General features: G+C 42.9%; 7 protein-coding genes across 10 annotated transcripts; 3 read left to right on the forward strand and 4 right to left on the reverse strand.

Moving 5' to 3' along the window:
• Positions 1-3,413: 3,413 nt before the first annotated feature.
• dqx1 (DEAQ box RNA-dependent ATPase 1) lies at positions 3,414-31,609 on the reverse strand. The gene is made up of 12 exons (XM_061732695.1): positions 31,346-31,609; positions 23,355-23,737; positions 19,528-19,721; positions 14,215-14,671; positions 13,554-13,832; positions 13,256-13,355; positions 12,436-12,594; positions 11,780-11,971; positions 9,959-10,084; positions 8,716-8,906; positions 6,507-6,697; positions 3,414-5,663 (listed from the first exon to the last, which is right to left on the reverse strand). Exons 2-12 carry the CDS (start codon positions 23,685-23,687, stop codon positions 5,459-5,461), a joined length of 2,427 nt encoding a protein of 808 aa, XP_061588679.1. The 5' UTR covers positions 23,688-23,737; positions 31,346-31,609; the 3' UTR covers positions 3,414-5,458.
• An 8,672-nt stretch (positions 31,610-40,281) lies between these two features.
• LOC133452950 (NACHT, LRR and PYD domains-containing protein 12-like) lies at positions 40,282-48,247 on the forward strand. Its single transcript, XM_061732719.1, has 10 exons — positions 40,282-40,415; positions 41,017-41,133; positions 41,214-41,339; positions 41,802-41,880; positions 42,043-42,253; positions 42,504-44,289; positions 44,670-44,843; positions 46,565-46,738; positions 47,120-47,166; positions 47,289-48,247. The coding sequence occupies exons 2-10, from the start codon at positions 41,039-41,041 to the stop codon at positions 47,813-47,815; spliced, it is 3,219 nt and encodes a 1,072-aa protein (XP_061588703.1). The 5' UTR covers positions 40,282-40,415; positions 41,017-41,038; the 3' UTR covers positions 47,816-48,247.
• Positions 48,248-53,887: 5,640 nt separating this feature from the next.
• On the forward strand, positions 53,888-56,216 carry opn4.1 (opsin 4.1). Its single transcript, XM_061732702.1, has one exon. The coding sequence runs from the start codon at positions 54,256-54,258 to the stop codon at positions 55,663-55,665; it is 1,410 nt and encodes a 469-aa protein (XP_061588686.1). The 5' UTR covers positions 53,888-54,255; the 3' UTR covers positions 55,666-56,216.
• Positions 56,217-60,945: 4,729 nt separating this feature from the next.
• klhl18 (kelch-like family member 18) lies at positions 60,946-74,883 on the reverse strand. The gene is made up of 10 exons (XM_061732720.1): positions 74,747-74,883; positions 72,963-73,093; positions 71,181-71,321; positions 70,895-71,093; positions 69,997-70,157; positions 69,277-69,413; positions 68,987-69,209; positions 68,805-68,909; positions 66,876-66,987; positions 60,946-66,791 (listed from the first exon to the last, which is right to left on the reverse strand). The coding sequence occupies exons 1-10, from the start codon at positions 74,873-74,875 to the stop codon at positions 66,405-66,407; spliced, it is 1,725 nt and encodes a 574-aa protein (XP_061588704.1). The 5' UTR covers positions 74,876-74,883; the 3' UTR covers positions 60,946-66,404.
• Positions 74,884-79,897: 5,014 nt separating this feature from the next.
• puf60a (poly-U binding splicing factor a) lies at positions 79,898-91,244 on the reverse strand. 4 transcript variants are annotated; one of them, XM_061732724.1, is made up of 11 exons: positions 90,724-91,244; positions 89,414-89,496; positions 88,110-88,211; positions 87,978-88,028; positions 87,718-87,879; positions 87,455-87,547; positions 85,386-85,599; positions 85,128-85,318; positions 84,912-85,023; positions 83,116-83,348; positions 79,898-81,228 (listed from the first exon to the last, which is right to left on the reverse strand). In XM_061732724.1, the coding sequence occupies exons 2-11, from the start codon at positions 89,486-89,488 to the stop codon at positions 80,929-80,931; spliced, it is 1,533 nt and encodes a 510-aa protein (XP_061588708.1). In that variant the 5' UTR covers positions 89,489-89,496; positions 90,724-91,244; the 3' UTR covers positions 79,898-80,928. The 4 variants fall into 4 exon arrangements, with proteins under 4 accessions (XP_061588708.1, XP_061588707.1, XP_061588706.1 ...); XM_061732723.1 differs by having other exon boundaries at positions 89,414-89,518; XM_061732722.1 differs by lacking the exon at positions 90,724-91,244 and having other exon boundaries at positions 88,125-88,211; positions 89,414-90,529.
• Positions 91,245-92,294: 1,050 nt separating this feature from the next.
• On the reverse strand, positions 92,295-108,858 carry afg3l2 (AFG3-like AAA ATPase 2). The gene is made up of 17 exons (XM_061732725.1): positions 108,658-108,858; positions 105,513-105,612; positions 104,865-104,927; positions 104,663-104,787; positions 104,410-104,562; positions 103,760-103,834; positions 103,551-103,675; positions 102,150-102,426; positions 101,128-101,265; positions 100,900-101,053; positions 100,081-100,188; positions 99,876-100,001; positions 99,660-99,770; positions 98,622-98,737; positions 98,333-98,533; positions 95,894-96,088; positions 92,295-94,810 (listed from the first exon to the last, which is right to left on the reverse strand). The coding sequence occupies exons 1-17, from the start codon at positions 108,739-108,741 to the stop codon at positions 94,571-94,573; spliced, it is 2,391 nt and encodes a 796-aa protein (XP_061588709.1). The 5' UTR covers positions 108,742-108,858; the 3' UTR covers positions 92,295-94,570.
• Positions 108,740-143,041, forward strand: fastk (Fas-activated serine/threonine kinase). The gene is made up of 12 exons (XM_061731457.1): positions 108,740-108,823; positions 111,221-111,403; positions 115,071-115,887; positions 122,016-122,337; positions 123,218-123,405; positions 124,919-125,067; positions 125,881-126,097; positions 130,546-130,705; positions 133,992-134,083; positions 135,384-136,050; positions 138,070-138,184; positions 142,193-143,041. Exons 1-12 carry the CDS (start codon positions 108,740-108,742, stop codon positions 142,277-142,279), a joined length of 3,081 nt encoding a protein of 1,026 aa, XP_061587441.1. The 3' UTR covers positions 142,280-143,041.
• Positions 143,042-144,179: the final 1,138 nt, after the last annotated feature.

A 144,179-nucleotide genomic window follows, 5' to 3' on the forward strand; every position in this document is an offset into this window, starting at 1 on the left:
GCAAACCTTGGTGACACGCTAATTAGGACCAATAATTAGAATCAGGTGTGTTGGTGCAGGGAAACATCAAAACATGCAGGCCAGGGGCCCACGAGGACCAGGATTGAGAAACACTGGTCTATGGGACAGACAGCAGTGAGCTCGCTTTTGAACGGTAAATATTAAAATAATCCATACACAGGTACATTTACAACTGATATTGAATCACTGTGAATACATCAATGTCAGTTATGTGTATTGAATGGCTGGATGAAAACTAAAAGCGTAATCTGACAAGCTTTTCTGTGTTTTTTGGGGGGTGTTTTTTAAATATTTTATGATTCAGATCTATTGACATCTGTAGTACGATGCTGCAGATGTTTATCAGTCTGTGGTCAGTGTGTTGTTTTATGCTGCAGTCTGCTGGGGAGGTGTTCTGCTGCTTTCTGCTGCTTTGCCAAAAAATGCTACCTAATGGTTTTCTACCTTTGCAGAGCTAAAATTGTACTGTGTTTTACTCCCTAGCCCACTTCCTTTTCCCCCAAGTGGTCCTTGTCGCTTGCCAGGCAGTTATTGTAAATAAGAATGTTCTTAATGACCTGCCTGGTTAAATAAAGGCCAATGACTGAATGAATATCAAATAAAGCGATAGAATTGTTTTTTTTTTCTCCATCGTATAATGTTCACAAAGTGTAATGCAATTCATGTCATGGGTAGTTTATTTTGAAAGATCAAATACTCAACATCCCATATTATCAATTTTACATCGTGCAAGAAATTATGCAAACTTTGAAAATCGACCGTGCGCATGCGCAGAACCACAAAGTAGCATTTCTCGGCAGGGAGCATCAGACACAAATACAATCTTATGTGTTCAAATGATGAATGTGACAATAAGTGTCTGTCTGTGAGAACAAGTAAAATAATTAAAAGACAATGTATGAAGGCTCTTAAATCACAGAAAAATATGTTTGGCATTACAGAAGAACAATTTTATTTAACAGACTGTTATATTTTATTATTACATTATATTTATACACAGCAACATTTTTGTTATATCATATACTTTTTTTTGCACTTTGATTAGCCTTTAAAGGAGCATGAGGCAGGATTTATGAAAAAAATTCGTATACGTTTTAAGTTTTCTAATAATAATGTCAGATGAAGCGTTCCAAACCAAAAAGAATGAGCCCTCTAGTGCAGGGGTGTCGGACTCCAGTCCTCGAGGGCCGGTGTCCCTGCAGGTTTTAGATGTTTCCCTGCTTCATTGCACCATGATACAAGTGACTGTGTCATTAACAGAACTTTCCAGACTTTGATGACAAGCTGGTGACGATGATCAATTAGAATCAGGTGTGTTAAAGCAGTGAAACATTAAAACATGCAGGACACCTGTGCTCTAGTGCAGTGCTTCTCAATCCTGGTCCTCGAGTACCACTGTCCTGCATGTTTTAGATGTTTCCCTGCACCAACACACCTGATTCTAATTAAAGGTCCTCATTAGCTTGTCACCAAGGTCTGCACAGTTCTGTTGATGACACATGTACTTGTATCACGGTGCGCTGAAGCAGGGTAGCATCTAAAACATGCAGGACAGTGGTACTCGAGGACCAGGATTGAGAAACACTGCTCTAGTGTATCTCTCCGTTGCCTTCAACAGGCTGTGTGCTGCAAAATGTGCTGCAATTGTGAGGCCGAATTTCCCGCGCTGTCCTGCGGACGCTGCATGCGCGTTCTCCCCGTTCTCCCGTGCCGGCTTCGCTGTTGGCTGCAGTACCCCCGACGGCCGTCGTGCCGAAGGGTGGCGCTAATGAGTCTCATTTCTTAAAAGGAGCCTCATGCTCCTTTAATGGACATTGGGAATAAACAGGGATCAGTATCCCAGGAATACACCTATTCCACATCCCGCCACCAGGTGGCGCCCCGGCACTTCCAGAGGTCTGTTCGATAGGTGTGACGTAACCATCCTCCCTTCAGATGTGCAAGGAAGAGAGAACGAAAAGCACTAAAACTGACTCAGTCTGTTCATGTCTGCATAAAGCAGTGGTCCTCACTCCTGGTCCTCGAGAGCCGCTGTGCTGCATATCTTAGATGTTTCCCTACTCCAGTAAACCCTGATACAGATGACTGTCACCAACAGAACTGTGCAGACCTGGAGGAAAGATTGGTAATGACCACTAATTAGAATCAGGTGTGTTGATGCAGGGAAACATCAAAAACTTGCAGGACAGCGGCTCTCGAGGACCAGGAATGAGGACCACTGGCATAGAGGTCAAAGGTCACACTACATCAGTGTCTCTGCAGACTGATGTAGTGCGTTGTCAGCTAAAGATTTTTCTTTTTTGCCTTAAATATAAGACTTAACGAGACAAGTCAAAAAATCTCATTATACTTAAAACAAGACTCATCGCTGGAAAAAACAAAAATTTTCACCTGTTTCAAGTAGATTTTCACTTAAAATAAGTAGAAAAATCTGACTAAAAATCTTGACTAAAAATTAGACATTTTAACTAGAAATAAGACAAATATTCTTGTTAAGATTTTGAGTTATAACGGCTTTGCGCATAATGTAATAACTTACTACATTATGAGCCTTACTGGTCCCGCTCATGAAGTAATAACAGCTCATAATGTAATAACGGTTAATATTGTGAGAAAAGTGTTGCATTATCATCATTTTTACCTCTGCCATTCCTGCAGGGGTGGAAGAAAATGCTTTCACCTCTGTGTGCGTCTGTCTGTCTGCCACAACCATAGACATATGTACGTAGATGCCGCATCGACTGGTTTTGCCTGCTGCTGCGATACGTCAACGAGGCCTAACTGAGGCCGAAACGAAAACGAAAGACTCTCGTTCCATCTTGGAAGTAACTGGCAGTTACACGTGTCATTTGTTGACGTTTTTTTCCAGCGGTGCGTCCGAAATGCCATACCAAACAGTATATACTAAAAAGTATACTTAAGTTCGGCACACTTTTGAGTAAATATCAGTAGTATGCATTAATTGGGACATACTATTCAGAGCGCACACGTCAGTTCCTGCCGTTGGGAGGAAGTGACGTGTCGCAGCAGCACGAATATCATAATATTAATATTATATAATATTATTATACTTAATATTATACTTATGACATATACGTATAACTTAAAAAACCAAACACTGCTGCATTGTATTATGGGAAGTTTCTGCTTAGCTAGTGCCCATCAATCCACACTAATAAATTTCTCCGGAATGAGTATGGATAGAGCACACTATTGAGTACGTTCTAATGTTTCGGACGCACTAAAAAATCTCGCATTCTCATTAGGGTGGAAGGATGCAATTTCGGACGCAGCCCAGGATTCTGATTGGCTAGCATGACTTTATCTTCTCGTTACACTGCCCCCTGCAGGTTTGGCTGCTCATAGCACCTTAACAGCGTATTTATGCGGCCTCGTGTAAATGATGGTATTTTTCAAAACGTAGAGGGGGCAATATCTGTTTTTGTAAATACCCGGCTATGTGTAAACGTGGCCTAACTGAGCTATGAAGGAAAAACACATGCAGCTGAGAGGTCAAACATGAAAAACCACTGTTTTATTTGAATTTCATATCATATCGATAAAGAGATGCTATTAAAAAGGAAAGGGTAGAGCGGAGAGGCAAACATCGAAAAGGTGATAAATATTTCATGGATCACTGTTCATCAATGTCTTCTGTTCATGTCTGCATAGAGGTCAAAGGTCACACTACAATAGTGTCTCTGCAGACTGATGTAGTGCGTTGTCAGCTAAAGATTTTTCTTTTTTCTTTTTTGCCTTAAATATAAGACTTGCACTGCAAAAACTCAAAATCTTAACAAGATCATTACACTTAAAATAAGTAGAAAAATCTGCCAGTGGAACAAGATTTTTTTGCTTGTAATGAGAAGATAAATCTTGTCCCACTGGCAGATTTTTCTGCTTATTTCAAGTGAAAATTTACTTGAAACAGGTGAAAATTGTCAAATAAGTTATTTTTCTGGTAATGACTCTTGTTTTAAGTGTAATGAGATTTTTTTGACTAAAAATTAGACATTTTAACCAGAAATAAGACAAATATTCCTGGTAAGATTTTGAGTTTTTGCAGTGTGTCTCTGCAGACTGATGTAGTGCGTTCTTTTTTGCCTTAAATATAGACTTGTGACAACAATTAAATAAAGACTTCAGACATAAATGAGCCTTCCACATCCACGGTATGGAGGATTCATCAAGAACCGCACTTCATTTTACATTAGTGTTCTCTAACAGAGGTCCTTTGGAAAACTGCACATCGAAACCTCAAAAATTTCATAGGTTAGAAAAAAAGAAAAAAAAGAAGGTACCAAATCTCAGATCAAATAATAAAGTGACAACTGCAACTGTGGAGTCCTGTTGAGCTGCATTTTGTAATAACGGTGCAATTTGTAATAAACGTCCAAAATGTAATAACTTTTTCATTTCATTTTGTAATAAAACCGCATTTTGTAATACATTTTGCCACATTATGTAATAAATGTTTGCATTTTGAGAAGATTATTATAAAATGCACTTGCAACGTTTTATTTTCTAGGAAATGTGATAACATAGTGCATTATGTAATAATACCTATTATTATTGTTGTTTGTTTAACAATGAATTCATACAAGAGTGACTTTTGTTCTTTTTTATGCAATTTCTCTTAGAGCTATGTAGCCCAATACATCTATGTATAATACTCCAAATATAACTTTAGTTGCCTATTTGAAGTTTGGAATTATATAGGCCAATAACAAACAAATAAACTATGCTTTAGAATTGTTATTACATAATGCGTCATGTTAATACATTTTCTGGAGAATAAAAAAGTTGCAAGTGCATTTTGTAATAATCTTCTCAAAATGCAATAACTTATTACATAATGCGGCAATATGTATTACAAAATGCTTTGGGGTAGTTTATTACAAAATGCGGCTTTATTACAAAATGAAATGACAAAATTATTACATTTTGGACGTTTATTACAAAATGCACCGTTATTACCAAAATGCGGCTCAAACAAGTCCTTTCCTGCACTGCAAAAACTCAAAATCTTACCAGAAATATTTGTTTTATTTCTAGTTAAAATGTCTCATTTTTAGTAAAAAAAAAATCTCATTACACTTAAAACAAGAGTCATCACCAGAAAAATAACTTATTTGATAATTTTCACCTGTTTCAAGTAAATTTTCACTTGAAATAAGTAGAAAAATCTGCCAGTGGGACAAGATTTATCTTCTCATTACAAGCAAAAACATCCACTGGCAGATTTTTCCACTTATTTTAAGTGAAAATCTACTTGAAACAGGTGAAAATAGTTGCTTTTTCCAGTGACGAGTCTTGTTTTAAGTGTAATGAGATTTTTTTGACTAAAAATTAGAAATTTTAACCAGAAATAAGACAAATATTCTTGTTAAGATTTTGAGTTTCTGCAGTGTGTATAAGCTCCGCCTCCTCTTCCGTCTCATTGGACGACGCAGAGCTCAGTGCTGGACTGATTGTGAGCGTCTTCGGTCCTGTCGGCTTCTCTCAGAGTCCTGTTTTGCCCGTGTGAAGCCGAGTCGTCGTCCGACGGAGGCTCCAGACTCTGTCTGAGCTCCACCAGCAGCTCCTTCCCGTCGCTGGAGGGCAGGTTTCCCAGGTAGTACTGAGGGGCCAGTTCCACCAGCCTGTCGGACCCGGGACCAAAGAACACAACCAGATGTTAGGATTAGAGATGCAACGATCAGGATTTTGAGGGCCGATCACAATCAATCAATCAAATTTTATTTGTATAGCACCTTTCATCCAGGTACATGAAATACAAAGTGCTTATCATTTTGACTGAAAAATAAGCATAATAATCTCTCAACTGCCTTTGCTTAAAGGAGCTTGAGGCTCCTTTTAAGAAATGAGACTCTCTAGCGCCACCCTTCACCACGACGGCCGCCGCTTGAAAAAATCCGACACACTCTGAGAGGCTCTTCCAGACAATTTAGTGAAATATGGGGACCTTTCTTTGCCTATGCAGAAAGTCACCTTCCCAGTTACACCTGAATAAGATTCTACTTTATTTTTATTTACTTTATTTATTTTTGTCATTTATTTATTTATTTCTATTTTGATCTGAAAAGTGAGGTTATTGTCACTGTAATATGTGAAATATGGCCAAGCCAATTGGAGAGCAAACAGCCAATCAGGACGTACTTCTTCCAGGTCTCTGATTGGTTGGTTTTGTGGCACATTTGTAACGTGTGTGCCAAGCTGAGCGGAGAGAACAAACACGAGCGCGCAGAGCGAGCGATGTTGAGTGAGAGCAGGATTGGAGGGAGCGAGCGAGCGCAGTGGCCTGTTTGTGCACACAGAATATGTTTTTGTTTGCGAAAGTGTAATTTCTTTTTGAAATATAATTGATGTGCTTGCAAAATATATTTTCCTGTGCTCAAAATCTATCCTTGTGTGCACAGAATATATCTTTGCTCGCTCAGGATTCTGGCACAAATATCACTCCATAGTTTAGCAGCTGGACTCACATCTGAGGGTGGACTTCAGACGCGATGCGGATGCAGTTGTCACGGGAGATGGTGAATTCCTGATACAGGACCCAGGAGGGCGGGCCGGGGCGCGGCTGGCGGCACCGGTACGAGGAGAACGGGTGAAGGTGAGCCACGTGGCGGTGAGTCAGGAGGAGGTAGTTACCAGAACCATCCACATCGTGGGCCACCTATGGAGGAAAAAACAGAACAATATTTTTTTTAATAAAAAGGTGGAGACTATTGAGGACCGATGTGTCCTGAGCAGGGGCGAAAATCATGGGGCTGGGGGGGCAATAATTGGAGACGGAATTAATCATTTTTGAACAATGCAGTAGTATCTATTGAAAGCAAAGTATTCATTATAATCGTGCAATAATGTGCGAAAAAGGTTGCAGCTTCAATTAACTTTCCTGGAAGGCAAAAAACAAATTAAGTTTTAAAGATCAGTGTTTGGTGAAGTGCATCACTGATGCTGCAACAAAAACGTGTATTTCCTTATTTAAAAAACGTAATTTCATTCCAGAGCAGAAGTCGTCTTATTGCACATTATTATTATTTATATTTATATTATTATTTTTAATAAGAAGAAATATAAAGAAATAGTTTATTTGAGGTATAAAAGTGAAGACTGTGTTTAAAGATCACCAGCTGTGTGTGTTCTGCTATTAGGTCATGTTGTCTTTGTATGTTTATATACTTAGATATAGGTATTATATTTATATCATAGTTATATTATATTTATGATAGAGCTTATATCTTGTATTAAACAGGTTATTTTTGTAAAAATGATACATATTTATTAAAATTTTAGTATAGTATAAAAAATAATACAGACATATAATTTATGTTTAGTTGTGGAAAAGGGGAGGGATTAAATAAGTTTATACTTCCTCCCAATCCTTTTCCAACATGTAACTGAAATATGTGTTTTGATGTTTTTTTTTTTCTTCTTTATGTGGTGGAATGTAACCTGGATTTGTTTTCTTACCTATTTTCTTGTTTTTTTATACATGTTCGAAACGAACGAACGCACGCACGCACGCACGCACGCACGCACGCACGCACGCACGCACGCACATAATGTGTGATTTGTTTCTTATCCTTTATCTTATCTTTTATCTCTTATCTTTTTTATTCTGTAGTTTTTAATTTAAATTTTCTTGCTCTCGATGTTTTATCTTTGTGTCGGTGAAGCATCTTTGACATCTTTTAAAAGCGCTATATAAATAAAATGAATTATTATTATTATTATTATTATATTATATATTCTAGAAATGGTTTCGTGTTGGATTATTCTTTAAGGTATTTCCTTTACTTTTGGGATTGTTTGGAGCTTTTGCAAGAGGTACAGTAAAAGCTCCAAAATGTAACGGACTGTGGTGGAAGTTAGAACAGTGAACAAAGGTATTATGTCAGATGTGCTGTATTATTGCCACCTTCCACCTAATATCATTGTTTTGTATTGCTGGGTGAATAAACAAGAACTTATATACAGGTAGGGTAAGGACTGATACATACGGAAGAGTATAACGACCAGGCAGGAGAAAAATAAAAATAATATTTTAAAGGAGGAAGATTTTTTTTCATTATGCACTTCGAGAAAAAAGTCAAAATGTTGAGAAAAAAGTTGAAATGGCGAGAATAATGTTGAAGTAAAATTTCGAGAAAAAAGTCGAAATTCCTGACATTTCGACTTTCATCACAAAATTCTCAACTATTCTTGAAATTGTATTTCAACATTATTCTCGACATTTCGATTTTTTTCTCGAAATTGTATTTCAACATTAATCTCGACATTTCAACTTTTTTCTCGAAGTGCATAATGAAAAAATAATCTTCCCCTCTCAAATATTTTTTCTCTTCATCATGGTCCTGATACTCTTCATGAACATTGGTATATGAGAGAGAGAGACTGATAATTAGTTTATTCATTCATTCATTCAGGTGGACTCAGCCAGTGCTAACAAAAGGTCTTCTTCCTGCCTGTTGGCGAGATAGAGAGAGGAAAATGTCAAATTGCGGTAAAAGATGCCGTATAAAAAGGCAGGCTACAACTTTTATTCCTTGTCCCCCCTGGATGTATTCTCTAAAATTTTACTGTTTATTGCTGCCCCCCATGAAATGGGATTTTCGCCCCTGGTCCTGAGAGAAAAGAAACACCAAGCATGACTTTTGTGTGACGCATGAATGAAGCCGCGATGCCTACCTTGAGGAAGAACCCTGAGATAAGCGCTCGCTTTATATTAGTGCAGTTGTCCTGGCAGCCGAAGGCAGGGGGCGACACAGGAAGCTCTATTCTCTGCATCACCTCCAGCAGCTCCGCCCTGATGACCACGGCGAGACGCAGGGCGGCGGCACTCAGGAAGTTTGCAGTGCACCACGCCTCGTCCTGATTGTCTGCAACAACCAGGGACACATCATTCAATAATATTACTCTGAAAGGCAAGGCAGTTTATTTGTAGAGCACAATTCAACACAAGGTAATTCAAAGTGCTTTACATCAACATTAAAAGCGGCAAGACACAATTAAAACATAAATAACAAATAAAATGAAATAAAATGATAAGAAAAGAGGTAAAATAATAGAAAGCACAAGTTGTTAAAAAGTAAGGGCAGTAGAATACAGCAGGTACATCTCAATCTTAAAATGGCAAGAATTACATTTCTATACGGTCAAAACGTACAAAGACCGGGTCAAATACAGTATTACAAAAGTAATCTGTGCCGATTCGTGCGGTGAATCAAACCAATTTGACAATTCTACGTTCTACTAACAAATAAAATGAAAAAAAAAAAATGATGAGAAAAGTGGTAAAATAATAAAAAGCACAAGTTGTTAAAAAAATAAGGGCAGTAGAGTACAGCAGGTAAGTATTTAATTTAAGAGCACGCTTTAGTAAACAGTAATGTTTTTAGGCCTGATTTAAAGGAGCTGACAGTTGGAGCAGACCTCAGGTCTACACACTGCAAAAACTCAAAATCTCATTTCTAGTTAAAATGTCTAATTTTTAGTCAAAAAATCTCATTACACTTAAAACAAGAGTCATTACCAGAAAAATAACTTGTTATTTGACAATTTTCACCTGTTTCAAGTAAATTTTCACTTGAAATAAGTAGAAAAATCTGCCAGTGGGACAAGATTTATCCTCTTATTACAAGCAAAAAAATCTTGTTCCACTGGCAGATTTTTCTACTTATTTTAAGTGAAAATCTACTTGAAACAGGTGAAAATTGTTGCTTTTTCCAGTGATGAGTCTTGTTTTAAGTATAATGAGATTCTTTTAACTAAAAAAGAGACATTTTAATTAGAAATAAGACAAATATTCTTGTTAAGATTTTGAGTTTTTGCAGTGTGCTAATATTCCAGTTTTAAAAGGGTTATTGACTGCATGTAAACGCAGTCAGTGTGATGCGTGTGAAGCGTGGCGGGAGGCCTGAGCTGTACGTACGCTCCAAGAAGGCGTTGTAAATGTTGATGAGAGTCATGTGGTCTCCCTCCGCGTGCATCAGAGGTCGCCAGAGTGCGACTGCAGCCTCCTCTCTGCTCGGCTCTGTAGTCATGAAACAGGAGGGAGCTGGGGAAAAAAAAAAGATAGGCATCACTTAAATTGTTCATTTTAAAAAAGATCCTGGTCTGGAACGTGTGTAAAATGCAATGATCAATACAGATTAGGGCTGAAACGATTCCCTCGAATAATTCGAGTAATTCAATGACAAAAAATGATGGAGGAATTTTCTCTGCCTCAAGGAATCGTTTAATTTTGACAACTCAAAGCAGGGTATCACCCGGACTACGTTTAATGCGGCACAACGCGGTGACGCCACGCACGTAAAGGAAGAAGAAAGAGATATGTTTGGTTTTAAATAAAAGAAAAGTCAGAAAAGTGTGGGAGCATTTCAAACTGGACACCAAGGCAACACTGTTGCATGTATCACTGTAAGACAGTGCTTGATACCACAACAGTACGTCGGGTCCTCAATGCTGCAGCATCTCCACCAACACCCTGTTTACTCCGAGAGCGGAGGACCGTCACCCCAGACACGGTCAAATTAAGTTAACGTAGCGCTAATTAATGAGATTAACGTTACGGTACCTTGCTAACATAACGTTAGCCCTGTGGAGGGCTGGGTTTCTATTAATTATGACTACTGTCGATGCGTGGCTAACGCATTAAATCTGTAAAAACACAGAGCTGTGGAGTGATGAGAGTGAAAAATAAAAACGTAATGAAGCTAACTGGGTAGTTTTCAATGTTAGCTCTGTAGTCATTGATGGATAGAACATCAAGTAGATGGTGCCTAATGTGCTCCAATACAACAGGTCTCAAACAGCAAAAACTCAAAATCTAAACAAGAATATTTGTCTTATTTCTAGTTAAAATGTATCATTTTTAATTTAAAAAAATCTCATTACACTTAAAACAAGACTCATTGTCACAGTTTCACAGTGTAGGATAGGGTTTTTTTTACTGTTTAACTCACTCCCCTGTTTTTCCAGATCCTGCCACCCTAATCAGCCAGAGATCCACTCATTCCCTTCACCTGTGCTTCCCCAGCCCAGCTCCACACCTGGTTTCCCTCATCAGCAGTTCCCCTCATATACCGGCCCATTTCCACCTTCTAGTTTGCCAGATTGTCGTGTGCTTTTGCCTCGCTTTCCAGCCTTCCTGATTTCTGTCCTGTTCCTGCCTGCCTATCTTTGACCCTGCCTGATTTTTGGTTTATGGATTTTTGCCTGCCCGTTTTGGTTTTGTTTGCCTGATCTGCCTGACTACCCGGTTTGACCCCTGCCTGCCTTTTGACAAAGATTAAAGCCTCTTGGACTCTGATCCTGCCTGGTGTTGTGCATTTGGGTTCTCTGTCCTGTCTGAGCCGTGACACTCATTACCAGAAAAATAACTTGTTATTTGACAATTTTCACCTGTTTCAAGTAGATTTTCACTTAAAATAAGTAAAAAAATCTTGCTTGTACTGAGAAGATAAATCTTGTCCCACTGGCAGATTTTTCTACTTATTTCAAGTGAAAATTTACTTGAAACAGGTGAAAATTGTCAAATAAGTTATTTTTCTGGTAATGACTCTTGTTTTAAGTGTAATTAATTTTTTTGTCTAAAAATTAGACATTTTAACTAGAAATAAGACAAATATTCCTGGTAAGATTTTGAGTTTTTGCAGTGTACTCTATTAATCGATGGAACTTTCAGTAGAATACTCGATTACTAAAATATTCGATAGCTGCAGCCCTAATCCAAATGTGGCAGATGTGTTACCTGTGAGCATGGCCGCTATCGTGAGCAGCTCGTTCACGCAGTCGTACTCGCAGGCGGCGATCAGGGCCTTGGCCAGCGGCGGCTCCAGCGGCAGCTCAGACATGATGATCCCCACCTCAGACAGATTGCCGTCATCGTCCAGCGCTGCGAGGTAGTCCAGGTCCTCCAAGGCCTGCATGAGAGCTTCAGGAGCTGCACAGGGGAGAGGTGGTGGGACATACTGATCAGGCCCACAGTTTTCACTTCAAGATTAGGCTCGTTCAATTCAGGAAATACTACAGATTACATTAAAGGGGACCTATTATGGCATTTAATGTATTTTAAACAGGCCTTGAATGTCTTAAAAACAAGCTTTTGATTGTTTTTGCTAAATAAATTAGAAATTCAGCCTCTGAGCCATGTTTTTATCATCTCATTCTCTAACCTCCTTCTCTATGCAGGATTCTGAGTGGGCGGGGAGGCTATGATGATGAGGCTCTGTGCTGATTGGATGCCTGAATGACGCGATACACTGCTACGAAAAAATGGTGGAAGCTCCGGCTCCGAGTAAAAAAAAAATCACATCATCATCACTTCCTGTTTTCAGCGTCAGTTATTACAAACACAGATTTCAACCTTGTGAACATGTTATGGTTGAGTGCTGTATGAGAGGTTACCTGGTCTGTCCAGGAACTTGCACTGTCCCATGTCAGCGATGTCCAGTCTCTTGAGCAGCAGCACCAGGTGGCTGAGGTTCTCCTCCACCACGCCGGGGCAGTGATCCTCCTCCATGCCGTCCTCGTACAGACTCTGGCCGTACAGACGGACACACAGCCCTGCACGAGAAACAAGAACAGGCAGTGAGTGGCTGCACACTGCAAAAACTCAATTTTGAGAAAAAAGTCGAAATGTCGAGAAAAAACCCTTCCGTAGTGATGTGACTGAATAAAGAATTTCAAACAAAAAAACAAAAGCAGCGTTTTGCTGCCCTGCACTGCAAAAACTAAAAATCTTACCAGGAATATTTTTCTTATTTCTAGTTAAAATGTCTCAGTTTTAGTCAAAAAAAAATCTCATTACACTTAAAACAAACAGCAAACAGACAATCAGACTAGAAATGTCGAGAATAATGTTGAAATACAATTTCAAGAATAAAGTCGAAATTTTCGTGAATAAAGTCAAAATGTCGTGAATAAAGTCGAAATTTCGAGAATAAAGTCGAAATTTCGAGAATAAAGTTGAAATACATTTCGACTTTTTTCTCGAAATTGTACTTCAACATTATTCTTGCCATTTCAACTTTTTTCTCAACATTTCAACTTTTTTCTCAACATTTTGACTTTTTTCTCGAAGTGCATAATGAAGAAGAAATCTTCCTCCTCTAAAATATTATTCTTATTTTTCTCTTGCCTGGCCCTAATACTCTTCTGTACTTCCGTAGACGCCTGATTGTCTGTTTGCCCCCCAAACCACACCCAGGAGGTGGAGATGCTTCACCTGGGAGTTTGCTCTGCACCCTCTGACTCCGCATGTCGGCCTGGTGTTTGCTGATCGTCCTCAGGACCTGCGAGTTAGCTCTGATTTGTGGATTGTAAACCTGTTGCAGAAATTAAGGATAAAAAGTTAGAAATAAGGAGGTTAAAGTTTTTAAATGATCAAAATAAATCAGTTAAACCCCTTTGTCTTTACACTGCAAAAACTCCAAATCTTAACAAGAATATTTGTCTTATTTCAAGTTAAAATGATTCATTTTTAATAAAAAAAATCTCATTACAAGTAAATGCAAAAATCTCACAGTTTTGAGCTGAAGGCCCGTGTCGATGACGTAGCGGACTCCCTGCAGGGAGAAGGAAGCCTCTGCGAGCGCGTCCGTGACGATGACCCTCCTCCTGACGCTCCCGGGTGCCGGCGCCGAGCTCTCCTCCCTCAGCGCGGCGACGTCAGGGTCAGACTCGTACACCCGCTGGGTGAGCGCGCCGAGGCCGTCGTGGAGCGGGAGGAACCTGAGCGGGCCGAGCTGCGGACTCAGAGCGACACACTCCTTCTCCAGCAGGGACACGCACTCCTCAATTTCCTGCACGGGGACGCAGGAAAGAACAAGCAGAGTCTCAGATTTAATTTAAAGCCTTTCATTAGTGGGTAAAGTTTTCTTTTTATATATATATATATATATATATATATATATATATATATATATATATATATATATATATATATATATATATATATTAGCCATTAACCATTAATATATATGCAGACAAGGGAGAAAAAAAAGGTTGTTAAAAAAATACTGTTAAAATATCGTATCGTTATCGTGACCTCAATATCGTGTATCGTACCGTATTGTGAGATTAGTGTATCATTACACCCCTACTCATTAATCATTGATTGGTATTGCTTCTCTTTGCCCACAACATTTGACTACATGTATGTGAATATGAATCACAAGCCTGCACCTGTGCACTGGCCAGGAACACCATCACATCTCCCCCTTCTCCTCGTCGGTGCAGATCCAGCACCATGTGGCAGGCAGCAGCTACAGGTTCCTTCCCCGACGAGAGCTCCCTGTACAGGATCTCCGTCTCCTTCGAGTCCACAGCCTTCTTCACATCCTCCGCTCCCGTCTCCTTCTCCAGGTCTGTGTCGGTGCTCGTCTCCGTGTGCAGGGTTTCCAGGCAGACGTGGGGGACGGAGGGCCCCAGGAAGGCCGAGAGGCGCGGCGCGAGCGTCGGGTGGGAGAGCAGCACCACCCGGAAGTTGTCCGGCCTCTGCCGGCAGACGTCGCAGAGCAAACCCAGCAGCACGTCGGTGGGCACCGTTCGCTCCTGGAGCTCGTCCAGGATCACCACGCCGTACTGATGCAGCAGAGGGTCGGACATCATCTCTTCCAGCAGGAGAGCGTCGCTGACAAACCTGAGGAGGGAGCAAGGAGACGAGGGTGAGGAAAACTGTTAGACAGCTTGATATCTCATAGATATATATATAAAGGCTAGATGACTCGCCCGCGCTGCAGCCAATGCAGAGCGACGTCGTCACACAGCGGCCATCTTGCCACAGGTAGCTCGCTCACTCATAACATTGTGTTTAATGGTGCATATACTGCTTAAACAACTTTATTTATTTATTTAATTTGCACAACATGAATGTATACATAAACATGACATGATAATTCATTTCCAGAGGAAAAACAGGTAGTGGTTGTGCACGTGAGGACAGAAACCCTAGGGGGGCTTATGCAAGGACCTCGCCGTTTACAGGACATTACATGACTTGTTTATTATTAGAAAGTAAAACTAGAACAGAAACAAAAACAAAATAAACAGCAAAAGAAGACAAACAAGAAAAAAACAATCAACAAGCAGAGTAAATAAAAATAACTGCAGAATGTTAAAATACTAATACAATAAAAGTGAATACTAAAACAGAGAGAACGAGACAAAAGATTGGCAAAGCAACACAGGTAAGGCATAATCATCATATCAATGGTATATCTCCTTCCTGTATTTTAAGGAGAACTGACCCCTGGTCAGCAACCTTAACTTGCTCAATTTTCAACAGAATTTCAAACAGGTTGGTTTGTTATGAATGTAGTTATGACACTGCATACTTGTGAATAATTATAAACATTGACAAACACACTTTTATATGAAAATATCAAGAAACAGATAGCTATCACATGGTATTTATCAATCAATCAATATTTCTACAGTAGAAGCTGTATAATAATTGAAATTTTCGATTGTGCTCACCCTTGATAACTTGGGCAAGTAACGTTAACGTTAGTTAGTGGTGATACACAACTGTTGTATATGCTGCATGATTAAATTGTTTTTTTTTTCGAAAAGAAAAGATACAATTTCAACATGTCCAAGCACCCCGAATCATACCCATGATACCCATCATGTACCCATTTTATAAATTTAATGAAGGATATGAACATCTTGGCATTTGTAGTTTCTATAAAGTACCGGGATAGTGACATTTACAAGAAGGTGAATTTTGACTGCATGTAAACGTAGTCACAGTAACCAATTGTGGCTCTTAGCCTCCGACTGGTTGGACACCGCTGTTCTAGGATATACATGTAGTATTTTCATCAATGTGGGAGAAAACTCTAGAAATGACTTTTAGACACTAAAAAAACTGCTTTGTGCCAGCGGAGGTGAAACTGCAGTGAGCAGAACAAAAGAGAGAAGGTGTGGTACGGGCACCAGAAAGACCAGGTAACTCGATCACACAAGACCAACGGAGTCCAAACATGTGATCCCAATCATGTCCAAAGGGGAAAACAGGTAAAGCCGGTAAAATAAAAGGTGGGAGATGATAAAAGAATTAAGACGGCAACTTCCTTTGGGCTTTTTTTTAGGGTCACCAGAGGATCCTTGGGTTCTGCGTGATGGTACAGCGCTGGTTTTTGTGGTTTTATACGCGTTTATCCAGGGCTTGTACTGAGATCGCTTGTGACTCCTTACTTTCTGCTACAACAGGGTCTTTCTTTAGGGCGCTTTAGTGAGTGACGGAGCTAAGGGATCTTTCATACGTGGACTTGTTCTGTGTAGCTTGATGTTATTATACAAAGAAAAAAATAGACACTACTGTAACTTATGGAGCTAGAACAGTCTCATAATTCACAAATGCACACGCTGATCCACAAATGTGTGTGCATCAAAAATACATTCGTGTATCTTGTCCTACGCACGTGTGAATCAGTCTGTGCATTTGTGGATCGGCTTGTGCATTTGTGAATTATGAGACTGTTCTAGCTCCATAGTAACTTAATACATTTAAAGCTGGAGTAAGTTGTTTTCCTTGGGCGTTAGACTTGTTCAGTTGAAAGTTACATTCAAATAAGATTTTTCAATATTTATTCCCATAAAAAGCCTGTAACATTTTTAAGATTTCACATGGATCACAACAGGAGATAATAAGTAAGGGATAATGCCCGACGAGGTGTCCATTATCAGAAATATATGGACGATGTGGGGGCGGGAACTGTCCGCTAAGTCCATATATTTCTGATAATGTCCACCTGGAAGGGCATTATCCCGCTTATACCACGGTCACTTACCAAAAAACATAAATATTAAAAAGGAGCATGAGGCTCCTTTTAAGAAATGAGACTCTCTAGCGCCACCCTTCGCCACGACGGCCGTTGGGGGTACTGCAGCCAACAGCGAAGCCGGCGCGGGAGAACGGGGAGAACGTGCATGCAGCGTCATTTGACGTCACATCCGCAGGACAGCGCGGGAAATTCCTTACCGAATTGCAGCACATTTTGCAGCACACAGTTCAAGGCAACGGAGAGATACACTAGAGGGCTCGCTCATTCTTTTTGGTTTGGAACGCTTCATCTGACATTATTACTAGAAAACTTAAAACGTATACGAATTTTTTTCATAAATCCTGCTCAATCCTGCCTCATGCTCCTTTAAATCAATTATTCATGCTTTAATGTGTTTTCAGTTGAAATCATTAGTTCTATAACAAGCCACAGCTGAGCGGCTGAGCGACTTTTTAATCTCTCGTCTGCAGCCGTTGCAACCTGGTAAGTTACAAAGTTTTTTAACAAGCCATAACTCAGTTTCCTTGGTAACGAGAGATATTCTAGTCCGCTCAGCTATTTTCTTTTCTCTCCTCTTCTGCATCCCAGTCATCGAAGTTGTTAAATTCATCAAATAAATTAAAAGAAATTACAAAATCCCTCATGTGGCCGTCCTGCGGTAGCCGGCTCTTCTTATCTGAATCTCCGATGCCGTGGTTACCACCTGGCAGTTAATCCAGCGCAATGATATTAAAGTTATCAGGCAATTTGACCAAACTTGTTTTCTAGGTTTTCTAATCTAAGGGGAGAACTAAATTTTAGAAAACAAAGTATGAACAACAATGAAAAGCATGTGCATATGGAACTGTGGAGTGACACTGTGGAACAGTTTGGAGCAGGAAATGAAACAAAGTACTAACATAAATCTGTATAAAAATATAAACATGTATAAACAGGTATATGGAAGAGGAAATGGGTTAACGAGGAGTGTGATAAATAAAATAGGGAAAAAGGTATATTATACTTGCTTAAGATAAGTTTAGATATGTATGTGGATATTTATGTAGTATATATCATATGTTGAGAGGGATAGTTATAATTATGTAATATATGTTATATATTTATTATGTATGTAGCATATATATATATATTCATAGGGATATGTATGTAGTTTATATAGTGTATATTTATTTGGGGTGTAACGATACACTAATCTCACGATACGGTACGATACACGATATTGAGGTCGCGATAACGATACGATATGATATTATTAGCAAATATTATATATATAAAATATTAGCAGTATTTTTTTTAACAACCTTGAATGAGGAACATATGACTGGAAAAAATGGTCATTTATTTGAAAGACACAAAATACAAAACAATGCTGTGTATTTGCCCTATTGTCACAGTTTGTAATGCTTTATAACTGTTTAAGTTTTAAAGAGAAAGTCAGGCCAACCATTTTCCACAAACTGAACTAAAAGTAAATGTCATGGTATGCGTTAGGAATCTTCAAGTAATAATATTTTGCCACAAACTGAATAGTTTCTCTCATGTATGATTTGATTTTTTTCTTTTCCAGAAATTTAACAACTAAAATTAAATAAATAAATAAAAGTAAATAAATACATACAATTTTACATCATAAAACAGATTGATTAATGCTCACCTTATAAGTGTAAGAGGAGATTTATTTTTGTTAAGAAGGTAATTTTGGTAATTCAGGGTTCATTATTTTATAAATATATTCTTTATATTCTGATGTAAATCAGGGACTATAATGACACTAGTCAGTTTATCTGTAGTGATTAGTCTGTTTTAGATTGGGCGGAGTGATACGCCACAGTACAGCACTAGGTGCTGTGTTGATGCTCTAAAATCCTACGCTGTTGAGTGGACATTAAAGTACACTGGAACTCAGCAGAAGTTGTACCCGTGTTTATCCTACTCACCACCCGAAAAAGGTTTAATTTAATAAGGTAAGGCTTAACTACACCAGACTTAAAAGTTCAGAGCTCAAAACCCCCAAAGAGTCCCGTGATCGCGACCGCAAAACGGTACTAGTTTCTTCTGAGCGGAGGAAGATTTTGGTCCGCGGGTCGAGGCGCGGTCGGATGCGCGTTACTAGTCAACACAATAGATTAATATTAATAACCCAATATCGCGATACACTTTGTCACCTTCACGACACGTATTGTGACGTTTTTGTATCGCGAAATTTCGTGGCACGATATATTGTTACACCCCTAATATTTATCTAGATTTATATCATATTTGTATTTTCTATATATTGATATAATATTTATGTAATATTTATATTTTCTATATATTTATATGGATCATTATGTAGTAATAGGCATGTTTATGTAGTATTTATATAGACTATATTTATATGGATATTGTGTAGATATAATATTAACAATAATGTAAATTCATAGTTCATAGAAAAGGGCATTGTTCAGAGTTATAAAGGGGTAGGAAATAGGAAAAAGTGTATACTTCTTCCTACTCCTTTTTCGAACCTATGTGCATATGAAGATGTTACTGTTTATTTTTATATACATGTTCAAAATAAATTTATTCATTCATTCATTCATTCATTCATTCATTCATTCATTCATTCATAGGTGTAGGTTATCACTTATAACCTCCACCTGCCAGCCAATCAGAATAGAGTATTCACACAGACTGTGGTATAATCCCCAATAACCTCCCACGGTACCTGAGCAAGGTGTCCGGTGTGCAGCTGTCGTCGTGAGCCACCCGGTATCCGACCTCCAGGCCCAGACTGAGGTCCATCTCGTCGGCCACGCGCAGCGCCAGACTCACGGCGGCCACCGAGTGAGGCTGCGAGCAGCACACCAGGCCGTGGGCGAAGTCGTGGGACAAGGCGTACTCCACACACCACTGAGGGACCTGACGGGGAAGAGGACACCACCTTCATCACTAAGGGTGCTTTCAGACCTGTGGCCCGTTTGTTTTGTTCCGATTCAGGGACTAAATCGATACAGTTGTTTCGTTTTTTGTTTGTGGCGTTTGTGTACTGCAGAAACTCAAAATCTTAACAATATTTGTTTTATTTCTAGTTAAAATGTCTCATTTTTAGTCAAAAAAATCTCATTACACTTAAAACAAGACTCATCACTGGAAAAAAAACACAATTTTCTTTTTTTGCTTGTAATGAGAAGATAAATCTTGTCCCACTGGCAGATTTTTCTACTTATTTCAAGTCAAAATTTACATGAAAGAGGTGAAAATTGTCAAATAACAAGGTATTTTTCTGGTAATGACTCTGTAGGTAATGACCAGTGCGTTAGTTTGGTATATCTGAACACAGCAATCGCGCTCGGATGCGGCACGAAACAAGCAAGCCACTTTTTTGTACGCTTTTTTATGCATGTTCGAATTCAAATCAAAATGAGAAGACTGTCTGACGAACGGTTTCAAAGAAAAAATACAACAACAAAGACTTCTTCCTTTACACTGAGAAGCCTTACTTACAGGTGTGCATGTGTCCCATTAAGAAATGGACAAACAAAACTGTGATGAATGCCTACTGAAACCAAACAGGGCCTTCAGCAAATATTGAACCAGAGCCTCCATCAAACAAGCGCTGCACGGGAACATTGTAACATCCCACAGGGCATCTCTCAAGACAGATGTAGTAGATAGGATTGTGTTCCTTGCAAATCTGATTTTAATTAACAAATGTGATGAGTGACAGATACAACATCTACATCTCTCATTATTAGAGATCATAAGAGAGTATCATATGATTGTATTTACCGGTAGTCATGCAATTTTAGGTGTTTGTTTTTTCCAATAGGCATATAACATGCAAACAACATTATTGTTTGTGTTTTTGCCTCAGAGATACATTTTTTCAAGCTTTATTTTACAAAATGTGAAAGTTTTGCACTTTATTCATTCATTGTTGTTGTTCAATGAAAGACAGTTAAGGTTGTCACTTTATCCCAAGGGGGATTCATTTGTGTTTTTTTTTTAAGTTTTCACTTTATTCCCAAATAAGGGAACTTAATTTTTGTTTGTGAAGAACCTGCTCATTTTTAAGTGAAGTTTGGTGAAAGTGAGGTTCCGACTTCATTAATCCCAAGGGATTCATCTTTGTTTGGTTAAGAAGATTGTTAATGTTGTCACTTTACTAAACCCAAGGAGGATTTACAGAATAAAGTTGCACTTCATTCCCAACAGGGAAATTTGTTTGCTATTTTTCTTTAAAAATAAAGATAAAATATTTGAAACAATTTATTCCGTTGTCTTTTGTAGTTTTACAAAAAAAAAATCGAAATCGAAAATCGAGTTTTCAGAGAAAAAAACAAAACAAAAAAAAACAGGATTTTATTTTTGTCCAAAATCGCCCAGCCCTAGCCCTGCACCTATAATATGGTTCCTGCACCGGGACCACGTGACTCGATTATGTACTTAGTAAGTAACAAATACATTTCAGAGGCAGAACGTGCATCCTACCGAAGCTCCAACAGCTCATCATCGTCCTTCATTTAATGGTAAAGAGTCAATCACGATCCGGCTGCGGCAGAACAACAGAAGTAGCTCAGATGATGCTCAAGTCATCACCGTGACGACGGCCCGTCACAGCGCGACACAGACAAAAAATCTAGTGGTTTTGAATTAACTTTTATAATTTGTTCATAGACAGCATGAACTCTGTATTTGTATATTCATTTATTTTGTTAATATAAATATTTTTTTTCTATTTAAGGCCTGGTTTTTGCCACGTTCCTTCTCATAACTGGGAAATATATTAAATCATAAAGCCCTACATTTAATTTATTGTTCACTAATACTACCTTATATATGGTATTGTGTGGGAGTGTGGGGCTCGACGTATAAGACAACAGTAAATGCTATAGTCCTCTTACAAAAACGAGCCATACGTATTATTAATAGGGTGGGAAACTATGAACATACAAATCCATTGTTTATAAAATCCCATGTTATGAAATTTAATGATTTGGTTTATTATAAAATAATGCAAATAATGTATAAAGCTAAATTAAAGTTACTCCCTGTCTGTGTACAACGTTTTTTCTCAATACATAAGTCAAAATATAATATGCGTGATGTTTGTAAATTTTTATACAAAAAGCTAGAAAAGAGACTAAAAGGAGACGTATATCTGTTGTGGGAGTTAAACTATGGAATGACGCTAACCTAGATTTACCAATGTGCAGCTCATTTTCAGTTTAAGAAAAAAGATTTGTAGAGCAATCTTTGAAAGCTACAAATGTTAATGTTTATATTTGTTTTTGTTTGTTGCTGTTCTTCTCTGATATTTATAAAAAAAATATGTCTTTACTACTATATATGTAAACCTTATTGGTCCTCCTTTTCTGGTTTAGTTTTGCTATTGTCTGTTTGTTTGTTTGTATGTAGGACAGGCATTAATATAAGCACTATGCTTCTGCCTGTGCATTTTCACTCACTATTTTGTCGATAATGTTTGTGTTGATAATGCTTGTAGTGTAATGTGACTGAATAAAGAATTTCAAACAAAAAAAAAAGTTTTGAAGTTTTTTGTTTTTGATTGAATAATTTTGACACAAACATCCCGCGGTGGGCGGATGCTTCCCCATTGGTCAGCCCAGAGACGGAGACAGATTTTCAAATCGAAAATCAAATTTTTTGTGTCTCAAATATTTTTTTGCATTCACATGCGTGTGTGAGTGCATTCAAAGACATGAGCGGTCATGGCGAGCCAAGAGAGCAAGGAGAGTTTCGCAACGTGGAGATATTGTCATTACAGTAATCCCTCGTTTTTCGCGAGGGTTACGTTCCAAAAAGAACTTGTGATAAGTGAAATCCTCAAAGTAGCAACCTTTTTTTTCTTTTTACAATTATTATAGAAGGCTTCAAATTGCGGAGATCAGCACCGCCTCGTATTTCACTGCTCTTCTGAGGCCACGTTTCCACATAGCCGGGTATTTTGAAAAACGGATAGGCCTATTTCCCCCTCTACGTTTTGAAAAATACATAATTTACACGAACCTGCATAAATACGCTGTTAAGGTGCTATGAGCAGCCAGACCTACAGGGGGCAGCGTAACGAGAAGCTAAAGTCATGCTAGCCAATCAGAATCCTGGAAAAAAACGTCAACAAATCACACGAGTAACTTCCAGTTACTTCCAAGACGGAACGAGAGTCTTTCGTTTGGAGTGACAGAGAAGTGGAGTTACTTTTAAGTGTGACTTTAGAATATAAAACAAGTAAAATACAAGAAAATATTGACGCTGGCCAAACAAATTGTAAACACAGGTGGCACACATGACGCTGGTGATGTTTCTGTCTCATAATGTGACGTTCTGAAGCCTAAATCTCTGTTTCTCTCTGTTTACAAGCAAACGTGAAGACGGGGTTTTTGCAAATCTCCACTTTGGCCGGAGTTTTCAGAAATTATCATTTTTGGTGACTTTGAGCTTCGTTTTCGTGTAAATGAACGGCCAAACCGCATGAAAACACCACCGTTTTTGCTACGTGGAAACGGGGCCTCAGTCACACCTCCCGGTTACCTGAGAGCTCTTTCCAGACGCGCTGGCTGCGCTGAGCAGCAGCATGTTGTGGCCCTCCAGATGCTCCAGGAGACTCTGCCGGAGCCTCCACACGGGAAACTGCCGCCTCTCTTCCAGAAGCGCGTAGTAGCGTGAAGAAAAGGGCAAACCGTCGTACGGGTTCACTTCTAGGTCCCCCAGTCCTTCCTGTTCCCCTCTTTCTCCGTCCTCGTCGTTGTCGAGATCCCCGGAGAGGAGAGAGGATATGGACAGGTTGTCGAGGGCAGCGGAGGCCTGCGGCGGCGATCTGGGCGGCGGCGAGGTGGCCGGCGGCTTCGCTGGCGGTGATGACATCGTCAGAAGAGGTGTGGGGGAGCCGGTTCACAGAGAGGGCCAGATATCACCTGCAGAAAGACAAAAACGGACAGGTTTGTTTATTTCGAACATGTATAAACACTGCAAAAACTCAAAATCTCAACAAGAATATTTGTCTTATTTCTAGTTAAAATGGCTCATTTTTAGTAAAAAAAAAAATCTCATTACACTTAAAACAAGACTCATTACCAGAAAAATTACTTGTTATTTGACAATTTTCACCTGTTTCAAGTAAATTTTCACTTGAAATAAGTAAAAAAATCTGCCAGTGGGAAAAGATTTATCTTCTCATTACAAGCAAAAAAATTGTAAGGTAAAGCTTTCACAAAGCTTAATAATTCATAATAACTTTTTTATTTTGAGATTTAATTCCTCTTTCCTCAGGAAAACTAAGGTTTATAGTTTACAACTTGTATCAACTTTAAGAGAGTGATATGTCTGCTGTTGTGTGTTTTAGTGCACATGTTGTACATAATCATTACCACAGGAAGCTGAAGCTAGTAGCTACACTCACTCTTTGTAATCTGAATCTTAGTCGTCTCTAAGAGTCTCTAGAGGGTGAAGTATTGCATATTGCCTCAGCCTGAAATAAAACAGTCAATTCATGATACTTTCTCATCTACTAATTGTGATACCTAATAATACAATGTCAGTGTTGTGTACATGAGACAACAATATTGACGAATTAATGAATTTCACGCTGTGATCGGCAGATACTGATTTTGGAGATCGGTGATCGGCCCTCAAAAATTCTGATCGGTGCATCTCTAGCCAAAGCATCCTGTTTCGTCCTCGATCACCTCCAACACAGTTTTCGCAGGACTCTGTAACATGTATGGTATTCAGCTGAGGAATGCTCATCTCAACACAGACGCCACCGACCGACACAAGCCTCTCACGGAGGCCGGCCTGCCGGCCAATGTGTGCTAGCGTGCTGCTTAAATCAGGTTTCTGGAGCTTTCACAAATGCTGCTGTTCCTGTTTTACACTCACGTTTAGTCATTTACCAACCCAAGTTCAGTACAGCAGGAGGAAACGCTGGCCCATGCTTTAAGTCATAAATCTATTTAAGTGCAAGAATAAGCCAAGAACAGGTGCAGAAGTCTATGTAAACTTGAGTTAGGAGTATTAAGCCACGTTTACACATAGCCGGGTATTTACAAAAACAGATATTTCCCCCTCTACGTTTTGAAAAATACTATTTACACGAACCCGCATAAATACGCTGTTAAGGTGCTATGAGCATCCAAACCTACAGGGGGCAGCGTAACGAGAAGCTAAAGTCATGCTAGCCAATCAGAATCCTGGAAAAAAACATCAACAAATGACAGGAGTAGAGAAGTGGAGTTACTTTTAAGTGTGACTTTAGAATATAAAACAGGTAAAATACAAGAAAATATTGATGGTGGCCAAACAAATTGTAAACACAGGTGGCACACATGACGCTGGAGACGTTTCTGTCGCATAATGTGACGTTCTGAAGCCTAAATCTCCGTTTCCCTCGGTTTACAAGCAAACGTGAAGACGGGGATTTTGCAAATCTCCACTTTGGCCGGAGTTTTCAGAACTGATCGTTTTTGGTGACTTTGAGCTTCTATTTCGTGTAAACGAACGGCCAAAACGCATGAAAACACAACCGTTTTTGCTACGTGTAAATGGGGGCTTGGTCGATTAAACTGTAAACGACACAGCGGATGTCTTAATGACTAAATAACCATCAGCTGTAAGCTTACAAGGATGATTGACACAGATGATGAAAATACTTTGTTCCGACTATTAACCAAAGCTCACTGCTGAGCAGATTTCACTCAACTTTATTGGATGAATAGTAATAATGAAGTAATATAGGAGAAACTCAGTCACAGAAAACACCAGCAGACGAACAGGGCACAACTTCAGAGAGACTACGGTGGAGGGGCAAAGTTCAGGGCTAGATATGTTTACAGTGGGTTGTAAATGTGTATCTGCCGTGTCGACTCAATGAATCTTTGCAGAATTTATGACAACTGGAAGAGTTTAAACCCCCCTGAGGTGATAAAACGTAAGTAACTGAACAAACCGCAAGACAACACTGCATTCTGAGTAGATGTGAAATAACACACAGAGAGACCCCATCTTTTATTTTTGAAGGGCGCTCCTAAAGCAAACGTTGTAGTCTGTAAGAACCACACAACAAAAGCAGCGCGGTGGAACTTTACTAACATTTAACGAACTCTGTCTGAAATATTCAATTCCAGGGAAACACTGACTGCGTTTCCATTCAGTCAATAATCCTTTTCTAACCCGAATATTAGCAATAACCCGGTTTTGCACGGCCATGTAAACACCAATAACCCCTTTGAATAACCGGAATTTGCTCATATTCTGGTTTTTAAAAACCCGAATATGACCCCTGGGTTACTCCTTTTCTAACCCGAATATTTGGTCATGTATAGCCTAAGGGGATATCCCCATCAAAAGGAACAGGAAGTTGTTTTCTGCGCATGCACTGCAAAAACTCAAAATCTTAACAAGAATATTTGTCTTATTTCTAGTTAAAATGTCTCATTTTTAATCAAAGAAAATCTCATTACACTTAAAACAAGACTCATCACTGGAAAAAACTACAATTTCCACCTGTTTCAAGTAGATTTTCACTTAAAATAAGTAGAAAAAACTGCCAGTGGAACAAGATTTTTTTGCTTGTAATGAGAAGATAAATCTTGTCCCACTGGCAGATTTTTCTACTTATTTCAAGTGAAAATGTACTTGAAAATTGTAAAATAAGTTATTTTTCTGGTAATGACTCTTGTTTTAAGTGTAATGAGATTTTCTGACTAAAAATTAGACATTTTAACTAGAAAGAAGACAAATATTCCTGGTAAGATTTAGAGTTTTTGCAGTGCAGATGTGGCACCTTTTAACCTCGTGGTTGTACAAAGACAACAAAGACGGTCTATCCATCTAAGTACACCCTATACTTCTGTGTTTGTGGATCTATATTTAAAATAAAGTGATTATCTAACACGAGTCACACATGGGTGAAGACTTTAACAAAGGATGCTTTTATATCCCCACATTATTTTGCTTAGCAAATAAACAAATCTGCCTTATATTACTGCTTACTGCATTTTATTTAATTGTATTGTATTATTATTTCTTATTTCTATTTCCGTTTTTAATTGACTTGTTACTGTTTAATTGTGTCTTGCTCCTTTTAATGTTGATGTAAAGCACTTTGAATTACCTTGTGTTGAATTGTGCTATACAAATAAACTTGCCTTGCCTTATATCAAAACATAGATAACTTCTACTTTATTATGCATTTAAATTTGGGTATTTGAAGATGATAGTCACGTATAGCGTTAGTATACTCAGGTCTCAACAGTCTTATCAAATAAGTGGGTTTAATTATGCAGCAGCGTCGTGTCAGCTGACAGTCACACAGCAGCAGCACAGCACAACACAGAAACAACCAAACAACACCGGGCAGGCGTACAGCCAGGACTATGTCTTACCTATGCCTATTACCACTTAAATAACATTGCTAGAATTAAGGGGTTTCTGTCTAAACAAGACATGGAAAAACTTATTCATGCATTCATTTTCAGTAGGTTGGATTATTGCAATGGCATCTTTACAGGCCTTAACAAGAAATCTATCAGGCAGCTGCAGCTGATCCAGAACGCTGCCACCAGAGTCCTTACAATCACCAGGAAACTGGACCATATTACACCAGGAAACTGGACCACATTACACCAGGAAACTGGACCATATTAGACCAGGAAACTGGACCATATTAGACCAGGAAACTGGACCATATTAGACCAGGAAACTGGACCACATTACACCAGGAAACTGGACCACATTACACCGGTCATGGAATCACTACACTGGCTTCCAGTGAGTCAAAGGATAGAGTTTAAAATCTTATTGCTGGTCTACAAAGACCTGAATGGTCTTGGACCAGAATACATGGTTGATCTGTTAGTTCCTATGACGCTCCCAGACCCCTGAGGTTCATCTGGATCTGGTTTGTTGTGGTTCCCAAGAACCAGAACCAAGCAAGGTGAGGCAGCGTTCAGTTATTCTGCTCCTCACCGGTGGAACAAACTTCCTGTAGACCTGAGGTCGGCTCCAACTGTCAGCTCCTTTAAATCAGGCCTAAAAACATTACTGTTTACTGAAGCATACTCTTAAATTAAATACTTACAGTGCCTTGCGAAAGTATTTGGCCCCCTTGAACTTTGTGACCTTTTGCCACATTTCAGGTTTCAAACATAAAGATATAAAATTGTAATTTTTTGTGAAGAATCAACAACAAATGGGACACAATCATGAAGTGGAACAAAATTTATTGGATATTTCAAACTTTTTTTAACAAATAAAAAACTGAAAAAGTGGGCGTGCAAAATAATTCAGCCCCTCTACCTTCAGTGCAGCAAACTCTGTCCAGAAGTTCAGTGAGGATCTCTGAATGATCCAGTGTTGACCTAAATGACTAATGATGATAAATGGAATCCACCTGTGTGTAATCACGTCTCCGTATAAATGCACCTGCACTGTGATCGTCTCAGAGGTCCGTTTAAAGCGCAGAAAGCATCATGAAGAACAAGGAACACACCAGGCAGGTCCGAGATACTGTTGTGGAGAAGTTTAAAGCTGGATTTGGATACAAAAAGATTTCCCAAGCTTTTAAACATCCCAAGGAGCACTGTGCAAGCGATTGAAATGGAAGGAGTATCAGACCACTGCAAATCTACCAAGACCTGGCTGTCCCTCAGCTCATAGAAGGAGAAGACTGATCAGAGATGCAGCCAAGAGGCCCATGATCACTCTGGATGAACTGCAGAGGTCAGAGGTCAGAGGTCACCTACAGCCGAGGTGGAAGACTCTGTCCATACGACAACAATCAGTCGTATACTGCACAATTCTGGCCTTTATGGAAGAGTGGCAAGAAGAAAGCCATTTCTTAAAGATATCCATATAAAGTGTCATTTAAAGTTTGCCACAAGCCACCTGGGAGACACACCAAACATGTGGAAGAAGGTGCCCTGGTCAGATGAGACCAAAATCGAACTTTTTGGCAACAATGCAAGACGTTATGTTTGGCGTAAAAGCAACACAGCTCATCACCCTCAACACACCACCCCCACTGTCAAACATGGTGGTGGCAGCATCATGGTTTGGGCCTGCTTTTCTTCAGCAGGGACAGGGAAGATGGTTAAAATTGATGGGAAGATGGATGGAGCCAAATACAGGACCATTTTGAAAGAAAACCTGATGGAGTCTACAAAAGACGTGAGACGGAGATTTGTCTTCCAACAAGACAATGATCCAAAACATAAAGCAAAATCTACAATGGAATCGTTCACAAAAAACATATCCAGGTGTTAGAACGGCCAAGTCAAAGTCCAGACCTGAATCCAATCGAGAATTTGTGGAAAGAACTGAAAACTGCTGTTCACAAACGCTCTCCATCCAACGTCACTGAGCTCGAGCTGTTTTGCAAGGAGGAATGGGCAAAAATTTCAGTCTCTCGATGTGCAAAACTGATAGAGACAAACCACAAGCGACTTACAGCTGTAATCGCAGCAAAAGGTGGCGCTACAAAGTATTAACTTAAAGTTATTCTATGCAACTTCCTAGAGCTAGCAAGATTTGAAAGTGGCGCTTCCTCTAAGCCCCGCCCCCCCCCACCCCTACGCCGTAGCCTACGGCGCGCGCTGCCGTGCCGTGCACTCGCCGTGATGGAGACGCCTACATCCCCACGGACCCCATACAGCTTCCGAGCCGGAGCTGCTGCGGCTCTTCACGGCTGCGGCTCTTCACGTGTCCCCGCGGGCTGCTGCAGCAGCAGCAGCAGCAGCCCGGACGGATAACGGCTCTGCTCCCCGGTCACACACAGCGGGACCGACCCGCTCTGGAAATAACTACTGGGCTCCGTGGCAGAGGGGAGGGAGGGGGGTTACACTGGGACACTGTGAGCCCAGGAGGACCCGTGGGAAGTGGACACGGGGGGGGGGGGGCTGGAAGCGAGTGCGCGCATGGGACAGGGCGGGGGGGCGTGGTTTAAAATGAAGGCATCTGATTGGTTCCTTCCCTTCCTGGACCTGGACCAATTCGTATCATTCGGACCGAATGGGCGGGGCTTAGAGGTGCCTCATTTAAAATTCTTGCTAGCTCTTCCGGATCAGGGAGAATACCTTTAAGGGGGCTGAATAATTTTGCACGCCCAATTTTTCAGTTTTTTAATTGTTAAAAAAGTTTGAAGTATCCAATACATTTCGTTCCACTTCATGATTGTGTCCCACTTGTTGTTGATTCTTCACAAAAAATTACAGTTTTATATCTTTATGTTTGAAGCCTGAAATGTGGTAAAAGGTCACAAAGTTCAAGGGGGCCAAATACTTTCGCAAGGCACTGTACCTGCTGTACTCTACTGCCCTTATTTTTTAACAACTTGTGCTTTTTATTATTTTACCTCTTTTCTTATCATTTTATTTGTTATTTACTGTTTAATTGTGTCTTAGTTTAGTTTAGTGGTCCTTTCAATTTCTACAACACAAATAACGCAAAGTACAGGTGTAAGTCCTCAGTGTTATACAAAAGTAATACAAAATAATACAAAAATACATATAATTTTTGGTGTATACGCACACACACTAATATATATATATATATATATACATATATATATATATATATATACATATATACATATATACACACACACACACACACACACAATTTTATACAATTTTTGACTAAAAACCAAGGACCAAAAGGTGTAGAGGAGATGATGAGATGATGAGAAGATGATATTCACGTATACAGTAGCGTTAGTATAGTCAGGTCTCATGTTCCGGCCACCATCATCAGTTATGCGTTTCATCCAAAATCATTTGGGCCAAATGCACATCAGTAGGCGTTTCATTAAGTATTTCTGATCCTAATAATAAAAAAAATATATATATTATTATATATTAAAAATGCATGCATATATATATATATATATATATATATATATATATATATGCATTTTTAATATATAATATATATCATATATATTTTAACATATTCATGCGCCTTAGGTTTTTACCCATATGGTATTAACCATTAATATATATGCAGACAAGTTAGAAAGTAAAAAAAGAAGTATTCCTTAGCCTGTATACTACAACAGTATAATAAAGTCCTGTAATGATGGCTTTTAGTTTTAAAAATAATAATAATGAGTGTAATTAATAATGCACTTTACATTCAGTGAATCTCAAAGTGCGACATCATTCAAGGCAAGAAAATCAACACAAAGCAGCAGCATTATCACTAAAACGTAAAAAAGTCATAAAAAGTCATAAAAATCAATGGCAAATCATAGATCATAGCTGGCGTATGCTTTACTGAAAAGGTGGGTCTTAAGTCTGGGTTTTTTTTGGTTCCACCCCAAGAATTGAAGCGCCCCCTCTGGCCCCCCCTAGGAAACATTTTTGGAGGCGCCCGTGGTTATATTTGTCACGGCAGATAAAAACAATGGTCTTATCAAATGAGTGGGTTTAATTATGCAGCAGCAACGTGTCAGCTGACACACACACACAGCAGCAGCAGCAGCACACAGGAACAAGCAAACACACCAGCGAGGGACTATCATGTCTTACCTGGGAGACATCCCGGTACAGGTGAGGGACCCGGCCTCCAGCAGCTGCTGCTGTTGTTGTTGGTGTTCTCTCAGGTCTCAGACCTCACCAACATGCCGGACAAATGATTAGTAACAACCAGAGAGACGACCCGGGGACAAACGTCCCTTCAGCAGCATCGGTTGAGGTTATTCTCGCTCCTTCTGACAGAGGTGAGAACAGACGGAGGTTCCTCCTGCAGCAGCGGCCGCCATGTCCGACTGATCAGCTGTCAGACCTGCTGCGTTCAGGAGCCCTCGGAGAAAACCCTTACACTGCTGCGTTCAGGAGCGCTCGGAGAAAATACACTGCTGCGTTCAGGAGCCCTCGGAGAAAACCCTTACACTGCTGCATTCTGGAGCCCTCGGAGAAAATCGTTACACTGCTGCGTTCAGGGACCCTCGGGGAAAATCCTTACACTGCTGCGTTCAGGGACCCTCGGAGAAAATACACTTCTGCGTTCAGGGACCCTCGGAGAAAATCCTTACACTGCTGCGTTCAGGAACCCTCGAAGAAAACCCTTACACTGCTGCGTTCAGGAGTCCTCAGAGAAAATCCTTACACTGCTGCGTTCAGGGACCCTCGGAGAGAATCCTTACACTGCTGCATTCAGGAACCCTCGAAGAAAACCCTTACACTGCTGCGTTCAGGAGTCCTCAGAGAAAATCCTTACACTGCTGCGTTCAGGAACCCTCGGAGAAAACCTGTACACTGCTGCATTCAGGAAACCTCGGAGAAAATGATTACACTGCTGCGTTCAGGAACCCTCGGAGAAAATCCTTACACTGCTGCATTCAGGAACCCTCGGAGAAAATACACTGCTGCGTTCAGGAAACCTCGGAGAAAATGATTACACTGCTACGTTCAGGAACCCTCGGAGAAAACCCTTACACTGCTGCGTTCAGGAACCCTCGGAGAAAATGATTACACTGCTGCGTTCAGGGACCCTCGGAGAAAACCCTTACACTGCTGCGTTCAGGAACCCTCGGAGAAAACCCTTACACTGCTGCGTTCAGGAACCCTTGGAGAAAATACACTGCTGCGTTCAGGAACCCTCGAGAAAACCTTTACACTGCTGCATTCAGGAACCCTCGGAGAAAACCTTTACACTGCTGCGTTCAGGAAACCTCGGAGAAAATACACTGCTGCGTTCAGGAAACCTCGGAGAAAATACACTGCTGCGTTCAGGAACCCTCGGAGCAAATGATTACACTGCTGCGTTCAGGAACCCTCTGAGAAATCCCTTACACTGCTGCGTTCAGGAACCCTCAGAGAAAATACACTGCTGCGTTCAGGAACCCTCGGAGAAAACTTTTACACTGCTGCGTTCAGAACCCTCAGAGCAAATCCTTACACTGCTGCGTTCAGGAACCCTCGGAGAAAATGATTACACTGCTGCGTTCAGAACCCTTGGAGAAAATCCTTACACTGCTGTGTTCAGGAACCCTTGGAGAAAACCCTTAAACTGCTGCGTTCAGGGACCCTCGGAGAAAACCCTTACACTGCTGCGTTCAGGAACCCTCGGAGAAAACCCTTGAACTGCTGCGTTCAGGGACCCTCGGAGAAAACCCTTACACTGCTGCGTTCAGGAACCCTCGGAGAAAACCCTTTAACTGCTGCATTCAGGAGCCCACTGAAACCGTTAAACTCGCAGCCAGTTAGGACAGTCCAATAGAAAATAAAGCAATGGAATTGATTTTGTTTCTGACGCTCGCTCGCCTCGCATGCAGTTAGGACACGGTTTAATAATGTACGCAGCCGGCTGCTCTTCTGCCCAGAGCAAGGCTTTGTGCCCTCCCCTGCTACACGTCATTCAGGCAGCCAATCAGCACAGAGCCTCATTATCATAGCTGCCTGCACACTCAGAATCCTGCATAGAGAAGGAGGTTAGAAATGGGGAAAATAAAGACATGGCCCAGAGGCTGAATTTCTAATTCATTTAGAAAAAACAATCAAAAGCTTGTTTTTAAGACATTCAAGGCCTGTTTAAAATAGACATTAGATGCCATAATAGGTCACCTTTAAATTAAAATGAATAAAATGTTAAATTAAAAGTACAAAATAACGGGGCTTCCGGTTGGTGAGCAGATGGAGTAGACGTGTTTCGCGAGTGCTCCCGTGAGTGCCAAACTTTTTAAACCACCAAGCCCTCAAACTTTCAAACTTTTTCCTTTAAAAAGGATTCCCTGTTGCTGTTTTTCTTTTTTTTTTGTCTAGAACGAGCCCACTTACCTCCGAGATGGCTTCGAAGAGCGGCAAGTCGGGCAAAAGGGACGATGCTGGCGCTGTCTTAACCCTGGCGGCCATTACCACGCTGCTGGAGGAACACCGAGCTGCCCTGGCCGCCGAGTTCAAAAATACTTTCAGTCAGCTCGACTCCAAACTCGACCAAACGCGGCTCGCGGTCGAGGACCACGGCCAACGTGTTTCCTCCCTTGAACTCGCCACAGAAGACCTCAGCCAGCGAGTTACGGACCTTGAAGGCATCTGCTCGACTTTACGGGATGATAATGCTCGGCTAAAGGCTAAGGTCGTAGATTTGGAAAGCCGTAGCAGGAGGCAGAACATCTGTATCCTGGGTTTACCGGAGTCTACTGAGAGCGGGTCTCCTACGGCTTTCTTCTCCAAGCTGCTGTGTGAGGTGTTCGGGAATGATACGCTGCCGTCACCGCCAGAAATAGACAGAGCGCACCGCTCTCTCGCCGCCAAGCCGGCCCCCGGACAGAGACCTCGTCCGGTCATCCTCCGCCTGCACCGGTTCCAGACCAAGGATATCCTCGTGAGGGAAGCGCGGCGGAGAGGGAGGCTGGAATATCATGGCCACCCGATCCGGGTCGTGGAGGATTACAGCCCCGAAGTTGCCAACCAACGAGCGGAATACAGCAGAGTTATGTCGGAGCTCTATCACCTGGGTCTGAAGCCGGCTCTGCTCTTCCCCGCCCGGCTCCGACTCACGTTGTCCGGGGGGGCCAGGAAGTGGATCGGCTCAGTGGATGAGGCGCGCAAATTCATCACGAGTCGCAGCAAATCTTCAAACCCGCCGTAACGGGACTGTTGGAAGCTTTCACGGCTCCGCCCTGCAGCCCGGTGTGGTTCACTGGCGCTCACTGACTGACTTTTTTTCTCTCTCTTTTTTTTTACGTGAGTCATTATATTATTCCTGAGGGGAGGGTGAGTACCCCGCGACAACTGTTTTTTCAGTCTTTTTTTTTGCCTGAAATCTTTTCGGGGTTAGTGTGTTTAGAACATTATTTTCTCTGTTGTTAGTTAGACTGCCCCTTTGCAAATGTTATTAATTTGCAGTTCTTTTTGGCTATTTGAGGGGAGGGGGAAAAAGGGGGAAAAATAAGTGGTGGAGAGGGAGAGAAAAAAAACTAAAAAATAAAAGCTTTTCCGATTTATCTATAAGTTTTGTAATAATTGTAAGCTGTTAACCTTACTTTTACGCTGCTTAAGTCGGAGGTTTTATATTTTATATTTTTGTACAAATATTTCTGGGCTCATATCGGGACTTCCAGGTCAAGATTTGAGAGGGTATTTCTTTTTTTTATTTATATCTACACGTTTTAAGGTGCTAATATGTATATACCCTATGATACGGGAGCAAAAGCTATTAGTGTGTAGGACAGGAAGATGCGTTATTGCACTTTGTTTGTTTTGAAGAGCTTGCTGCTTTTTTTTTATTTTTCTATAGCAGCTGTCTTATTTGGGGTGGGTGGGTCGGGGGGATATGTCACTGCCAGAAACTTTGCATTAACTCTTTTCAACTCATTACTTAATGTGGGTCACATTCAACCTCCTTTCCGTTTTCTTTTTTTTTGCCTAGGTCATTGTGCTCACCTCCTAATTTTTCTTCTTAGATATTATGAATAGATACTTGAAGCTGGTGAGCTGGAATGTTAAGGGTCTGAATCACCCTGTTAAAAGGAAAAGGGTCTTCTCACATCTAAAACATCTTAAAACAGAAATAGCCTTTCTACAAGAAACTCATATTCGCAGTTCTGATAATAGCCGCCTGTTCCCGAGGTGGTCAGGGCAGGGATTTCACTCCTCCTTTCAAGCTAAGGCCCGAGGAGTTTCAGTTCTGATCAGTCAGGATGTTTCATTTGAGCAGCACAATGTGATTTCTGACAAGTTTGGTCGCTACGTGATCGTTTCTGGGAAATTATTCAATACATTGGTCGTACTTGTGAACGTTTATGCCCCTAATTCAGATGATGCAGTCTTTTTTGAATGACTGTTTTCACTGCTCCCTGACCTTAATACATATTCTCTCATACTTGGTGGTGATTTTAATTGCTGGCTCGACCCAGTCCTAGACCGATCCTCTACCAACCCCGGCACAGCAAGTAAGTCAGCCCGTCTTATTCAGGCGTTCCTTTCTGACTACGGTGTTTGTGATGTGTGGCGTTCTTTACATCCATGTGACAGAGAATACTCCTTTTTCTCACAAGTGCACCACACATACTCGAGGATTGATTATTTTTTTATTGATAATCAACTGATTCCCCTGGTTCATTCCTGTGCTTATCAGAGCATTGTCATTTCCGACCACGCTCCTGTGGTCCTAACCATGTCCCTTCCTGACCTACCTCAGAGAGACAGACAGTGGCGATTCAATTCAACTCTGCTGTCGGACAGAAATTTTGTTAAATCAATGGAAACGGAAATAGCCTTTTTCCTATCCACGAATATGACTCCAGGAATGTCTAGTCTAACTGTCTGGGATTCCCTCAAGGCTTATCTCCGGGGACAGATTATATCCTACACTGCTAGGGTGAGGCAAAAATCTTATAGGGAGCGATCAGACCTTGCCCGCCAAATCAAAGAGGTCGATGAAGAATATTCTCGGACTAAATCCCCAGATCTTTACAAAAAGCGGCTAGAACTTAAAACTAAATTTGACCTGCTTACCACTCACCCAATTGAACAGTCACTTCTGAAAAGTAAAACCAGGTTTTATGTTTATGGAGACAAATCTGACAAATTATTAGCCAACCAACTTAAAGGCTCTAAGGCTAAACAAAATATTTCTAAGATTCGATTACCAAATGGCCATGTAACTACAGATCACTTACTCATAAATGAAGCATTCAGGGACTTTTATACCCAGCTATACACCTCGGAATCTCAGACTGATCGAGATGAGATTGCAGACTTTTTAAATAGTCTTAGTATTCCCAGTCTTTCACCAGATCTAAGGAAGACATTAGAAGAACCGATATCCCTGATGGAGATAACTCGAGCCATTTCTTCACTGCAGTCGGGTAAATGTCCTGGCCCTGATGGCTTCCCGGCGGAATTTCTAAAGAAATTTTCTACTCTGCTTTCCCCATTGCTATCTACAGTTCTTTCAGAATCCTTCAGCCACGGTTCCCTCCCTCCTTCTTTTTCAGAGGCCTGTATCACCCTCATAGCTAAAAAAGGGAAGGATCCTACTGAATGCGCCTCCTACAGGCCCATCTCCCTCTTAAACACAGATGCTAAAATCTTAGCTAAAGTCCTAGCCCATAGGCTGGAGAATGCCCTCCCCACAATTATATCTGAAGACCAAACTGGCTTCATTAAAGGTAGGCAGTCTTACTTCAACACAAGGCGACTGTTCAATATTATCTACTCTGCCTCTGAGGCTATCCCTGAATGCGTTGTCTCTCTGGATGCGGAGAAAGCATTCGACCGCGTCGAATGGGATTATCTCTTTGCTGTGCTGGACAGGTTTGGTTTTGGTCCGAACTTTGCTCTGTGGATTAAACTTCTCTATTTGTACCCAACAGCCTCAATTCGTACTAACTCTCAACGGTCAAAACCATTTAATCTGCATCGTGGAACCCCACGTTTGAACAAGACTCACCTTCAAAAAATAAAGTCTGCAGGTGGTCTGGCCCTCCCAAACTTTCGTTATTATTATTGGGCTGCTAACCTGCGCTGCCTTGTATTCTGGTCCTTCTACTGCGACGGCGCTGACCGCCCTGACTGGGTGGCGAGGGAGGTACATCCAACTGATGACCTGTCAATTCCTGCCCTACTCGGCTCCTCACTTCCACTTCCTTCACTTAAATCAATCAAAAACCCAGTGGTTAAACATTCCCTTAGAATTTGGGCCCAATTTAGGAAGTTTTTTGGCTTTCACAGCTTCTCTCTTCTTAGCCCCATTGCATCAAATCACTTTTTCAAACCATCCCTTGAGGACTCCACCTTCCAGGAATGGCACAGGAGGGGTATGATTCCTTTTAGAGATATGTTCATAGATGGCACCGTGGCATCTTTTGAGCAGTTAAGTAGTAAATTCAGCCTTCCAAAATCACATTTCTTTAGGTATCTTCAGGCTAGACATTTTGTTCTTTCCCAGACACCCAGCCCTGGTGCATCGATAGGCTTGACCACAGTTGACAAAGTTCTTGCCACAGACCTATTCAAAAAGGGGCTCATTTCGTCTTTCTATGGCATGTTGCTGGATCTAAGGAGTGCCCCTACAGATAAACTCAAAGCAGCATGGGAGCAGGACTTAGGGCTTCCCTTATCAGAGGATACCTGGGAGTCCATACTTAAACTGGTTAATACAACCTCCCTGTGCGCACGTCACTGCTTAATTCAGTTTAAAGTGGTACACAGGGCTCATATCTCCAAGGCAAAGTTATCCTCCATGTACCCAGATATTAGTCCATACTGTGTAAGATGTAAAGTAGCAGAAGCCTCTCTCATCCACATGTACTGGTCCTGCCCATGTCTAAACAAGTACTGGATGGAAGTATTTCATACTCTCTCTCTGGTGCTTAAAATCAGATTAGAACCAAACCCACTGACTGCCCTGTTTGGGGTCATGGAGGGAGGAAGGAAGTTAACCACTGCACAGGGGCACACTTTGTCTTTTGCCTCCCTTTTGGCTCGTCGGGCAATTCTGTTCAGGTGGAAGGATCCCTTCCCTCCTACTCGTGCAAAATGGCTGGAAGACATCATGTCCTGCTTAAAACTGGAGAAAATTAGATACTCGCTTCAGCAATCAAATAAGTTCCAGAAAGTGTGGGGACCTTTTCTAGAAGCATTCCAGACCCTGTGAACTATACTTCATATTTCTTTTGTATTCCTAGTGCAGGCTTTTGATGTTAGAATGACCTCATATTGTGATTAGTAACCTGGCAGTGACATGGGAGGGATTAGTTTGGTCTGAAGTCTGTTTTTGTTACTATTTTATATTTTTTCATACTGTTTAATTGTTTTTTATATTTTGTACACTGGTGTATGCTATGATTAACATGCCCATGCCTACTCAAAATATTTGTAATTGACATTCAGCATTTCACCTTTTTTACTTTGTGAAAATTTCAATAAAAAGATCTTGAATTAAAAAAAAAAAGTACAAAATAACTAAAGTTCCACCTGAGGAGAACTGTTGTACTTTAGGTTAAGCATCAATAATTTGGGGGAATTATTAATCAGTCAAATCAACCATTGTTACATTACAAAGTTTAGAAACCATCTAGGAAACCAAACGTTCAATCGACTAACAGCTTCGGATCATGTGATTCAGTCAAAACATTGACATCTGCTGGCTGCTTGTGATGCATTTGAGAGGAATCGTTGACACACTTCATGATGTCACAGCTGTAGTATCTTTGTCTCATCTTTGACTTAGTGTTTATTAAAGAACATGTTCTCAACGCGTCTGACTGCTTTCTTCTGCCGTTAATATACATAATGAACGGGTTCTAAGAGGTTACTTTGAGTAAGTTCATAATAAATCAAAGTAATTAATCTGTCATCATCATCATCATCATCATCATCATCATTTATTTTAACTCACGACCATGATCACATGGTATGGAGCACAAGTATACAAACATTTGTACATTCATAGCAAGTGGCAAGTGTAATAACAAGCTTTTGTTTTTAAACAGCAAACAGAAGACAAAAAAGTGATTATTTAACTGGGATAGTGATCATCTTAATGTATCCTTGAAGTATACTAAAATGGATTCTTGCAAAAAATATACATCATGTACTAACTGCAGTTTCAATGTTCGTGTTATTCTATTACTGTTATATCCTATCAGAATGTGAAGGGGGAAGGGCTAAGGAGTGTGGGTGTGGCTGAGAGAGAAAGGAGACCCTCAACTGTAAATACAAGATGCTGAAGGTTGTATGGAAACCTGACTGAAACTTTATTATTTCAATAACATAACTTTATTTATCAAACGTTTATTTTACAATTTAGAAGACGGATCATAAAGAAGCAATAAGATTAGTTCAACCTAGATGCACGTAAGACAAAAAAAAAATAAGAATAGTGCTTTTGAAGGGCATCAGTATACAGGAAAACTAAAAAGGAGGAGTTACAACCACAACTCTGTTTGTTTTCTGAAACACTGATCTGGCAAGGTTTACAAATAAAGCTTAATATCACTTTTAAAGTTAACAATGTTGGGTTCTTTCGTTGTCCGTTTGCATTTACGTAGAATTTACCAGATAAAATTAAATTAATCGAATTAAAATGCTGGGTTTTATTCATATCTTTTCCTTCGTGAAAATAATGTCTTTATCCAGTAAAGTAACTTATTACATTGTTGTAAATAGATTTTCAATCTCGATCCAAAGAAATGTAACATAAAATAAACATAAAATAAATCCATAATTGTTGCTGCATAGTTATTACAAAATATCAGAGTATGAAATCATCCAAGTTATGTTTCAAGCTTTGAAGAAATGTGTTTGTATCCATGAATCATTTTAAAGTGAACTTCTTTGAGCTTGTTGGTAACTAAATATTTGTTGGAGTTGTTTTAGTTTTCATTTCCTCAATAGTTTCCACAAATACTTTTCTTGTTGTTCAGTTGTGTTAAACTGAGTTTACACTCCCCCTCCAATGGAGGTATCACACAAACCAGTTGCGCCACACTGAACCAGGAAACATTCAAAGTAAAAGCAAATCTGACATACCAGGTGTTAAACGCGTCCAGTGAGGTGAGACCTGAGGACGAAGAACAACTGCTGTTAACCGGATAAATACTAGTTTATTTCACTCTTAAACTTTGTCTTTTGACACAGACACATGAAGGTAGGAACTTCTACTCAATTTACCTGCAAACTTTGATCATTCTTGTGTTTGAAGATAAATCTACATGACTGTTAATGACAATATTTGTATCGGTTTTATTATTGATCAGAAACACTGTGATGATCAGCTGATGATTAGTTTTCTTCATCTATCAAACTGTGGTGTTTTTATTTGCTGGAAGAAAGCTGTCATCTCCAGCATTAAAGTCAGACTGCTGTTTCCTTGCCTTTCAAAATAAAGCGTGGTTCCTGAAGGAAGTTGTTTGCTGCTTGTGTAACTGTTGTGTGAAGGAGGAGGACATGTGTCTCTTCAGGACAATTTCACCTTTACAGGAACCAGACTCACGTAGAGGCCGAGTGTCTTTCAGCTTGTTCAAGATTTTCAACGTCCTGTTTCTGCAGTAAAACTCTGTTGTTCACAGACTTGAATGTTTTTAATCTTCAGAGCAGCCCAGATCAGCAGATACCCCTGTATAAGTGACTTCCTCCACCTCCCACCGATTTCTGACTGCATTCAAGTGACACTGATATAAAAACTAAAGAGATCAGTGCAGGATCAGCTGATCTCTGTACAACACCTGTGATGTGTGTTTCCTTTGCAGATGAAGGTGTGTGTGTGAGCTGATGTGGACGTGTCAGTGTGAGGACAGAGAGGAGGGAGTCCCTCCCTCTAAAACCTCTCTGTGTGGGGAACATGAGAGTCGGAGCAAAGCTCAGAGGTGAAATGAGCATCTCTAACCGTCCATGACTCTCCTGCATGTCAGAGCTCAAGACTCATCACCAAACATCATTATTACAGGAATCAACCTGGACCTGGACCTGGACCTGGACCTGGACCTGGACCCAGCTGTGTGTCCTTGAAGAGCGACTGGTCCAATCATAGAAATATTAACTTTAAAGGGGACCAACTGTCTTCCTCAGAGAGGTGAGATGTATTTAAATTCATTAAATGTATTTAAATCAGTCCTCATGTTAGGAAATGTCCACATGTTTCTTCCTGAGTAGATCCATGTAGTCCTGGACCCCTGTGGTCCTCCATCACCTGATGGTGATCCGAGCTTCCTCTTCATAGATCTTCATCTTCTGTCATGAGCGTTTTCCTCTGGTTGACACATCTGCACGTCTCCATCAGTTGTCCATGTTCTTCATTTTGTTGTAACTTTCTTGGAGCAGAACTGGATCTTGTAAATATGTGAATTAGCAGCGCTCTCACTGAGGTTACATGTACGTTCTCAGTGGACAAGTAAACCTTCAATACCACCAGTCCTCGGATGGACTGTCCTCATCCAAACATGACTTCATGAAAGATGAGATGAAAATGACAGTAGTAGTACAGTAGTAGTAGGACAGACATGATGTGAGCTAATTCATCCTAATTCCTCCACAGAGTGGACCAGCAGATCTCAGAGTCCCCCAGCGTTCCGTCTGTCCAGCAGCATCAGAAACAGCTGGACTCCATATTTCTGGTCTGTACATGAACAACAACTGCTTCTCCATCTGTTCTGTTGGTGTTTGTCTCCATGCTGCTCTCTGGAGACCAGTGGACTGTCAGTCCGTCCAACATGGGTCTGATCTTTGTCTCCGTGGTTTCAGTCTGATTGTGTCCTTCATGTGGTCTTCTGCTCCAGCTGCTGGAGGACAACATTGTCATGTTTGTGAAGAATGAGCTGAAGAAGATCCAGAGGGTTCTGAGTCCAGATTACCCAGAATCCCTAGAGCATCTGTTGCAGGGTGAGGATGAAGAGCAGAGGAGGAGCAACAGAGAGGCGTTTGTGAAGATCACAGTGAACTTCCTGAGGAGAATGAAGCAGGAGGAGCTGGCTGAGCGTCTGCAGAGCAGTAAGAGGATTTCTCTGAACATTTAAGCTGCTGGATAAATCACCCAGAATGTCTCAGAATGTCAGAATGAATGAAGAGAGATGAACAACATTCACAGATCAGCCACAACAACCCATCATGGCTCCATTGCTAACATCCTGGTATTAGAAACTCCAGGACCCCTAGTGTCGGTTCACATCCTGATTCTTTAGGAGAATTAAGTTGAACTTCATAAAACACTAATTGGTTTCTTCTTTCCATGTGTATTCAGATGTTTATGCTCCAGTTTGTCAAAAGCAGCTGAAGTCTAAGCTGAAGAAGAAGTACCAGTGTGTGTTTGAGGGGATTGTTAAAGCTGGAAACCCCACCCTACTGAAGCAGATCTACACAGAGCTCTACATCACAGAGGGAGGGACTGCAGAGGTCAACGATGAACATGAAGTCCGACAGATTGAAGGAGCATCCAGGAAACCACACAGAGCAGAAACAACCATCAGACAGGAAGACATCTTTAAACCCCCACCTGGAAGGGATGAACCAATCAGAACAGTGATGACGAAGGGCGTGGCCGGCATTGGGAAAACAGTCCTAACACAGAAGTTCACTCTAGACTGGGCTGAAGGCAGAACCAACCAGGACATCCAGTTCATGTTTCCATTCACCTTCAGAGAGCTGAATGTGCTGAAAGAGAGAAAGTTCAGCTTGGTGGAACTTGTTCATCACTTCTTCTCTGAAACCAGAGAAATCTGCAGCTTTGAAGACTTCCAGGTCGTGTTCATCTTTGACGGTCTGGATGAGAGTCGACTTCCTCTGGACTTCCACAAGAATGAGGTTGTGACTGATGTTACAGAGTCCACCCCAGTAGATGTGCTGCTGACGAACCTCATCAGGGGTAACCTGCTTCCTTCTGCTCGTCTCTGGATCACCACACGACCCGCAGCAGCCAATCAGATCCCTCCTGAGTGTGTTTCCATGGTGACAGAGGTCAGAGGGTTCACCGACCCACAGAAAGAGGACTACTTCAGGAAGAGGTTCAGAGATGAGGAGCAGACCAGCAGGATCATCTCCCACATCAAGACATCACAGAGCCTCCACATAATGTGCCACATCCCAGTCTTCTGCTGGATCACTGCTACGGTCCTGGAGAAAGTCCTGAAAAACAGAGAGCGAGGGGAGCTGCCCAACACCCTGACTGAGATGTACATCCACTTCCTGGTGGTCCAGGCCAAACTGAAGAAGGTCAAGTATGATGGAGGAGCTGAAACGGATCCACACTGGAGTCCAGAGAGCAGGAAGATGGTGGAGTCTCTGGGAAAACTGGCTTTTGAGCAGCTGCAGAAAGGAAACCTGGTCTTTTATGAATCAGACCTGAGAGAGTGTGGCATCAATATCAGAGAAGCCTCAGTGTACTCAGGAATGTTCACACAGATCTTTAGAGAGGAGAGCAGCCCGTACCAGGACCAGGTCTTCTGCTTCATCCATCTGAGTGTTCAGGAGTTTCTGGCTGCTCTTCATGTCCATCTGACCTTCATCAAGTCTGGAGTCAACCTGCTGGAGGAACAAAAAAACACCTTCTGGTGGTTCAAAATAAGAGCAGAGTCTCACTTCTATCAGAGTGCTGTGGACAAGGCCTTACAGAGTCCAAACGGACACCTGGACTTGTTCCTCCGCTTCCTCCTGGGTCTTTCACTGGAGACCAATCAGACTCTCCTAAGAGGTCTGCTGGAACCAAAACAAAGAAGTTCACAGAACAATCAGGAAACAGTTAAATACATTAAGAAGAAGATCAGTGAGGATCTGTCTGCAGAGAAAAGCATCAACCTGTTCCACTGTCTGAATGAACTGAACGATGGTTCTCTGGTGGAGGAGATCCAACGGTGTCTGAGGTCAAGACGTCTCTCCACAGATAAACTGTCTCCTGCTCATTGGTCGGCTCTGGGCTTCATCTTACTGTCATTACAAGAAGATCTGGAAGTGTTTTACCTGAAGAAATACTCAGCTTCAGAGGAGGTTCTACGGAGGCTGCTGCCGGTGGTCAAAGCCTCCAAGAAAGTTGTGTAAGGAAGAACACGGACACATCTGTTTCAATTACAATCACATGTTGTGTTCATGGAGGAAATCAGTTACATTCACTGTTCAACTAAGTTCAGGTTCATGTGGGACCAGTTCTCATCAGTGAACTTTACATGCAGAGAAGAGAAATGCAGCGATCACTTTTTATCAAAACTGTAGTGCAGCAACACTGATTTGGGGGGGCTGCAGGTCAGGATGTCAGCAGGTATCCAACAGACATCTATACAGACAGGTGGAAGCAAGCAGTGGTCTGTGGCAGCATGCAGCTCCCGAAGCTCTGGCCTGCAAATACATTCGTTCATTTCTTGAATTAATTAATCATTGTTTCAATTACATGATTATTTCTCCTTTATCTCCTCTGCAGGTTGAGTGACTGTAACCTCTCAGAGGACATCTGTGCAGATCTGTCCTCAGTTCTAAGCTCTCAGTCCTCCAGTCTGACAGAACTGGACCTGAGTAACAACGACCTGCAGGATTCAGGACTGAAGAAGCTGTGCCCTGGACTGGAGAGTCCACACTGTCACCTGGAGTCTCTCAGGTCAGAATCCACCAAGTGTTCAACTGCTGACTGCTAGAACTGTGGTTGATATTGAAGGATTGTTGATGAGAGAGTTTGAATAATTGTAACTGGTAACTGGGTCCAGATCGGGTTGAAGCGCTACGGACAGTTGGTCAGAACTGTGTGTGGATGATGAACGAGGAGAAGGGCTCCACCAAGTCCACATAACCATCTGTTTGTAGTTTAGTCAGTGTAGCAATGCTCGTGCTACGGGGGTCACCAGACAGGACAGCAGACACAGGGTTTCAAGGAGGAATTCTTAATTATTTTATTTCAAATCCCACAGACGTGACCTAGGACTCAGCCAGGCACAGATCTGCACACAGCACCTTCAGTAGCTCTGTCCTCTCAGCAGAGCTCCGCTCTGTGTTTTTCCTCTCTCGTCTCCAGGGCCCGCACACTACTGAAATACACAGAGAGTGATTAGACACACCTGTGCACCGCGTCACCTGTGCGCCACCCCCCCGCACTCCCTCTCTCTCCTGCAGACCATGCCCCAATCCTGCACTCTGCCACAGTCAGTTTCAAGTTATTTCAGTTATCGTTGGTACTTTTTTCTTTCTCTAATTGAAGAGTATCAACAAGTTTTTTCACATGTGGAGTAAGCCCTAATCTGATCTGTTCTTTATCAATAAAAGTTCTCAAATAACACTTTTATGTCAGACTTTGAAATGTTTCCTACTTAATATTGAATTAATTTCCATAAAATGCTCAAACTGGAGCACCAATAACTGTCAAATGGTGACCGACCTCAGCCGCAGAAGTGTTTGTTCTTCTAACTTGGACTCAGTCTGTGTCTGGATGTCAACAAGGTTCTGGACTGATCAATATTCTGTCATTGATCCATTTCTGATCATCTAAATGGTGACAAGTCAGTGAATAAGCTGAATGAGCTCCAGAGTTAACACAAGTGACAGAAATCATCCTCATGAGAACAACTGATTGATTTTTCAGTTTGTTATGTGGAGTTCAAATCAGCAGCAATGAGAACTTCCTTTCCTCTTGAAGAATCTGACATCATTCATGAGGTGGACTGCTGTGGTGCCGCTGAGTGAAAGGTAGAATTGGAAACGTTCAGTGTCACACTACCAGAACCCGAAAATGGAAAAGATCTTCATTAATACCAGATTCTCTGAGAGAGAAACTGGAAAAGAGCAGCGCTCTCTCGCTCACAATTTACACTGAAGTAATAAGAAAACACTAATCTTTGTTAACTTTGAATAAAAACCAGAAGATTGTTTCTGGAGACAGAACATTTCAGACCAAACGACATCCCTGGAAACAAGAAACACTGTTTGGTTGAGAAAATAGGGTTTATTCAGCTAAAATGAAGCTCATTACAGGGATCTCAAACACAGCTGACTTATCTGATTATAAACCTACCAAAAGTGTTGAGGACAGATATGTCAGTCATGGAGTGTGATGTCACATGCTCAGGTCACATGATGCTCTTCACGTGTCTCTCTTCACATCTGGTGTCGGCCTCAGCAGCTGTGGGACTCTGTATGTTTATGTTCGTCCACAAGTTTAGTTCAGACTGAAACGTCTCAACAACATTTGTTGGATTCAGGGTGATTTCCAGTGTTTCTGCTGATCCTGACCTTTCCTTCAGCGCCATCATCAGGGGAACATGAGGACAGAGTCAGCTTTAGTCTAAGAGCAGTTCTCTGAGCCTCTGCATGTGTGTTGTGTGTCTGCAGGCTGTCAGGCTGTCTGATCTCGGGGGAAGGCTGTGCTTCTCTGGTCTCAGCTCTGAGCTCCAACCCCTCCCACCTGAGAGAGCTGGACCTGAGCTACAACCATCCAGGAGAGTCAGCAGTGAAGCTTCTGTCTGCTGGACTGGAGGATCCCCGCTGGAGACTGGACACTCTCAGGTATGAAGACAGAAGAACATTAGATAGAGTTGCTGCAGCTCATCTTGTGCTTCAGCAGAGCTGATAGATGCATTTCACAACCCTGAGCTGTTCTTGAACCAGTAAACATACCAGAACCACAGCATTGTGGTTTCAGGCCCATCACAGCACAATAACAGCTGCACTGTCACTCGACCATGACATGGTCTCCTCCTGCTCCTGATTAAACAAAGATGAAGTCAGATGAAAAGAATGTGTTCAAACTGTGCTGGAATATGACGACCACAGGACAGAGATGCTGCATTCAAGAGCATCTGTCCAAGTGTTGGATTGTTCCTTCATCAGTGTGTGAGAGCCATGTAATGTCCATGTTTGCTGGTCTGACCCCCCTCCTCCTTTCAGGGTGGAGCATGCTGGACAACAATGGTTGACACCAGGCCTGAGGAAGTGTAAGTGTGTTGTTATTTCATTCAACCATCTTCACACTGTCACATCACTCATTCATGAGTCCATCAATGATCAATGACGGATCAATAATAACTGCAGCTGGGTTATTTGTTCTCTCCATCAGATTCCTGTCAACTCACCATCGACACAAACACAGTCAACCACTACATCGAACTGTCTGACAACAACAGGAAGATGACGTACGTGAAGAAGGATCAGTCATATCCTGATCATCCAGACAGGTTTGATGTCTTTCCTCAGCTGCTGTGTAGAGAAGTTCTGACGGGTCGCTGTTACTGGGAGGTCCAGAGGAGAGAAGGTGTTTCTATATCAGTGAGTTACAGAAGAATCATAAGGAAAGGAAACTCTTATGACTGTTTGTTTGGAAGGAACGATCATTCGTGGAGGCTGGACTGTTGTGATGATGGTTTGTACTATGTCTATCACAATAAAAGAACCTCTTGCTTCTCCTCTTCCTCAGTCCCTGACAGAGTATCAGTGTATGTGGACGTTCCTGCTGGAACTCTGTCCTTCTACAGCGTCTCCTCTGACAGACTGATCCACCTCCACACCTTCAACACCACATTCACTGAACCTCTCTATCCTGGGTTCAGGTTCTGGTCCAGAGGTTCTTCAGTGTCTCTGTGTTGAGTTCAGTCTCAAGAGTCTCCTTTTGTCAGATAAACTGTCTCTGTTGAACAGATAGTTCAGTCTGTATATGTCTGTCTCTGTTTCCATCAGAACACATGAATCACATGTTGGTGAAACTGTTCTGAATGATTCCTTGGAAACTTCTTTAAAGGTGGAAACTTCGTTATTCCAGGATCAACATGTTGTTCTTCTGTCTGTTTCCAGTCAAAGCTTCACAGTGAACACCAGCATGTTGTTTCTCTGAGTTACAACCTGCTGACAGATCTGAGCACAAGGTTGGTGTGCAGCCAGAGTTCACCCTGGTCTTTATTCACACCCACTTCCTGTTCCAACCATGACGTCACTACTGGACTGTCAGGTCTCTGTCATGGTAAAGTGTTTGTTTATATGTGAGCTCTCACCAAGATGAATAAAATGATCCATCCATTATCTGGAACTGCTCCTTCATGTTCAGGGTCACGGGGGTCGGCCTTGTTGATTTTTAACCATACTCTGATTATTTTTATGTACATTTGTCAGTAGAAGGAGAAATCAACAACAATAATGTGCTTCTATGGTTCTCCTTTTCTCACTTAATGATTCAGTGAGTCAAGAAAACTGTTTGGAAATAGGATGTTTTTATTGAAACCCCAGATTTTATGATACATTGTCCACTGAATTAGGTTTCAACTGTGGGAAAGTGAAAATGTCCACTTCTTCCCTTATCTGTTTCCGTAGTATGTGTGGGTCACTGTCTTGGGGGTGATTCAGTTTTAAAGTGTTCATTTGGGTGTGGTCCAGACTACTTCCCCATTTTTCCACTTTCATTTTGTTATCTAACCATAGTGTGTTTGTTCATTTACTTACCTTGATGCTGCTACGTGTCATTGTGGAACCGCGCTCCGCAGTGAGACGGTATTTATATCATCCCTGCAAGGGGAAGGGGTCAAGGCGGGTGAGGTAATAGGGGAAGTTATTCATTCATATTCATTTATTATCATTTTGCACAATGGTGATTATTTTTGTTTGTGTTATTTAGGTTTGGATGGATTATCGTAAAGTGTATTATTTTGTCTTATTGTGTTTCTGGGATTATGTTTGTGTGTTGGTTTGTTGGCACTGAGCACCCCTCTGTGGAATCTAGCTGCCCAATTAAGGGTTGGGTGGGGCATGTCGTTATGCTACCTTTTGATGTAACCTACGTTTATATCAATAAAAAAACATGTTTTAGGGTAATGTCTGTTATTGATCCATTCACCCACAATGTAATACCTGTATATAATATAACTAACTCCATTAAGCATAAAAACCTTTTAACTTTATTAATTGATACATTGTATGTTTATATTTACCTGCCTCTTACAGATAACTCGTTGATTTGTTATGTATGTAAATATATATATATATATATATATATATATATATATATATATATATATATATATATATATATATATATATATATATATATATATATATACATACATATGCATCATTCCAAGATGGTGGCAAGGATGTCGTGAGATTCAGCACTCAATAAGGCATCTACATGTATACAGTGGTTTATCCTTTATCCCTGCCATAGTTCCAATACGGCAAAATGCTCACGCATATGTTCTACGTCATCATTGTGTACAAACTGAAAAAGAGTCTACACAATTAAAAAAACTTGACTATGCATACAAAAATGAATATCAGGGAAGGGAAATGGAAGAACCAGGCCACCGGAGAACATGCTTGCAGTGTCAAAGGAAGGTGAAGAGCCTTAAAGCTAAATTTAAAGAAACTACTGATTCAAACAACCAAAGCGGTCATGGTCGAATCACCTGCCTGTTTTATAACTAGCTAAGCCGTGTTATGGGCAATAAACCCAGCTGTCAGCCTTTAGAGCTGCTGGACGGCCACGAAGCAGCTGAAAAAGAGTGTGAACCTCCGACAGCCTGGATATTGATGGTGAGACAGGAAAAGTTTTCAGTCTTGACATACATGCCTACTCATATGGAAAGCCTTGAGTGGAAACACACTTTTAGTAGAAAATAAAAGTTAGAAATGTTGCAAAATAAATTTACATTTGGATACTTTAAGTTGAGGTGTGTTGAGGCTATTAAAGGAAAATTACATTAAGAGAATAAATGAGCCAGTGAGCGTAACCTACGCCGTAGGCTAGTAAGCTACGCCGTAGGCTACGTAAGCTACGCCGTAGGCTACGTAACCTACGCCGTAGGCTCTGCGTCGATTTGACTCGCCGACCGAAGGCAAACAGGCAGACTCGTCTAAGAGAAATAGAGAGAAATAATCCTGTGACTCGTCAGATTTGTTTTGGATGTTTCTGATATAATAGTTTTCAGAAACCACAAAGTAATCCAGCTGTTATCTGGGTAATTTACACACTTTCAGATAAAGTTGCCGAAGATCACGCCAGAATAAAGGGATTTATGGTTCCGCGTTACACTAACGCAGAGCCTACGGCATAGGTTACGTACCCTACGCCATAGGCTCTACGTCGATTTAACACGGACCCAAGCTCCGGAGCCGGCAGACAGAAATCTCGACATTTCGAAGCAAATTTCTTAACAGGCGTATCTACAACTGTTAGATTTCATCTATTAAACCAACATCTTCCTAAATGATTTATTTCAGCCAGCGTAATTCTCCATAGAGCTGCAGGTTTCTCTCCCGGGACGACGGAGCAGCTTGACCCGGCGGACACGTCTGCCCCGGCGGTGACCTGCTGCTGCTCCCCGGGGCGGCGGCTATTCTCATCTCCGAAAACATCGGGTCAAATTTCTTAACAGGCGTTATTTGGATAAACTGAGCCCTGGTTGCGGATCTTAAAGGTTACCTTTATGCCTGAAAAAATATTAAAACTTAATAAAGTGCCATATTAACAGCGCTACAGCTGAAATTAAAAAAGCTTTTGGCTCTCAGCTTCCTGATCAGGGTAGGGATGAAAACGAGGGGGAGTAGGAGAAATGGGACAGGCACCTGGGCCAAGTGCCCTAGATTTCAAGTGCCCTAAAATCTCCCCCTTCTTTTTTAGGGGTTAGGGAAGAAAAGAAGGGCGAGTGGAGAAAAGAAGGGCGAGTGAAGTTGAATTGGGATTGGGCCTTAGCATGGGTTCACTTCAGTCTCCACCATGTAACGAGACAACCAACCAGCCTCTATCTTTTCTGCAAGATCTGGCTCAGCCTCTGCCTTTCAACCATCCCCCTTTTCATCCTCCAGATCTACGTCAGCCCCTCAGCAAGGTGAGAGCACACCAGCAAGATCCAAGCTAGTTGATTATCCTGCCGTTGGAGTCTTGAGGAGAGGCTGTGAGAGATAATCAAAAGTTGCCCTCGACATCCGAAAATTTTCAAAAAACATAGTCTCTGTGAAGCTATTCACATCTTATTCCCACTGCCTCCGTCTCCACATCCACACAGACCTCTGTGGTGAATTTGCAGCTCATTAATGTTACATCTTCCATTACTTAAATATTTTGCAATAAAAGAATAAAAGAAAACGCTCACTTCATTCACTTCACTCCATAACATCCCCAACTGTAGTGCAATGGCTGCTGCGTCTGAAACATCATAATACTTTGGAAGAAGAGGCATAGAGGTGGTTCAGGAGAATTTTGAAGGACCACAGGTAATAGCAGAACAGCTGCACACATCTGTCCCAGATTAAACCTGGTCCCAGTAAACAGGGTTTTCTCGCCAGTCTGCCAGGTCACAGGCTGACAGCAGACCGTCCTGACACCTCTCAGCAATTCTGGGACAAAGTTCGGTGTTTCTCTAGCTTTTCTGACTGCTGATTGATCTATTTATTGATCAGAGGCTCGATGCAATGGAAAGATGGAAAGCAGGCTGATCGACTCCTGGTGCATTGTGGGAGGAAAATAGCTTTCTGTGTGAATGAGTCAATTTCTACTGCTCTGCTTTTCAGCAGCCCCTGTCCATCCAGACTGACCTGCCAATCATTATATCAGTCTTACTCAATGACGCTTTCATTTTTCATCGTTCTTTTCTACTACTACTACTACTGTCATTTAACAGAGGCTTTTATCCAAAGCGACTTAAATCTGAGAGAACAACACAAGAAACACAAGCTGCTGTTTTTGAGATTATTTCCTGTTACGTGACCCAGTTTCAGCCAAAGTTTATCTGTCAAGACACATATCCTCACATTTGTCTCTAGAACACTCTGGTCTACAGTTCATGGACACTCAATGACTGATAAGTGTCCAGATCCCAGACCATCATCCCTCCACCACTGTGAAAACGAACACAAATGATGTGTTCGTTTTCTCCAAACATGGTTCTGGACATCAGAGCCGGCCGGCTCATTAGGCTATATAGACAAATGCTAAGGGTGCCATGGCCTTCAGGTACACCACAAAATTGGAAAAAAAATTCATCTTTAGTATAAATATATTTAAACTAGTCATTATTTGGGCCGCTTGGTGGCAAAGTGGGATAAGCAAGCGGTTCATATACTGAGGCTACAGTCCTCCTGCAGTGGTCGCAGGTTCGTATCCCGGCCTGTGCACCGTTGCTGCATGTCATCCCCATTCTCTCTTTCTACCCCCTTCCTATCTTCTCTTCGAATAAAGGGCCACTAGAGCCACAAAAAATCTTTAAAAAAAACCAAACTAGTCATTATTATTAACTCTGAAAATGGAAAAGTGAAATGTGAAATGATGCCCAAGTAATATTACTACAAATGACAGTAGGTGAAGTAAAAGTATTAGACAAAAACAACCATCTAGTGGATGCACCACTAGAGGTCTGTCAAATGTGTTTTTTTCCATATACTGTACTTTCCGCACTACAAGGTGCACTTAAAATCCTTAAATATTTCTCAAAAATCGACCGTCCACCCTGTAATCAGGTGCATCTATGTATGAATTCTTGTTGTGTTTACTGACCTCGAACCAGTTTCATGCGGTACACTGTGCTCAAAAATCTGTAAAAATGTTTTAGAGCAATTTTGGTAGCGACGAAGCCGTTCCACTTGATTGATGGTCAGACCGTTCAGCTGACACATTATCTACTCAACGTGACCTTACTGAAATTAGACGTCAAGCCAACGTTAGATTTTTAGAGTAAACCCAAATCAAATCTATATCATAATCCAATTATAATCAAATGTTGGAATACCACGTTGTTCCAACCTCACACTAACTTCAGGTGTCCGCTGTCACCGGCAACGATGAACCAATCAGAGAACAGGACGTAGTACTACACTTACCTGTGGCAATTTTTATTTGTGGCTTCATGGAAGACGAATGATTTAAAATGTAAGTGTATACTAGACTGTTTTGTTTCACTTTATATATATTTCATCATGCGCCTTAAAACCCGGTGCACCTTATGGTCCACAAAATACGGTGATCATATATAGGTATTTTATAGCTTTTGTATATATTTTTATTATTATTCTTTTGTATATAGTTATTTTGATGCTATTTAATTTCTTTCCTAAGCTTACCGGTATGTAAATTGATGATGTTGGGTGGCACCATATAAAAACTCGCCAAACTCGGCTCTGCTGGACATTAAGCCCAAACAACTCCACTTTGGACTCATCAGCACATGGGCACGTTAATCCAGAAGTCTGCTGGTCTGCTTCTAAAGGTGTGCACACCTGCCGATGATGACTCCATCTAGGACTGATGATCCTCCTCAACTCTGACATGTAGAGTGATCTGTAGTATCTGTAGAAGTCCTGTGTTAGTCAGGACTGCACAGCCCTCTGAGGTGAAGTCTTGGTCTTCTGGGAGACTCAACCCTCTTTGTGACATCTGAACTGTTGGTCGGGCTGGATCAGATCTAAATGGAACAACATCACGCTTCACTTTGTTTCTGGGACTCACAGATGAAAGAGTTTGACCTCCAAAACAGCCCGACCTGGTTTTCAGACAAGTTCAGTCTGATTCCATTTTGTTACCAAGGTGACCCATATGAGCCCACCTCAACCAGGTCACATCTGGTCCAGATGTTGATTTGTTCACTGAGTGCAGTGGGCTCAATAATCCTCCGTCATCCATCGATCGGACTGCCATAAAGAGCTGCAGCAGGAAGACGCCACCTCACAGAGCCGGACTAACTCAGAGCCACAAGACCACCTCAGACCAGCAGAACCGGCTCAGACCAACCACACAAGCTCCGGTCAGCCGGACCAGCCATACCAGCCCAGGCCGACAGGATCAAGTCGGACCCATCAGACCAGCTCAGACCATCTGGACAGAACCGCAACCACTTTGAAGAAATATCCAGGAAAAGTTCATGCTGGATCCAATCAACAGCCAACCTGAATTCAGCACCGACTCTGACAAAATCCAACGGCCGTAAACCTGCTGGACAGAACCCTGAAGACTGGTAACAAGGATCTGGCTTGAATCCATCTGGACTTAAATCTGAGCCCAAATCCAGCCGTGACCCAGCCGACGTTAGCAGGCCCCCTCCCCCAGTAGGATGGCGTCTCTCTGCTCCCTGTCGGAGAACTGCTCAGACCCCCAGCACCTGATCCGGACATCAAAACTAGTGGACCTGCCTGGCCCCGCCCCCACAGGCAGCCTCCGCTTGCAGCAGCCCCTGCTGCCCGTCGTGGACGTCCCTGATCATGCCCACTACATCCTGGGCTCTGTGATCCTGCTGGTGGGGGTGACGGGCATGCTGGGAAACGCCCTGGTCATCTACGTGTTCTGCCGCAGCCAGACTCTGCGGTCTCCCAGCAACCTGCTTGTGGTAAACCTGGCAGCAGCCGACCTCCTGATGTCACTGACGCAGTCACCGGCGTTCTTTGTGGCCAGCCTGCACCGCCGCTGGGTGTTCGGGGAGCGGGCCTGCGAGCTCTACGCCTTCTGTGGCGCCCTGTTCGGCATTACATCCATGATGACATTGACCACCATCGCGGCAGACCGATGCCTGGCCATCACGCGGCCTCTGGTAGCCCCGGGCGGAGTCAGCCGGAGGCGGGTGTGCGCGGCAGCAGTGGCGGCGTGGCTGTACTCACTGGGCTGGAGCCTGCCACCATTCTTTGGCTGGAGCGCCTACGTCCCTGAGGGCCTGCAGACGTCCTGCAGCTGGGACTACATGAGCTTCACCACCGCCGTCCGCGCCTACACCATCCTGCTCTTCACCTTTGTCTTCTTCATCCCGCTGCTGATCATTGCCGGCTGCTACCTCGCCATCTTTAGGGCAGTGCGGCAGGCGGGGAAGGAGGTGGAGCGGCTCAGCTGCGGGGAAACCAACAAGGCGTACGAGCGGCTGCGCACCGAGTGGCGAATGGCCAAAGTCGCCCTGGGAGTCATTCTGCTCTTCGTGGTGTCCTGGTCACCATACTCCATTGTTGCCTTGACGGCCACTGCTGGCTACGCCCACCTTCTGACACCATACATGAACTCAGTCCCCGCTGTCATCGCCAAGGCCTCTGCCATTCACAACCCCATCATCTATGCCATCACACACCCAAAGTACCGCGCCGCCATCGGCCGCCACTTCCCACTACTGCGTGGCGTGTTACGCCTCCGGGAAAAGGACCTGCACTCCTCTTTCAGCTCCAGCGCTGCTTCGTCCCGCCGTACCACACTAACCAGCTCCCCGGGAGCCCGGTTCAGCACAGGCCTCCGGGCTGAGGGCCACTGGGGGAGGAGCCGGCTGTCCTCAGCTTCAGACACAGAGTCCTGCTGGACAGAGAGCGAAGCCGATGGGTCCAGTGCCGGGTCCACAGCCTTCAACCGGCAGCTGTCCTCAGAGCTACCTGCTGAGCCGAGCTCCGCCCCCCAGCGCCAGCAGAGGGGGCTGACTGGAGCGATGATAGACAGTGACTCACCTGAAGGGGGTGTTGCAATGGAGGCTAAGCCTCTGCTACCTCTCACGTAGCCCGGCCCTGAGCAATGGTACCACGACACATTATTTTCAGCTCGTCATTTCTTGATCAACAAATTTCCCATCTGACATATGCACATATGTGTGCATGTGTTTTCTGACTTTGTTAGTTTATGACCCCTATATGTAGAAATACAAGTGTGTGTGTGTGTCCTCACTCTGCAGATCAATTTCGCTGATCTGACTATGTGATAAGTACAAGAGAGTGTGTGTGTGTGTGTGTGTGTGTGTGTGTGTGTGTGTGTGTGTGTGTGTGTGTGTGTGTGTGTGTGTGTGTGTGTGTGTGTGTGTGTGTGTGTGTGTGTGTGTGTGTGATTGGGCAGGCCTGTAGGTGAAGATGATTAAGGGGTGGGGCTGGACTTGTTTGGTGATGTTTTCTCTGTATTGATCAATTCATCGGGTAATAAATAAACTTAAAATTATTTTTCAGTATTTGACATTTTCACTAAATTGTTTCAGAAAAAAAATTATTTTAAGAAAAAAATAAAGATTTATTGATGTGTATTAAACTATTACCAGATTTACATTGATGTCTCGTTCTTTAATAAAGCTTATTGTCTGAACAAATGAAATAAATACTTTTCTTCTTCCCTTATTGTCTTTCATCATCTATGTGTTTTCAATCAAGTGAATTAAATACATTCCTAGAATAAATAAACATGCCTTTGGAATATATCCTGAAATGAATAATTGATATAAACACACTGATAAACCACAACAGCACAGTTACTGACCAGCAAAGGGGGAAGCATCTCAAAGCTCTGATGGAGAACCTGATGGAGAAATTTTATCCATCAATATTCTAATATCGGATCAGCAAATAAAACCTCTACTGTCTAAAAATACCACAGAAGCAGGAGGACTGAGGTTCACAAAACCACATCGGAACAAACCAGCAGACTTCTGGGACAATGTCGTCTGGGCAGATGAGACCAGGGCGGAGTTGTTTGGTCTTCACGTCCAGTTTGGAGAAAACCAAACACCACATTTACGCAGAAGCACCTCAGTCAAACATGGGTTTTAAATTTATTTTGTTCTTTTAATACTGCATTACATAATGTGTTGTGTTCATCTGACCACCAGGTTACAGTAAGCACAGTTTGTGGTTGTGATCAAACAAAGGGGTTCAGTTTAAAAGTGGAATCTCATCATCCATTTTCACACAGCGACTCCATTATAAAACATGTACCTGAGATCCCTTTTTTATTCTGCCTCCGCTATCCAGGTGTGCCTTCACAGAGATCCCAGGAAGAAGAAATATTCCTTCATCGCTGATGGACTTTATGATGTTTCTGCAGCTGGAGGCGCTTCAGTAGGACAGAGATGCTGACTCCATCTGGTGGAGGCTCCTGCAGGTTTCAGAGAGCAGCAGCAGCAGCAGCAGCAGCAGCAGCAGCAGCGAGTGCTGAAGGCTGCGCGATTATCACAATTATAGTCAACACTGAAATCACAATTATTTAAAATGGTTACACATCAACTTTTGATGTATGTTACATTTATCACACTCAACACAAGGATGTTGAAATTTCCACTACAAATTTAAAAGATCCATCTCTTCTGTTCTTCATTTTTAGAGGTTAGAGACTGTATTAAACTTTGAAATACTGTTTTCAGGCCGCCATGTGTTTTTAGATGTGCAATTGAGTAAGCAGTAAAAGAAAGTTTAGAAAAACATTTATCAGCTGGGTGTTTAACAGCAGGATGAGTGGGGAGCTGGAGGACCGACAGCATGCTAAAACTACTCTAGTGTGGTGCTGATCAATATGAATAGAGATCAATACTACAGAATATGGCTGTTTAAACGTCACACTTAAGAAAAGTCCAGAGAGTAATTCAAAATTATTCATGTCAACATGATAAATGCTCAACCAACTGCTCCAGTAATCCCTGAAGCATCTTTGGCCAGAAACGGCTGCGTGTCATTGATCTTTGATTAATAAAATCAATATTAGTGTTCCACACAAACTGGGCTGAATCACTGAGTCGCACCATTCAGAACAAAAAAAAAAAACGTGGCAACATAACTTCACAATTACACGGATTTTGTAATTATTGAGAACCAAGATTATATTAAGATCACCAGAGCTGTGTGTGTTTTGCTATTTCGTCATGTTGTCTTTGTATGTTTGTATAGATATACGTATTATATTTATATCATAGTTATATTTATATCATAGTCATAGTATATTTATATAATAGTTATATTTATGATAGAGTTTACATTTGGTATTAAACAGGTTATTTTTGTAAAAATGATATATAGTTATTTATTTATTTAATTATTTATTTATTTATTTATTTATACAAATTAGTGTATAGTATAAAGCATAAATACAGGCATATAATTTATGTTTAGTTGTGGAAAGGGGGTGGGATTAAATACATTTATACTTCCTCCCACTCCTTTTCGAACATGTAACTGAAATATGTTTTTTGATGTGTTTTTCTTTTTTTCTTTATGTGGCGGAATGCCCACCTGTATTTGTTTCTCTTATCTTTATTTCTTGTTTTTATATATATATATATATATATATATATATATATATATATATATATATATATATATATATACATATACATGTTCGAAATAAATAAAAACGAACGAACGAACGAGTATTTGTCTTTGAAAACAATTATTTCCACACGCCTGCTGGAACAAAGTACACCTGTACACCTGTTCTGACCGCTGCAGAAAACATACTATTTTTATTAAGGTTTTTGTGGCACTTTATTGGGAGAGTAAGAAGACAGGAAACGGGTAGATAATAACATGGAAGCATGACTGAGGTTCACAAATCACGCAGGAAGACTCGACCCTGTAAATCTACAGCGTCTGTAAATGGCACCCACTCAACTCACCGTCAGAAGCTTCAGATGACCCAGATGTCTTACCATCTGGTTTGATCCTCTGCAGGAGTTTGCTGACCTCTGACCTCTGCAGTTCATCCAGAGTGATCATGGGCCTCTTGGCTGCATCTCTGATCAGTCTTCTCCTTGTATGAGCTGAAAGTGTAGAGGGACGGCCAGGTCTTGGTAGATTTGCAGTGGTCTGATACTCCTTCCATTTCAATATTATCACTTGCACAGTGCTCCTTGGGTTTAAAGCTTGGGAAATCTTTTTGTATCCAAATCCAGCTTTGAACTTCTCCACAACAGTATCTGGGACCTGCCTGGTGTGTTCCTTGTTCTTCATGATGCTCTTTAGGCTTTAAACGTAGCTCTGAGACGATCACGGTGCAGGAGCATTTAGACGGAGACGTGATTACACACTGGTGGATTCCATTTATCATCATTAGTCATTTAGGTCAACACTGGATCATTCAGAGATCCTCACTGAACTTCTGGACAGAGTTTTCTGCACTGAAAGTAGAGGGGCTGAATAATTTTGCACGCCCACTTTTTTAGTTTTTTATTTGTTAAAAAAGTTTGAAATATCCAATACATTTCATTCCACTTCATGATTGTGTCCCACTTGTTGTTGATTTTTCACAAAAAAATGCAGTTTTATATCTTTATGTTTGAAGCCTGAAATGTGGTAAAAGGTCACAAAGTTCAAGGGGGCCAAATACTTTCGCAAGGCACTGTACATGCATGTATGAATGCGTGAAGTCTTATAATTACACAACGATGGCAGCTTTGGTCCAACTGGAAGAGTTCGGACAGAGCGCGTCTTCAGGTACCAGCATGACGACTGGATCATCAGCTGATTTAGGTTATCAAGAGGATCATTCTGGATCCCTGCTGAACTGGTCCCACTCACAGGAGGACTGGGAGAAGTGGCTCCATGCTAGTGCCAGTAAGTCCTCATTACGCTGGTTCCTATAGCAACAGGAGCCTTGTAGCGGGAGCACCTGACAGGTTGGAGATCTCCAGCATCCCTGAACTGACTGGCGGCCGTAAGAGATGACTAATCCAGATGACACCAGATACAGAAAATGTACTAAACTTCATCTGAACAAAAATTTAAATGTAATTTACAGAAAATAAGCGATTCAAATAATCCTTAATGTAGTCTGTTACAATGATTCTACCTTGTCACTAAAAGCTTGGTTGGTTCTGTTTGATGCGACTAATCTAAATAATGCTTTTATTAAATGTACTTTTGGAAATATTCGAGTCGTACTTGTGTGCTGCAGGATTCCAGAAAGTGTAGTTTCTCCGATGAACGAGGTCGGTCTCTCCTCATGTGAGGTTAACTCCAGCATACTCGTGTTTGCAACACTTCACTGATGTGCAGATTCTCTTCTTTTTGCATCGACTTTGACGTCGTATAAATGTTTCTTTATTTCAGCTGTGGTTTTATGTTCTGATCCTGCTGGTTAACAGTCCTAGTCACACACTCCAAAGAAAATACCACCAGGGATCTTCTTTGTTTGGATGAGCAGTTTGAATTAATATTTATACTCATTATCATATTCAAATTAATCTCATAATGGAGAAAGCAGGGAAGAGTGTTGTGCTCATGCATGTGCATTCAATTTCTAGTTGATTGTGATATTCAAAGAGAACGGATTGGATTCAGGCGCACGCAGTTTTAAACATCTGAATTTCTTGCATCGACAAGATTTCTGTGCAAGAAGTGAGGATGAAATCTACACTGAAAACATTTCAACGTGAGACCCTCGATTTTTTTAGTTCTCATCACTGAATGAGAATCTAATTACTGCTTCATGACTTAAATCAGTTATTTCTAGATTTTCAGTCATGTTTCATGTCTGAATTAGTTACCTTCAGAAACCAACCACTCAGACATGTTACTGCCAGTCATGTTGCCATGGCGACAGAGACAACTGGAGGATGTTTCTGTGCTGAATCTGGTCTAAGGGGGCGGGGCTAAGACCAATGGGAACACATGGATGTGGGGGGGCTGATCTGCGATTGGAGTTTCAAGGACCAATCAGCAGATGGGATTAATGCTCGTGGAAGCAGAAAATTGTTTGGAGAATAGACATCTCTGGAAGGTGCTGGTATAACTGCTCTGTAAGAGCTTTTATTTACTGCTTAATCAGTCGTGTACGTCCTAAAATGACAGCTAGACGGGCTGAAAACAAGATATATAACAGTTCAAGATGATTCTGAATCTTTAAAAGTCAAAATAAGAATATCACACTTTTAAATATTCAATCAAAAAAGGGGGTTTTGATTCCGTTTGATGTCTGAAAATAATTTAAAGGACACATTTCTGATGTTTGACCATAAATATGGTCATCCTGACTCTGATTGTTCCATCGCTGGTTCTGGTAGAGGCCCAAATCAACACATCAGACTCAAATGTTACAAAGCTGAACATCTCTTTAATCATCCACAACCAAAACATCCAATAAGTTATAAATTAATCAATAGAAATTGAGATTTTGATTACACATGATCTGTTGAGGTACGGAGGAGTTACATGACTGAACCGTCTCCATGACGATGGCTGTCCACCAAACGTGACGTTTCCATTCAGGTCCTCTGTGGTGTCTGTCAGTGATCAATAACCAATGATCCATTATCAATACCAGCAACAGTGCAGGGTTCACTAGTCTGGATGTGATCAGTGCTGTCAGAGCACATCAGAACGGTGAGAGGCTGCAGCAGGTAAATGTTCCAGTAACGTTCAGGTCCAGCTCTGATCAAGTCTTCCTACCTTTCACAAAAAAATACCAGTTTTCTTTCGTAGACAGTCAAACGCTTTTAAGTCAGTTAGGATCTTTGATTTTCTTTCATTTTGTAAAATGTTTTATGACCTACTTAATCAGACGTTTCCACCTACGATGCTGGCCAGGGCCCCAAACAAGTTGGAGAAGGTCTCATGACCATGTTTTGGCTTTAGAGGCTTCTGATAGGATAACTGAAAACATGCACGGTATCAAGGACAAAAACCCCACCCAGAATGAGTGACCAGAAGAGTTGGTGGAGTTTGCATGTTCTCCCCGTGTTCCCTTGGGTAGGTAATGTGAGCTACCCTCACAAAGTCCTGGGCTAAACACTGGCTGAAGAAATGGGAAAAAAACAGGATAAAAATTGTTTTCTTTTTAAAAGAAAGTAAACCAGCATTCAAAGCCACCGGACAGAAGCCAGAAGACAGTTTACAGCTACACACAGAGATAAAACTCATGGGGACAAAAGGTGGAAACTTGCAAGTTCTCAATATAGACATTTTACAAAAAAGTTATCCTAACTGACAAAGAAGCAAGATTCCTCAACTTAGTTGAGAAAAACATAGTTTGTGTTGTAGCATCTCCGACTGATGACGGTACTTCTGACGTACAAGAAATATATCTCCGGCCGTGAAGGAAACTGCAGACTGGAGACTATTCTATTCTGATTCACAGGTAAAGAATGAAGAGGCACGCGATGGTCCCGCAGCCGCCGGCCCCGGTCATGGAGGTTCCCCCTGAAGACGTGTACCGGCCGTTCGTCACCCAGCTCTTACGGTGTGTTTGCAGTGTGTTCACATCGAAGGAATAAAAACATTGTGAACCATCAGTTTGAGAGTCAACCGTCATCAGTCGGGGATGCTACATGTGTCTTTTTGTAAACGATGTGAAAAACTTGAGCTGTAACACTTGTGTCTGTGAGTCAACGTCCACATTAGTCAGTTCTCGTTCCAAAGTGCCAAAGAACGAAGGATACAAAGACTAAAGCCTAATAACCCTAAAACCCGGCCAGCGTGGACGTAGGCTGAGGCTGCGGTTGAGGTGACTTGTTACCGCAGTCGTTACTGGTGGTCATAACCGGCCGCAAAGACCACGATCATCACCACGGCCGTTACTACTGTTGTTACCTCGGTTGTTACTGGAGCTGCCAGTGCTTCAGCCTGCAGATTGGAAAAGGAAACTAAAAGCTGACAGAAGCATTTGTGCTTTCCAGGTGTGTCGTCCTGAGTCGGACTTTCAGGAGGACGTCTACCACAAACCACAAGGTCATTAAACATTACTTTAGTAACAAACTACAACCTCTGTGAATGTCACTCTTGTAACTGCTAAAACAAGCAGAAATATCTATTTTTATGAAGTTTAAGTTCTTGTTTTCCCACTGAAACAACTGTTAGTGAAGAGACTTCAGCCTTTCATCTGTATCTGTCCATCACACAAGAGAGTTATGAGACATTTTACGTTCTTATTATGGTGTGGCTTCACTTTACATCCTCATCTAGACGAGCTTTAAGTCCAGATTACTACGGACAGCAGAGGAAGCAGATTTAAGATTGTGTTCTGCTGATAGAAATCGTGTTTCATAGTTGTGCATCAGCAGAAATCCATCCATCACCATATCCAGATTCGTGTCATAGAGGCAGGCTAAGCAGAGAAACTCAGACCTCCCTTCTTTCACAAGGTCTCCAAGGCGTTAAGTCGGCAGGGAGACATCTCGCCAGCATGTCCTGGATCGAAACATCACCAGAGAGGCGTCCAGGAGACACCACGACCAGCTCAGCTGTGGAGGAGAGGTGACACTACAGAGTCTCTGCTGGATGACTGAACTTCTTCTCCCATCTCTAAAGGAGAGTCCAGTCACCCTGAAGAGGAAACTGATTCCAGCTGCTTGTATCCTCCATCTGCTTCTTTCAGTCTCTAGTTTCATAGATGAGGTCAGGAACATAGATCTACCTGTAAACACAGTCTCAGCTCTCTCTTCACCACAACACACCAGTACAGTCCACATTACTGCAGACGCTGCACTGATCCAGCTGCTGAATCCTCCAATCCCCACCCCGAGGTGGTGGAGGGGTTTGTTGTTGAATAATCCTAGGTACTCTGGAGAAACAGGGCGAGTCAGATTAAGAGGGATTCAGTCAGACTCCTAGGAAAGAGAAGTGAAATCAAGGAGTGGTTCCCTCCCCCTGGCCTGAGGTAACGGGGGCCCCTCCCCGGAGATTGGATGGGAGGGGTCTCCTTCATGGGCAGCTTGTGACCAGAGCTTCAAGAGTTTCTAAAGAGCGCTTCTGAAGTCTCTTTTAGGATGTCTGAACACCCGACCCTGCTTAATCCACAAATAAGCAAATGGGCGGAGCAAGCAGGCCTGGTAGCTGGCTGGAACACGCCCACTATGGTTCAGGTACCTCAAGTTAGCTATTTTAGCTTAGCCTACTGCTAATTTGTGATGAGAACTGATGATAAAATCTGTCCAAATATCCTCATTTCTGTTATCGCTGCTGAAAAAACATCGGAAAGCCTGACTAGAGGAGCTCCGACTGAGCACCTGCTGGAGCCTCAACAAGCCAACGGTCATCTTACTGGCTGCAGACGTCCCCAGAGCCAGCAGAGTCCAGGAAGAGTCAGTCAGACTGAAAGGGGCGAGACCATCCAGGAGGGCAGCTAAGGACGAGGAGCCGGCTGCTCCGAGTGGTGTCGGGGGAGCAGCCCACGGACTACAAGACATCAGTTACAACCATTCATGGCAGACCCAGCCTCAAGGTTCCGTTCTGGGGCTTCTGTTTAATATCGACATGGTACCACTTGCTCAAATAATGAAAAAGAACAAAATGTCTTACCATAACTACGCAGATGACACAAATCTATATAACCATCTCACCAGGAGACTATAATCCAATTCAAACACTGATCAAATGCATTGATCAAATTAAAGAGTGGATGTGCCAGAATTATCTTCAATTAAATTAAGACAAAACAAATAATAGTGTTTGGTGCCGAGGAAGAAAGACGAAAAGTTTTCATTCAATTTTAAGCTGTAAAGCTAAAAACAAATAGCCAAGCCAGAAATCTGGGACTGGTTCTGTGTGTGTAATGATAACTCTAATTAGCTGTTATTAGTAAATAATTATATATATATTTTTTTTTTTACGTACTCTTAAAGGGGACCTATTATGAAAAACACGTTTTTTCTTGCTTTAACATATATAAAGTGGTCTCCCCTCAGTCTGCCAACTCAGAGAAGGAGGAAAGCAACCAAATTCTGCAGTGTCTGTACAGCCGCCCGGATGAGCCGTCCAGTGTGATGTGGATCTACGAGCCGTTCAGATTCTGTGCCCGTCGTTATGTAACGACAGGAGCGATGCGTGAAATCACGCCCACAACTAACTCCGCCGGCCGGAGCTTCCACCATTTTTCCGTAGCGGTGTATCGCGTCATTCAGGCAGCCAATCAGCACAGAGCCTCATTATCATAGCCCCGCCCACTCAGAATCCCACATAGATAATGAGGTTAGAGAATGGGAAGATAAAGACATGGCTCAGAGGCTGAATTTCTAATTTATTTAGCAAAAACAATCAAAAGCTTGTTTTTAAAGACCTGTTTAAAATAGGTATTAGATGCCATAATAGGTCCCCTTTAAAGAATATGAAGCAACCATATAACTAGGGAACCATGGACAGCCATCAATAGTTGTGAGTTGTGCTAGTGCTGCTGAGGCCCGGTACGGAAGCTACGGAGTTTGTCCAAGGTGGAGTCAGTTTAACACAGAGGCAGCTCCTTGTTTCTAACCTTATTATAATGTTTTTTTCTTTAAAAATTCCGATCATTAGAGTTGAAAATTCATTTTTTTGGTGATTTCAGGACAACTGAATCTTATGGCGCTTTTCCACTAGTACCTACTCAGCCCGACTCGACTCGACTTTGCGCTTTTCCACTAGGGGTCTAACGTGCCGAGTAGATACTTTTTCTGTATCTATTCTGCCGAGGTTCTAAGCGGCTGAGTCGGGCTGTATCTGACGTCATCACAATACATGCCAATGATTGGTCGGGGGGTTGGTCAGTCAGGATGTGACATCATTTCAAGAGCGACTCGTGGCTTCTTGTTCATTTTATTCAAAGAACAATGGCAGCACAAAAGTCTGTTCCCTGGTCAAACTCTGAGGTGGAGACAACCTTAAACCTGGTGGCTGAGGAAAATATTCAGAGAGAGCTAGATGGGGCGACGAGGAATGAGAAAATATATCAAGAACTTTCTCAGTCCACGTCTGATCAGGGCTACAAACAAACTTTTCAGCAGTGCTGTGTCCCACAATCGAGTACGTCCAACCCGCCTACTTCTGATCCGGGTATGGAAGAGAAACAAGGGCAAGTTGAGTCGAGACGAGGGAAGGCGAATCGAGTCTGACTGAGTACAGTAGGCACTTGTGGAAAAACACTATTAGTGGGTCGGATAAAAATTTGTTCTGGTAGCAAAGAAAGTCACTTTGAGTTTTTTTTTTAAAAAAGATCAATTAATACTGTAAAGCCTTCACTGGTGCTGGTCTGATGCTGGTCTTTGATCTCGACACGTGTTTTATTCCTGCTGTTTTCTTTTAGGACACGTCATTAAAGTAATGTTTTCTGACCCTGGTGGCTTGCCGTACCAACCAGTGCTAAATAAGTTACCGCCGTAGAGCCGTCCTTCATCAGGATGTGCTGAGGATGAGCCGCAGGTATCCCGAGGACGTCTCCCATCTTCGTCCTCCTCACCTGCGAGCAGCTCCACCCTCTTTACCTGTCCATCATTTGGTCGATGAAGCAGTGCAGTGAAAACGGATCAGAGTAGTCCTCCTGTTGACATTCAGCAGCTTTGTTTGTGACTCCCCGTTGATCGATTCGATCAGGTACAAATCAATAAACTGTAATCAGTCCACACTCGTGCTAATAGCAGGGCCCTAGCAGGTAGCCTCTGTAGGCGGGCTCTACAGTTTTTCCCAGAATACCGCCGGCCTGGCTTTGGCCCCAGGTCCGAGTCCGGCCATTGTGCCCATAAAGCTGGGCGGATGCCGCGGGAGGCGCCACCGGCACTGCGTCAGTCCTCCACTGCAGCCGGTGGCTTTAGGCGGGCTGCAGCGGGATGCAGCCCACGCCCACCCCGCCCTCGTGACTCACCATGGGGGCCATGAACGTCCAGCGGTTGGTGTCGGGGTTGTACATCTCCACGGAGCTGAGGTTGGACTGCCCGTCGTACCCGCCCACCGCGTACAGGCGGCCCGCCGTGGAGACCAGCGACACCCGGCTGCGCCGCGTGTTCATGGCCACCAGGAGGCTCCACTGCCCCGACGCCGAGCTGAACACCTCGGCGCCGCTGAGGAAGCCCGAGCCGTCGTAGCCACCCGCCACGTACATGTGGCTTCCCAGCGCCGCCGCGCCGTGCCGACACCGCTTGTTGAGCATCGCCGGCGCCGGGTGCCAGAGGTTGGTGTGATGGTTGTAGTACTCCACCTGAACGATAACAGGAAACAACATCAAGCTTCAGGTGGCATCACAGCCGCGGCAGAGATCCGATTGGCTCTGAGCCCAACCGACCGTGTTGAAGATCTGCAGACCGTCGTGGCCGCCAGAGACGAAGATCCGCCCGTCGAACACCGTCACGCCAGCCGCGCTACGGCTCGCACTCATCTCTGTCACCACTGTCCACCTGCAGAGCAGAACAGGCATGTCACATGACAGGAAGTCCTGGTGTCACATGACAGGAAGTCCTGGTGTCACATGACAGGAAGTCTTGAAGCATCATGTGACAGGAAGTCAAAGAACCAGAGTTCAAAAATCTCTATTCTCACACTCGCCATCTCACAGGGCTGTCTGGCGACGTGGTGCAAAGTGTTATATATACTGTTTTATGTACTATTTATGTTTTATGTAGAGATCCCCAACCCCCTGGGCCCATTTGGTACCGGGCAGCACAAGAAAGAATAACTAACTTGCATTATTTCCATTTTATTTATTGTCCGAACCATCTTTTAGTTTGAAAAATGACCAGATTCTCTCCTTCATAGGAGTCACGTGAATTGTTGAAATTTAACCCACAAGCTAACAAAATGTGTAAGAAACAGACGCCTATGTAAAGTTTCTTTGCGAAGGGGAAAAAGTTTGGTGATGATGCACCAAGCCCGCTCTGCATAATATGCGGGACCGGCTCTCTAATGAGGTAATAAAGCCTTCAAAACTGCTCCATCACTTGAAGACCAAGCACCCTGCATTAAAAGACGAGCCCTCGGAATATTTTGAAAGAAAAAAACGGGAACACGAGTTTGAGTGCTACTTCCTAACCACAAAAGACCCACGAACTGTAAAGGAATGTTCATTTGTCAACAAACCAGGTGAATCCAGCATGTCTGTGCAAGAAGAAGATCAACTGCTGGAGATCATGCCGTTTTATATTTGTTTTTGTGGTGTGTATGTATCTTATGTTTAAATGTTACCATGGCGACCAGAGTCAGAGAGAGTTAGGGGGCAGAGAGGACATTACTCATGTTATGTTGTTGACGCGATGTTAGGAGGACGCTGCTAATAACGTTGCATAAGAGTACACAGTGGATTCACGTTTATTATTATATTTACAATATAATGCTGGTCGTATCATTTAATTTTTTTGTATTTATTGGCAACACTTTAAAGGCCGGTCCGTGAAAATATTGTCGGACATTAATCTGGTCCTTGGCGCTAAAAAGGTTGGGGACCACTCAGTACTCGAGTTATAAAAAAAAGAATCAGGGGGGGTGGTGGATTTTATCATATGGGGACAGATAATTTGTGCTGATTACAAATAATATAATATATTACAAATAATAGCACTGACCAAAACACCTGCAGAAATACTGCAGGAATGACATAGCAGCAGTTAAATGCAGCCTTCTGTAAGCTTTAAATATCCACTGGGCTTACATCAAATACATCAAAACACAACAATAAAAAACAGTTTTCTGAACTTATCAATATGACTCTGTCCTTCACAGGATAAGTAAAATGGATCACTGCAAAAACTCAAAATCTTAACAAGAATATTTGTCTTATTTCTAGTTAAAATGTCTCATTTTAGTAAAAAAAAAATCTCATTACACTTAAAACAAGACTCATCCCTGGAAAAAACAACAATTTTCACCTGTTTCAAGTAGATTTTCACTTGGAAGTGGAACAAGATTTTTTGCTTGTAATAAGAAGATAAATCTTGTCCCACTGGCAGATTTTCCTACTTATTTCAAGTGAAAATTTACTTGAAACAGGTGAAAATTGTCAAATAAGTTATTTTTTCTGGTGATGACTCTAAATGTTGAAATAGCAGTAAAAACACATTCATTGATGAAATGACATAAGGGATGGAAAGGGGGGATCGCAGTTTTGCAGGGGGAATGATTTGGACAGTTTTTATTTCAAGGGGGGATGCCAAAAATAGTTAATCATAAAACCAGTTAGTAATTGAACGATCACAGCTCACCTGTCCTATCTGGACCTCACCTGTCGGTCTCCGGAGAGTAGCACTCCACTGAGTTCAGGGAGGACTTCCCATCGTAGCCGCCGCACACGTAGATGTGTCCGTCAATCACAACTGTTCCCATGGCGCTGAGGACGACAAATTAGAGATCTAACCAGCATACGAGCACTGATTGGGGAGAGTGTGGGGCGGCTGGAGGACCGACCTGCGCTGGCTGTTCATGCTGGACACCTGCGTCCAGGTGTCCGTCTCGGGGTTGTACACCTCCACCGTGCTTAGCCGCGATTGGCCGTCGTATCCACCGATGGCGTATAGCAGCCCGTTAACGACGGCCACGCCCACTCGGCTGCGGGCCGTCCTCATCGGCTGACAACGCTCCCAGAAGTTCCCCACGGGATCGAAGACCTCGACCACGTTTAAGGAGTCGCCTGAAGGAGAGAGAGTTGATGAGCTCCGCCGTCGACGCGGGCGCGGCGCCCTCAGGTGACGGTGTACCTGAGCTGTTCAGCCCCCCCACGGCGTAGATTAGTCCAGTGATGGACGTGCAGCACCTCAGCCGGGTCTTGAAGGCGGGGAGACCAGGACGCCGCTCCGGCATCAGGTGGAAGTCTTTGGCTTCGTCCACCAAATCCCTGGCAGGAAACCGGGAGAAAGAGGTGGTCAGAGAACCGATCGATGCATCACAAAACAGGCCTCATGATGGCAGCCCAAAGTAAGGGACAGCTAGAAGGAAGGGGACGGGGAAAACTGAGAACTTATAATCAAAGGAAAAGAGGAAAATGTGAGAATATGAAACATACCAAATTAAAAAGAAAATTAAAAGGGGAAAAGGAAAACCAAAAAAAACAACAAAAACTGTCTCTGCCGTCCGGACCGGCCCCCCTCGTCCCTTTCACTCTCACTTCTTCCTGCGTTAATGACTCCCCCTTTTAAACCCTTTTTTTATCCTATTTTTTTATTAAGCTTTATTTTTTTGGCTGCTGTCTCTCTCCCAAAATAATCATCATTCTAGAAAACCATCATACCCCCCTCTTGTCCTGTACCTGTATGTGTTTTTGTTTTGGGCATTTGTATTGTTACCTGTTTTGCATTAAATTAAAAAAAAAAAAAAAAAAAAAAAGAAAACAGGCCTCATGACCCGGGTTACTCAGGACTGGTTCCACCAGCGTTTAGGGACTGGTAATGGAACAGGCGCCGTCCTGGGTTTGGTCTCACCTGCACTTGTGGCAGCAGCGGATCACTTCGTCCTGCTGGACTCGGTCTGACAGGAACTGCGGCCGACACAGAGGGAGGCGGATTCTCCCCAGCAGCTCCGGCAGCATGGCCTCCCTCCGGTCCCGGTCATGGTACACCCAGGTGAGCACCGCCTCAAACACCTGCACGCATGCAAATAAACCTTTAGGGCCAATCCCAATACACCCCCTACTTTCTACCACTAGCCCTCCCTCACTACCACTACCCCTAAAAAAGAAGCCACAGATTTTAGGGCACTTGAAATCTTCCCAGGGCCCTGTCCAAATACACGTGTTAAATCGACGCAGAGCCTACGGTGTAGGGTACGGCGTACGGCGTGCGTCGCCGCGTAACCTCTGCGTTGGTGTAACGCGGAACCATAAATCAGCCTTTATTCTGGCGAGGTTTGAAAAAGACTTCGCAACAACGGGCAAGCGAGTGATTATGTACATTCACTGAGTGAATATTATGAAAGTAAAATATATATTTCTCGCTAGAAATGTAATCAAAACGCATTTTTATGCAGAAGCTAACTCAAAATATTGATTTTATTCACTAAAAAATAAGAAATGTTCGCCATGTTTTTTTTTTTTGATTCAGTCTGCAAATGATGATGAAAAGCATTGTGGGAAATTTTTCTGGCCCTAGATCAGCTAGTGAGCATCGGAAAACTAGCTCCGTAGGGACAGATTCATAACCACTCGCCCTCGTTTTCCGCACTCCCCCTAGATGAAAAGAGAAATTGGGACACCACTACCCTCACGGGAACGCGCAAAATTTAGGGGTAGGGCTGAAAAGTAGGGGTAGGGGGAGTATTGGGACAGGGCCTTATTCTGATTCGTTCATCAGCAGTTGGTCGCAGCATGGAAGTGCGTCTCACCTGCTCCTCCGCCTTCACGTTGAGCTCATCACAGCCCACCAGCTCCAGAACCTCCTCCGTCCTCAGACCCAGGAACTCCTCCGACAGGGAGACCTCCACGAAGTGCTGGTGGAGGAAGCTGTTGGCAGAGTCGTATAACGTCGTGCACATCATCGTCTCTGCAAACTGTCGCACACCCAGGCAGTTCTTTGGATGCAACCTGACACCGGGGGCAGAGCGGAGGCAGTTACTTCACCCAATCACACCACAAACACCTACTGAGCGTGTGCGATGGCGAGGGCCTCACCTCTCCTGCAGGAAGGAGCAGCAGGCGTCTTTGACGTTCTGCAGCTGCAGGAAGCTCGAGCCAATCAGGAGAGCCTGGACGTTCTGTTGGTCGATGGCCACGTGGCCGCTGTAGGCGAAGTTGATGAGAGCCTCCAGAGCACTGGGATGGTAGACAGGTAATACTGGTTAGACTGGTAACACTGGTTACACTGGTAACACGTCAGCTCCACTGGTCATGTACTGGGAATTTAACATAGGCCGCATACAAAACTGGACAGACCCCGAGTGATTTTTTCATGCATGGTTTTTGAAGACAGAAAATGTGTGTGGAAATGAGAGGAACACGCCTGGAACGGTGAGGCTACAGGGAGCAGAGATAAAGAAGGTGGAGGATTTTAAGTTCTGAGAATCAACAGTCCAGAGCACCGGAGATTGTGGAAGAGGTGGAGTATGGGCTCAAATTAAAGCCATAAATATTTTGTATCTGTAAATAAACTTTGTACTTGTAGAAATATTTTGTGCGTGTGCAAAAAATATTTGTACTTGTAGAAATGTTTTGTGCATGTGCAAAAAAAAAATGGTATTTGTAGAAATATTTTGTGCATGTGTAAAAGATTTTTGTAGCTGTGGAATTAATTTGTCTGTGTGCAACATTGGATATACAAAGCTACAAACTTTTTTACAAAAGCTACAAACTTTTTTTACAACTACGAATTATGGCGAATTATATTTTTTGCAAGTACAAATATTTTTTGCACACGTACAAAATATTTCTACAAATACAAAGTTTATTTACAGATGCAAAATATATATGGCTTTAATTTGAGCCCATAGTGGAGAAGCATGTGGAAGACGGCTGAAACGGGTTAAGAAAAGTGTCAGTAGTGATGTGTGACAAGAGTACCGGCAAGAACAAAAGGGAATCTCTACTAGACGGTGGTGAGACCAGCGATGTTGTTTGGAGACTGTAGTGCCGAGGAAAGGACAGGAGGCAGAGCTGGAGGTAGAAATGAACTGAGGTTCTCTTTGGGAGGGACGAGGATGGACTGGATCAGGAATGAGAACATCAGACGGAGAGCATGTTAGATGTTTTGGAGATAAAGAGAAAGAGGCCAGACTGAGATGGTTTGTACGTGTACAGAGGAGGAATAGTGAACATATCTGCATTAGGGTGAGGAGGTTAGAATCACCAGGAGGGAGGTCTAGAAGAAGACCAAATAGGAGATTGATAGATGTAATGAAAGAGGACATGAAGTTAGTTGGTGAGGATGCAGAGGACCGGGGGTAGAATGAGACAGATGATTTGCTGTGACGAACCCTAAAGGGAACAGTTGAAAAGGAAAGAAAACCAGAAAAGAAAGAACATTTTAACACAGAGATCAGTAGTGATTGACCCACTGCTGGAACTGCAGGCTTTCTTACTTCCATAATGTTTCCCCCTGGTGTATACTGGTTATGTTAGATATACACGGACAAACCGCACACATGGGTTGTATATTGTGCTAACTGGTGAACGGCCTCTAGTTCACTGGCCGCCATCTCCGACAGTATCCGGAGCAGCGAGTTCTCCAAGATCTAACTTCTCTTTGTGAGTGTTAGTGAACTGAAGACGGCAAAGAGGAGAATTTGAGCCACTTCAGAAACCTGCAGGTGACATCACAGAGGGTTTGTCCAGTTCTTTTTTGCCGTCTATGGCATTTACCAGCTGATGATATCATGGTTACTGGTTACAGACTAGGTATTAGTTGTATCTGAATGTGTGTTGGGTTCACTGGTTGGACTGGTGAGCCCACTGCGGTACCTGGGGTCCATGCCCTGCATCAGGATCTCGTCCTGTTTACACTCCACCATGTCGTTGGTGAACATGGCGTGAAAATACGGGATGGAGGCCGCCAGGACGATCCGGTGAGCGCTGAACTTGTGGTCCCCGACCTACGGACGAGAAGAACGGAGTCAGGAGACGAGCACACCTGCCGCCCGTCCTCAGGTTTCAGCCACGTCTGCAGACTCAGCAGATTCACACCTAAGCCAGTAAGAAGATTAACACGCTGCTGCAGAGACTCGGCATGTACGCACCCCTGACGACAGAGGTGAGGACAGGCCCCGCTGTGAAGACAGGTGGACAGGAAGATAGTGAGGGACAGGTGAGAAACAGCTGAAGACAGGTGAAGATAAGTGAGGGACAGGTGAGAATCATGTGAGGGACAGGTGAGAAACAGCTGATGACAGGTGAGAAACAGCTGATGACAGGTGAAGATAGTTGAGGAACAGGTGAGGAGAGCTGGAGAATGAGTTAGGACATCTGAGGATGGGGAAAGACAAGCTGACACCAGGTGAGGATAGCTTAGGACGGGTAAGGAACAAGTGAGGGGCAGGAAATGACAGGAGAGGAACAGGAAAGGGACATCTGAGGGACAGGTGAAGACAGGTGAGGACTGGTGAGGATAACTGATGACAGCAATTAAACAACAGTTACAACAATCAGCATCTGCTCCCTAATCAATAACCAGCCCGGCAGGTGCATGTTTTCCTGCTGGAGCCGGGGCCTGTTCAGGTGCGGCCACACCTGTGCAGCGACCTTACTGTGACCTCTGCAGGTCACGTGGGGGGGACACCATGAGACTCTCCTGTCAGGTGAAGCCCCGCCCTGCCTAAAGCGATCAGTGACGTCACCAAACACACACTCTGATACCTGTTCACTCATGGGTGCAGATCCCGGGGGGCACGGGGGGGACATGCCCCCCCAATTTCTGAAAAACATGAATTGTCCCCCCCAATAAAAATACCCTAAATTATTCAAAATTGAACAAATGTATTTTCAGACTTAAAGGTTGAATATGTAGAATATTTATTAAAAATATATTTCTAAAAAAATTTTGAGGTTTTGAGGTGTACAGAATGAAAGCAATGGGTCCTTTTTTTGTTTTAGAACTGTTTACCACCATAACTGTGTTAAAACATGATCAGTTAGTTTAAACAACTTGTTTAGGGCTCCATATTTCATCCATATATCAATTGATCGTGCATAAAGTAGTCCCATAGGATAAAAGGAAGATGGTGAGAAGAATTTGAGATGAGTAGACACTACATGCCCAAAACCCTTAAAATTATGATTAACGAATATAACAGTTAAGTAAGCAGTGACACACACTGTTGGCTGTTTAGGACAAATAAACAAGAAAGGTAAGCACAATAAATGATTCCCTGTGCATTATTTTTTGGCGAGCCTTTACCAATTGATGGCATGGTATGAGTTGCATATTGGCAAAAAATTAAAAATTAAAATCACGTTGGTGTCCCCCCCAATCCTGACATCGGATCTGCACCCCTGTGTTCACTCATGTGAGCCAGGCAGAGGTGATCGATCACATGATCAGGGGTCTAGGGAGTCGGACTCTGAGAGTCCATTCACCTGAGTGACCTGCTAACGCACACAGGTGTGACACAGGTGTCTGCGGTGATCAGTGAACCCCTACACAGCCATGGTCTCTCCCTGATCGATCCCCTGATCCCCTGATCGACTGTATCGGTGTTAGCTGTTAGCCTGGCCTGGCCTCGACCCCCCCGCCCCGCAGGTGCCCCTACCTTGAGCGTGACGTCACAGAGGCGGCCCTGCCGCCGGATCTCCTCCATGACTCCGTAGCCGCGGGCCGGCAGGTCCAGCACGGAGAAGTGGACCAGGTCCTCGAGCTCCTCCACCACCACGTCTCCCATCGTCAGCAGCAGGGCGGACTGAGCCCTCCGAGCCGCCGTACGCAAGCAGCCGTGGGGGAGTCAAGCCGTCGGGGGGAGCCGCGCACACTTCCGGTGCGACTTTTCAGAGTAAAAGGCGAGGCGGGTTTATTTGGGGTCGGCAACCCAAAAAGTCATATTGTACCAAAAACACAAAAAACAAATATGTCTGGAGCCGCAAAAAATGAGTCTTGTCTAATCCTTAGAATGAATGTTGCATGTTTCTATATTAGTTATAACTGGGGGAAGATTTTTTTTTCATTATGCACTTCGAGAAAAAAGTCGAAATGTCGAGAAAAAAGTCGAAATGTCGAGAAAAAAGTCGAAATATTGAGAAAAAAGTCAAAATTTTGAGAAAAAAGTCAAAATTTTGAGAAAAAAGTCAAAATATCGAGATTAAAAAGGAAAGGAAAAAGTAAGAAGAAAGAGATAAAAAAGGGAAAAAATAAGAAAAAAATAGAAAAAAGAAGAAAGAAAAGGAAAAAGAGAAAAAAAGAAGAAAAAAAGGGAAAAAGGTCAAACATTTTTTAAAAAGCTCCAGGAGCCACTAGAGCGGCGCTAAAGAGCCGCATGCGGCTCTAGAGCCGCGGGTTGCCGACCCGCACACCTGCACAATTCAACACAAGGTGCTTTAAATCAACATTAAAAGCAGCAAGAGACAATAAACAGTAAATAATAAATAAAATGACAAGAAAAGAGGTAAAATAATAAAAAGCACAAGTTGTTAAAAAGTAAGGGCAGTAGAGTACAGCAGGTAAGTATTTAATTTAAAGGGGACCTATTATGGCATCTAATATCTATTTTAAACAGGCCTTGAATGTCTTAAAAACAAGCTTTTGATTGTTTTTTCTAAATAAATTAGAAAATCAGCCTCTGAGGGATGTCTTTATCATCCCATTCTCTAACCTCATTATCTATGAGGGATTCTGAGTGGGTGGGGAGGCTAGGATAATGAGGCACTGTGCTGATTGGCTGCCTGAATGACGTGTAGCGGGAGGGCACAAAGCATCGCTCTGGGCAGAAGAGCAGGCGGCTGCGTACACTACTAAACCGTGTCCTAACTGCATGCGATGCGAGCGTCAGCGACAAAATCAATTCCATTGCTTTATTTTCTATTGGACTGTCCTAACTGGCCGCGAACGACACAGCGCTGCGCGCCGTTTTGAGCTGAACATTTGTTGGATGCCCTGCTTCTATTTTCTTTCTGTCGCTTGCGTTGAAAGCGCTGTAGGAAACGGTCATGGATGAGGAACGGCTCATCCAGTTAGTTGAAATGAGAATTTATCTCTACGATACCTCCTCATTTCACTACAAAAACCTCAATAAAGTGGCAGCTGCTGGAGGGAGATGGACAGTCACGTAGTGCTACGCGATAGTCGGACGCTCGCATGCAGTTACACGGTGTTTATTTGTGGGCGTGGTTTGCATTTTGGTTACGTAACGACGGGAGCAGAATCTGAACGGCTCGTAGAAGCCACATCACACTGCACGGCTCATCCGGGCGGCTGTACAGACACTGCAGAATTTGGTTGCTTTCCTCCTTCTCTGAGTTGGCAGGCTGAGGGGAGACCACTTTATATATGTCAAAGCAAGCTAGAAAAAACATGTTTTTCATAATAGGTCCCCTTTAAGAGTACGTAAAAAAAAAAAAAAGATAATTATTTACTAATAACAGCTAATTAGTTATCATTACACACACAGAACCAGTCCCAGATTTCTGGCTTGGCTATTTGTTTTTAGCTTTACAGCTTGAAATTGAATGAAAACTTTTCGTCTTTCTTCCTCGGCTCCAAACACTATTATTTGTCTTAATTTAATTGAAGATAATTCTGGCACATGCACTCTTTAATTTGATCAATGCATTTGATCAGTGTTTGAATTGGATTATAGTCTCCTGGTGAGATGGTTATATATATTTGTGTCATCTGCGTAGTTATGGTAAGACATTTTGTTCTTTTTCATTATTTGAGCAAATGGGACCATGTCGATATTAAACAGAAGCCCCAGAACAGAACCTTGAGGAACTCCGCGTTATTTTTGTTAGTTCTAATTTGTAGTTACCGAAAGGCACAAAATAGTCCCTGTCGTTTAGATAGGACGCCAACCAGACAAGTGCTGTGCCAGAAAGTCCCACCCAGTTCTTGAACTGGTCCATAAAGGTGTGTATGGTCAACTGTGTCGTATGCAGCACTGAGATCCAGTAAGACCAAGACTGAAATGTTTCCACTATCCGTATTGGAGCGGATGTGAATCTATTATTCGTTATGGTATTGCAACTTGGTTTGGTAATTTGACCATTAAATCTAGATCACAACTCCAGAATTTGATTAAAAGGGCAGGAAAAATAATCGGTCTGCTGCCCCCATCCTCTCTCCAGGAGATTTTTGAGCAGACAGTGATGAAGCAAGGCCAAAAAGTCACTGCTGAACCAAACCACATCCTGCATAAGGAGTATGTGTTAATGCCTTCAGGCAGAAGATTCAGGCAACCTATCTGTAAATTGAACAGGTATACATTTTCATTTGTCCCACTATCAATCAAACTACCGAACAGTAGGAGATTAACTGTGTGTGTGTGTGTGTGTGTGTGTGTGTGTGTGTGTGTGTGTGTGTGTGTGTGTGTGTGTGTGTGTGTGTGTGTGTGTGTGTGTGTGTGTGTGTGTGAGTGATTGGGAGTGACGTGAGGAAAGAAATGTGCAATAATGTGTAGGTTTCTCTTGTGTAGGTCATTTGTGCAATAATGTGGACATTTGTGCAATAAGTTCAGTCGGGCTCTGTGCAATAATTCTTTCTTCTACTCAAGGGTATTGTGTAATAGGTTTTCTGGGAACTGGGAGTGGGAATTGATGTGTGTTAACTGTAGTATGGTTTCTATGTTTATTGGAGTGCGATTGTCGCCTGTGCCTCTCGTGTCCAAGACAAATTTCTCCTAAGGGAGACAAAGATCCATCTTAGCTTATGTCATTAAGGACCTTTACTAGAGCCGTCTCAGTATTGTGATGTGGACAGAAACCTGACTGGAAGATATCAGTCATTTAGTGTTAGGATGTTATACAGCTGTTGAAAAACAGCGTTTGATATGGGCCTATAGCGGTTCATAAGTGATCTGGGTAGTTCTTTTTTTTTTAAGTGGCTTAATGATGGCTGTTTTTAGGCACTGAGAAAGCAGACGTATTTAAAATGTGGTCTGTTTTTTTAAACTCATTTTTAAATATCTAAAGCATTTTGTGCAACATTTTCATGCAGAAAAACTGCTTTAGAAATAAATATGTATTGTTAATGTGTGTATATGCGAGTATATATGTATGTATATGTAAACACACACACACACACACAAGTGTATATACATATATATATATATATATATATATGTATATATATATATATATATATATATATATATATATATATATATATATATATATATATATATACACACGTGTGTATGTATGTGTATATATGTACAATTCACAGGTTCCATGACCACTGGAGGACAAATGAACAGGTAAATTACTAAGCGGTACAGAGAAACTTCCCTTGTACTCCTCCCACAGGTTGATAGATTGGTAGTTTACTGGTCTGGAGCGATCAGATGTGTGTTGACACAATGCCAAGAGAGAAAGACGTCAGCAATGGTCTTAGAGAGGCAAATGTTGCTGTATATCAAACTGAAAAAGGTTATAAAACTATATCCAAAATGTTTTTAATTAAATATTCTACAGTGAGAAGAATTAAAGTAGAAAATCTTCAGTTACTGCACTGCAGTTGACTGGCGTTCACAAACGTGCATCTGAACAACCCAGCAGACCTCTGGAACAGTATCCTATGGACAGATACGACTTCAAAGTGGAGTCGTTTGGTCATAAAGTTCAGAACCATGTTCTGAGAAAGCCTAACGCCACATTTCCGCAGAGACGCATCCACTGTTGAGCACAGTGGTGGAGCGATGATGGTCTGGGACCTGGACACCGGCCGGTCATTGAGATGGTACGATGAAATATGTCAGGTTTTTGTTCATCCTAGGTTGTATGTACTACAGTAAATCTATACGTCATTGCGTACTTTCTTTTTCATGCCTGCATTCAATTTCTTACTTTAATCACCATAATTCAATTTGTTTGGTTATATTCTTCTTTAGTTCTTAAGGTTTTAGAGCCCAAAGTAGTTTCAAGTTCAACACAGCAGACTCATTTTCAGACTAAGGCCTCTACCTGCAGAGGTGTCAAGTAACGAAGTACAAATACTTTGTTACCTTACTTAAGTAGAAATTTTGGTTATCTATACTTCACCGGAGTAATTATTTTTCAGATGACTTTTTACTTTTACTCCTTACATTTTCACGCAATTATCTGTACTTTTTACTCCTTACATTTTAAAAACAGCCTCGTCACTCTATTTCATTTCGGCCTTTAAATAAAAACTATCCAGTTAAATTGCTCCATCCGGATAGAGTGAATTTGGTTGTGGTTGTTTCAGATGTTCTTGTCCAGTTTTGTTCTCACATCCGTTCCCTCAGATTCCTGCAACTAAACTTGGATGTACATTCCAATAAAGGTTAGGATAAATGATAACATGCCTCTGAAGTTTGACTTTTTGCACCATTACAATACTTATAGGCAACTAGTCATCATATCTCCTGCTCTCTGAAACACATGTTAATACTCAATAGTACACATATACGGTTCTTTAATTATTATACATTATACTAAGATGCATTCATTTTCAATGGCTTTTGTCCTTAATGGCCTTTTTCCCCCTTACGTTACTTTTACTTTTATACTTTAAGTAGTTTTGAAATCAGTACTTTTATACTTTTACTTGAGTAAAAAACTTGAATGTGAATACTTTTGACACCTCTGTCTACCTGTATGACCTGGTGGGTCAGTAGTAGTTCTGACGCTTCTTCTAACTCCTCAGCCCGACATTCAGCTGATCCCAAACCAGTCAGAAGTTTTTATGTCTTCTTTTATTATGAAACTGATTTGTACTCAAAGAAAAACAGCAGAACAAAAAAAACCAAAAAAACTTTTATTCACAGATTTCATGTTTGACCTTCAACAGCCTGAAAAGCACCTGAACGAGGTTTAGTGTCTGAGGATCCTGGCGGTTCTGGTGTCTGAAGGTCCCGGTTCAGGTTCTTGAGGAAACGCTGCGTTCGGAGAATGAAGACTGGACACCTGCTGGAGTCAGGTTCAGTTTGGGTGACGGTGCGCTGTGTTCAGGGACATCAGGTGAAATGACACATGAACGTCCAGATGTTTCAGACCACAACCCCGAACCCCTGGTGAAGTCGGACCTGGAACTCGGCTGGTTCCATCCAGAATTCAGTTTTACAGTATTCCTGGACGCACCTGTCTGCCGGGACACGCGGGCCAGACCAGACCCAGGTTCTCCTGCTCACAGGAGTGCTGTAGGGGGGACCAGGACCGGAGTCTGAGGAGCAGAATCTTGACCAGTATCAGTCAAACAAGCTTCTGGACCAGAACCAGGTCCACTTGCTTGTGTAGAGGGGTTTGTTTGGGGATGTTGACCACAACTAGGACCAAGATCCTGAGCCGACATCAATGTCTAGACCAGACCACAGTAGGATCTGGATGAGGTCCGAGACCAGGCCGTGAGGTGAGTAAAACCAGGTCACAGATTTCTGGAGCCGGACCCAGCTGACAGGCAGGTTTCATCCGGACCGGGTCCAGAGTCTGGTTCTGAGAGGCACATGTTCAACCCGTGCCCTGGCGGGGGGGAAACCTGTTGTTTTTGGATCCTAGCTGGTTGCCACGACGACGGAGCGAAGCAGGAGTTCAGGTTGGGAGGAGGCCTGTAGCCATGGTAACAAAGCCACCCCCGCAGACACCTGGACCAGGATTCCTGCTGAAGTGGACCAGAATGTGTTTTCTGTGGTTCAAACATAAGACACAGGAGAAGGTCCCTGAATCCCGCACAGAAGAAGAGGAGACGGTTCCCTGAAGACGAAGACGGTAAAAAAATTGGGACAGGTTAGAAAGAGGTCGCTAGTCTACGTTCAAGTCCGAGAGAGTTCTACGTGGACAGGTCGCTGCTGTCGAAGCGTTCCTGGTCGTAAACCTCCGCCACCACCTTCCGCCCCCCGAACCAGCGGTTGTTGAGCGCCTGGATGGCTCGGTTCATCTCAGCTGCCTCCGAAAACTCCACAAAGATCTTGACGATGACGTCGGCGTCCTCCTCCTCCCCCTGACGCTCCTGGTAAATAATGACTCGCTTCACCCGGCCGAACTTCCCACACTCCTCCGTAACTTCACCCTCCAGGTCGTCGTCGATGTCCTCGGGGCCGACCATGTTCCTCAGGACCATGACGGTGGACTGGAGGGGAGACAGAGACAGGGTTTAGTATTTTGTGAATTTTTATATTATGCCTCACTACATTTTCAATAAAAACACTCAATTTGATCCAGGACTAGCAGAGTTGAAACAGGACTAGACTAGCAGAACTGAAAGCAGAACCAGTAGAGCAGAAAGCACGGCTAGCAGAGCTTGGTATGAATGAATGAAAAGGTGAACGCTTGGACACTGCTACCATAATCAGAGGAGCCGTTTGCCAACAGGTACCAGGCCAATGCTTGGGGCCCTGAGCCACAAGGGGCCCTCGAGGGCTGACCAACTTTGAATTGCAACAGTTTGCAATAAAACGGAGAATTTGCAATGACAGTGGTCGGCCACCAAAAAACTCCCTAAAGGGGCCCCGCTTCTACCACTTACCATAGCTGCGTCTTACGTAAACAAACCTAACGTTATCTAATGGCGCTTTTCCACTAGTACCTACTCAGCCCGACTCGCCTCGGGACGGCTCGTCACGCCTCGTCTCCACCCGTTTTGTCCTCGTTTGTTTTTCCACAGCCAGGGGAGAAGTGGGGGGGTGGGGTGAAGCTGCTGTGACGTACTCGATTGCGCAACACCTTTGTTCGTGTCGGCGCTGATCAGAAATCAGCTGGAGCCGCGAGCGGCTGAGAAGAAGACAGCCCGTCTACATCCCTTTTTTAATTCTCTCGTCAGTCACCAGGTTTATGAACATCTGCACCTCAGAGTTGGATCACCAAACAGACGTTTGCGCTGTATAATAAAATTGCTGCGAGCCACTCTCGCGCTGACTCCCGCTTCCTGATTCAAATGTCTGACGGCCCCGCCCCCCGACCAATCAGTGGCGTGGAGGGTGGTGACGTCAGATATAGTGCTGGCTCAGCCCGGTTAGAACCTCGGCAGAATAGGTACAGAAAAAGTATCTGCTGGGCACGGCTCCAGGGTAGAAGCGCAAAGAGTAGGTACTAGTAGAAAAGGGCCAAAAATGAAGAGACTCTATCCATTTGGCAGGAAGAAACGAAAGGTAGTCAAACAAAAGACAGGAGGGGCGAAAAACAAAAACAAAAAAAACCTGTCAAGAACGGGGTAAGTAGTGTAGATAATACATGAGCTAATGCAGCTCAGAGCCGTCTGTCCTGCTCATGTTGAGTGTCACGGTAAAACATCTACAATCAACTCAGTAACCCACCCGAAAAAGTTTGGGGACATTTGGACTAGCAGAAGTGGAACCAGGACTAGCAGAAGTGGAACCAGGACTAGCAGAACTGGAACCAGGACTATCAGAACTGGAACCAGGGCTAGCAGAACTGGAACCAGGACTAGCAGAGCTGGAACCAGGACTGTCTCCAGCTCTGGGAGCTTGAGAAGTTGTATCAGTAGGTGCGTTTCCACTAGCGGGAGTTCTGGGTAGATTTTTTGGGGCCGGGCTGTTTGTGAAGCTTGACCTTTTCAGTACAGGGTAGCAAACTATTTATTTGTGTTGTTAAATCAACAAAGCAGACAAATAGCCTTGAATGTATACCCTTATGTTGGATCCGATACGTAACTTGATAAGTGGGCAGAGATTGGTGTAGATAAAAGGTTTATGCTCCACTGGTATTTATTATAACTAAATAAAACGTTTTGAAACTCGACTTCATCCAAATAAATCGATATTGAATCAAATCGAATTGTGAATCTAATTGTTTTCGAGCTGAGCAACAGTACCCAGCCCTAATCCCATTAGAGCGCTGGTCTCTTAGACGGCAGGTTTACTGGTGGTTCCCAGAGTTTCCAACAATGAGGCAGAGCCTCCTCTCTCAACGTGGGCTCGGGTGACACTCGTTTACCCTCAGGATCAGGTTTCTAGCTTTCATTTGTGGTGAATCTTGGAGTCGGGCTGGCCTGGATTACCTCCTGCTTGCGCAGCAGCTTCCTCATCACCATGTGCCGGGCGCTGCTCCCGCTGATGCTCATGTGCTCTTGCTTGCTCAGTGGCTCCACGGCTCCGTCCTGCTGCCGCTCCTCCTCCTCCTTTTTCTTCTTCTGCTGCTCGGCTCCGATGGAGGCCGCTGCTAACGGCGGCGTGGCCAGTGTCGGGTTCACCAGACCCAACTGAGGTATGCCGGGCCGGGCTGGGGTCACACCTGAAACAGACGGCAGGAAGAAGGGAGGGGAAAGTCAGAGGTCCAGCTGCAAGAGGAAGACCTTAATGATGGCGGCCAGTGAGGGAGGAGCTACTGCTGGGACTCACTCACCTGCAAACACCTGGCCGTTAGCTCCGCTAACTGATTTCTAATGAAGAAACACTATTTTTCAGATGGAGGTGCCGACCTTTTCTAAAGGTTGTTTAAACAAAAAAAAAAACACCCTGGCTGACTGAAGTCCATTAGGACAGCTGTGTGGACGAGTCTGCACTAGTGTTGTTTCTGTCAGCCTGTTTCAATTTTAGTTTTAGTCTAGTCTTTGGGTCAAGCTATCATTTTAGTTTTTATTAGTTTTAATCACGTTCATTCTCCTTTTAGTCGTGTCAAGTTTCAGTCGACTAAAAGTCTGAGCATTTTAGTCTCATTTTAGTCAAAGATTGTATTTAGACAAACCCATTTTACAATTCAAATAAGGTTATCTTATAATTATATTATTGTTACCTTATAGACTCAAAAATACATTCATTCCAGATACATAAGACGCTGTAATTTGAGTTTACAACATATTTATTTTTCCGCATTTCTCCCCATGTTTTTCTTTTTCGACGACACATTCGGTTTTCTTTTCCACATCTATGTAGGAAAGTGTATCTAAAGATGGTCTCTTCTTCTTCTCCCAGCCCCACAGAAGATCCCCGTGTGGCCGGCCATCGGCCCCTTCCTCTGTGTAACTTTCTCTTTAATAGACGTGAACCTAGAGCTCTGCGTTAGCGGCATCAGCCTCTAATCTGCAGCTGCATCTTCTGGATCTGATTCCCCGCTGCAGCGACTGGGATTGAGGACTAACGTCACCCAGCAGCAGAACTAAACCAGAGGAAACTAGTTTTTATTTTGTAATCTACATTTTAGTCTTGTTTGTATTCGTCTACGATGTTGCATTATATATTTTTAATTATTGTTATCGTCACATGACCAACATTTTCGTTGCGTCTCGTCTCGTTTTCCTCAGGTGATAAAGGTTCGTTGACGACGATATTTAGTCATAATTTTCGTTGACTAAAGCAACTTTAGTGTGTACAGATGCTGTGGTTCAGCTGAGCCTGGGTCAGGTCTGGCTCTGGCGCATTATTATTATCGTTCACGAAAACGAACGAAATAACGAAAACTAAAATTGAAAAAACAATATCGTTAACTGAACTAAATAAAAAAGAAAATTAAAAGACAAAAACGATATAAGCCTCTTGGTATGATCAAATTATTCCGCTCTGGCCGTTTATCTCCAACTGGCAGCTACGGCACCTTAACGCCTCACGGTCCGTGACGTCAAAACTAAAACTAAAACTAATAAAAACTAAAATAAAACTAAGCATTTTTGAAAATATAAAAACTAATAAAAACTAGCAAACCCACACTAAAAACGAATTAAAACTAACTGAATTGAAGAGAAAAAGTCAAAACGAAATAAAACTAAACTAAAATGAAAAATTCAAAACTATTATAACCCTGTTCTGGCGAACACATCTGTGGTTCTAGCAGGTTTGGGCGAGGAAGGGTTGTTGTTACCTGTAATGACGCCAGGGGCCTGAGCCGCCATGACAGCCTGCGGGAGTCCGAGCTGCTGAGAGAGGAGCGCTGGTCCGGCCAGAGCCCCGAGAACTGACGCTCCCACTGGATCCTGAACGCACCACAAAATATATATTACAAGCAAAGCAAGTACACAAGGTACAAACACCTGCAGCATTTTAGTGTGTAGGGCTGTAGGCGGGGCGGCAGGATTACCTGAGCAGTAAGCTTAGCCGTTGCCGCGGCAGCTGCCACGGCTGCGGCAGCAGGAAGGCCACCGGGGGGCGTCGGTGTCAGGAGGGGCATGGGCGGAGTCACGGCCTTCCCCACCCTCAGGTACTGACCCCCCAGGTCGAACAGGTTCATGGAGGCCACGGCATCCTGAGCTGACTGCGGTTTGTCGTACTCTGGAGACAGAGACCGGCGTCAGCCCAGGGCCTCGTCACCACACAGACACATTCAAGCTGCGCTCACCGATGAAACCGTAGCTTTTGTGCCGCCCGGTCGTGGGCTCGCGAGCCAGCATGCACGACTTGATCCTCCCGAAGGCCTCAAAGACACTCTTGATGTCCTCGTCAGAGAGGTCGGGGTGCACCGACGCCACATAGATCCGGTTGAAGGCGCGGGCCTCCTCCGCCAGCTGGTCGATGATGGGCTGAGCCTGGCCGATGTTACTGGGCCTCCCGACCTGCAGGACGACACCCAGATGAGAGTTTCCATCCGGGTTAGAGTCCGAGATGAAGCCAAGTCGAAGAAACTGATGGTTGACTTGTGTAAACCGGACATTAAACCCATCGCTACAAATGGGGTGTAGATGGTGTCAGACTTCAGGTTCCTGGACCTCTAACTCCAGCGATCCTGAAGAAGGCACAACAGAGACTCTACTTCCTGAGGGTTTTCAGGGAGAACAACTTAAAAATTGAGCTCCTGTTGTCCTCCTACCGCTGCTCGGTGGAGTCGCTGCTGAGCTGCAGCAGAAGAGAGGAAGGAGCTCCAGAAGGTCATTAAAGGGAAAGTTCAGTTTTTTACAACCTGGACCTTATTTCTGGCATTTTTTATGGTCGTATACTCACCCAGAAAAGTTTGGTGTCATTTGGAGTCCTTCGGAAGATATTAGGGGTTTTGTGCGAGCCGCTTCTCCATATAACGGTAGTGAACGGGGCACAGCGGGACACAGACGATGCAGCGTCTAAATAACACATGATTGCCGCGAAACTCGTTCATTTCTTTTATGAATCACTAGATCTGCTTCCAGGACCTGTTGTCTACATTCGGGGCTGTGTGTGTAACAAATAAATCCATTTGTAAACAAGACCTCTGAACTCATGACGTCATCTCTGTGTGCGCGTCCCAGACACAGCTCTGTGTACAGCTGGAGTTCGCTACTGTTAGTTTACTGTTAGTTATTTAAAACATGTCTGAATATTTGTCAAATTCTGAGGTTGTGGACGACGACTTTGAATATGATGGACGTCCTTACCGTTTTGAGCCAGAGTATACGGCTGAAGAGCTCACTGAACGGAGGACAGAGTGCGCGCACAGAGATGACGTCATGAGTTCAGAGGTCTTGTTTACAAACTGATTTATTTGTTACACACACGGCCCCGTAGACAACAGGTCCTGGAAACAGATCTAGTGATTCATAAAAGAAATGAATGAGTTTCGCGGCAATAATGTGTTATTTAGACGCTGCATCGTCTGTGTCCCGCTGTGCCCCCATGCGCTACCGTTATATGGAGAAGCGGCTCGCACAAAACTCCTAATATCTTCCGAAGGACTCCAAATGACACCAAACTTTTCTGGGTGAGTATACGACCAAAAAAAATGCCAGAAATAAGGTCCAGGTTGTAAAAAACTGAACTTTCCCTTTAACATGGCTCAGAGACTAACTGACTCCCTTTCTCCCGATGGGAGAGACTGTCGATCAACCAACACCGTTTTATCCTGCTCATCAGTGTCCAACCTTGTTGGGTTTTAATAGTCTTCTTGGGGTTCTTTTGACTCTGTTATAATTTCTCTCCTTTCATCCTGGAGATGGAAAAAAAAAGTCACTCTGCACTCTCAGCTGTGTGAGGAGCTCACCTCTACATGTCTGACAGGACGTCTACTCTTGGTCCTTCATTGGAATAGTGACTGCTCAAGATGAAGATTCTGCTGCCATTTTGATGTTCATAAAGGAGGAGGATAATGATAATGATAATAACACACATAAAATACTGAACCATGGCCAAGAGATCAGCTTTTAACTGATTTCATGGGAACACACGTGGCTAACATGATGCTGCTGTCACTTCAAAAAGGTAAGTAGAAGCTTTATTACCGTCACAACCCTCGTTTGAAGTCGCTTACATTGGAAATGTTTCTTTCATTCAAATGGAAATACTTCAGTGGGTTTTAAATGGTTTGAACTAAAAACATCTACTTTCAAAACAGGTTAAAACTAGAAATATCTGCATGAGGTTAAACTGGGAATGTCTGCACAGGTTTTTTACTTCTTCAAGATCAAAGTATCAGTGCTTTTGTATCAGTATCAGTGGACTCACCTTAATGTTTCTTCCTCCGAGGACCACAGAGTTCATCTGTTCCAGAGCCAGCTGAGCGGCTTCAGGCATCTCGTACTCCACGAAGGCGAAACCCTGCAAAGAAAAAGCCAGACACTGGAACTTGAGGGACGAGCAGCGAACTGCAGCTCAGCAAATGGTGCAAAACCAGAGACGGTGGGTTGCAGTGTTCCATGTGTCTGTATTTGCTGCAGCGTGTGTTGCGGCAGTATGGCATAGCAGTGTGTTGCTGCATGTTTCCCGACCTTGTGCTTCATGGTGACTGAGTCCCAGGACATGTCGATACTCTTGATTGGTCCAAAGGGTGCAAAAGCTTGTCTGATGGTGTCTTCGCCCAGCTCGTAGTAGATGGAGCCTACGTAGACCCGGCACATGATGGCCAGAGCCCTCTGCCGCTGAGCTGCAACCTGAACAGGTAACACATGAAGAATCGTGAGCTCCAGTCTGCCCAGTAGACTTCAGTTGGACTAGGTTCAGACTGAACACGTGCAGAACGTTCACTCACCGACTGCAGAGGAGAGAGGGCATCACCTATACCCATGGTCAGAGAGGCCATCTGAGGAGGAGAGACAGACAGATCACATCCACATGTCTCTGCAGACACCTGTCAGGACACCTGTTAGGACACCTGTCACACCTGAGCAGCTGTTACCTGCAGGCTGGTGAGCTGCTGCTGCTGCGCCAACGTCTGCTTCACCAAGACACTCTTGATACTCTGCTCCATCGCATACTTCTTCGCCTGCGGACAGGGAACATCTAAATCACATGAACTGAGACACAGCAGCTTCATGTGTGAAACCGTGATGTAGTTTACAGGTGTGTAGCCCCACAGAGTCAGCTGAACATGATGGAGGTGTACAGAAAACACCTGGAGTGGAAGCTCCAGCAAAACATCGTCCAAGAGGTCTGGAGTTAAGGGTGGTGTGTGGTTTCTGCTCAGCTGTAGAGGACTATGTGAGGCAGCGGTTCCACGTCAACATTCCCCCTTGTAGTTGCTGAGATATGTAAGGGATAATGCCCCACGAGGTGTACATTATCAGAAATTTATGGACGACGCGGGGGCGTGAACCGTCCGACAGGAAGCGGAGGACAGTTTTCCTCTGCGAAGTCCATATATTTCCGATAATATACATCTCGTTGGGCATTATCCCGCTTATACCAAGGTCACTTACCAAAAAAACTAAATATTAAATCAGTTATTCATGATTTAATGTGTTTTCAGTTGAAATCATTAGTTTTATAACAAGCCACAGCGGAGCGGCTGAGCGGACTATGTTATCTCTCGTCCGCAGCCGTTGGAACCTGGTAGTTTAACAGTAACACCTGAGGGTCTGACTAATACGTGGAGCAATCAGTACCGTCCCATAAGTTCCTTATGCAACGGACACAGTGTTTACTTTTCCAGTAACTAGGACGGACCAGAGATGCGACTTGGCAACAGGAGATATTCTAGTCTGCTCGGCTATGGTACAGTAACAAACAGTAAATATATTTGTTTCAAAGAATCAAAGTCCACAGATAGTTTCCTAAACCGTTTTATTAAGCTACAAATATTATCAATCATTCAAATAAATAAACGTTTCACCAAATAAATTAAAAGAAATGACAAAATCACTCATGTCTCCATCCTGCGGTAGCCGGCTCTTCTTCTCTGAATCTCCGTTGCCATGGTTACCACCTGGCAGTTGATCCAGCGCAATGATATTAAAGTTATCAGGCAATTTGACCAAACTTGTTTTCTAGGTGTCGGTTATAAGTGATAACCTACACCTAGGTGGAGGTTATCACTTATAACCTACACGCCAGCCAATCAGAATCGAGTATTCACACGGACGTGGTATAAGCTCCTTTAATGTGCTATGTCCATTCAAAGCTGTGTGTGTGTGTGTGTGTGTGTGTGTGTGTGTGTGTGTGTGTGTGTGTGTGTGTGTGTATCGTTACCCTCTGGAGCGCCTCCTGCTGGTTGGGGGTGAGCGGAGGCAGGCCCAGCTTTGTGGTGGTCTGTCCGTTCTCCATGAAGACAGCTGCCGGGTTCAAGACAAGCCCCTGATACATCGATCAATGATTAAAGGCGACTTCACAACAGTCTGTGACTGATCAATCATAAGTGGCCAATGACTCATAAGAGACCAATCAGATAATAAAGATGGAAGAAAAATTTAATAAGAAAAAACAAATTAAGCTGCATCCATAAAACCTATACAGATTAACACTATTTAAAATGTAAACAAAAACACCAATATTTAAATAGATAAATACTAATAAAAATATACATTTAAGAAGTTATGGTAAAAAAAACACCAAATAAAATAAAAAAAATGGAACAGTGATCAAAACAATTAAACCTGCGTGTAAAGTAATATTAATAATACAATGTCATTACATTTTACAATGAAGTAACATTATAATCAAGTCAGTTGCTAGACGTCCCTAAATCAAGGCTCAAAACTAAAGGTGACCGAGCTTTTGCGGTGGCTGCCCCTAAGCTGTGGAATAGCTTGCCACTAAATATTAGATCTGCTCAGACCCAGGAGGTTTTTATGTCTTCTTTGAAAACGTATTTATTTTCTTTGTCTTTTAGTGTACGGTAAATGGTTTCCTACATCTGTGAGAAGTGAATGTGCACTTTGTGTGTCTGTTCTTTTTTTAGATTTATTTATTTGCACAGTTAAACATTACACAAATAAAATTACCAACTTTACAAATTAAAGTGCAGGAAGAGGCGAAAACTCAAAAGACCTTAACAGGTGCCTCCACCTATAGTTAACATAAAATGTAATATACTTATAAAAGTTATTATATTCTTTGCCGTCTATTTTCTATTACTATTTTATCGATTATTCTAGCATGTTAGTGATTTTATTGTTTATACACTTTGTACTGTATTTTCTTTTAGTATTGTTTCATTTTATTGTATACTGTAAAGCACTTTGGTCGACCTCGGTCGTTTTTAAATGTGCTATATAAATAAAATTGACATTGACATAATCAAAATAACATGAATAAAAGATGTAAAATTAAAGTACAAAAACATAAAATACAAAAACTAAATACAAAAAGAAAATAAATCATACAAATTAAATGGGTTTCAAAAATATGTAATAAACAAAATAAATAAACCCAAAAAGCCAAAACAAACTAAATAACAGAGTCCAATAGTTTATACGTCAATAAAAGCGGTGTTATTTCAACATTCAAAGAATAAAATAATACTAAAGTAAAGCTGTGAGTGAGCAGAACTTGTGCTGCACCTGCTCAGCTGAGCATCAGCTCCAGGTCGGTGCTGCTCGGCCCGGTCCGGCCCGGAGACCCCTGCCGGGACCAGACTCAAGCTCTGCTGATCGCCGATCACCCTGATCGATTAATCGGTTGATCGATCAGCTCGGGGTCCCCTCAATTAGCGTTATCCTAGCATGTCTGCTCCGCGGCTGGGCTCCGGTTGGTTCCGCAGAAACAGGCGGCGCCATGCGGCCTCGGCCCGGCTCCGCGGGTCCCGGCCCTGCAGCGGCTCCGCGGGGCTCCACACCGGCGTCCCGGCTCGGGTCCGAGGGCTGGAGAAGGCGCTGGAGGCGTTAGCTCGCTCCACAACCCGGAACAAGCACCGCTGTGCCTGACGCCACTTCCTGCAGGAGGGCCCTTTCACATTAAGAGACGCGCACATGTGGAGAAAACAGTGCTGGAAGAGTGGACTATATTGTTTACTTTTACTTGTAGTTGTGACCGAACATACAGGACTGTTTCAGAAAATTATAATATTGTGATGAAGTTCTTTATTTTCTGTAATGCAATTTAAAAAAAAGAACAAAAATGTCATACATTCTGGATTCATTACAAATCAACTGAAATATTGCAGCCTTTTATTATTTTAATATTGCTGATTATGGTTTACAGTTTAAGATTAAGATTCCAGAATATTCTAATTTTTTGAGATAGGATATTTAAGTTTTCTTAAGCTGTAAGCCATGATTAGCAATATTAAAATAATAAAAGGCTTGCAATATTTCAGTTGATTTGTAATGAATCCAGAATGTATGACATTTTTGTTTTTGTAATTGCATTACAGAAAATCACAATATTATAATTTTCTGAGATAGTCCTGTAATCCTGGAGCAGATTTTGGTAAATGCAAGAATTAATTCTCTCCTCATTGATACTAATTGGTCAAAAACCTTAAATAGCAGATCATGAAGCCCCCGCCACCATACTTCACCAGTGGGAACATGTTTTTTTCTAGTCCATATATAGGGTTGGGTATTTTTCAAAACAGCCTTCTGTTGTGACATCGGTTCATCAGATTTTTCATGTTCAATTTAATTCAATTTCAATTTTATTTATATAGCGTTTAATAAAACAAAAGTTCTCTCTAGGGGCTTTCCAGAGACCCAGAACATGACCCCCGAGCAATTATGACATAAACAATGGCAGGTAAAAACTCCCCTAGTGGGAGAAAAACCTTGCATGTCAGCACGCAGCTCCTGAAGCTCCGGCCTGCAAACATGCACAAAAGAGAAAAAAGGGGGCCAGCACAAGAAACTACAGGAACGATGGACAAAAATGATGGCTATGAGATACTTATAATAAATAAAAATGGAAAAGGAGAAGAGAAGAAGGGTGGGAGGCACAGCCCAGTGGATCATGTCGGTGCCCCCCTGCACTAGAGTTTACACTAACTAGAGGTTTACTAAACACTAACTATACTTTACTAAACAGAAAGGTTTTAAGTTTGGTTTTAAAGGTGGAGGTGGTGTCAGCCTCCTTAACCCAGATTGGAAGTTGGTTCCATGGTAACGTTGTCTGGTGGATTATTGATGAGTGATCAATAGACAGTTTTCCTGACTTTATTAAAACATCTCAGTCATGAAACAATATATCGTTATTATCACACTTCATATTACATGTTTACACTCATCTGCAGGAGGCCGAGTTGTGCTCGTCATAGCAACAGCACGAACTCTTCACTTACTAAACAATATATCAACATGTCTTAGGCATCGCTCAGCTAACACCCGGAGCACAGTTACCATGGAGACGACCATGACTCGCGTTCTTGGAGAAGAGTCCATTTATGTCATCAATCTGATCAATTATTGTCATAAATAAGTGTTTAAATACTTCTCAGTTCTAATGAAGGTACCAGGTCTGGACCAGGTCTGGGTTCTGGTTCCTGCAGAGTCCAGATGCGGAACATAAAAGTGGTTCCATGCAACCAAGGAGTTCTGGTTCTGTAAGTCCCACTGAGCTGCAGTACATGTGATCTAAAACCCTGCAACGGGCCGAGATAAAAGACCCAGCATAGCATTTTCAGAACTCTACAGCAGATTCTTGGATCAGTGGATCAGAACTGATTTTAAATGAAGATAAAAAGACCTGTTGCTGCAGAAGTGGATTACAAAACACTGGACCAGAACCTCAGAAGACTGAAGGAACGCCTGAAAACCATTCTGTGTTCTAACAGATAAAATTCAGAGCAGAACCCTGAGTGGGCTCTTTCAGGGACCCACAACCCATAACTGAGATTATTTAAAACCCAGCTAGACATTCAGTTAGTCCAGTTTGGTTCATGCTGGTGCATGAACACTAACGCCAGCTCGAGACAGAACTTCCCTGGAGTATGGGTTTCACTTCCAAAAATGAGGTACTCGAAGGTTGAAAGCAAAACAAGTGTACAACTCCCTGCGAGGGTGCTTGAGGGTTGTGTTGGGGTTTTAGAGAACTTTATCTGGGTGCTTGATGATGCCATCTAGGCTGTAACGGACCTCACAGGGGTTTCTGGAGGATGTCATTGGGGTTTCTGGAACTAAGTTCTTCAGTCCAAGTCTTCAGGACCGCAGGACCCTGCATGTCTAAAATGATCCCTGTTCCAAAAGACCAGGATTACATCAATGAACTTGTGCAGACCATTAAGGCAAGCTGATGCTGATCCATTTGACACATCTAACACATGCAGAGCAGTGGGGTCCTGAGCACTCGGAGTGTAGAACCCTGTTCTAGAGGATCCAGAGGATTCTGTCTGGGTTGAAAAGGATCCTGTTTGGGCTTTAGAGAACCGTTTAGATTCTAGAGTACCCGGTTTAGGTTCCTGAAATTCAGAGGAGGTTCCTCGCGGATCCCACTGGGGTTCTAGACAATTCAGCCTGGACTCCAGGTAACATAGTTCAGGTTCCAGAGAACTCAGTGAGTTTCTATAACAGTGTTTTTTCAGCCCTGGAGCTCAGGAACCTCTGAAGACCCATGTTTTAGATGTTGCTCGGCTCCAACACACCTGGCCTCAGATCAGTGGACCAGACAGAGTTCTGCATACATTGATGACGGGCTGATGGGGATCCAATCACATCAGGCATCAGGAGTGTGTTGGAGCTGATCAACATCTACAACATGCTGGACGGAGGTTCCAGAGAACCAGAGTTGAAAGATACTGTTCTAGAGGATCCTGTTTGGGCTCCAGGTTTTCCTGCCCAGGTTCCAAAATACCTCAGACCTAGTAGAGATTCTGGTTGGGTTCTACACATTCTACAGAGGACGTTTTTAATCTTTACCACCCCCAAAATGGTGATAATGTTCTTACATTTTGTCTTGAAGACCTCATTGACGGGACTTGTAACCGGGATTCTTTGGTTTTTGTTTGTTTTTTTTACTGGAACAAAGACTGGTCGGTACACAGGCAGACCAACAGCTTCAACACCTTGAAATGAAATGAAATGAAATATGTCCTAAAGATAATCCAGAACCTCGGTGTACCATCTGGATAATGAAGAACTGTCGTTGCCTAAAAGAGAAAGCACTTGCTGACCTCTCCTGGTTCTGTGTCCTGGAGCCGAGAGGCTGCTTTGTCTGGAATTTGTTTACGTGTTCAGAGAGATTTTCAACACAAACACGTCTGAAAGTTCGAGAATGCTGTTGAAACTGCAGAACTCCAGATGGGTCGGGTTCTGCACAGAGAGCTCCGAGCAATGGTTCAGGTCAGCGGCATGATCCAGAACCCAACTGAACATTTCAAAGTTTTGAGAAAAGACTTCGTGTTTGGTGCAGAAGTCCAGAGGACAGGCTTCAGAACCAGAAGATTCTGGACCGTGTACTCGTTTGTGAGCCCAGACGGTTCTAGAAGGGCATTCCCCCAGAGATCTGGCGGGCCACCTGCTCTTCCTGGCTCTCCTCCTTGTCCTTTCTCTCCTGGTTCCAGTCCTTCAGACCCTCTGGCAGTGTTGTGTCCTCTTCCTCACCTCCAGTTCCCTCCACAAAGTCCTCGTAGGTTGACCTTTCTGCGAACGGCCGGTTTCCCAGCAGCTCCACCATGTCGTTCTTATCCAGAACCTCTTTCTCTAGCAGCCGCTGGGCCACCTGGGAAACAGCACAGGAGAACGACAGCATCAAACACCCGCATGCCCCAGGATGCTGATGTGCATTAATACAGTGCCAAAAGGGAAAGACATGAGAAATTGTCGAAATTGTCAACTGCTGCTGCGTATGAATCTGGAAAAGCTTTTAAAACCATTTCCAAGACATATGGAGACCAACGTTGTACAGTAGATAAAACTATTAGATGTTTCTGCTGAAAAGCTTCAACCTGATGACATCCACTGTCAAGCACTGTGGGGGAAGAGTGATGGTCTGAGACCTGGACAGTTAATGAGTGGACCATGAACTCCTCTGTAGACTTCTATCTGTGGGTCATGTGATAGGAAATTATACCACAAACAGCAGCAAATCTACATTAGATTGATAAAAAAAAAAAAGGCATCAAGGTTCTGGAACCTGGTCCAAGTCCAGACCTGAACCTGACTGAAATGCGGTGCTGGGACCTTCACAGAGTTCTGTAGAAGTTAATGTCCAGATCTTCAGTTCCGTTTAAATCAGGGAGGATCCTGTTTTGGGATCCAAGAAATCCTGTTTTAGAGGACTGAGGTTGGGTCTAGATATTAGAGGATTCTGTGTGGTTCTAAAAGACCCTACTTGGGTTGGAGAGGATGTTGTTAAAGCTTTATGATATCCTGTTTGGGTGCAAGTGTGGCTTCCACAGCATCCCGTTAGGGTACTAAAGCCTTCTTTTTGGGCTCTATAGTCCAAACACAGCCTAAACGCTTTGATGAGCCAACTGAACATCCAAAAACATTGGTTCTGTTTGGGTTCTAGAGGATCCAATTGGATCCTGAAGCATCACTTTAAAAGAAAAATGAACCAAAATCCCTCCTCAATCAAGTGAGACTGATAAAGTCACCCTCTCACTTGATTGTGGTTTTAGTTGTGGCCCCAATGGGAGGAACAATTGTTGGGTCGCACTATTGCCTTACAGATGTACCAACCGATCTTCAGCCTTTCAGATGTGTTGTGAAACACTTGTTTACATGTGAGGTCAGGTAGTGAAGCAGAACTGAACAGGTTAAGATCCTTCAGGGGAACCAGAACTAGGCCGGGTCTCCGTACCTTCTCCACCTCAGGCTTTTTGTCGTTCAGCAGTTCCTGGGTCCTCTGGTACGCCTCGCCGATCAGGACTCGAACCTCAGAGTCAATCAGACGAGCTGTGGCCTCACTGTAGGGTTTCTCCAGGACCATCTCGCCCTGCCGGGGCATGTCGAAGGAGACCTGACCCACCTTCGCGTTCATCCCAAACTGGACGATCTGCAGGAGAACAGAGAGTAACGTGGTTTCAGCTCAGTAAACACACCAAAACAGCTTTGGTTGCTGATAGTTTGGTGCGTTCACTAGGCCTGTGTTGAAAAAAATCGATTTCCCAATTCTAAATCGATTCTCATATTAATTAGTAAAAATCGATTCATATGTCTAAAGATCGATTTTTTTTTCTTTTATTTATTTATGTTTTTTTTTTTTTTCATCATTACATTACAACTTTTGGTTATTTTTTTGTTTATCCCCAAAAAAGGAATGTTTTGTTGGACACGAGAATAACTGGTGCCATGATTTTGCCTTTAAATATGTTTAAAGGTATGAAAACATTAAAGTGTTAGGTTATAATTGCATAAATTGTCTATATTTCATTACTTTATATACTGTTTTGGGGTTACATTTGCAAAAAATGCTAAAAACCAAATGCTCAAAAATTTAAAACCAAAATAGACCGAAAATGGAACAAATAAAAACGGAATGTGGGAAAAAATAAAACCGATTTCATCCGTCTCTGTTTCCTCCCTGGATCTGTTTGATAATTCTGACCCACATGATGTTTCTGAAAGCAGTTCTATCAGCATTCTGGGAGCTGATTGGTCCTTACAGCATCATTAGCTGCCAATACTTGCTGTTGAATCTCAATATAATACTAGTAGTAATATTTTGCATAACTACAGTCATGTAATTCATGCAACAGCTCAAAAAACAGTTTTAATAACACTAACCCAAATCAATATCGGAATCGAATCGGATCGAATCAAATCTTGATAATAGATTCTGAATCTTAAGAATCGGAATCGAATCGATTCTTGACATTTGAATCGATCCCCAGCCCTAGCGTTCACTGTCCAGAGGAGGTGCAGATTCAGCAGACTTTAACTAGATCAACATTAACGTTTCCCTTCAGGGATTAATAATGAATTGAATTGACCCTTTGTCAAGCCCCGTCCCCGTTGCTAGGTCGGACAAAACTGTCATCTCTCCCATCCACTTCCATTGAATAGCAGGGTTTTACATCACTTTATTTCTAATTATTGGACCAAAGAAAATCAACAGCAACTAGATATAAATAAAAAAAGAACACTTCAGGTACCGTGTAGTGAGTTTAAAAAACTGAGGTTTTTGGCAAAAACAAGATATTTTGATTGGTTTAGCTGATAGCACGGTGGAAGGGTTGAATTGCAAGTGCGGCCGTCCACATTTATCCAAAGCAGACATTTTTCGTAATTTACCTTTGGTTTTGGGATGAAATGTATTTGGGATGAAATGTATTCCTTTCAAGGAAGCGGGTGTCACTTTTACAAGTGCACCAAGCACACTGGTTAACCATTTTAAGATAAATAAATAAACGCTTTCGCGGTTGTAGCTGTGGGTTGTAGCCTGCTGCCGAGCTGACTTTGTTTTGGCAGTTGGATCGGATTTCTGCCAGTTTGGGGATAAAAATACGCTGCACCCTCACTGCACTGTGTGCAGTGTGTACCCAAGTACGGTGGCCGAGACCCGCCATTGCTGAAAATAAAAGTAACGCTGTAAACAGAAACAAACGCCACTGCAAATAAAATAAACGCTTAGCAAATAAAATAAATGGTGCAAACAAATAGAAACGCTGCTGCAAATAAAAGAAACGCTGAAAATATAAAGAAACCCCGCTGCAAATGAAATAAAAAATTACGCAAATATAAAGGGACTTCTCCTCTCACGTAAAAAAACACCGGTGCATCAGCAAAAATAGTCCCCGGTAATTCACTTCCGTTGTGGCTTTTTTATTTGCGTAGTTTTTTTTTATTTGCAGCGGTGTTTCTTTATATTTGCAGCGTTTCTTTATATTTGCAGCGTTTCTTTTATTTGCAGCTGCGTTTTTTTTTTATTTGCAGCGTTTATTTAATTTGCAGCGTCGTTTGTTTCTGTTTGCAGCGTTACTTTTATTTTCAGCAATGGCGGGTCTCGGCCACCATACCCAAGTGTTCCTTTTACTAAAACAAAGTAAAAAAATAAAAGAATCCAGTGATTTAAATTTCGATACAAGGCAAGTAAAAACTAGTTTTTTTCCAGTGATGTGAACGAGAGAGACAGCTGTTTTGTCCAACCGGATATTCTGACCCAGATGTAGCAACGGAGAATTATTGTTCTGATTGGTCAGTCAGGGACCAATCAGAAGGCTGACAAAGGGTCAATTGCTAGTTCATTAGAGCCAGCTAACAACAGCTGACGTTAACATGGCATAAGTGTGTAACTCACCTGTGCGTAGGCGCTCTGCGTCACCTTCCGCAGGTCGTCCTGAGCACCGGTGGTGATCCGGCCGAAGAAGATCTCCTCAGAGACGCGGCCGCCCAGCGTCATACACATACGATCCAGCAGCTGCTCTTTGGTGTACAGGTACTGCTCCTTGGGGAGATACTGAGCGTAGCCCAGCCCCTTCCCTCTGGGAATGATGGACACCTGTACAGGTAAGGACCACAGCGGACAGTCAACCTGACAGTCCTGAGAAACAGGAGCTGCAGTTACGGTTTTGGGGGAACGGCGAGACCTTCAGCAGGGGGTCGGCGTGCTCCAAGTACCACCCGGCGACGGCGTGGCCGGCCTCATGATACGCCACCGTCTTCTTCTCCTCCGGCTGAAGAACCTGCGTCTTCTTCTCCAGACCTTCACAAACAGGAAGACATGTCTGTTATTCAACTGACGGATTCAGATTTGAAAAAAACAGCTGCATGTGGTGCCAAGAGCAGGGATCAACCAGGTCCTGGCAGGCTTTCTTAAAACAGGTTTAAACAAGTGGAACCAGAATTTAGCGGGTGTCCCTGACGTGTTACATGGCTGTAAGGTCTCGTTGATAAGTATCAGATCCACGTTGGAATTGAATGTGACAAGTCAGGAGCAGGTTAGGTTGGATTTGATAGTCCAGGATCCGGTTAAATCTGATCATTTAGCATTCGGTCAGGATGCAGTTTGGTGATTCAGGATCATGTTAGGATTTGATGCAATTCAATTCATGATCAGTCCTGGGCATGAATTGATCCAGAATCAGGCTGCAAGTTTTGGGACCAGGTTAAAAACGAGTTTGAAGGTTCAGGATCAGGTCAGGCTAAGTTTGAGACTAAGGACCTCATGTTCAAAAGTTGCATGGGTTTCATCTCTCTTTCCTTAGTCAGAAATCTTGCAAACACCCAAAAATTCAGATGTTCAAAACGGTGCGTACACCCGAATCCACGCCCATCTCTGTGATTGCCACAATCAACGTGAACGCAGATGAGCATGACACTCCTCCCAGTCTCCTCCCTCAAATAGATACATCTGAATATGATAATCAAGATAAATACTCGTGAAAAATAGCTCATCCAAACAAATAAATGGCAAAAGCAAGTGGGAAAAGACTTTTTGTAGATCGGGCCCCTGGTCTGGATAAAGGTTTGGAGCTTTAGGATCAGGTCAGTCTCGGTTCTGATAGATCATGTTCAGATCAGACCCAGCTTGCAGATCAGTGTTAAAGGTTTGTAACCAAGTCTGAATGAGGTTTGAAGGTTGGGACAGGACCAGATCAGGGTCAGTTCTGGGTCTGGTATCTCACCTCCAATGACTCTCTCGATGGCCTGCTCAAAGTGCTTCTGGCTGATGGCGTCCGACAGGTGTCGAGCCGCAATCAGAGCGGCCTCATTACAGACGTTGGCAATATCAGCACCTGGCAGGCAGAAACCAGGGAACAGAAATCACAGAAGGGTTCAAGTGAACTAGAGGCCTGTGTGACCTACAATGTCAGAACCTTAACGACACGCCACCATCTTACCTGAGAATCCAGGTGTGAGGGCAGCCATCTTCTTAGCCAGAGCTTCTTTGTCCATCGCCGAGTCCAGCTTAAGAGGACGCAGGTGGACTTTAAAGATGGACGCCCGTCCTTTGATGTCAGGAGGACCTGAGAGCAGGACAGTCATTGAACACCTTAAATGAAGCGCCTGCTGCGGTTACCTGAGGCGCATCCTCATCAAACTCACCAATGTAGATCTGTCGGTCGAAGCGTCCCGGTCTCATCAGAGCCGGGTCTAGGATGTCCGGCCTGTTGGTTCCTGCAAGAACCACTACATTGGAGGCCGTGTTGAACCCTAGAAGACAGAAGAGTGAGCTGCTTTATCATAACATCCTTTGATTCAGACAATACCGCACTTTTGAGTCATAACTACAGTTCTCCACAGTGAAGTAGTTCAATTATTGTATATAAGCAGATACAAAAGGTGACAGTGTGGGAATTGCAGAAAAACGCAAATTTCCCATTCAAAAAACGTGTGTTGTTTATTAGAAAACTTCAGAACACTGAAACATAAAATGGAGCTGTCCAGCAGCTAGAACCGCATGGAGCTCAACGTCATGACCACATTTAAAGGGGCCTCATCCCTGAACCATACTAGTTGCATGAAGGACAACATACTGCATTTAATAATGAACGGTGTGTAGGACCACACTTGATAAATAAGGTGAATTATGTCCGTAACATTCACTACAACAGCTCATTTAATTCCCCCACTGACACCGACTTTGTAGCTTGCCCCCCCGCTTTGGTGGCTATAGGGGCTTCATGGACCTGTGAAGTCCCAATAGATCCTCAGGAACCAGCGTCCTGCATGTTTTAGCTGTTTTTCTGCTCCAACACCCCTGTCTCAAATCCGTGGACCACTGACAGACTTGCTTAGACCTTGATGACAAGCTGACTGAAATCCAATGAGAGCAACTTCTACCACATCCAGGATGTGGATCCTGAGGACCGGGGCTGCAGAAAACTGCCCAGCAGAAACCAAAAGGCTCTAAGAGGAACCCACCGTCCATCTCCACCAGCAGCTGGTTCAGGGTGTTTTCCTGCTCACTCTGTCCCCCGAAGTTTCCCCTCCCCCTTTTCCGGCCCACGGCATCGATCTCATCGATGAAGAGGATGCAGGGGGCGTTCTTCCTCGCCATGACGAACAGATCCCTCACCTGCAGGAGAACTTAAGTGAGTCCAACAACCTTTTTTTGTCTTCTCCTCTCCTCTGTGTGAAACTGCTGCTCACCCTGGCGGGACCGACGCCCACAAACATCTCCAGGAACTCAGAGCCGTTGACGGTGATGAAAGGCACGTTGGCCTCGCCAGCCGTTGCTTTGGCTAGAAGAGTCTTTCCAGTTCCCGGGGGCCCCGTTAAGATGGCTCCCTGGACACAGACACACAGCATGGAAAAACACCCTCTCTGGTCCCGGATGACAACACACTCACGGTAGTCCCCTTCCAGTCAAATGTCAAGAATCGATTTGATTCAGAATCGATTATCAGGATTTGATTCGGGTTAGTGTTATTAAAACTATTTTTTGAGCTGTTGCCTGAATTATATGACTGTAGTTATGCAACATATTAATACTAGTATTATATTAAGATTCAACAGCAAGTATTGGCAACTAATGATGCTGTAAGGACCAATCACCTCCCAGAATGCTGATAGAACTGCTTTCAGAAACATTGTGTGGCAGAATTACCAAACAGATCCAGGGCAGCAAACAGAGACGTATGAAATTGGTTTTATTTTTTTAACACAATTTCCATTTTTTGGTTTTTAATTTTTGAGAATTTGGTTTTTTGCATTTTATGCCAATTTAACCCCAAGAGAGTATATAAAGCAATGATAACGGAAAACTTTAATGTTTTCATACTTTTAAACATATTTAAAGAAAAACATGGCAGTAGTTATTCTCGTGTCCAACAAAACATTCCTTTTTTGGGCATAAACAAAAAAATACCAAAAGTTACTTGTATGAAATAAATAACTAAGAAAATAAAAAAAAGAAATTGCAACAGCTCAACAGTGCATGTGTGAATTAAATGATGTGACTACTTGGATTAAAGTTCACTGGGTGAAAATGTAATAATGGGAAAAAAAATAAATCAATCTTTAGACATATGAATCGATTTTTAGGAATGAATATGAGAATCCATTTAGAATCGGAAAAATCAATTTTTTTTCAACACAGGCCTACATGACTGGACCTCACATTTAAGAATCTTAGACCTTGATGATTTGGGTCCCCTGCAGCCCCCCCTCACCTTTGGGATCTTGGCCCCCAGGTCCTGGTACTGTTTGGGATTCTTCAGGAAATTGACAAACTCCATGATCTCCACCTTGGCCTCCTCGCAACCTGCCACGTCTTTGAACTTCACATCGATCTCATCTTTCAGGATCTTGGCCGTCGTCTCGCTGACGCTGAACAGCCCCCCCATCCCTCCTCTTCCAGGACGTCCCGCCCCAGCCGGCCCCCGCCGCAGCATGAAGAGCAGGAAGCCGATGATGAGCACCGTGGGGAGCATGCTCAGCAAGAACGTTCTGGAGAGAAAGGACAACCGTTAATGGACAGTCCACATCAGCTCTGACCTGAACTGAAGTTCAGTGCAAACTGAAACACTGATTTTGGGGAAGGATCTGAATCTGACACTTCCAACAATCACTCCTGGGGGAGTAAACCATTGGCAGGGTCAGGTTCAGGTCTAAACTGATCATTAAAAAGGTTCAAACGTGACTTGGGGTCTCGGCTCCGACGGTTAAGCTTATGATCTGGTTCTGGAGGTTCAGGATCGGGTCAGATTCAGGTCTGGAGAAGGTTTGGTTAATCCAGACCAGGTCGGGATCAGGTTAGGGCGAAGCAGAATTGGGTCTGAATCAGGTTTTGTGGCTCAGACAGGAGGAGACGGGGAGAAGAGCTCCATGCCAGTACAAGTCCTCACCATGACAGTTCCTATAGCAACAGGACCATGTCGGTCGTAAGAGACGACTAATCCAGATGACACCAGATACAGAAAATGTACTAAACCATGTCTAAACAAACATTAAAAGAACCAATTAAAATAACCCCAAATGTAGTCTGTTTAAGATGAAGCAAACATGTCACTAAAAGTTTGATAGATCACATCAGTTAAGACCAATCAATATCTAAATAACGTGTCTATTTAATGTCCTTCAGGATAATATCCAAGTCGTCCTGACATTTACAGACGGAGATGATTTCATTAACATTATTAATGCAAATATTTCCATTTACACACTGGTATTCTTAGGGGATTTTCTACATGATGCATTTGTTTGATTTTAAATTGTATTTTAATTCTAAGATGACGCAACAATGCATCATACTACGACGCAACAATGCATCATACTACATGCAACATACATTATACTACGATGCAATAATGCATCATAGTATGATGCATTATTACATCATAGTATGATGCAACAATGCATCATACTATTAGTTAAAAGCTAACTTTCATTGCTGTACGATGCTCTAACTGCTCCAGGACCAAAGGTTCAGTTTTTATTCAGGACCAGGTCTGATTAGTTCAGGACTAAGTTTGGATCAGGGTTAATGGTTTCCAACCAGGTCAGGCTCAGCTCCAGGTCTCTAACTTGATGCTGACTCAAAGGGTTTGCGAGAGGTTAATCTGACACCTCACCCGTCACTCTCGGTGGAGTAAACCACCGGCAGCCGGTTCTCCCCTTCGATGCCGAACTCCGCCTGAGCGTTCTCCAGGTTCCTCTCGAATGTGTCCACACTGCCAATGTTGAACCAGACGTACTGCTGCAGGACAACAACAAGGGAGGGAGGTCAGTCAGAGCGTCGCAGGAACCTGACACTGAGACCACTGACAGAACTGGAACATACTCCATCCATTGGCATCTTCCCAGGAGAGAAAATCACTTTGACGAAGCGCTTGTTGACCACTTCTAACCGATCCACCTGACAGAGAGAAAGAAAGATTTAGATTCATCTCCTGCTGCTGCTGTTATGCTCATCAGCTGTTGCCTTATTTCATTATGGGGAAAAAAACCCTCCCCTGGTGGGTTGTACTGAGGTTATGTGACCAACAAAGCCTTCCCACGACCCGCTACCCCGCGTTAGTTCTGTTTACAGTAGACCTGACCCTTGATTGAGTTTACTCTCATAGGCGAGTTATTTGCAGGACCAGGTCGACCCGCCACCCCAGGCGATACGCTGGATCCACATGTTAAACGCGGGGTATCCACGGATGTAAAAGGGGCTAATTTTGTGTCAAGAGTGGTCATCTTTAAACTCTTACAATCTGTGGAGCCTTACCTTTAAACCCCTAACAAACTAATGCTGATAGTAGCAGCTTGTCGCAGGTGACGGCTTCCAGGTCTGCTTTTTTATTTGTATGTTACTTTAAGAATCTGCTGCTGGAGTTGCATTTATTTTAGGTGGAAATGGTCATTATAGGACTGAAGCTGAGCTTTAACTATCATCTTTAGTACATGTGACATACATGTTCATGCAATGCCAGGTGTGCTCCTCACCACTCCCTTTGACAGGTAGTTGTTGACAAAGTCCTTCCAGGTGACCTCCCGGCTACCATCTCTGAAGAAGAAGTAGTAGGTGAGGCCGGCCCAGACCGCTGCACCGGTCAGTAAGTACATCCGGAACTCCTTATCATCCCAGGGAATGTCGCCCTAAAACAAACACAAGCTGAGGCACAGACCACCCACAGCAACCTCACCTGTGGGAACAGGTAAGCCACACCTGCACAGGTAAGATCCAGCTGGAACTAACCTTCTGTACACGGCTGTACCAGTGAGAGTCGTCCTTACGCCCTCCTCGTTTTCCTCCTCCTCCTCCACCTGTTCCTCCTCCTCCAGACTTCCCAGGTGCTCTCTGGTTGTTGGGAGGTTTGGACTCTGAGGACAACATGGATAAATCAGAACCACAACTTGTGTATTAAAGCCTGAAAAAATAATTTTCAGCAGGTTTTTACCTTTACTTTCAGCTTCAGAGCCCTTGGCTGCTTTTTGACTGTCTGGGAAATATTTCTCAAATCCTAAAGGGGGATAAAAAAGAGATTATGATATCCATCATCCCTCCACCACCATATTTGCATTTCTGCTGAAATGCTGTTTTTTTTTTTTCTTCCAAACATGGTGCTGGACATTAGGACCAAACAAGTCCACTTTGATCTTTAAGGGTGTTCCTCAGGGATTGGCCCTGGGATCACCGCTTTTCATTATCTATACCAACAAGATTCTTTTTACGTTGATGACTGTCTAGTGCGGGACTCAGTCTCCCACCAAGCACTGGGCCCAGTTGGACCTGGTCTATTGCGGAGCACTGAGCTTCATCAGAAACCTCAGGACTCTTCTTCATTACTGTACATTGAATACTTAGGCCAGATGTTCTACTACCTCCTGTAGACTGAGACAAGTTTATACCTGGTGTTCTCCCATCCCACATCTTCAGAATAGTTTCAGAGGTTTCTGTTCTTGCACCCAAAACCTGATTCTTTTAATTAAGAAGTTGATTGGTAGTGTCTGTTGCATCACATACAACAGTCTGAGGTTGCATTTGGGGGCTTCAACTTTCTGAAGCTCTGTGGGCAATTAATCAATTCAACACAAGGCGATTTTACCTTTTGGTGGTTTAGAGCTCAGTGTCCTGCAGGCTCCCAGCAGCTCGCCGAGTAGGCTCCACCTACTCCCCACAAGTGCTGGAGTGGCTGAAGACATCATCTGAGGAAGAAACACATAGCATCAGCAGTCAGAGAGACGTCATCTGATCGGAGTATTAATGGCAGAAACCAAAGGCTGCAAAAATAAGTGCTCCTTAAAAGAAAAACCTGGAGGCATATTTACAAGTAATCAGAGTAAAGATGAAGAATCTGGAGAACTATTTTTGGAGGTGGAGGTCCAGTGGTGTCTATGCAACAGCTGGCACATCTAGGCAGGAAACACCAACGCTGAAGGTGTTTCCAGGTCTTAGAGCAACATCTGTTCCCATCCAGACGATGGCTCAGTCTGGGAAGGTCTTGCATATTTCCACCAAATACGCACATTTAAAAAAATAAGTTTCTTTCTTGGAAACATATAAGTTTATAAAGTCAGAGTTTTAATAATTGATAAAGTCAGTACATTTGTTTTTAAATCAAACTTTCAAGTTTATTAAGTTATAATTTCTATGTTTTTCTCTTCTAAATGTTAATGTTATAAAGTGTTTTCTTTCTTGCAAATTAGGAAAGTCTTAACATTTTGAACTTTTCTCTTCTCTCGTGAATTAATTACATCACAGAGGTGAAATTCTAGGGTTTTTGAAAATGATTTAGTTTAAAAAAAAAAAGTGTTAATGAGTTCTTATTTTATTTTCTAATTTCATTTTATTCTTTAGGTTGCTCGCGTAGCTAATCCCTGCTAAGTTCATTTTAATTAGATTGACTTAATGAGCTCAAATTGAATTTTAACTTCAGAGGCACAAACTGGTCTAGTTTCTTTTGAAAGTGTAACAGATTATATTTTCTTCTTCTTTCAAGTCTGCTGAAATGTGAAAAATATGAGCTTTCCCTGATGAGCCTACTAGAGTTCGGAGAGGAAAAACATCCTTTTTCTTGGTTTTCCTCCTCCGTGTTTTCCTCTAACTTAAAAGCACCTTCCTCGTCATTAACCAAGTTCAAACCAGTCTGCTAATTTTTTTGAGTGAAAAACTGAAAAAACCCTTCAAAAGACGACACGGTAAGATGGAAAACCTGGTCTGGTCCCGTCATGGACCTCAGCCACACCAAACAACTGCACACAGGATGACCTTGGACAAGGTGAGACTTTCACTGTGCACCCTGAACTGGAAGACATCATGAGATGTCGGTCGCGATTCCAGAGATTTGCCAGGCTTTTCTGAAACCCGGCCCTTTCAATCTGATGTCTGACATTTGACTGATGTCTGCAGAGATACTACACTGGCGTTCTTTAACCCTTCCCCTGGATGTTTAGATGTTGCTCAGGTGCTTTGAATTTGAGCAAAATCTAACACGTGCAGGACAGAGATTCCAGGACAGTGGCGGGTCTGACAACCGTAACTCCTGAATGGTCATGACTCTTTGCTCCTTGGTTAAACTTAGGCCACGTTTACACATAGCCCGGTATATAGAAAAACGGATATTTCCCCCTCTACATTTTGACAAAATACCATCATTTACATGAACCCACATAAATATCCTGTTAAGGGGTGCTATGAGCAGCCAAACCTACAGGGGGCAGTGTAACAAAAAGCATAAAGTCATGCTAGCCAATCGGAATCCTGGAAAAAAAACATCAACAAATGACACGAGTAACTGCCAGTTACTTCTAAGACGGAATGAGAGTCTTTCGTTTGGAGTGACAGAGAAGTGGAGTTACTTTTAAGTGCGACTTTAGAATATAAAACAGGTAAAATACAAGAAAATATTGACGGTGGCCAAACAAATTGTAAACACAGGTGGCACACATGACGCTGGTGACGTTTCTGTCGCATAATGTGACGTTCTGAAGCCTAAATGTCAGTTTCCCTCCGTTTCATCAAACGTGTCGGAGTTTATGCAAATCTCTACTTTGGCCGGAGTTTTCAGAAATGATCGTTTTTGGTGACTTTGAGCTTCGTTTTCGTGTAAACAAACGGCCAAAAACGCATGAAAACACCATCGTTTTTGCTACGTGTAAAGCTTGAGTTATGGTTCTGCGTCAAAACGACACCGTGCCTACGGCGTGTGGTCTGCATCGACGCGGACCACACGCCGTCACTGACGCCTTCACTGACGTGCATCTCCCGAAAATTGTAACTACGCGTCGAGGCGACGCAGACCAAACGCAGACGAGAGGGCTGTGATTGGTTCGCTTGGAAGCAACGCATTTCCGGTTTCCGGTGAACTTTCAGCGCTCTTTTCTTCATGTATGTGTGGTTTTTTTTGTTTTGTTTTTTTGCACAATAGTTGTTCTGTGACCAGAAAAAGTCGGATAAACCATTCAGGAAAAGATCGCAAATTAGCGGTCGCGGGGGGGGGGTACTGCACCGCGGAGAAATGGAGTGACGGAGAAGTCCGAAGGGTTCACGACGGCGTCACGGTGATGCCGTGTGCTCTGCGTTGGTTTGATGCAGAACCATAATTCAGGCTTAACTCCCACGCTGACGATGGGCCACAAAGATCAGGTTAAGGACAACAGCGTACTAAGGCAGAGCACATTCCTCACTGGTGCTTGTGTCCAGGTAAAAAGGCTCAACATATGCAGATGACAGGGGGCCCAAACGCAACCTTGCCCAAGGCCCCCACAAAGATGGACACGCCCCTGGTCCCCCTGGAATCCCCACAGAGACAAACACGCAGGTAAATCCACCTGAGAGGCCTTTAGGTAAGTGGGCGTCACCTGTTCTCGCGTTATCTGACGTAATTTGAGCCCAGAAAAAGGTATTCTCAGCAGAAACCACGTGATCTGAGCCTGCAGCCGCGCTGCCTTAAGCCTGGTTTATGGTTCTGCGTTAAATCGACGCAGAACCTACGGCGTAGGGTACGCGGCGACGCGCACCGTACGGTGTGCGTCGCTGCGTACCCTACGCGGAAGCATAAACCAGCCTTTACATCACGCTGCGGCCCAGGGGTCAACAGGACCCGCAGGGGGCCGCTACCGGGGAGTCCGGCGGCCCCCGCCGGGTCCCGCGGACCACACCCCCGCCGGGTCACCCTGAAGGTGTCCCGGGCCGGCTCGGCTCGTCTCAGGGTCGGGGTTAGCCCGCTAGCTCTACTGCCCTCTACTCACCAGCCTGGTCGGAGCCACGGGGGGACGCAGCAGCCGGAACAAGCCGCGGCACGCCGCCGGCAGCCGCAGGTACCGGTGAGCCATGGAGCCGCGGGTCAGAGTCGGACCACAGGCAGCAGAACGGAGCACTGGAGTCAACACGGACCGAGTCAAGCTGAACTGTTCCGTAACCACACCACTGACATGTTTACGTCACACCTCTTCTTCTCGTACTGACGCTGCTGCAGCGGCGGCGCCACAGCGGCCCTTGCTGGCACAACCGAGCACACCACTTTCCTTACATCAGGGGTCACAAATCCTGGTCCTCGAGGCTCGAGGGCCGGTGTCCTGCATGTTTTAGATGTTTCCCTACTTCCTCACACCTGATTCTAATTAGTGGTGATCATTAGCTTGTCATAAAGGTCTGGGCAGTTCTGTTGTTGAAACAGCTACTTTTATCACAGCGTGCTGAAGCAGGGAAACATGTAAAACATGCTGGATAGGGGCTCTCGAGGACCAGGATTGGGCACCCCTGCTTTAGAGTTTTCTCTGCTTTAACACACCTGATTCTAATTAATCATCGTCATCAGCTTGTCATTGAGGTCTCCACAATTCTCTTAACGACACAGTCACTTTTATCACGGTGCAATCAGGGCTGGGCGATATATCGAGATTTTAATATATCGATATATTTTCAAACGTGATATGGTACGAGACAATATCGTTTATATCGATATAGCTTATTTTGTGACAAATTGTCTGTACATCAACGCTGACCCCTCACGCTGGCAAAAAAAGTACCTTTGTGTGCTGAAACCTGACAGTGCTGACAGGTTAGTTTTCCTGGCACAAAATCTGTAAAATGTACAGTAGTTGACTTGTTGTAATTATTTTAAATTTGCTCAAAGAGATGCAATGTCTGTTTACATGTTTTATTTGAGATTTGCACAAATGTTTTGTTATTTGCACAACTGTCAACCTCAGTGGAAAACTCTGTTACTAGACATTGTATTAATTGCACAGTGTATTTTAATTTAATTGTTATGCAGGAAAGGGATATTTTTTTTATTTTATTCAAGAAGCATTTTTATTTTATATATGCACGCAGTTTATTTTTATTTCACTTGTTTTATACATTTTGATATTGTGCAGACCTCTGTTAATAAAGGTACCTGTGTGACATTTGACACGTGGCTTTGTATTAAAACTGAATGTTTTTTTTAAGGGTTTGCCTCAGAAAAAATGAAACTAACAGAGATGCTATGCTATAATGCTTTGGGGGAAACCCCAATTATGTCACAGAAAAAATATCGATATATATCGAGTATCGCCATTCAGCTAGAAAATATCGAGATATATCTCGATATTTTAGTCATATATGACTTTTGGTCCATATCGCCCAGCCCTAGGTGCAATGAAGCAGCGAAACATGTAAAACATGCAGGACACCGGCCCTCGAGGACCAGGATTGGTGACCCCTGCTTTGCATGAACTTTACAAATACTTTACAAACAAAACGAGGCACATTTTACATTCTAGAAAAATATACATTACAAAAAAGAACACTGAAACCTACAGAAGATTATTAGGGCCAGGCAGGAGAAAAATAAAAATAATATTTCAGAGGAGGAAGATTTTTTTTTCATTATTATTATTATTATTATTATGCAAAGTCGAAATGTCGAGAAAAAAGTCAAAATTTCGTGAATAAAGTTGAAATGTTGAGAAAAAGGGCGAAATTTCGACTTTATTCACGAAATTTCGACTTTATTCTTGAAATTGTATTTCAACATTAATCTTGACATTTCAACTTTTTTCTCAAAATTGTATTTCAACATTAATCTCATATTTCGACTTTTTTCTCGAAATTGTACTTCAACATTAATCTCGACATTTTGACTTTTTTCTCGGCATTTCGACTTTTTTTATCGAAGTGCATAATACAAAAAATCTTCCACTCTCAAATATTTTTTCTCCTGGATGGCCCTAATACTCTTTAGTGAGTCACAGAACAAGAAAATAAAAAATGAATAGCATAAAAAAAAATAAAAAATAAAACAAACACACACAGAGTTTCTATGAGTTCATGGGCTTGTTCTAGTTCTGCCTGTGGAGCCTGGTTAAAAAAGAAAAGTACAAAGGCTTGAAATTTTGTGCAACTTGTGCTTAATTATTTTTTTTATTTATTAAAGTACTTGAATTTACTTTCAATTTAAGCTTATTTTAATTTAAGCTATTTTTTATTTTTTATTAATTTTAATTTATTTTATTATTTTATTGATTTAATTTGCCTGAAGATGATTATTTTGTACTTTTGTCTGTTTGAATGGTTGTGTTAAAAAAATAAATCAGACTTTACTCAACAGTTACTCAGTACTTGAGTAGTTTTTTCACCAAGTACTTTTTCACTTTTACTCAAGTAATTATTTTTATGACTACTTTTTACTTCTACTTGAGTCATATTATTCTGAAGTAACAGTACTTTTACTTGAGTACAATTTTTGGCTACTCTACCCACCTCTGGTCAAAATGCAGTTGTAGATATCTGCAATGATAATTCCGGCTAGTCAAACATGTTAAACAGGCTTTCCATAGGTCCTGCAGTTTCCCTCCCGGGCCGCCGGGCGGCGCTGCCGGGCCCGCAGCCCCGAGCCGGGTTCAGGATGGAGGAGTGAAGGCTGACCGCGGACTGGTTCCCGGTGGACGGTGCTGTCAGCGGCCTCAGCTGTTTCTCGGAGCGGAGCTGCGGGTCTTTCTGAGCGATGAGGTGAGCGGACCTGCCGCTGCTGGGCCGAGCAGGGCTGGGCCGGGCTGGACCCGGGACAGCGGCGTGGCGGTGCCGTGTCTGCCCCTGCGGGAGCTAGGTGCTAACAGGGTTACAGCTGACAGGGAGCCGGGGACCGGGGTGGAGCTGCTGCTGCAGGGACAGGACCGGGGCCAGACCGGGGGGTCAGTCCCCCGGTCTGGTGCAGCGGTTAAAGCCGGAGAAAGACTCAGTTATGCTTCTGCGTTACACCGACGCAGAGCCTACGGCGTAGGGTACGCGGCGACGCGTACTTTACGCCGTAAGCTCTGCGTCGATGTAACGCGGGACCATATATCAGCCTTAACGGGGTCTCCGATGACGACACCGGGGATGTCACTCTCACTATGACGTCATCGGGTTAAAGGACGTCGGAATGGGCTGACAGGTGATCGATCTGTCTGACTGCTCTTTCAGAGGCAAAGCCACTAATTCAAGACTATGTTGGTAATATAAATAGATAAAGATACATTATTATTTGCTATAGGCCTATGCTGCAGGGGAGCACCGACATGATCCATGCTGTTTATGATGATCCACTATGGACCTAAAAATGAAAGGGAAAAGATCAGTGCTCACCTTGGCTCCATGTCATTGACAGCTACAAATCAAGCCAGAAATCTGGGTGTACCGGTAATTATTGACTCAGACCTGAACTTCAACAGCCATCTAAAGTTTATCACTAAATCTGCCTATTACCACCCAAAAAAACATTGCTAGAATTAAGGGGATTCAGTCTAAACAAGACATGGAAAAACTTATCCATGCATTCATTTTCAGTAGGTTGGATTATTGCAATGGCATCTTTACAGGCCTTTACAAGAAATCTATCAGGCAGCTGCAGCTGATCCAGAACGCAGCCAGAGTCCTTACAAACACCAGGAAACTGGACCACATTACACCGGTCATGAAATCACTACACTGGCTTCCAGTGAGTCAAAAGATAGAGTTTAAAATCTTACTGCTGGTCTACAAAGCACTGAATGGTCTTGGACCAGAATACATGGTTGATCTGTTAGTTCCCTATGAAGCTCCCAGACCCCTTAGGTCTTCTGGATCTGGTTTGTTGTTTGTCCCAAGAACCAGAACCAAGCAAGGTGAGGCAGCGTTCAGTTATTCTGCTCCTCACCGGTGGAACAAACTTCCTGTAGACCTGAGGTCTGCTCCAACTGTAGATCCTTTAAATCAGGCCTAAAAACATTACTGTTTACTGAAGCTAATCTTAAATTAAATACCTGCTGTATTCTACTGCCCTTACTTTTAACAGCTTGTGCTTTATTATTTTACTTCTTTTCTTATCATCTTATTCTTAATTTTTTCAATCTTATTTGTTATTTACTGTCTAATTATGTCTTGCCGCTTTTAATGTCAATGTAAAGCACTTTGAATTACCTTGTGTTGAATTGTGCTATATAAATAAATTTGCCTTGCCTAATATAAATAGATAAATATACATTATTATTTCCTATAGGCCTATGCTGCAGGGGAGCCCCGACATGATCCATGCTTTTTATAATGATCCACTATGAAATCCCCCCCTCCTCTCTGACCACCTCAGTGTCTGCTGTCTGCATCTGTTTATACAGTCATCCCTGTACTGCACCAGTTAGCCATGGTGACTGTGTCTCTCCTTTCTCTGTTCTTCATTCTCTCTTTTCCTGATCAGTCCAGCTGGTCTTCAGCAGGAGGGTCCCCCCTTATGATCCAGGTCCTGGTCCAGGTTTCTTCCCTCCTAAAGGGGAGTTTTTCTTGCCACTGTTTGGCTTAAAGTTTTTCTCCCACTAGGGGAGTTTTTACCTGCCATTGTTTATGTTATGTTAGTGTAATCATTGCTCGGTGGTTTATGTTCTGGGTCTCTGGAAAGATCTGGAGACAACTTCTGTTGTAATAGACGCCATATAAATAAAATTGAATTGAATTATGTATCAAAACGTTGTAGTTTTTGAGCCATTGGTGGTGTTAATTTCCACCTAATGATTGTTTTGTGTAGCCTGATAGATCAGATTCATATCTAGAGAGATTTGGGTCTGAAAACCATCCAGTTTCTCCCCAACTAACGGTTGCTTCTCAAACTCTTTGCTAGCAGTTTGTTAGCACTTACGACCCTTCAGATTAGTGAACAAGGCGATGCATTCAGAGAAACGAGTCAACAGGAAAGTGAGTTGTGTAGAAACTTTTAACGTAGCCTGTCTACCTAATACATCTACCTTTCAAAGGAATTATTTGAGTACTATCTTATGTTCAATTTTTAAACAGCCTAATCTTTAACTATTGATGCCAAAGCCGGTTCAAATGGCCACTAATCCTCAACTGCAGCATCTACACTGTTTACTTTCAGATTATGTATAGCTCTGTCATCATTGTGTTAACCCCGCCCAGAGACTCTCTCCACAATGATAGGCTGATTTTATTGGGTCTCCAAGACTATTGGGCGTATTTAAAGAGCTCCAATGAAATTTGTCAGCGGTACATGTAGATTTCTAGGCTACCTGCTGTGGTGTTTCTGTTCAAAACTCTTGATCTGTTTGTTGAAACACACAGTGATCACCAGAAAGATTTTAGCTGCTCATTGTAGCTGTTAATTCAATTCAATTTCATTTATATAGTGTCTCTTACAAGAGAACTTGTCTTTAGGAACTTTCCAGACACCCAGAACATGACCCCCGAGCAATTATTTCATAAACAATGGCAGGTAAAATCTCCCCTAGTGGGAGAAAAACCTTAAGCCAAACAGTGGCAAGGAAAAACTCTGCAGGTCAGCTTGCAGCTCCTGAAGCTCTGGCCTCCAAACATGTACAGAGGAGAAAAAGAGGGGGCATGCCAGCACAACAAACTACAACAACAATGGAGCACAATTATGGTTATAAGATACTAATTAATAACTCAGCATTGATCTGGAGGAAGAAAAGATAAGAAGAATAAGGGAGAAAGAGGGGTGATGGCCATCGCTCAGTGGATCATGTCGGTGTCCCCCTGCAGTTTAGGTCTATAGCAGCATATCCACAACGAAGCTATGTTAGAGATGAGCTGCTCTAGTGAGTCAGTCTACATTGATCTCAATGCAGCTGCAACAAAAACGGTTTCAACAGCAAGCAGTTAAATAAAGGCATTGAGAGAAAAAAAACACTACAAGTGTTCAGTGTCTCAGCAGCCACTGGGTGCAACCATAGACTGAATAAATAAAGAATAAAACACTTCTGAAGAGCGCTTTTGAGCCCCATTTTTCTTCGTACTTGAGCACAGCCATGCTGCTCAGCAAGGCGACAGGAACGTGCACACTGCATGTCAATCGAAGTTAGCTTTGCGCCCTGCTCCTTTAGCCGAACCCCGCCAAGATATCTGCAGAGCCGCCGTCAGACATTTTCAGCAGGATAAACCATTAAATATGTTGACGTCAAGCTCCAAAATTATGCGTTTATCTCTGAGCCTCTCAGACAGGAGCATGCAGTAACAGGCGCGGTTACAATACTCAAGCGCGGTTGTAACTGGATAACGTCTGAAGTGATGTGTATTTGTCAACTGCCTGTTGATTCTATTGGCTGTTGACAGCTGTCAATCATCCAGACCTGTCAAGCTGTTCCCGAGATGCAGTATGTCCTTGTACAAACGCTGTCTCCCTCCGTTTCTCCAGGAGTGGTGTGCTGTTGCCTCGAGGTGGTCTGGCTCCTGGACTATGTTGTGTCTGTCCACTGGGTGGCGCCTCCTGAGCCGAGCCCGCCGCCTCCCTCCTCGCCCCGCTGCTCCATCAGCCGCCATGTACGCCACCCGCCTCTACAGCCCTGCGGGGGGAGGAGGGGGAGGAGGTGGGGTGAAGTCGGGGAGAAGGGCAGGACTGGCAGTGCTGGAGGCCCCTCACCCTCCCCACACCCACCTGCCCCACCACCCACACCCAGCGCCGCCGCCTCCCCCCGCCTACCCGCTGTACCAGGGCCGCCCCGACGCCCACAGAGGAGCTCATTTCCACCACCACCACTACCACCTGGCCCCGCCACCACTCCCCCCGCACTACCAGCACCACCACGCCATCCACACGTACGGAGGAGGAGCCCCGGTGTGCGGGGCCGGCGCCGGCAAGAAGAAGACATGGAACTTCATCCACGAGAAGATGAGCTATGACACGTTCTTCACCATGAAGCGTCTGATCGAGCGGTCGCGGAGGCCCGACGAGGTGCTGCGCTGGGTCACTCAGAACCCCGCTAAGATCTCCCACAACCACTACCCGGTTGCCCTGCAGAAGATCGGGCAGCTGCTCCAGGCCACGCCCCCCCCACGGAGCAGCGGGGACGGCACCGACGGCGAGGCCTCCGCGGCCGGAGCTGCGGAGGGAGACGGCCGTCAGATCCTGGAGCACCAGGACTTCCAGACGCTCTGCAACGCCATCGTCAATGACTGCGCCAAGTTCGACAACTTCAGCATTGTGAACTGCTTGTACGCTGTGGCGGCGCTCGGTGAGTCCTGCACAGTGCTCACACGCCTCCTCGGGTGTTTGTCTTTACTTTGTTCTGCCATGAAAGCATCTGGACGGACTGAGGTGGGAGTTCAGGACTGCGGCAGGTTTCTCCACCAGAGCGGTTCCGGTGCTGCTTCTGAGCTAACCAAACTTAGGGTGCTTTCAGACCTGTGGCCCGTTTGTTTTGTTCCGATTCAGGGGCTAAATCGATACAGTTGTTTCGTTTTTCGTTTGTGTTCACAAGGCAACCGTCTGTAGCGGTTCAAAGCTGTTAACAAATGCCATGCGCGACTATTCTCTCATTGGTCAGAAGTGAACGTGGAAGGAGTTTCCTCTTCCGTACCCCGGGAAAAACAACAACTCGTAAGCGAGTGTGGCTAGTTTGTTTCTGTGTGGATTATGTTCTCACTGCATTACGAACCGCTCCAGGTCTGGAATGGAAGCGAGCCGAGACCACCTCTCCTAGGTGATCTCGACTCACTTGTTTTGTCCCGCATCCGAGCGCGATTGCTGTGTTCAGATATACCAAACGAACCGATCTTTAGGGGGAAACGCTCCCTGTTTCGGAACAACTGCTCCAAACGGGACAGGTGTGAATGCACCCGTAGAAACCAGGTTTTTTTGTTTGTTAGCTGTCACCCATGATGACAGCACCAGTTCAGATCCAGGAAAACTGGTGCGACACTGGCCTCAAAACCTCGCTGAGCTATATGCAAGAACAGCTTACGTCAGGGGCGGGAGGGGGGGGTTACCTAGGCAACCAAAACAGTGTGACCACAGTTGTTGGAATCACATGTGCGGAGGTAGTAATTAATGAACAGGAATTTTAAAAGCCTGGATGCCAACACCCTGCATCCGTGGCTCAGCGGTCTATGGAGGAGGCGAACCATCTGACCACAGCAGCAGAGGGAGCACTGTTTATGTCTTAACATCAGCAGTGTTTGTGAATGTTGAATCATGTGCTGCGTCTGCTTTAGACTGAAATTAAAAACAGGGTTTGCATCTTCATTTATAGAGGAAATGTGAGACAGCAGAGCAGTGAGTGTTTACAAACCTCGACAACTACCTCAACTACAACGACCTCCATGAATACAGATGATGTTCAGACATTTGTCTTTGTGAACGTGGCGGTCGAATGGCGTTGAATAAGATGTACTGATGTCATAACTTGGTGACGTAGTGGAGCTGTTGTTTCTAAAGGTAGAACCAGCTCTGCGCTCCAAACTATGATAGTCACCAGTCAGAGCCAACGTGTTTCTCGTCAGGGGTTTTATTGAGGCCCCGTTTACACGGAGCAAAAACAGAGGTGTTTTCATGCGTTTTGGCCGTTCGTTTACACGAAAACGGAGCTCAAAGTCACCAGAAATCGATAATTTCTGAAAACTCTGGCCAAAGTGGAGATTTTCAAAAACTCTGTTTTCACGTTTGCGTCTAAACAGAGGAAAACAGAGATTTAGGCTTTAGAACATCACATTATGCAACAGAAACGTCACCAGCGTCATGTGTGCGACCTGTGTTTACAATTTGTTTGGCCACCGTCAATATTTTCTTGTATTTTACATATTCTAAGTTTTATATTCTAAAGTCACACTTAAAAGTAACTCCACTTCTCTGTCACTCCAAACGAAAGACTCTCGTTCCATCTTGGAAGTAACTGGCAGTCAAGGCTGATTTATGGTTCTGCGTTACACCAACGCAGAGCCTACGGCGTAGGGTACGCGGCGACGCGCACCGTACGTAGGCTACGCCGTCGATTTAACGCGGAACCATATTATTCAGGCTTCACATGTGTCATTTGTTGACGTTTTTTTCCAGGACTCTGATTGGCTAGCATGACTTTGCGCTTCTTGTTACACTGCCCCCTGCAGGTTTGGATGCTCATAGCACCTTAACAGCTATTTATGCGGGTTCGTGTAAACGAAGAGATTTTGAAAACGATCTCGTGTAAACGATGGAATTTTTCAAAACGTAGAGGGTGAAATATCCGTTTTTGTAAATACCCGGCTATGTGGAAACGGGGCCTGAGAATGGCAGACAGAATTCCACCTCATGGTCGTGGCAACCTCTCGTACTTTGGAAGTGTTTTGTGCGTCATCTGTTCAGTCTGAATTGAGTGATGTCGAGTGTTGCTGAGGTGACCATTGGTTCAGCAAAAAGTTGAGCATTCTTCAACTTTCAGCACATGAGCGCATGCATCAGCCAATCAGATCATAACTAAGCAACAAGTGCCTGCCAGTAAAGCTGTGCATGGGTGCAGGGCATTTTCAAAGGAGGACTGGATGGATTGATTGCTTTTGCTATGACAAAGGCACGCCGGAAGCCCCGCCCTTCATGCTTTATTGTGGCTTTATTATTTGTCGTATTTTATTCACATTCCCACGTAAACATAGTTGTGTTGCTTTAGTGTGCAAGTGACTGCGCTGTTTCTGTGTAAATACTGTGGATGGCGTCGTCGTTAAGTAGTGCTTCCAGCAGCAGCATCGCTGCTCCCGCTGTGAAAACGTTCATGATATCTGGTTAACTCTAGGTAAACGGACACACCACAATTCAAGGCTGTCCATCCATCACTCCATCTCTTTCAGAAGTGATGTGGAAAGAATGTACTGGATCTGAGACGAAAAAGAAGATTTACCTGCGGAGTTATATCACAAGACTAATTTGGCTTCTAATATTTTAATTCTTCTATTTTCTTGGAAGCTGCCAAATGAAACCCACCCATTTGTGCCATTACTCTCTGTAAAGATTTCCCACCATAGTTAAAAAGTGGAAATGACCATAAAATAAACTGCTGTGGAAGATGGTCATCAGCTTTACAGCACGTCATAATTAAAATGTTAAAAAAAAGACATCCGGGTAGACAAACTGTTTCAAAGTTGCACACAACCCAAGTTTGTGGTTGTGGTCTAAATGTACTCTTTGACCTTATTATTATGATGTTATGACAACATTATCTAGAGGCACAACAAAGGTAGTAAACTGGTACATGACTAACTGCTGGTACTTCAAGTAAAAAAAGCTAAACAAATTTCAGAGGCCAATATTTACAAAAGTGAAAGACCAAGTTCCTGAAACCTGATAGGTGCATTACTGATAGCCATTGGACGGGGGGGGGGGGGGGGGGGGTCCAGTCTTTCATTGGGAAACGATACTTACACAAGGCTTCAGTTATAGGCAGCACCAGTTGACCTTTCCATTGGAGCTGTTTTGAAACATCTACTGGTACTGAACCAACAAGGCTGGGTAACAGCCAATCACAGCCAAGTCTTTACAACTGTGAATAACCAATCAGCCTGAAGCTTTATATGTTTAGCACTTGGCCAGTTGGTGGCGCTATGATTCGGAAATGTTTTTTTTCTTCATGCAATGGGAGTCAGTTTTCTCTTTGTTCTTTTTAAACTTTCTTTTGTTATAAGGCGTTGTTCCAACTCTCATATCAACATCTAATTAACCCCTTAAATCAAAATTGAAATCTTAAGCAGCAATAATGATACTATCAAAAGAAAATGTTATTTATCAAATTTACGGACCAATTATAAATAAGGGTCTGTTCCTTAGAGACTTTTTTTTTTTGTTTAAATTACTTTTTATTACGTTATTGAAGACATCCAGTGTAGGGTGCAAAAATTAGTCAACGTTGTCGACACAAATAGATGATAAAAATAGTCGCCAACAAATTTGAGACATCATCCTCGTTCCTGTCTCTGCTGAGAATCGCATATACGCAATAGCGTTAACCCCCTTTTAGTCGGTGTAGCACTGCGAGTGCCACGGGGCCCGACCGACAGGATAGAGAGGACACGGAGTTTAGTGCAGAACCCTTTAATTTGCAATCACCCAAGCCAAGACACGTGCTTCCAGTTCCTTCACAGCTCCAGCAGCAGCTTCTCCATCTGACCGAACCCAGCTGCAGTCTCCCAGTCCTCCTCGTCAAGGCTGGCAGGGTGGAGAGGCTGATGGGACACACACCTGTGTCCCGTCAGCCTGAGTGGCTGCAGCTCCTCCACTCTGCCACAGTCGGGTTTCCATGACACTTTAGCGCAAAAGAAATCGAATCTCTGAAAGTTTGATTAAGGTAGCGCTGCAGGGAGTCGGTGTTTCCATTGATCACTGTTTTTCAAATAAGCGTAACTCTCGTAACTATCTGTATCTCATCCGGCAAGACTTTTTTTTTACACAACTAAAAAGAAAATCTCAACGGTGAAGAAAATCGACTAAAACATCTTTTAGTCTTTGACAAATCATTGCGATTTTCGCTACTGCTGTTGAGTAAATAGCCAGGTGATGAAGGCAGTGGATGGTCATTCAAATGATTATTCTCAGGTACAGCCATTATATAATAATCTATAAGTTACAGGACAAATACGTTGTATTATTGAGGCCAAAAACAGCTGGAAACTAGATTTTGATGACTTTATATTGCAGTTCACAAAAAGCGTTTCCATTGCACTTCTGTGAATAAGTGGATAATTGAATCGCCTAAAAAACCACCTGGAAGCGTAAAAAGATTTATTCGATACATGAGAGTTTTTTCGAATAAGTGGCATTTGCATTACAGGATTTATTTTTCGATATTTGGTTTCGCGCAAATCTAGGCGTAATGGAAACACAGTTATCGTCACCATGCGTGTTTTTCAACAGAGTGAAGCATCATCCTATCTTTGCTGAGATTTGCACATGTAATAGAGTACAGCGCCATGTAAACAATATGGCAGCAGCTGATGTAACACCACAGGGACCGGCAGCAAAGTTCATTAAAAGATGTATTTTTGAATGCAGTCTCCATCTTTCTTGTCTTTTATTTTTAAGAAGCACATCATTTAAACCACCTCACGCAAAATTTAAAATCTGAGAGCTAAATAAGAGCCATTAAATAATGATGAGATTCCTTATCCGACTAGTCGACCAATCGTTTCAAGAGTCGAGGACTAACCGACTATCAGAATTTTCTTCCAAACAACTTTTGAAACCTCTTTATTTCATTTTACTGCAGGGTGCCCAACCCTGCTCCATTCAGAAATGATCACATTTGCACAACGAGGAGGTCTGGGAGCTGGTCGCCACACACCCACTTTGGCTCAGTTGCCACAAGTTAACTAATTTAACTGAGCTGGCTCAGTTTATTTAACCAATGTTAACTAATGGTACCGTCCATCCATCTCGATTAGAACAATGAAATAACTTCTGAAAAAAGTGCAGCCAGAGCTGAAACCAGGACTAGTGGACCAATAGCTCCGCTAGATCTCTCCAGACTTTCTAGTCCAACCAAGAACTGGTTGCAGCAGTCTGTTAGTGCAGTGCAGGGCACAAGGAGACACAAGTTTTAACATGAGAGATTATGTTCTGTTAGGTCTATGACCAGCTTTATGGCCTATAGCCGGCTGTCAGACGTCCACACCCCTGATTATGCATAAATGTGTTGCTTTATATACTTTTACCTGATGATGGGTTATAAAATTCCCTGTACAGTAGTTATGGATGTGTAATCTAACCATGGATATTATTCTCTTTCATAACCGCATGGCTCTAAAATCGACAATCAAGTTATAAGATTAAATTACAGCATGCTCAGACTGATTGACATCCTAACACAGGGGCAGGGAACCCTGGTCCTAGAGAGCCGCAGTCCTGCATGTTTTAGATGTTTCCCTGCTTCTTTACACCCTGATACAAAGAATTGTGTCACTAACACACTTGTGCAGACGTGAATGAGAAGCTGGTGACGATCATTAATTAGAATCAGGTGTGTTGATGCAAGGAGAACTCCAAAACATGCAGGACTACGGCTCTCTAGGACCAGGCTTCCCTACCCCTGTCCTAACAGAACCGCAGCAACAGGAACTAATGGCCAGATGGCTCAACAACGCCCCCATGGAAGAAGTTATACCAAATCTAGCAGACATGGAACAAAGTCTGATTTACTAAGTTGAGCATGTTTTAAATGACATGTTTGTGTTAAAATTTCCAGAAAATAAAAACTAAAAACCGGTCAGAGTAGCTTTGGGCCACACCCACAAGTGTAATTGGTGCGTAACTTTGGAGCAGTGTAATTATAACAGAGAGATATTGATTGTGACATCATTAATTGTGGCAGCCAGCAAGTAGATCCCGGTTCTGGTCTGTTCTCAGGTCTCCCTAGCACCTCTCAGGTGGTCCAGGTGCTGGAGGCCGAGTCCCAATCCAGACTGAACCAGTTCAACCAGAAGGACGTGTCCATGGTGTTCAGCTCCAGCATGAAGCTCCACCCGGGCAGCCAGCACCCGCTGACGGAGGCCTGCCTGGCCGGGCTGGAGAAGAACCTGGAGCGGGAGCGCCACCCGCAGACGCTCTTCCTGCTGCTGTCCTACTACAGACTGAAGTGGTGCTCGCTGCAATCCACAAAGTCCCCAGCAGGGGGCGCCAGCAGCAACACCAGCACGCCCCCCAACCCCGAACAGCTGCTGGCCAACAGGTGAGGAGCTGGTGAGGAGCTGGCGACCAACCGGCCGTCCTCGGGTCGGCCAGGCACCTCGTGGCTAGAGCCGGTTTCAATTTTAGTTTGAGTCTAGTCTTTGGATCAAGCTATCATTTTAGTTTTTATTAGTTTTAGTCATGTTCATTCTCCTTTTAGTCGTGTCAAGTTTCAGTCGACTAAATGTCTGAGCATTTTAGTCAGAATTGTCCATGACCATTTTAGTCTCGTTTTAGTCAAAGATTGTTGATTCTTATTATTATATTATTGTTACCTTATAGACTCAAGAATACATTCATTCCAGATACAGAAGACTCTAATTTGAGTTTACAACATATTTATTTTTCTGCATTTCTCCCCATCTTTTTCTTTTTCGACGACACATTCAGTTTTCTTTTCCACGTCTATGTAGGAAAGTGTATCCAAAGATGGTTCTTCTTCTCCCAGCTCCAGAGAAGATCCCTGCGTTTCTCTATGTAACTTTATTTTTAATGACGTGAACCTAGAGCTCTGCGTTAACGGCATCAGCCTCTAACTCTGCAGCGGCATCTTCTGGACTAACCAGAGGAAACTACTGAAAACATGGACATTAAGGATCTTTGTTAGAACATTTTGTCTCGTCTCATTTTGGTCAACGAAAATGAAAACACATTTTAGCAGAGTTTTTATTTTGAAATTTACATTTTAGTCTCGTTTTTATTCGTCTACGATATTGCATTATATATTTAATTATCGTTATCGTTACATGACCAGCATTTTCGTTGCGTCTCGTCTCGTTTTCCTCAGGTGATAAAGGTTCGTTGATGACAATATTTGTCATAATTTTCGTTGACGAAAGCAACTTTACTCGTGACGGTCTCCGTGTGTCCTCTGTCCCCAGGAAAATCCTCCGGCTCGTCAAACACACTCTGGCCAGTGTGAGCGGCGTCCGTGACCAGGAGATGGCCCTGCTGGATGAGATGCTGGCGGCGTGTGCACGTGAGGCGAGCAACAAGAGTCTGGAGCTGATCTTCAGCTCTCACCTGTTCTACCAGAACCGACAAGAGAAGTTCATCAGCAGCCTGGCAGGTGAGCTTGAGCTGGTGGCGAGCTGGAATCCAACCCGCCATCGACACCCTCACTCTTCACTCAGATGTTTTAGACAATTACAAACCTGCACATAGCCCGCCTGTTTCCCTTAACCTCTTAAGACCGGCTGGAGCGCCGGCGCTCCCGTTTGCATATTGATTTTCCAAATGTATGTACAATGACAACTAAATAAAAAAGAGCAATAATTCTTTTTGCATGTTAAACAGGAGTTTCACTTACATATCTTGCATTTAGTGTGTCCCAGAGTTTTAATCCATGAAATCGTTTGTAAAAATCCCATAATAATGCAGTAAAATTGTTATTTATAGATCCGGTACGTGTTCACAGCACGTCCTACGTTGACAGATGTTGACACATACATTATCACGTTGTGAGCGTGTCATCAGGTTGTATTTTTTCACGCCACTTCCCACGAAAAGGGAGGTGACGTCATTCCCCCGTGAAACTAGTCTGTTTGAATTTGCACTGTTGTTCGTGCTTTTTATCAGAGATTTTCACGAAGGATTACTCAGCGACACACACACCATACACACACTACACACTCTATATACAAACCCACACACACATATTATGGATCCACTAAAGTCTGCGCGCCCGAAATGGTTTACTGTGAGCTAAGTCTTGGAGCTGATTTCAGCACCGGATGAAGACGCGATATTTAAACTTGATATATTTATGTTTATTAAGGATCCCCATTAGCCGACGCACAAACACCAGGCTAGTCTTCCTGGGGTCCTATTTAAAAAGTACAATATAAACAACAATACACAATAACATACAATTCCAGTTACAAAACATATACAGATCCAATTGCAATTAAAAACAGAAGAAAAAGAAAATAATAAATCACAGTTCCCAAAATGATAACATAACACTATTAACTCTCCAATCTAAAAAAAATGACTTAACATGTTTTTTGAATGATTTCTTGTTTGGAATGCTCCTAATATTTAAAGGAAGAGTGTTCCATGATGAAATTGCTCTATATACAACAGTGTTTTTCATTGAATTAGTTCTTGGTCTTGGTAATGTAAGTTGACGCTGAGTTGAAGCTCTGGTACTGTAATGATGAACATCTGCACTATAACTAACTAACTAACTGAGAAGGCAGTGGGATGCCTGCTATGAATAATGTTTCGAATAAATAATAATAAACTGGTAGATAACCTATGATTCACCTTCAGCCAACTGAAACAAGAATGATAGAGTGATATAGAGTGATATATAAAATTATATTTATTAAAAACTAAAGTATGAATACATTCCAAATACATTTCCTGTGGTTTGAAAGGCTTCTGTGTTACTTTTTTCCATTGACAATTTTGAGGGATCTAGCTATGGGATTTCAGTGGTTCCTGGAGCTTCCAGGTCGTCACTGGGAGGAGGAACTTTTGGTTCCTGAAGAACAGAAGCTCCCAGTGTGAGACCGTTTTGATTTACTTGCCGAGGTGAGCTCCACTCACCTGAACTGCCGTGCTCTGCTCTCCAACAGAGGAGCTGTCCAAGAAGGTGGACAGCATCACTCCCTACACGATGGCTCTGATCGCCAAGTACATCGCTCGCCATCGGCTGAGAGAGACGCGACTGCTCGACACCATTGCAGACTTCCTGGTGAAGAAGGCCGAGTACCTGGACAGTAAGGTGAGGCCGGTGTGGAGCTGCCGTCGGGGTTGAACAGGTGGACAGGTGTAGGCCTGGGTTGAAAAAATCGATTTCCCAATTCTAAATCGATTCTCATATTAATTCCTAAAAATCGATTAATATGTCGATTTTTTTTTTTTTTTTTAATTTTTATTTATTTATGTAAATAAAATATATATTTTACAACTTTTGGTAACTTTTTTGTTTATCCCCAAATATTTTGTTGGACATGAGAATAACTGGTGCCATGTTTTTTCCTTTAAATATGTTTAAATTAGTGTTAGGTTATAGTTGCATAAATTGTCTATATTTCATTACTTTATATACTGTCTTGGGGTTACATTTGCAAAAAATGCTAAAAACCAAATGCTCAAAAATTAAAAACCAAAATAGACCGAAAATGGAACAAATAAAAACGGAATGTGGGAAAAAATAAAACCGATTTCATCCGTCTCCGTTTCCTCCCTGGATCTGTTTGGTAATTCTGACCCACATGATGTTTCTGAAAGCAGTTTTATCAGCATTCTGGGAGCTGATTGGTCCTTACAGCATCATTAGCTGCAATACTTGCTGTTGAATCTCAATATAATACTAATATTCATATGTTGCATAACTACAGTCATATAATTCATGCAACAGCTCAAAAAAACAGTTTTAATAACACTAACCCAAATCAATATCGGAATCGAATCGGATCAAATCTTGATAATCAATTCTGAATCTTAAGAATCGGAATCGAATTGATTCTTGACATTTGAATCGATCCCCAGCCCTAGACAGGTGTCTGTAGATGTGTCCTGTCTCTGCGTCCAGGTGATCCAGAAGCTGGTGTTCCCGTTCAGCAGAATGAGCTACCGTCCGTCCAACGAGCAGCAGTTCTTCTCCCGGCTGGAGGAGGTGGTGGAGCTGAAGGCGCTGAGCTCACCGCTTGCCACCGTCAACATCCTCATGTCTCTGTTCCAGCTGGGTCACTTCCCTGGTCTGGTTCTGCACCGGGTCTTCTCTTCTGCCTTCATCAGCAACGTCACCAGTCAGTACTAACAACAGCCGCTCTTACAACCGTAAAACCGCGCTACGTCCAGTCAGAGCCCACAAACAGCTGCTCCAGTGCCAGAAAAACTAGTCTGCACCCAGTATAATAAAGAGCACATGGTGCTGAATGTTTATTTAGGTTGTTTTTTTTAAATAAATAAAAATGTAGATCTGCAGGAGACCTTTGTTTATAGGATTGTATGCTGGATATACTGTCTGTTGATGATGGTGCTAATGTTGGTTTTCCAGTTTGACTGTTTCTTGGTGTGTGAATAAATTAATAAAACTTTATTGTATAAAAAAAAAAGTATAACCAGTATATCTCTAGTATAACCAGCAGTATCTCCAGTATAACCAGTATATCTCTAGTATAACCAGTATATCTCTAGTATAACCAGTATATCTCTAGTATAACCAGTATATCTCCAGTATAACCAGTATAACCACTATATCTTTAGTATAACCAGTATATCTCCAGTATAACCAGTATAACCAGTATAACCACTATATCTCTAGTATAACCAGTATATCTCCAGTATAACCAGTATATCTCCAGTATAACCAGTATAACCAGTATAACCAGTATATCTCCAGTATAACCAGTATATCTCCAGTATAACCAGTATATCTCTAGTCTAACCAGTATATCCCCAGTATAACCAGTATATCCCCAGTATAACCAGTACATCTCCAGTATAACCAGTATATCTCTAGTATAACCAGTACATCTCCAGTATAACCAGTGTTTTATCCAGTATAACCAGTATATCTCCAGTATAACCAGTATATCTCTAGTATAACCAGTACATCTCCAGTATAACCAGTATATCTCCAGTATAACCAGTATATCTCCAGTATAACCAGTATATCTCTAGTCTAACCAGTACATCTCCAGTATAACCAGTGTTTTATCCAGTATAACCAGTATATCTCCAGTATAACCAGTATATCTCCAGTATAACCAGTATATCCCCAGTATAACCAGTATATCCCCAGTATAACCAGTATATCTCTAGTATAACCAGTATAACCAGTATATCTCTAGTATAACCAGTATATCTCTAGTCTAACCAGTATATCCCCAGTATAACCAGTACATCTCCAGTATAACCAGTATATCCCCAGTATAACCAGTATATCTCTAGTATAACCAGTATAACCAGTACATCTCCAGTATAACCAGTATATCCCCAGTGTAACCAGTATATCTCTAGTATAACCAGTATAACCAGTACATCTCCAGTATAACCAGTATATCCCCAGTATAACCAGTATATCTCTAGTATAACCAGTATAACCAGTATATCCCCAGTATAACCAGTATATCTCTAGTATAACCAGTATAACCAGTACATCTCTAGTATAACCAGTATATCTCTAGTCTAACCAGTATATCTCTAGTATAACCAGTATATCTCCAGTATAACCAGTATATCTCTAGTATAACCAGTATATAACCAGTATATCTCCAGTGTAACCAGTATATCTCCAGTATAACCAGTATATCTCCAGTATAACCAGTATATCTCCAGTGTAACCAGTATATCCCCAGTATAACCAATATATCGCTAGTATAACCAGTGTTTTATCCAGTATAACCAGTATATCTCTAGTATAACCAGTATATCTCCAGTATAACCAGTATATCTCCAGTATAACCAGTGTTTTATCCAGTATAACCAGTATATCTCCAGTATAACCAGTATATCTCCAGTATAACCAGTATATCCCCAGTATAACCAGTATATCTCTAGTATAACCAGTATATCTCCAGTATAACCAGTGCTATCTCCAGTATAACCAGTATAACCTACTGGTTATATCTCCAGTATAACCAGTATATCTCCAGTATAACCAGTATATCTCCAGTATAACCAGTATATCTCCAGTATAACCAGTATATCTCCAGTATAACCAGTATATCTCCAGTGTAACCAGTATATCTCCAGTATAACCAGTATATCTCCAGTGTAACCAGTATATCCCCAGTATAACCAGTATATCCCCAGTATAACCAGTATATCGCTAGTATAACCAGTGTTTTATCCAGTATAACCAGTATATCTCCAGTATAACCAGTATATCTCCAGTATAACCAGTGCTATCTCCAGTATAACCAGTATAACCTACTGGTTATATCTCCAGTATAACCAGTATATCTCCAGTATAACCAGTATATCTCCAGTATAACCAGTATATCTCCAGTATAACCAGTATATCTCCAGTATAACCAGTATATCTCCAGTATAACCAGTATAACCAGTGCTATCTCCAGTATAACCAGTATAACCTACTGGTTATATCTCCAGTATAACCAGTATATCTCCAGTATAACCAGTATATCTCCAGTATAACCAGTATATCTCCAGTATAACCAGTATATCTCCAGTATAACCAGTATATCCCCAGTATAACCAGTATATCTCCAGTGTAACCAGTATATCTCCAGTGTAACCAGTGCTATCTCCAGTATAACCAGTATAACCTACTGGTTATATCTCCAGTGTAACCAGTATATCCCCAGTATAACCAGTATATCCCCAGTATAACCAGTATATCGCTAGTATAACCAGTGTTTTATCCAGTATAACCAGTATATCTCCAGTATAACCAGTATATCTCCAGTGTAACCAGTATATCTCCAGTGTAACCAGTGCTATCTCCAGTATAACCAGTATAACCTACTGGTTATATCTCCAGTATAACCAGTATATCTCCAGTATAACCAGTATATCTCCAGTATAACCAGTATATCTCCAGTATAACCAGTATATCTCCAGTATAACCAGTGCTATCTCCAGTATAACCAGTATAACCTACTGGTTATATCTCCAGTATAACCAGTATATCTCCAGTATAACCAGTATATCTCCAGTATAACCAGTATATCTCCAGTATAACCAGTATATCTCCAGTGTAACCAGTATATCTCCAGTATAACCAGTATATCTCCAGTATAACCAGTATATCTCCAGTATAACCAGTATATCTCCAGTATAACCAGTATATCTCCAGTATAACCAGTATATCTCCAGTATAACCAGTGCTATCTCCAGTATAACCAGTATAACCTACTGGTTATATCTCCAGTATAACCAGTATATCTCCAGTATAACCAGTATATCTCCAGTATAACCAGTATATCTCCAGTATAACCAGTATATCTCCAGTGTAACCAGTATATCTCCAGTATAACCAGTATATCTCCAGTATAACCAGTATATCTCCAGTGTAACCAGTATATCTCCAGTGTAACCAGTATATCTCCAGTATAACCAGTATATCTCCAGTGTAACCAGTATATCTCCAGTGTAACCAGTATATCTCCAGTATAACCAGTATATCCCCAGTATAACCAATATATCGCTAGTATAACCAGTGTTTTATCCAGTATAACCAGTATATCTCCAGTATAACCAGTGTTTTATCCAGTATAACCAGTATATCTCCAGTATAACCAGTATATCTCCAGTGTAACCAGTATATCTCCAGTGTAACCAGTATATCTCCAGTATAACCAGTATATCTCCAGTGTAACCAGTATATCTCCAGTATAACCAGTATATCTCCAGTATAACCAGTGTTTTATCCAGTATAACCAGTATATCTCCAGTATAACCAGTATATCTCCAGTATAACCAGTATATCTCCAGTATAACCAGTATATCCCCAGTATAACCAGTATATCTCTAGTATAACCAGTATATCTCCAGTATAACCAGTATATCTCCAGTATAACCAGTATATCCCCAGTATAACCAGTATATCTCTAGTGTAACCAGTATATCTCCAGTGTAACCAGTATATCTCCAGTATAACCAGTATATCTCCAGTGTAACCAGTATATCTCCAGTATAACCAGTGTTTTATCCAGTATAACCAGTATATCTCCAGTATAACCAGTATATCTCCAGTATAACCAGTATATCTCCAGTATAACCAGTATATCTCCAGTATAACCAGTATATCCCCAGTATAACCAGTATATCTCTAGTGTAACCAGTATATCTCCAGTGTAACCAGTATATCTCCAGTATAACCAGTGTTTTATCCAGTATAACCAGTATATCTCCAGTATAACCAGTATATCTCCAGTATAACCAGTATATCTCCAGTATAACCAGTATATCTCCAGTATAACCAGTATATCTCCAGTATAACCAGTATATCCCCAGTATAACCAGTATATCTCTAGTGTAACCAGTATATCTCCAGTGTAACCAGTATATCTCCAGTATAACCAGTATATCTCCAGTGTAACCAGTATATCTCCAGTATAACCAGTATATCTCCAGTATAACCAGTGTTTTATCCAGTATAACCAGTATATCTCCAGTATAACCAGTATATCTCCAGTATAACCAGTATATCTCCAGTATAACCAGTATATCTCCAGTATAACCAGTGTTATCTCGAGTATAACCAATACGGCCTCCTGTCCCACAGACAGCCCGTACGCTCTCATCGTGCGGCGGTATCTGTCCCTGCTGGACGCAGCCGTGGAGTTGGAGTACCAGGACTACAGCGGGCCCCGTCTGCAGGACGCCCACAAGGTGCTGATGTTTGACCACGCCCTCACCGCGGACGAGGTCAACCGCAAGTACAGGTAACGCCTCACTACACCAACACAGGTGCTTTAGTGTTACCTCCTGTCTGTTGTTTGAAGAAGCAGCTTAGTTTAAAGAAACATAAGACTTGAAGATCATTATTGTTCACAAAGAACCGAACACACTCACCTGTACGTCACCCACAAGAGTCTTTAGTTTGTGTAGTCTCTTTCTCCTCTTCCTACGTGCTGTCATGTTGTAAATCGGCAGAGCAAACAGACCTGGAAGCCGTCTGGAACACGCCCACCTCATGTCAATCACAGCTGGCTGTGTTAGCTTGGCTGGCTTGCTAACCTATGATGTTAATGTTTCATGAGCTTTTTTTTCCAACTTTATTTATTAGGAATTTACAGATGGGATGAAACAATTTTACAGGTGGTACTTACAGTGGTCTGTGTTTTTTTTTTTTTTTTTTATTATTTAAATACACGACAAATAAAAACAAATAGACATACAAACAGAGAAGGACGGAACACAAGACAAAGCGTAACAGAATAAGACATGAGAACTCAAAGTATTGTCGTTGTGCAATTGGCATATTAGAGTTGGATCTAGGTTCCAAAAAAAGAACTGGCGAAAAAAAAAGACGGGGGATAAATAAGCAATAATCCATCCCAGACACAGACATTACATATATACAAAAATACAAATACATACAAACACACTCATTCACTTGGGGAAGTGGGGGGTAGGTGGGGGGGTTTATTCTGCTCACAGCTTTGTTTCATGAGCTTTTAAGTCATTTCAGCTTTTTTAAGGCACTTTACAATTAGTCCAATTGATACAAAGCCAATAAGAATTATAATTATTATTATTATTGCCTCGCCAAGGAAACAAAAGATTTCATCAAAACTTTGCTTCAATACAATCCCCCGTCCTGAGCAAGAACCAGGGGACTGTGGAAAGAAAAAACTCCCCTTTAACAGGAAGAAACCTCTGGCAGAACAAGACTGAGGCAGGGTGACCATCAAGCTGGGAAGAAGGACCACAGTTTAATAACAATAATGATGTCATTAATAACGTTTCAGTAGAAGACAACAGAGTGCATTATGGGAGGTCCCCCAGCAGTCTAGGCCTATAGAAGAATAACTAAGGAATGTTTCAGGGCAACTGAGCCAACTATAAGCTTTATCAAAATCAAGGTTTTAAACGGTAGAGCGGGTGTCTGTTTCCTGAACACAAACTGGCAGCTGGTTCCTGGAACCTGACACCTGAAGGTTCCACCTCCCATCCTACTCTTAGAAACTCTAGGAACCACAAGTAAACCTGTCATCTGAGGGTGAAGTACTCCGCTTGGAAAATATGGAACTATGAGCTCTTTATGGTATGATGCGGCCTGGTCATTAAGAGCTTTATATAGTAAAGAATTACAATAGTCCAATATTGAAGTTACAAATCCATGGATCCGTTACAGGATGTTCCTAATTTTAGCCATATTACATGTTTCGTAGAAACATGTTTGATAGGAAACCGAGGGACAGATTCTGGTCAAAAATACCTCCCAGGTTCCTAACTGTAGTACTAGAGACCAAGGTCATGCCATCTAAAGTAACTACATAGCTAGACAGTGTGTTCCTGAAGCACTCTGGTCCAAATACAACAACTTGAGTCTCATCTGAATTTAGCTGGAGAAAAGTTTGAGTCATCCAGGTCTTTTTGTCTTTAAGACATGTTTTTAGTCACAACAACTGGTTAGTTTCCCCTAATTTCATGGACAGGTATAGCTGAGTATCATCAGCATAGTCATGGAGATTCATGGCGTGCCATCTAATAGTGATATGCATCGGCAGCAAATATAAAGAGAAAAGAACAGGTCCAAGCACTGAACTCTGCAGAACTCCTTGGCTAAGTCTGGTACATGAGGAAGAATGTAAACGAAATTGGAAAGTACCAGATAAATATAACTTAAACCAGTCTGATGCAGTAACTTTAATCCCAATACTGAAATCCAACAGAACAAGAACAGATACAAGTCCACCATCAGAGGCCACTAGCAGGTCACTGGTGACTTTCACCGGAGCAGTTTCTCCGCTATGACGAGCTCTAAATCCTGACTGAAACTCTTCAAGCAGATTATTTCTGTGTACGTAATCACAGAGTTGAGCTTCAACTATTTTTTTCAAGAATTATGGATATAAAAGGGAGATAAGATAAAGGTCAATAATTAGCAAACAGTCCTGGATCAAAGTAGGTTTCTTAAGTAAAGGTTTAATTGCATGTTAACAGGTATGCTATAAATGTCTCATGGCAGCTCTGCAGATATTTTGGCGGCTTCGGCTGAAAGAGCTGGGAGCAAAGCTAACTTTGATTGACATGTGGTGGATATGTTTTCCAAGGAAGGGTTAACAGCTGCAAGAAAGTGTTAACACTGTAAACAGGTGTCAACACAGATGAAGGGGTTACATCTTCTTTGATTAGGCTTGGTGACCGTCCTCTAAAAGGACAAGGCCCATATGTGCCGATGGCCACAATGTCCGTTGAATGACCTTCGTCAGCTCCTGCTCTTTCCACTAGCAGGCTTCTGCAGTCGCCTATAAAAGAAATGTAATCACATGTTGCCTCAGACTCAACTGTCCAGCCTTCGTGCTGTACGTTGACTCGCTGTTGTGTGCTTCAGCTAAAATAAATGTGTTAATCTCGAGCTCTACTGATTCAAGGATCTGTAACTTGCCACAACACAAGCAACATGGCTGTGCCCCATGCCAATAAAAAGGCTTCAAAACCAGTCTTCAAAAAACCACTGGGGGGGGCACGGTGGCGCAGCTGGTAGTGGAGTTGCCTCACAGCTTCCACAGGGGATGATGTTGGTGTTGAGGACTTGTTTACTTCCTCATGTCCTCAGCACCCTGGGAGTTTGCATGTTCTCCCCGTGTTCCCTTGGTATCTAATGTGAGCTACCCTCACAAAAACATGCAGCAGTCCTGGGCTACACATGCCCCCTCTGGCCAGCCGGGGGGAGGATCTGGCCGGAATAACGTGATCCTTCCACGCGCTACGTCCGGCCGGAGAAACCCCACCCTGTCTGGTGAAAAGAAGCAGCCTGCTCACTCCTCAGGTTAAGGAGGAGACCTGAGTTCAGTGTGGGGAAAATGGGAGAAAATCAGAGGATAAAAATATTGGAAAACAAAAAAAACAATGGGTCCCGTGACGTTATTGGTTAGGAGAGGAACTGCAGGTTTGCATCCTGCCTCTAGTGGTCAGTAGAGGAAGTGGAGATGTCTTTACCACTAGGAAGCCAGAGCTCCTTGGTTCTGACTGGTTCTGACTGGTTCTGCTCTCTGACAGTTATAAAGGCCTGGTGGCTGAGGCTCTTCGACAGCTGGTGGGAGAACACAACTACAAACAGGACGAAGTACTGGCCCCCGGGTACTACACAGGTACTACACACTTCACCACACATGTACTACATACCTGCCAACATTGGGCTGTGAAAAAGAGGGAGATTTTCTGGGGTAGCGGTTGGAATGCTCCACTCACAACATCCACGCCTTGATATAAACAAGACGACTTTTAATGAGCTTTAAATCCATAGCTACAATGCAATGTGCTAAAATGTACCTCCCATAATGATTCTACAGCCTTCTTGGAGCCAAATATGTTTAGTATTAATAACAATAAAATACAATATACAAGTGTACATACAATAATAACAAAAAACAATGCTGTCAATAATGTCATCTTCTAAACCACACACATACTGAATCACGCACTGAGGTGGTGGTGGTGTGTGTGTGTGTGTGCGTGTGTGTGTCCAGGACTTCAATTTTCCAGGTTCCCTTTTGTAATTTTAAATATTTTTATGTAAAATATGCTTTGCTGATGAGAAAATATGTTTCTCTATTTTTCTTATTTTTGTGAGGGGGGATATATATTGTTTTTCTGCACTACCTTGTTCTCTATAGCTGATATAACATGAATTACTCCTATGTGGGATCAATAAAGTTCTTATTTTTGCCATCTGAGAAAATTAAATATATTATATTTGGTGCTTAACTGTTTCCCAAGTATATTAGTGCGTGTATAAATGAATAAATGAGACGTAAAACGTACATTTCTTTGTAGAAAGGCGCTTTATGAAAATAAGTCCATTTACTTGTATTAGTTTACAGCGCAGTCTTGCCACATCCAATATGGTGGCGACGTTGACGTATCGCAGCAGCTCCATGGGGCGGAGCTTGGACGTAGGCAGTGACGTATGGCACGTAGGGCGGTGCTTTTGGGTTGGGTTGCCAGGTTTGTCAGATACCACGCGGTACAACGACACATTAAACACCATTGACTCATTTCACTTTAAAATCGGGAGATAAGCGGGAGAAATTACAAATCGGGAGCAGGGCGGGAGAAATGGTTGAAAATCAGGAGACTCCCGCTTAAATCGGGAGTGTTGGCAGGTATGAGGTACTACACACTTCACCACACAGGTACTACACACTTCACCTCACATGTACTACACACATATATATATATATATATATATATATATATATATATATATATATATATATATATATATATATATATATACACACACACACAGTACTACACACTTCACCTCACAGGTACTACACACTTACATCACAGGTACTACACATGTATACACAGTACTACACAGTACTACACAGTACTACACACTTCAGCACAGCTGAGTTGTCTCATTTCTCCTGTTCTCTGTTCCAGACTTCCTCCTCTGGCTGGACGGTTCAGGTCGGGTTCTGCCCATCAGATCTGGACCGGGTCTTCCCCTGAACGTGGCTCCTCCCTCCTGCGTTTCCGTGGCGACGAAGGCCTCTGATGGCGGAGTTTCTGCTGTGACATCAGAGCTGCAGAAGTTCTCCCCGTTCTCCTCCCTGGAGGGCGGCGAGCCTCCGTGCCAGGTGAACGAAGGCCTGGGCGGAGCGATGGAGCCCCGGCCCTTCCTCCCCCACCACCTGTGCAGCACGGCGGGGGCCGCGGCCCCCCCGGGGCCCCCCCGGCCGGGCCCCTACTACGTCCCTGCAGCAGAGTACTACACCCTGAACAAGGACCCGTCTCTGGAGAGCCAGGACAGCTCCACGCTCAGCAGCTCCCCCTCTGACGGTCTGGCCCCCCCGGGGCCCCAGGGCCCCCCTGGGGCCACCGCCGCCCCCGACCCGCTCTTCCAGTTCTCCATCGGGAAGATCCTGGAGGACGAGGGCGCCGTTGGAGCCACAGGAGTTCAGGAGACCGACTGTGAGCTGCCGGTGTTCTACGAAGGAGTGTCGTACGCCGAGGGGACGGACCGGGGAGGGTCCACCCCCCCCCAGCTCCAGACACCGGAACGACCAGAACCAGACTCCCTCCAGACGGACCAGTGCCAGGTCCACAGGTCAGTCTAGGGACAGTAGCAGGTCCACTTCAGAACCTGGGGCCTCATTTATAAAGCTTGCGTGCGCACAAAACAGGGCTTGAAAGATGCGCACGGCACCTTCTACGCAAAGGTTGGGATTTACCGTATTCTCCGCACTATAAGGCGCACTAAATATATGGTAAAATACCGTACTATAGTGGCTGGGGTTGAGTTACGTATCTACCTGATGGAGCTGCGCTACAGGAAATGCTACAAAATCCTACAGCAAAAACAAAAAAAAAAAACAAGAATAAAAAGTACCGTATGTCAAACTTTATTAACAAAATAAAAACCAGCTTTGCTCCGTCTCATCAAAGTCGCCATTATTCATTTCAAACAGAAAAGGCCCGGTCACCCTTGGTCTTTAAGTTAGACCAAGGAATGGCCAGGAATGACCCACCAGAGGATCTCAGGGTGCGTTCAGACTTGTATGAGGTCAGGAGGTCAGCTATGTAATCAGGAGCTAGCCTCATACGAGCCTTAAAAGTAATAATTAAAATTTTAAAATCCACTCTAAAATGGACTGGGAGCCAGTGAAGAGACTTTAAAACTGGTGTGATATGTTCTCTCCTGTTGGACCGGGTAATGAGTCTGGCTGCTGCATTTTGAATTAACTGTAGTTTATTTAGATTTTGCTGAGTGAGGCATGAAAAAAGTGAATTGCAGTAATCTAACCGGGATGAAATAAATGCATGTATAACTGTCTCTAAGTTTTTAGATGAAAGAAATGACCTGATTTTTGATATTTTTCTAAGTTGGAAGAAGCATGATTGGACAACGGAAGGCTTACAGGTGCGCCTTATAGTGCGGAAAATACGGTAAAAAAAAACTTAACAGGAAAATGTGCGTATCTTTACGCAAACTTTGATCCTTGCGCACAAACATTTTGAAGATATGGGGAATTGGCGACGCAGACGGTGGGGTGGTGAAATGAAGCCAGATTCATGTCATACTGTTAATGTCATCACATATCAGACATTACGTCACACATGGTGTTCATCACTGCACTCATTTGTTGCAGTTCATTTTTTTATGTCGTTAATAGCGCTGATCGTGTCCCTCTGTGTTTGAAGCACAGCGTCAGTCAGGACACGGCCACTTCCAGGTGCGAGTGCCACGGACAGATCTGTGGCAGAAATAAAAAAGAAGTGGTGCGATTTGAAGGTGGAGGCGCGTAACGCGCGCACGTAAAACTCATTATATATATAAAAACAATCTGTGCCCTTTAGGTGCTCCGTACCTCTTGGCCTCAGCCTTCAAATCATACCACTTCTTTTTTATTTCTGCCACAGATCTGTCCGTGGCACTCACAGCGTTTAGCGCAGCAACAACGTGCTGCCAATCACTCGCCTTCTTTTTGTTAGTGATGCCACTACTGTGACCACCAAATAATGTGGTTTTCCTGCCTCCACCTCATCAACAACATCTCGATCTCGGTCTCCGTGAAATTTAGTGGCACGGTGGCTCGACACACGTCTCATTCATCCTGACGCGCAGCAGAAACAGACTGCAGGTGGTGCTGTGCATGCTCAGCAGGCTCATTTATATGCAAATACAGTCATGGAGTAGTTTGCATTGACCATTTACGGTAAAAAGTGGGCGTGTAGAGGGCGGGATATGAGGCGAATTCACGTGTGCAACCTTCCAGCTGGAATGTGATTTATAAAGAGAATATTGCGTGCAGGTGTGCGTGCACACGGTTTTATAAATAAGGATTTTTTTTGTGCGCACGCCATTTTCGGCTTTTGAGCGCACGTGCACTTTTAGTATGAATCCTACGCACTCTTTTATAAATGAGGCCCCTGGTCTTGACAGAACCAGGTATAACAGCTTCTCTGGTCCTGACAGAACTCGATCTGAGGTTCTGAGTAAAACTAGTTCTGGTACCCGATTTCTGACAGAACTGAGTCAGAGGTCCTAATAGAAGCAAGTCTTTCTGTCAAGTCAAGTGGTTCTGATAGAACTGCATCCATGTAAACTGGTCTGATCTCTCTGCAGGGTCATCCTGTCTGTCAATGACAAGTGGCACTACTGCCACAACTCTGAGGTTCTGGTCGGGTCCAGGGCCATGAGGGACCGTCACCTGAGGCTGCTGGGATACATCATCCTGCAGGTTAGTGCTGCAGTGCAGAAATGGACCCATCCCAAGATGTTTCCAGTGTTACTGTCAGACTCTGCACCAGTTTTTTGCTTTTGGACCACCGGCTGCAAGTAAGGCACCATCTCAGTGGCAAGAACACTGGTGCTACACTGGACCCAAAACCTGAACCACTACGTCCTGGGCAGGGACATGAGTATTGTGACCAACCAAAAGAGTGCCACCATCATATTTAATCAGGACCAGCATCTGCATGTATCCAAATGGATACATGCAGGACATGCAGGATTAGGGTGTGATGGAAATTTCCATCACACCCTAGTTCTCATCCTGTGAATCTGGTTATTTGCGATCTACCAGTCGATCGCAAAGGTATTATTGGTAGATCGCGTGACATTAAAAAAATTGACGTCAACCTATCATCCATCCCGTCTTTTGATTGATATACAGGGCAGCCAATCAGATGACATCTGAATTTTGTCTGAGGTCATAAGTCGCTGCGCATGAGCAAACAACTGCGCTAAGTGCTAACTAACTAGCTTGTCAGCGAGTTACGGACAGTTTTCAGCCTTTGGTTTTTTCTAGGGCTGAAACGATTCCTCGAATAATTCGAGTAATTCGATTACAAAAAATGATAGAGGAATTTTCTCTGCCTCGAGGAATCGTTTAATTTCTTTTTTTTTTTTCGTTTAATTTCACCAGCTCAAATCCTCGTATTACGCCCGGACTACATTTAATGCGACACAACGCGCTGACGCTGCGCCATACATCCATGCGCTGCGCACGTTAAAGGGGGAAGAAAGAGGCGGCGGATATGTTTGTTTTGTAACATGCCGTGCTCAGGCAGTCTGCAATGGCCCAGGCTGGGGACACATGTAGCTCAGTGCTTAACTTTTATTTTTAATCCACGCTATATTCTTCTGGTCCGTTCTCCTATGTTCCCCCTCTAAAGCCAAAATTATTGTTCCACGTTAAATCGACGCAGAGTCTACGCCGCTCTCCGGCGAGGGCGGAGAGCGCCAGTCTGGCTGGCGGTGCTGCGCTGGCGTGCAGGCTCTCCACGGCTACGCCGTACCCTACGCCGTAGCCTACGGCGTAGAGTACGCAGCGACGCGAACCATTCTGCGTTGTTGTAACGCGGAACCATAAATCAGCCTTTACCCGGTATATAAACCTCTGTTCCCGCTACAGTTTTAACTAGAAAAGAAAAGAAAAAGAAAAGGCAGAAAATGTCAGAAAAATAAAAACGTAATAAAGCTAACTGGGTAGTTTTCAATTTTAGGTCCGTAGTCATTCATGGATAAAACAAGCAGCACTGGTGTCTAATGTGCTCCAATACAGCAGGGCTCATCATTTTATTTTGAACACTGCCAAAACTCTAACTTAAAACTTAACTAGAACTTCAAATTTGCTTGACACAAATGAAAGTTTAATTGAAACACGGGGGAAAAACACCTAACATTTTAAGTTATGTGTGTTATCAGGTGCAATGGCATTTTTAGGTTAGAAATAAGAACATTTCTTGGTAAGATCCTTAGTTTTTTGAGTGAACATAGTTAATTGTGTTGTGTTGTGCAATATTGGCTCATGCGATATAAAGAATCCTCAATATATTTATAAATATATTTGCAATATGTTTTGCATTTTTTGTAGTAGGTGGTAGATCATTTTGACTTGATCATTTTATAAGTAGCTCTCATGCTGAAAAAGTGTGAGCACCCCTGATCTAGAACTATATTAATGTCCAAATCTCCTCTGTCCTGCCAAGGCCACGGTAAACCTGGGTGTCCTGATCCATGACCAGTGTCCTCCTACGTCCTTGTGGCACCTGTATCTTCAACTTGCTTCTCTCTGTTATATAATGAAAGAGAAATCAGGTTGTGGCTTTCTCAACATGCCACACAACTCTTGGTCCAGGCGGCTTATCTCTCATCTCCATTACTGTGGCGTTATTTATCTGGGTCTTCCAGAATACACAGTTAAACCTGGACTGATGGTCCAGAACGCAGCAGCGTGTTTGGTGTTCAAAAAGTTCAAAAGGACTCGCATCATACCGTGACAGAACTGCAGTGCAGGTCTACAGCTCTACCCGGCTTGTTTCTCTTTCTGTTTTTATTTAATTGAATTGGCACTTAATACCAAGGTCTCTAACTGTTCTGCAGCTTGATGGCTTCTCCTCACTTGTAAGTTACTTCGGATAAAATATCTGTTAAATGACCAACTGGAAATGTATCTGACATTCCAACGGAAAATAATGTGCATATAAGAAACCTGCTGTTCTTCGGTTTTGTGGATAGAAATAAACATTTAAAACCTGGTACAAAAAATACAGTTTTAGTCTTTATAGTTACCTTATCAGATAAAATGACATAAAACCACTAATTGATACATAATAAGTGATGTTGGCTTTTAATTGACAGCCACATTGCAGTCTCTGTTGTCATCGCTTCAACAGTACAAGTTCCTCAAAATAAAAAGCTTCCTAGAAATCTAGACGTGCCGTTATCAGGTTTAAATCTGCTTTGAAGGTACTTTTAGCTCCCATCTGTTGGAACTCATTAACGATGGCCAAAAGTCTTGGAGAGCCAATCCAATCGGTCTCTCCTTGTAGAGTGTCTGAGCGGGGTTAACTGGATGACGACAGACCGGCTGGATGTAAACAGATGCTGCAGCTGAGGATTAACAACCGTTTGATTGGGCTTTGGCATCAACAGTTAAAGTTAATCCTTGTTTTCCAGACAGGCCACAGCAAAAGTTTAGTTTACTCTTCTACACAACTCCCTTTCCCGTTGACTTGTTTCTCTGGATATGTCACCGGGGTTGTTGCTCTGATTGGTCCTAGCGCTAACCACCAAAGGCACTTTGGTGCCGCCCCTTGGATGGGAAGGAGGTATGGATTGTTTTCAGGGCTACATATTTCTAGAAGTGGTTCTGATCTATCAGGCTACCCAACTGGTGCATCTATGTGATAACAGTATTAGTCCATTAGTCCAGATATCAGCACCACTCAAGGTGACCAAACTTACTTATGATTTTTGAAAAGATCCATGTCTATAGATGATATTTTGGTAAGATAACCCTTCCTGAGTGGCAGCTGTATCATAGTTATCAGCTCATGAAGTTACCCACCCCCTTCAGGTTAATTGATGATTCTAAATTGGGTGTATTATACATTTCCTGAATCCTTATGGTCCTGTGAGTATTCCAGTTTTTTTTTTTGTTGTTGTATTTTTTGTATTTTGTGCCTCTAATGTTGTTTATAAAACTAAGCTGGTTCCTTATCTCATTGTTATGTCCTTGATGTCGTGTATTACCAGTAGTACCAGTTTTTGACATTAGCCTAGTGGCTGTTATAGTTTCATAATCATAGGAGCCTAATGATGCTCTTCTAGTTTAAGGCTCACAATGACCTGCAACAATATAGTAGGGGTGTATTATACATTTCCTGAATCCTTATGGTCCTGTGAGTATTCCAGTTTTTGTATTTTGTGTCTCTGTTGTTCCTAGTTGACACAGGGCTAAAAGATAGTATATCATTTAGGCGAAAATTGTGTAAAAAAATGTGTGTTGTTTATAGTTTAAAGGGCTGCAGTGACCTCTATGTTGGTCAGAAAGATTCACATCTTAGCTTCAATGAATGTTTAAAAGGTCCCCTTTTTAAAATGATACCAAAGACAATATTGTGACACATTGACAGATATCCTGTACATGAGTCTAAACTAGGATATGCACCAGCATCTAAAATGTAATTTTCTGAAGGGGGTGGGTAACTTCATGAGCTGATGATGTAACTATGATACAGCTGCCACTCAGGAAGGGTTATCATACCAAAATATCATCTACAGACAGTTTGGTCACTTTGAGTGGTACTGACAAATGAAGTTTTGGGCTCTGGCCCACGGACTGTTTAGTTTAACTGTAAAGTTGTCCTGCTGTTTGAACCATTTTCAGCACCATCATACCTGCGTCAGGTGTGTCTGCTGGCTGGTCATGTGACCTGTATCCTCTCTCATCTCCCTCCAGCTGCCATACCACGAGCTGGAGAAGCTGAACGGCATCGAGGAGGTGAAGCAGTACCTACACAAGAAGCTGCTGGACGTCCCACTATGACTGTGTTTGTGAGAGCAGTAATTCCTGCCAGTCAGAGATCAGGGGGAAGAGTGACCCGTGTTCACCAACAACCAAACTCTGTGTACATTTCAGAGCGTTTTAGAAGCACAGTGTTCAGTTTAGCTGCATTCTGCAGCGCTAACGGAGGAGATGTCTGACAAAACTGCTGATGGTTTCCTGACTGATCAATTGCAGATCAGTGCCTCTGTGTGCAGCTGACGTGCTGCCGGACATCAGGCAGGTCAGTTGATTAAAGGACCATTCTGCTGTTTTTACACCAACCAGACTCTGTTAATTTTTCTGAGCATTTAAGACAGAACGTGCGTGTTTGTGCTCGTTCTATGGTCACCTGACTTCCTGAAGGAGTGTCTGGAGATGTCGGTGGATCGCCGCGTACGAATGTTCCACCTGTGCTGCAGGTGGCGGCGGGATCTGTCCTCGCTCCCTCACCTGTGCAGGTGACACTGCTTCACCAGACATTAGAACAGCAGAGTGGTCCTGAAATGTGATGTGGTGTGTGGACGATTTTGGATGTGGGGGTGGGGGGAGGGCTCATTTTATAAAGTTTGGTAACTATGGTAACAGTGGTGCATGTGGGGCACTTTTTCTAAAACGTGTGCCAAAGGCAGGAAGGAGGTGTGGCTTCAGCCGTGGTTGTGGGTTAAAATGTCAGATTATTTATTTGTGTAAGAGGTGACAGACATAAGTATGTTTATATCCAGAGATCTATGAACTCGTGTATAAAATCTGAAACTACTTGAAGGCTCTGACTGATTTCTGTCCACGTACACCTACACACCTGACACCTGAGCTCACCTGCACGCCGGCTTCCATGTAGAAACGGTTCCTGCAAGCACAAAAACTTGCTTATGCCATTTACCACGCACGTCTGGATGAGGTAAAATCAAGTTTGGGTCGATTTGTGCATATCTCCATGCAAACTGTCATTGACAGTTCTCAACCATAAGGTACTAAAACTCACTTTATTCACCAGATTATGTTCCTCTACATCAGTGGTCCTCAACCTTTTTTCAGTGATGTACCCCCTGTGAAATATTTTTTCAGCCAAGTACCCCTTAACCCGCGCAAAGCACTTTTGGTTGTTCGTTTGTTCGTTTTTATTTATTTTGAACATAAAAAAAATTGAAAAAAAGATAAGAAAAACAAATACAGGTGGGCATTCCACCACATAAAGAAAAAAAAAACACATCAAAAAACATTTCAGTTACATGTTCGAAAAGGAGTGGGAGGAAGTATAAACTTATTTAACCCCACCCCCTTTCCTCAAACAAATTATATGCCTGTTTTTACGTTTTATACTATACACTAATTTGTATAAATAAATATATATCATTTTTACAAAAATAACCTGTTTAATACCAAATGTAAGTTCTATCATGAATATAATGTACAGTAACTATGATATAAATATATGACTATGATATAAATATAACTGATATAAATATAATACGTATATCTATACAAACATACAAAGACAACATGTTGTAAAAAAAAAAAAAAAAACCTAAAACAGAGCACTGTGCCATCAGTAACTGATTTATTAAACATAAGAATATTGCTGCTATGTTTCAACCACCACTCCATCGTTGGTCCAAGTGATTGACAGGTGAAGCCAGGTGGTATTTGACAGGTTAGGTGGAACAATCCTGGCGTGGGGGAGACTGCGGTTTTAGCATAATAAGTTGAATAGCCTACTCCTGAAGATAAAATTCATTTTATGAATTTAGACTTATATTTTCCTCAATTATTTATGAAATATTTATTTTTGAAGTATTTTTGCATGGATGCTACTTTTTAAATATATGTATATTTTAAAATCTCACGTACCCCCAGGGGTACGCGTACCCTCATTTGAGAACCACTGCTGTAGATCTCCTGA

Source organism: Cololabis saira, chromosome 10, assembly GCF_033807715.1.
Source record: "Cololabis saira isolate AMF1-May2022 chromosome 10, fColSai1.1, whole genome shotgun sequence".
In the NCBI taxonomy this organism is placed as follows: Eukaryota; Metazoa; Chordata; class Actinopteri; order Beloniformes; family Belonidae; genus Cololabis; species Cololabis saira.

Coding starts and splice junctions, on each gene's coding strand:
- dqx1 (XM_061732695.1), bottom strand. CDS start 23,687: ATGTCATCACCGCCAGCGAAGCCGCCGGCCACCTCGCCGCCGCCCAGA. Junction 14,672..19,527: donor ACACCGGACACCTTGCTCAG/GTACCGTGGGAG, acceptor CTCCCTCCTCAG/GTTTGTCAGCGACGCTCTCC. Junction 8,907..9,958: donor TTACAACGCCTTCTTGGAGC/GTACGTACAGCT, acceptor TGGTTGTTGCAG/ACAATCAGGACGAGGCGTGG.
- LOC133452950 (XM_061732719.1), top strand. CDS start 41,039: ATGTGGACGTGTCAGTGTGAGGACAGAGAGGAGGGAGTCCCTCCCTCT. Junction 42,254..42,503: donor GGCTGAGCGTCTGCAGAGCA/GTAAGAGGATTT, acceptor ATGTGTATTCAG/ATGTTTATGCTCCAGTTTGT. Junction 47,167..47,288: donor GACACCAGGCCTGAGGAAGT/GTAAGTGTGTTG, acceptor TCTCTCCATCAG/ATTCCTGTCAACTCACCATC.
- opn4.1 (XM_061732702.1), top strand. CDS start 54,256: ATGGCGTCTCTCTGCTCCCTGTCGGAGAACTGCTCAGACCCCCAGCAC.
- klhl18 (XM_061732720.1), bottom strand. CDS start 74,875: ATGGGAGACGTGGTGGTGGAGGAGCTCGAGGACCTGGTCCACTTCTCC. Junction 71,322..72,962: donor ATGCAGGGCATGGACCCCAG/GTACCGCAGTGG, acceptor CTACCATCCCAG/TGCTCTGGAGGCTCTCATCA. Junction 66,792..66,875: donor GTCTGCAGATCTTCAACACG/GTCGGTTGGGCT, acceptor GTTATCGTTCAG/GTGGAGTACTACAACCATCA.
- puf60a (XM_061732721.1), bottom strand. CDS start 89,527: ATGTATCAGGGGCTTGTCTTGAACCCGGCAGCTGTCTTCATGGAGAAC. Junction 83,349..84,911: donor GGCCCCTGGCGTCATTACAG/GTAACAACAACC, acceptor CGTCTGTTTCAG/GTGTGACCCCAGCCCGGCCC. Junction 81,229..83,115: donor AGCTGCTGCGCAAGCAGGAG/GTAATCCAGGCC, acceptor TCTCCCCTCCAG/TCCACCGTCATGGTCCTGAG.
- fastk (XM_061731457.1), top strand. CDS start 108,740: ATGGAGCCGCGGGTCAGAGTCGGACCACAGGCAGCAGAACGGAGCACT. Junction 111,404..115,070: donor GGGTCTTTCTGAGCGATGAG/GTGAGCGGACCT, acceptor CCGTTTCTCCAG/GAGTGGTGTGCTGTTGCCTC. Junction 136,051..138,069: donor GACCAGTGCCAGGTCCACAG/GTCAGTCTAGGG, acceptor ATCTCTCTGCAG/GGTCATCCTGTCTGTCAATG.
- afg3l2 (XM_061732725.1), bottom strand. CDS start 108,741: ATGGCTCACCGGTACCTGCGGCTGCCGGCGGCGTGCCGCGGCTTGTTC. Junction 104,788..104,864: donor CTCTGAAGCTGAAAGTAAAG/GTAAAAACCTGC, acceptor TGTTGTCCTCAG/AGTCCAAACCTCCCAACAAC. Junction 103,676..103,759: donor GGAAGATGCCAATGGATGGA/GTATGTTCCAGT, acceptor GTTGTCCTGCAG/CAGTACGTCTGGTTCAACAT.